The following is a 144179-nucleotide window of genomic DNA, read 5'->3' as shown; positions in this document are numbered from 1 at the left end:
AAATAAAATTAAAAAGGAAAAAGAAAAATTAGGAATACTCATTATGTGAATTCTATCAGTTTTTAAAATGTAAATATATATCTTAGAGTGTTTCCTCAGAATTAGAACCTGAATTGGACAACTGGCCCCAGTGATGTTCTTTCTCCAACAAAACCCCACATTCTAGAAAGTCCGTATCCCTTGCAAGAAGCACAAACACCCAGGAAACAAGTGCTCAAATACATGGGCCTTCTGTGGGCTTTCATAAAGTAAAATAAAATTAAAAAACCTTTGATCTGAAAAAGTGGTTATTTTCTAACATATCTTTAATAGTCCACAGTTATACCACTGCCAATGGAATTGGCAAATAATTTGTTAAATTATTTTCTCTTAGAATGAAGAAGAAAGCTCGCTATTTCTTTTTTGTTTGTTTTTTGTTTTTTGGTTTTTTTTTTTTCCGGAGCTGGGGACCAAACCCAGGGCCTTTCGCTTGCTAGGCAAGCGCTCTACCACTGAGCTAAATCCCCGACCCTGAAAGCTTGCTATTTCTTATAAACACTTCATTTAAATACATCTTTAAAAGTAGCAGCCTATGCCATAAGGCAAGACAAAAAGAAAAGAAAAGGGTAAAAAAAATGACTGTCTTAAAATAAGCTTTCTTTACAGACACCTTTTTTACATTTGAAAAAAGAAAAACAATATAGAAGTGTCAGAACTATGACAAATTAAATTGGTAAATTGGCAAAACATTGGATATCAATGATATATTCTACTTTATATCCTTATATATCTATATATTGCATATTTATATATACCATTAGCAAAGAAAACAATGAAAAGATGCTAATATAATCTTGGAAAAAATGAAAAGACTAAATATGGGCTAGGTTAATAGATGAGGGGACTCTGAGACTGTCTAGAAATATGTAAATACATATATATGTATTTCATAATAGTTGTATAAAATTAAGGACAAGTATGGGTCCAGAGACATGGCTCACTGAGTAAGAGCATGCAGTGCTCTTGGAGAGAACCTGAGCTTGACTTCCTGCACGCACATTGGATTGCTCAGTTTCCTGTACCTCCAGCTCCAGGGAATTTGACTCCTGTGGCTTCTGCAGACATCTCCACACATGTGCACATACACCTACCTCCAAAGATAAGCACACATACACATCACTGAAAATGACGAAAAAGTAATTCAAAGTAGAGTCAGTAGCTAGTACAAACATTCAGAAGAAGAAAAGCGTAGTTGGAGAAATCCTTCTTCTCATTTCAAGTCTATTTATAAACCCAAATCGATCAAGAATGCCAATCAAACAGCTGTGATGGCAGACATCTGTAACCCCTGCCTTAGGAAGGTAAAGGCAAGATGGTTAGGAATTCAACACCAGCCACACCTATATAGTGAGTTGGAAATCAACTTGAGCTATATGATACACTCAGAAAAATCAAAATACCTTAGCATTTTGGAAAGATAGAGAAATAGATCAATAGTACAGAAGAGGGTGGAGAGGGGGGTCGCACATCGACATGTGAGTGCAGTAAGCTGCTTTTTTATACAGAGGAGCTACAATAATGTCATGGCCATAAAAAGAAAGGCATTTCAATAAATGATGCGGAACAGGTAAATATCTCTGCGGCAGATGTTGGAGCACTGAATTGGCCACATTGTTTTCTGAACAACATGTTCTAAGAAGCCCTTGGCTACACAAAGCCATGGCTATGCTGCCGCATCTACTGCAGTCTCTCATTTAATATGTTAGTTCCTTGGCATTCATGAGATGTTGGAAGTTACTAGTGAAAAAAAAAAAACCAAAATGAAAAGGAAAGACAGGGGAAGAAAGGAAGGAAGGAAGGGAGGGAAGAAGAGAAGGAAGTCAAAGTTACTAAAGAAGAGATATGCTGTGTTTTATAGAATAAATATTTAAGTGTATGTTATAGCAGAAAAAAATAACTTTTCTGTCAAGTAGCAAATAAACTACCAACTATCTAACTCACTAAGAAAAAAGAATACAAACAACATAATAGAGCAGGTCACAGTGATTATGCTGTAAGCCAAATCCATCCAGCATTAGGTGAAAAGGCTTGAGAGGTTGGTCACTGACTATTCACTTTGGCGGTGTCCTAGACGTTCTATGTAAATGCTTAGGATTATTGGATTATTGTTTTGCTGAACTTTCTGAACAGAATTTGAGTAGCACAGGAACTAGCCCCAATTGTCAACAATGGGGTTTCATAAAATAGAAAGGTTTCTACGGAGCGATGGGGGCATTCAACAGAGCACACAAATAGCTCACAAAATGGGAGCAAATACCAGCTATACTCCAAATAGGAGTGCTAACATCCCACATTTGCAAAGAACTAGAGAAATTAAATTCCAAAGAAATAAGCTGCCAATAAACAAGTGTGCTAGTGAAATGGACAGTTTTCAAAAGAATAGACACAAATGGCCAATAGTTATTTCAAAATGTTTGCAAAATCCCTAGGCATCAGGAAAATGCAAATTAAAACTAATCTGAGATACTACCTCTCCCCTGTCTAAATGGCTGTCACCAACACACCGGACAACAAATGTTGTGCTTTATTTTTGAGCTATTTGAATTCAAAGCAGACATTTGCACCTTTAGTAGTGTCATTTTGGAAATCAGTTTGGGGGTTTCTCAAAGGATTAAATATAGAACAACCGTATGACACACCTGTTCCACGTCAGGGCTCTCCAGAGACCTTCCTATCGTGCCACAGAGATGTGTGCATCTCCACATCTATTGTTTTATTCGCCATAGAAAAGAAATGGAACCAGTCTAGATGTCTGTCCACAGAAGAATGGATAATTGCAATGTGATTCATACACAAAATGTAATGCTATTTAACGCTAAAGGAGAACAAAATTTGCTAGAAAACGGTCTCACTTGGAAAGCATAATATTACTTGACCAAAACTCAGAAAGTAAAAGACAAAAAACAAAACATGTTCTCCTCATATGCAAATCCTAGTCTTTGGCTGTATAGTGGTTTATGTATAACCAGGGATGAGCGAGGAATTAGCACTAAATTTAGTACCAAGAACGGGTAGTGATGGACAATGGGGATGCACGGAAGGTGACTGTGGAAGAGGATATAAACCCAATTGTTTTTCTAGTTTCACCTCTGACTCAGCTTTATTTCTTCCTTCTCTTTTGTGTACGTAAGTGTATACACATATAGTTGATAGTAAAAGTGCAAAACCCTAAGCTAAACCCCAGAGTGGCCATCCAAACTGTATAAGAGTTCACTGAGATACATAGAGTAGGGACTGGATGAGTGTAGTAGCAGTGGATGTTTCATTTAAAAATTCATCCCAGTGATGTGATCTACTTTGAAAACCTGCTTCTGAGTTTGAGCTACTTGAATTCAAAGCAGATGTCTCAGCAAACTGCAGTGGTGACACACATCCATTTTAAAAGCTAGAGAACTCCACCACAACCGTTTCGTTCACACTTAAGTGTCCAAAGTTCTTGTCCCTGGAAACATCACTTAGAAGGAATAATGACAATAAAATCTGAGCAGGAGCAGAGTCTTTGCAACAGAATTTGGTCACACGGACACGCAATACATAAGTTGAGGTGTATCTGTTAAAAGAAATGGGTTTACGTTTTTGAACTACTAACTACTACTGAAAAATCACAGCATGATGCTTCCTTATTCCACAACACTGTTGTAAAACTCAGAAGGGTTATTTGGTGAAAAAACTGTTTAAAACCCTGTATTAATACTTTTGAAGTTAACAACAGCAACAACAACAACAAAAAAAAAAGGCAATTCGTGACAACTTACAAAAGACCCATAGTGACTTCACTTAGCTGAAAGATCAAAAAGTCCTGAGGTAATTGATGCTTGTGAAGTAAGTCCCATTATAGAACCCAACCTCTGTAGTGCAAGCTTCACACTTTGTTACCCTCTACACAAAGAGGTGACAATAGTTCCTTTGTGTCTGAAATGTATAGAAGGTACTTAAATAGGAGCGTTTGCTGCACTGGGGGAAGAAAGGGATCTTACAAGGAATGAGTCCTAACCAACCAGTGGAATGATTCTTGTGTTTCCATGAAAAAGAAAAACCAAAGCAATTGTGAGAGAAAACCAAAGCAAATAAGTCCTCTATCATCTCTATTTTAGGTCAAGCCATTTGGAAGCAAGCTCCTGTATTTTGGCTTAGGGGTAACAGTATCACCCACTGAGCTGACCAGAGCAGGAAAAGCTAAGGTTTGTATTCTAAATATCCACAATTGCTTTTCATTTTTATGACCAGTGTTCCCTGACCTAGACCACAATTGGATGCAGCCTGGGTTGGAGAGTAGGTTGACACAAGCAAACGGAACAAGAGTAGTACATCGATGTTAACTTTTCTAAATGTTGCAGGCCATTAAGGGAAATCTGCTTCAATATCTGTTATTTTAAATTTCTGAAGCTTCCTGGGAGAAACTAAATGGTCAAAGTACTGAGCCCTTTAGAGACAATCATCCCTGAGTTCAAAGATGTCCAGATGTTTTCCTCCAGAGTCTTATCTCTTCAATTAGCACAAGAAGGAATTGAATCCAAGGACTACCACTTCCGTTATCCCATTAAACAGGGTTTCTGGGGCTAACCTTTTCAAGACCCCACCCCCTGAACTCAACAGTGAGCACAGTGGAGCATGGTCGCTTCTTATGAAGAGGGGTATGTACATGACAGATTCAGTAACTAGTTACTTAGTGAATGACCCTACATGAATATTCTAAAGACGCCCACCCCCAGGTTGTAATTACACTAGTGTGAGTAAGATGATCTCCTTGTTACCTAAGTGGATCATGTCTTATAGTGTCTTACAGCATTGCCTTCTTCCTATCTCTCATTTGGACTTTGAAAACTCATTTAACACCAGCAAATTTTGTCACTTTGCCTTCTTCATCCATGTTTGATCCTCGGTAGCTTTTGCAGACTCTGGGGGATTTCGTACTCTTTATTCCTTGGGTTATTTGTATTACTAATTTGCTACTGCTGATAAAAATGAAACCAATTGATATTTTCATCCACACACAACAATGGGGTCTTTGTACATTTTACGAGTTTGCCCGTAAAAAATCTTAAGTTGCTCTATGCAAACCATCTGTCTGACATGCTCAGTGCAGCTGGCAGCCCGCCAGCATCATTTCTGCGACACTATCATGCATCTTGGCCCTACTAGAAATAGTGCACGTGAACATGGAGACCTTTTTGCAGGGTTATTCATGAAGATCGTTAATCTGCTCAGGAACTTATTTATGTTCTTAGGCTGCTGACCTGTGAGGTTTTTTCTTTTCAGTATTGATTGCTAAATTCTATTAAATGTGTCTCAATCTATTCAAAAATGCCCAATTCTCATCTAAATTCTCATCTCATCTCTTACCAACCATTGAAACGACTTTTTAACCACTTCTTTCTAGGGTAGATACTGTTACTGTTCTTATTGACAACACAACTGAAGTCATTTGAAAATAATTTCTTTAGAAATTTGCATTTAATGTTCATAAATACCCAGGCCTATCGATTTAATCATATGGATGCTTGCTGGTTTCAGGATCAAAGTTAAACTAGGTTGAACAAGATAACTAGAGGGATGGTGAGGAGATGACTCTGTTGGTCAAATGTTTGCTACATTAGCAAGAGGATCTGAGTTCAGATCTCCAGCATCTGTGTAAAAATCTAGGCATGATGAAGTGTACCTGTGATCCCAGTGCTGGGAAGGTGGAAAAAGATGGATCCCTGGGCCTTCCTGAACTGATCAGTGCACAGTCTAGGTTCCTTGGAAGACCTTGTCTCAAAACCATGTAAAGAGTGATCAAAGAAGACACTGTGTATTCCATACATGTACATGTGCTTATCTGCACACAAGCATGTATATACACACATATATACCTGCATGCGGTAAATTAGAGAGCTTCCTCAGTTTTCTAGTCTCAAAATAGTGTGCATGTGATCATAATTATTTAACAGAAAACAGAATTATCAGGTATTTGTTTTGCGCCACATGCCCTTCTAGAATTAATCCATTTAATCTGCATACTCTAATACTAGGAGAAAAATATGACCAGGTTGTTAATACAAAACATATAGCTTTCCCCTTAAATGGACAAGGAGTTTTCCATTAGAGTGACATTTGGGTGACAATAACCTACAAACACAGATTGTCATACCTCAAATTCTATGTTCCAACATAGAAGCAGTTTCATGAAGCTTTTGATTATTTGTTTTAGTTTTTATTTTTTGTAAGAAAGCCATTTCTCAAGACACTTTCCAAACCCATTGATGATAATCTCAAGATGGGGGATCTCTCCTTCAGGCTACAAATGCTATCTTGTGGCTTTCATTGCTTTTGGGTTGGTAGAAGCTTGTAGTCTGCTAAGCTAATAGATTTCAAAATGTTTTTTTATCTATTGGCCCCTGAATGTTAGTTGGACACAGAAGTGGGCAAAGCATGCTGATTTAGGGGACTAAAGCTAGTCTTAGATAACGTAATTAGACCTGTAACATCCCAACCTCTGCCGAGCACAGCAATTCCAACCCACCAGTCTTTGTAGATGTAGCTTCTTCTGAGAATTCTCTTTGACAATCCAAATTTTATATATTTAACAGTTCAGAGAGGGAACGTCATTGGAGTCACATTACACATTCTTGAGAAAATATATCAGCAAAACTTTCAACTGCCAACACATGTCTAAAGACTCCATAAAGAAAACATAAGGAGGGCGGGGGTGGGGTTGGGAGGTGGTAGGGGTGGAGGGGTCTGGGGGAGGAGTTGGGGAGGTGGGTAAGGAGGGTAGAAGTGGGAGAAGGGGAATATGCCCTTAATCCCAGGACTAAGCAGGGAGAGGCAGGTGAATTTCTGAGTTCCAAGACTGCCCGGGCTACAAAGTGAGCTCCAGAACAGCCAGGGCTACACAAAGAAATACATACATACATACATACATACATACATACATACATACATACATACATATGTACATACAAACAACAGAGTAAAAAACAAGAAAGCAAAGAAGAAAGAAGGAAGAAAGAAAAAGAAAAAGAAAGGAAGGAAGAAAGAAAGAAAGAAAGAAAGAAAGAAAGAAAGGAGAAAGGAAAGAAGGAGAGAAGGAGGAGGAGGAGGAGGAGGATTTGGCAGTAACAGTATGGAAAACCAAGGGACCTATTCAACTGAATACAAACAAAAACAGCAGAACACTGAAACCTGAGCATAATGGCTGTGACAGTCTCAAATTATGACATCTATCGTAGAAGATAGACAATTATCTTCCACCTTAAGACTTTAGAACATTTAAAAGAAATACAGAAGTAAACATAGAACAGAAATCAATAAAACTGTAGAGCAGTGTTTCTCAACTTGAGACCCCCTTTGGGAGTCAAGCAATCTTTTCATAGGGGTCATATACCAGATATTCTGCACGTGTTATATTACAGATATTTACAGTAGCAAAATTACAGTTATGAAGTAGCAAAAACATGATTTTATGGTTGGGGAGGTCACCACACCATGAAGGATTGAAGGTTGTAACATTAGGAAAGGTTGAGAAACACCGTTATAGAGAAGAACTATATGAAAGGGATGCTGTCTTTTCAAAAGCAGCCAAAGGAACTGATAAACATTTAACAAAAGAAACAAGACAAAAGGCGTGTATTAGCAAGACTGGTGTTGGACATCAGTACACATCCCGTAAAATCAAGAGAGCTGTAAAGGAGGAGTGAACAATGCCTCTTAGAAATGTGGCAGCTTACATTTAAAAGACGATTGGAAAAGATGAATTTTAAGAGTCTCCTTTAAATATATTTTTAAATTATTTAAATTGAAAATTAAAATACATTGTGACCAATGCCTCATTGGAGTTATAAGAATGAAATTGGCCCAAAATCTGAAAAACACATTCAATGAACTTCACCATAATAATAGGTTAACTAGGGAGGAAAACCCTCATAATAGTGTTAGTGGTGAAAAAAACAGGGTCAAAGAAAATTCAATTAACATTCTACTTGATCGTTAAGGCTAAATGCTATCGTCCTCTACAGCTCAGGGAAAGAGGAATTTCTGTTCCCACTACACTTAACCCAGCTTAACCAGTCCCCATCCGTGCAATAACAAAAAGGGATACAAATACAGATCAGAAAGAGGGAAATCAAACTTACTCTGCTTGTAAGTGAAATATATCTATACGTTAGAGAATTCTTTCCGTAGAAAATGCAAGAAATAAGTTTTTAAAAATTCCCTCTAAGTAAGGTCAGCAGAGCCAGAGAACACAAGACACAAGATGAACACACAAAAGTATCTATTACCTACCACCAGTAAGGGAGCCGATGTTTGTCCTACATCCTCAACAGCCTCGAGAGTTTGGCTAATCTTTCAGGGAACTGAGCTTGAGTCAAACCAGGATTGTGGATTTAAAGCTGAAAGGAATTCTAGGGTTACACTGTATGGTGAAGCAAAGGTGGAGATTTTTATTAAACATATTTTATATAGTCTCAAACATGTGTGCTAAATAGAAAGAGGTGTTCAGAAAAAAAAAAAACCACATACCCAAGTGTGAAAACATTCCTCCCAAGAAATGTAAGACCTATTCACATGTAGTAATGGGCTTCTCAGGTAAAGCCTCAGAGAAAGGCATGTGGTGGTACATGGAGAGTCACGGAAGTCTCAGCATTAGTAATATACAGATTGCATTTTGGAAGCTTGGAACTTGCCTATTAAAGATTAAGAAACTACACACACCTACATCTCCTTCTTCCAGTAAGTGAGATTATAAAGTGATTCTGGAGATGCCTTTGATGGAATTAAAATCTAACAATTTTAACCAAAAGCCACTTGGATTTTACAAGAAGAAGTACATGTTCTTGCCCTACACATGGGATTTCTGGTGAGATTCCTAAGACATCATTTACTGGGAAAGGAGAAAGGCCATGAACAGCTGTTAATTATGCTGGAATCCTGGCCTTTGGCTGTCTAGAGGCTTTGACAGACTCCAGAGTGAGGGCATTTTCTCTGCTTTACAACTGCAAGATTCTTTAGTTTTATACCCTGCTTCTTTACCAACAATCATGGGGCCACTAAAATGCACCACTCCAGTGGAATACTTAGGTCAAAAATCAACATAACATGGATGAAATATACATACAAAAAAACTACAGGGCTGGAGAGATGGCTCAGTGGTTAGGAGCACTGACTGCTTTTCCAGAGGTCCTGAGTTCAAATCCCAGCAACCACATGGTGGCTCACAACCATCCGTAATGAGATCTGATGCACTCTGCATCTGTGTCTGAAAACAGCTACAGTGTACTTATAATAAATAAACAAACAAATAAGTCTTTAAAAAAAAAACTACAGAGCATGATGAAACAATCAAAAGATCTCAGCAAATGAGGACCACCGAGTTCATTGATCAGAAGACGACAGTCACCTTACACCAGCATGTTAAATAATATAATTTTAAGGAAAATTTGAGAAAGACAGTTTGTAGCTGTGAGCAAAGTTATTTCCAAATTTATATTAAAAGCAAAGGAACTAGAGTTGTAACTGTGAATTTCCAGAGACTTCCAGTGAGGAAGAGAAAGAAACCAATTCCAACCAATAATTGAGCTTTCTGGTTCCATGTATACTACTCGTGGAAGTGAAATGACAGACCCAAAGATCTTATTAGTGTTGACAAAAAGAAAAGAAGCAGACAGAGGAGAAACCTACTTGGTCTATAAATGGTCAACATGAAAAACCCCGAGGTGATGGAAAGGACCACCTCTTGCTTGTGTTAATGTCTATATACCTGTGACATAGTGACACAGTTATAAATGGCATGAATTAAGATGAATTACATGTAGTTCCTTGCAACTACAGGTGGATCTGAAATTTTCTCATTTAATTTTTAAAATAGCGTGTAAAACAAAAAAGAAAGACAAAGATTAGTCCAATCCATCCAGGCGTCATGTTTAATTCTCAAGTACAAATAATTCTTAGGTGTATATTATTTAAAGCTTTATAGTTTATAGAATTAAAGCAATACTTTCTCGGTTCATCCCTTGAAGCTAGAATAAATCCACTACAAACACTTGAAAGAAATAAAAATAAACAATGAAAACCGGAATGCTACCACTCATGAATAATACCTCATTTTAAAAGAAAATACCAGGAAATGCTGATTACTTCCACAAATGTGACGATAGTTTAGTGTTAAGAAACTTTTCTGTGACCTTTATTGCATTAATATATCAAAGAATAATAGTCATCTTGACTAACTGGAAAAGCAATTCCTTGTGAAAAGCCACAGGAAAAAATGTGAATACATACTCTTTTTGGTGTTAAGCATCATCTCCCTGAAAGTTTGGGTTCCAGGGAGTTAAAAACCTTGTAACAGAAAAGTCTGATAGCAAGTGGCAGGCCTCAGGGGCAGGAGCAAGAGCCTTCACATCTTCAAACCCAAGTGAGAAACCGAGAACACAAACAGAAGTAAGAAGAGGCTCTAAACACTGGAAGTTCTTCCTAGAGGACCGTCCTCCCCACCCCCAAGGCTCCATTCGCAAAGGTTCCACAACATTCTCAAACAACACCATTAACTAGAGACCAAGAGCTCAAGTACCAAATACCCAAGACTAAGGGGGACATTTCTCCTTCATATCACCTCAGTAACCATTATACTTCTCATGGTATCAGTAAAAATATCTGAAATACATTCAAAGAAAGACAAAAACCTTTGCTATGTAATGTAAAAGAGGTACATAAAGAGAAGGATTATTGTCCTGTAAAGACACATTTTAATATAGCAAATAGATACTTTGCCATTAATGTTTCTATATATTAAATAATAATTCCTATCATATCCTATACGTTTTGTTTTGTTTTGGTTTGGTTTTTTTTTTTTTTTTTGAGACAATGTTTCTCTGTGTATCCTTGGCTGTCCTGGAACTCACTCTGTAAAGTGTAGACAAGCTAGCCTTGAACGCAAAGATCTACCTGCTTCAGCCTCCTGAGTGCTGGAATTAAAGGTAATAGCACCACCATTCAGTTCTTAATGACTTTTAAATTTTAACAAATACTTCTAAATGGGTCCATCTATTTACTGCTAGAACTCATGTACATGTTTATTACTCATTAATCAAAGTAATTCTTTTGGATATATTATACACAAAAAAATGCTCTAGGCAAGGGACTGCTAAAGAAACCTGAAATGCTCTATATATTTACATGCAATTTATATGTAAAATATATATGCATATTAAATGAGAAAACTAAGAACATTAGCAATTATTTCTTGTTTTTTTACTTTAATTTCTATACTAAAAAGAAATCCCATGTGATTTTTATTAGCAGGAGAAAATGACTTAATAGGTAAAAGGTCACTCACTATTCAGTATGTGACAAATACGAAGTTATTGTTGGATATTAGAGATAAGAAAGATATGGTAAGTTCATGGCATATATATATATAATTGTCTTTGGGCTTCAAATTTCAAAACAAAATATTTCAAGCTTTTCAGGGAAGATATGCTTAAGAATGGAAATACAGTGGGGTGGGGATATCCTCATGGAGAGGGAAGGGGAGTGAGGGGGATGAAAGTTGTATTGGATTTGGGACCCTTGGGGGGAATGGACAGGAGGGAAATAAAATCTGGAGTGTAAAATTAATTAATTAATTAATTAATTAATAAAGAATAGAGATATAGATACTTTAAACAGACATAATAAAATAGACTTCCCAACTCTATTACACATTTTTCACTAACTACTTTAATCTTTCTTTTTCTAATACATCCACTAATATATAAAGATATTGGCAATGCATCTGTATGGGTATGATGTCACACACCCGTAATCCCAGTATGTAACAGCAGAGGAGGGGGGCTGAATATTTGAGACCAGCATGGGTTACATAGCAGGACCATTCCCCAAGAAAACACAAATGCATGTAAAAAGTATAAAGATAACACATTTATAATGGACCAAACCAAGATTTTCCTCTTTCTCAAACTTTTAGTAGATATAATTACAGTCCTGTAACTTCCATTTGTTTCAAAATGTCAGCAGTCCACCAAAGCTAACAATGTTCCTATGTCTGTCTTCCCAGGAAGGAATCTAATAGGACAGAAACAGAGGGGTTTAGATCTCTTTAAATATCTAACTGTATCATCATCGTTTCTGTGAGATAACATTTTAAAATTAGACCCTCCCTGTGACTAGTTGCTCAGGAAGAATATAAAATGCCATTACTACCTTCCTATCCCAATAATTTTCTCCCTCAGCCTTTGTCCTTAATGTTTAGTTTCCTAAAAGGCTTTATTTCTCCCACCTATAAATGTAGCTTAGAATATCTCTGCATTGTTCCCTTTTTCCAGACAAGAAAATAAAAATGTACAAAGTTATCTCAACTTCCCCCAAACCACTAAGTGTTAGATATGAGTTTGGGGCAACTTCATATTGGTTCCAGGACTGGTTTCCATAACCATCATGTGGATTTTAAATCTCTAGTTATCAGGTACCATCAAACGCAGGCTCTGTGTGAACCACGAGCCAGTGATGTTGTCCTATTACCCCAAACTATTTTCCAAATGGTCTTTAAGTCATATTCAGGATGACCCAAAGACTCTAAATAAATATATTAAGGAATTCAAGTTAGTAGACAAAAAAGGAAGAAAGATATAAAGTGAGAAGGTCAATTGGATTTGTACTGGAAAGGTTATTCCTTGAGGGGGAAAGAGTCTGGCTGGAGAAACAATGACTCACAGTGCCTGTGATGTGGACAGGAAACTGGTAAGGAAATAAATCACAGTTCTTCGATGAGAATGCTCTCAATCAGTATGAACTGTTCTCTACTTAAGTTCCACATTTCCTGTGCCAAATACCGTATTTATAACTGAAAATTTTGAGACGGGGGTTTTAAATTGGTCTTTTTAGATGGTGTTATGAAGCCCAGTCTAGTCTCAAGCTTGATAAAGGGTTGAGGCTGACTTTGTATTCCTGACCTCCGAGGCTCTGCTTCCTATGTGCTGGTTATCACAGGCATGAGTTACCACACCCAGCTTGAAACTGGGTGATTAAAGTCATTTTTGAAAGGGAGGGAGGGGAAAGTGATTAATGGTCCAGTAGTAAAAGTAAACCTAATGCGGAACTTAAGTCTTCCAAAATGAATTCCATGCCCTGTCCTTCTCCAAGTTGGCTGAGCTGTAATGCTATTCTTGGGCTTTTTGCTCAGGTTGTTTGGCTTAACATGGTGATGTCCAGCCATCTAATTTATGTGCACAGGCTTTAGACAGTTTTCCTTCTATAAATTAGTATTTAATGATGCAATTGATAAAATATTAAGTCCTGTTTCCTTTTTGAATTTGTTCAATATAATGTAGAATACTTTTACTAGTTAATCACCTGTTTGATGATCTAGATCATTTACATGAAATAAGATATGCCCTAATTTTATTAAAAGATAAAACTGTCTGCAAGGAGAGTTGGCTGAGGTGTTAAGAGTATTTGTTGCTTCTGGAAGGGCCTGGGTTTGAGTCCCTACACCCACATGACACCTCACAGCCATCTTTCATTCCAATCCCAGAGGATGCAATTCCCTCTCTGACCTCTGATAGCACTTGGCACACATAAACATATATGTGGACAAAACTCATGTGCACAAACATAATCTTTTTCTTAAAAAAATAAAACCTGAAAATCAATCATTAGGAAATTACAACTTTGGTAATTCAAAGTAACAGAAATGATAGGCAACTTTAATTGAGGAACAGTAGAAATTGAAAGCACTTCAGCATTTCCCTTCTCAAATTTTACGTGAAATACCATTTTCTATAGCAAATAGTTATGAATGCTACTATGAAGACATACTAAAAGAAGTAACTGTTATGAAACGCTTTATATGGACCCCACTGTCTAATCTTAAGCAAATAGATGTGATGTATGCTGTAAAGATACCAAAAAAGCACTTTTTATAATATATTTGGGTTTCAAATTCCTGGTCTACTTTCAAACAGGTGAGATTGAAGCCCATGATTCGTTACACTGCTTTAACTTTTTTAATTAATTAACTTATTTATTTAGTGTGTGTGTGTGTGTGTGTGTGTGTGTGTGTGTGTGTGTGTGTGTGTACACTGTGGTGTACACATAGAGGTCAGAGGATAGCTTGTAGAAAACACTTCTCTCTTCCCACCATGGGGGTTTAGGCAAATCCAGTAATTAGGATTAGCAACAAGTGGCTTCAACCACTGAGTCATTGAGCCAGGAACCCTATATGTTTTAATTACTACCTCTTATAGTGTGTCAAGCGCCAGTTTTAGAAAATTATTAGCAGCCAAAAATTTGCTTTCTTGTTATATATGTACACATAGGAACCTGTCCTCTTCAGCATGTTGGCTTCTTTTAAATTTATTCTATTACAAGAGAGCTGGAGGAGGTAAAGGAAGAGTCTTCTTGTTCTTCGGCTTATTAAGCATTCAATTTAGATAAAAATACTGATAAGATCTTTGCTCTATAGCAAACTCTTGATTTTGTTTTAGTTATATATCCTTAGTTTAGTTTCCAAATCTAAAAATCCTACAAATATCAAATAAATCTCACTAATTAGACAAGAGGTGTTTTGTTGCTGTTATTTCTTCATTTATTCACTTGTTTTCTAATAGTTAATGATAGTAATATAATAAGTAATGTTTTATAATATATGTAATGTTTTATAATAGTTAATAATAAGCAGAGAAATTCCAGCCATGCACAGAGAGGACAGTGACAGAGAGACAGAGACAGAGAGACAAAGAGGCAGAGACACACAGACACACAGAGAAACACACAAAGACACATAAGAACGAGAGAGAAAGAGATAGGGAGACAGAGACACATACACAGAGAGCGAGGCAGAGACAGAGAGACAGAGGAGCAGAGACACACAGACACACAGAAAAAGAGAGAGAAGAAGACAGGGAGAAAGAGAGATAGGAACAGAGAGACACAGAGGCAGAGACACACAGACATACAGAGAAACACATAAAGACACACAGACACACAGAGAATGAGAGAAAAGGAGATGGGGTAGGGGTCGGAGACACAGAGAAACCCACAAAGACACAAACACACACACACACACACACACACACACACACACACACACACACTTCCTGTTTACAAGATACCCTGGAGTCTAACACTCCCCTTCCCTATAGAAGCTTAGGAGTCCCCCTACAGATCCTCTGAAAAGCAAGGTCATTGTGTTTTGTTTTGTTTTCAGCATCTTTATAGAAACGGAAACATGTCAGAGTGTCAAGCTCTCGAAATATCTTTCCACTATATAAAAACAGTGAAAACAGTGGCGACTTTTTTTTTATCACCTTAACCTAGGAAGCAAGCCTGCTCAGTTTTTCTAGTTAGAAGAAAACTGTCTGGCTCTTACCTGAAGGAAACAGTGAAAGACACCCGGATGTCTGTGCTAGTCACTAACAGTACCAGGTTGCAGATGACTGACAGCCCCCCACCCTGGAGAATACTAAGCCTGTGCATCACAGCACACTTCCCTGCCAGCTTATTGTATTTTGAACAATAGTCAAGGCAGACCATGGGAACCGTACTGGACATGGATTCTCTGGGAGCATGGGATGTCATTCATATATTCGGGTGGGAAAAGCAGGTGGATAGAACGGAGTTGTTGTCCTGGCAAATGCCGTTCAGAGGTGGTAAATTAGCAGGAGGAAGTTTATGTTCCGTTGGGAAGCTCCTTGGGAGCTATTTGTGCATGCACAGAAAAACAATTTCTTCTGTATGGAAATTTCACAAGTACCTCAGGTTGGCCAACGTCTGTCAGGGTAAAGCAGGTTTTCCACTAGCCTTTCATTCCACTCTCCCAATTCGGCTCATGTGTTTTGTTTCTCCTACATCATATATAATGAATATAATGTCTGACTACAAAACACTATCCTAAATGTTGAAAGGTACTTTTTGTTCCACTGAACAGATGGTTGGTTAAACATAATTGTATATCCAAACCCCAAGAAATCACAAAGAAAATGTACTCCAGTTGTACCAACCCCTGTAACAAAGGGAGGGTCTCTAGGAGGTGGACAGTTGATATTCTGACAGGCACAAATGCATAAAATTCTCCCGTTTCATGATTATTGTTAAAGCGCAAAAGCACTTCATCGGTTATTAGGTTAATAATTAAAAGAGTTGAAATCCTCACATAAATCAAGTAAATGGTTTCATTTAGATCAAATTAAAATTTCTGTATAAAATTAATTGAATTTTTTCCAGAATTTCATGTACATACAGCTCTGATTGGGAGATGTTTGGGTTTGCAAGTGTGTAATGTTCCTTTGTCTAAACACTTTTCATTTGCATACTGCCTGCTGCTGTTGCCTTATTTTTTATACAAGATAAAATCCTACCAACTTTATTATCAGTTACACTGAGCCACTACACTCCTTATACTCCCACAGGGCAGTGGAGTCCCTTGGTCACTTCACTTCCCAAAGACAGGAAGCATCCACTGTGAGTCACTGCACATCCTCATGGAAGGGCCTGCTTTCCCCATCTGAAATGCAATCCCATAGCTAGAGACCAGCCTCACTTCTCTGATATTGCAGACTTCTATTTGAGCAAAATACCATTTCTCCTGTGATGTATCTTAAGCCAGTCACTGCCTTTAGCTGGACTGCATTTAGATGGGTCTTACGATTAAAGAAGTGGCCCTAGTTTAAGTTACTATGCTTTAATGGGGAAAGTATTTCTGTTTTGTTATTTAGCATTATTTAATCTCCCTGCCCTCTTTTTTTCCAACCCCTTCTTGCCTCTCCACCCTGACATTCCCTTACATTGGGGGCTTCAGCCTTGGCAGGACCAAGGGCTTCTCCTCCCATTGGTGCCCAACAAGGCTATCCTCTGCTACGTATGCAGTTGGAGCCATGGGTCTGTCCATCTGTACTCTTTGGATGATGGTTTAGTCCATGGGAGCTCTGATTGGTTGGTATTGTTCTTCTTGTGGGGTAGAAAACCCCTTCAGCTCCTTCAATACTTTCTCTAACTCCTCCAGCGGGGACCCCGTTCTCAGTTCAATGGTTTGCTGCTAGCATTTGCTTCTGTATTTGTCAGGCTCTGGCAATGCCTCTCAGAAGACAGTATATCAGGCTCCTGTCAGCCTGCACTTCTTGGCATCAGCAATATAGTCTGGGTTTGGTGGCTGTATGTGTATGTGCTGGATCCCCAGGTGGGACAGTCAGTCTCTGGATGGCCTTTCCTTCAGTCCCTGCTCCAAACTTTGTCTCTGTATTTCCTCCTATGAATATTTTTGTTCCCCCTTTTAAAGAAGGACTGAAGCATTCACACTTTGGTCATCCTTCTTCTTGAGCTTCATGTGGTCTGTGGATTGTATCATTGGGTAATACAAGCTTTTGGGCTACCATCCTCACACTAGTTTTGTAGCCAAAGATACCCATGATCCTCTAGCATCCCCCTTCTTAGTGCAGGGAATTTAGGTTCTGATATAGATCAAAGACAGGGTTAAAAGAGCCAAGCTACAATCAAGTTGCCTGTTTTAGTCCCTTAAAAACAAACAGCAAGGAATGTTAGCATGCTTTCATTGCGTGTGTTGGCCTCAAGACATCTTGAGTTAAAAATGGCCAATTTCAATTTCACATTTAACACACCTTGTTAGTGCTACAAACATCTTAATATAGATCTAGCTCTAGCCAAGAGGAAAGAAGAAAAGAAACTAGTGTTTGCCAAATACTTTCTCATTCAAAATAAAGTTTGGCCTGGGCATGTTGGGGAACAGTTTGATCCTGGGAGTTTGAGGCCAACCAGGCCTCCATAGAGAGTTCAGAGACAGTTAAGACTGCCTCTGCTTGAGAGAAAGAGAGAAAGAGAGAGAGAGAGAGAGAGAGAGAGAGAGAGAGAGAGAGAGATGCTTGAGTCTTTAGAGATTATCTGTGAGTCTGCATGTGCGTGTGCGTGTATGTGCATGTGTATGAATTTTGTACATCTTCCTGTGTCCACAGCTACAGCATGCACAAGTGTGCATTTATGGAAGCCAACGGTTAATGTTAGATGTCTTTCTTTATTGATCACCCACATAGTTTTTGAGATGAAGTCTTTCCCTGAACCTGAAACACAGTAATTCAGCTATAATGGTTTGGCCAATGAGCTCAAAGGAGCTGGCTGTCTCTGCCTCCCCATTGCTGGTTATTGGAGATCCTACTTCAAGTTTTCATCCTTGAATGCCTAGCCCTTCTCCGGACTAAGCAGTCACCCCAGCATCCTCCCACTCTCACTCCTTCTCCCTCTCCCTCTCCGTTCCCCCCCTCTCTGTCTCTCTCTGTGTGTTTCTCTCTCTCTCTCTCTCTCTCTCTCTCTCTCTCTCTCTCTCTCTCTCTTTCGGTGGGAATGCGCACATGCATGTCTATCTGCCTCTGTCTCTTTGTCTCTGTCTCTCTGTCTCTGTCTCCTCTCTCTCCTCCTCCTCTCATTACGTCACTCTTCTTTCTTCCCAAGAGAACTGAGGCTCTTCATAAAAACATCCTTACATGAGTAAAATTCAGATGATTTCAAATAAGATTCATAGGAAAACAGTAATTTCAACAAAGAAAGAAGTAGAAGCCAGTGAAAAGTTCTGTCTTCATGAAAACTACAGCTCCCAACATTAGTCATGTGAGTCTATGTAAATCTATAAGGGTTTCAGTTTTCTCATTTAATATTCTGAAATTATGCTATCTTTCTTGCCTTCCTTGGGCTTTTGCAAAACTGTAAGTTGGTAAGTGGCAAGGATGTTTTCTAAACTAAAGGATTACTTTATAGACATAAGCAGAAAATCAATATAGTTAGAGAGGATATAATAGCAGAATAGGGCGAAGTTAGTGACCTCCACTGCATCTACAGATCACTTACTATAGAAAGCTATAAAGATAGCATTAGGATATTATTTTATCTCATTACTAATTAAACAAGATTCTATTGTGGATGTAATTCACTAACACAGAGGAATAGAACAAAATGTGTCTATTACTAGACATTAGTGAAAACAGAGATGACCTGTGTAGGACTGTGCTGCACAAGCAGAACTATTCCACATCACAAGCAAAATCTGATTGCCACTGTGCCCATCCTTTCACGATTTGATGAGGAGGCATCACAATGGAATTTACAATCTTCAAAGCAAGAAAGAGCATCAGCAGTTTGATAAAAATCAGGGAGTGGAGAACATGGTGAATCTGAGAGATGCAGTCCTGCCTAGAGTCTCATAAAGTTTCATGGGTCTCATTTTGGAGGAGGGAATTTGTTTTGGCTGAAAAATAGTCCATCAAAGATACTGTCCATAGCAGCTGCCATAAATGTCCGTAGCAGCCATATCCCTCCTTTGTATGTACTATGCTGTAGAGAGAATATTTTATGTATTGTATAGATGCATCACCTGTCCATTGAAAAACCTATGACCTATAGGAAAGGGTATGATAGAAGGTAGGACATCCAGGAGGCAGATAGAATTCTGGGATAGAGTCAGGCATGTGAGAATGCCCCGGAAGATGTGAGGCATTGGATGCATGGTACCTGAGCACATGTCATGTAAGAGAATGTAGATTAAAATAAATGGGTTGTTTCAGTTACAATCTAGACAGAGAAGAGCCTAGCTGTATGGTCAAGGTATTTTTAAATGTGTTTTGAGGCTGAGTCTTACTTCTTGGAGGGAGAGCCACCTAACATCGACACCAGGCTATTTATTTTTCAAAACACCAGTGTAGGGTATCAGTTTCTTCCTTGTAAAAGGAAGAAAACATATGCCTCGTTATCATGTGCTCTGGTCTATGTCATCTAGCTAATTAGTGGAAGATCCAGTCAGCCAAAGCATCTATATTTTCACAAAGAAGGAAGATATGTTGGAAAGATATCCATTTTCTGTGTTCTTTATGACTTCAGTCTAGTGTCGCACAGAATTATATTACACAGAGTGCAAAGGGGCAAACTTCTTCCTACTTAGAAAAGTCAAATATCTATGACAGAAATTAAACATCCTGAAATACTTAAAGCCATTCCATACCCTTGCTGAACTGTCACAGAATTGGTAATAAATTTGAGATTTATTCAGTGTACCTATTCAGTGTCTTTGCTATAGACATTAACATTTTCACTATAGTGTATTGCTAAGAGAAAAAAAAGAGAAAGAAAGAAAAATATGAGTTACCAAATCTGAAGGAACTTACAACGTTCCTGCCCCCCCAAAAAAATTCTGCATAAATATGAGTCCATGTTTAGTAAAACTCTGGGTAGAGACTTTCTGGGTAGAGACTGAAAAATATCACTCTCGGTGTAAGGCACTGAGAAATGACTCCTCCTTCTAGACCAGTACTGGAAGCAAAGCTGAAGGGGTCATGGAGGTTTTTGAAATTTTAAGTTGGGAAATTTTAATTATATGCATGGACAATGAAGGAGTACAAATGGAGGCTCTGAGAAAAATTTTAGAGGAATCCAGCCATCAGTGAAAAGGAAGAGACTAGAAAGAGGGATCCAATGGGGGAGAGTTTAAAAAGTCCTACATAGACATTAAATATTTGAGATTTCTCTTCCAGCAGAATAATTGGAGATTTTGAAACTACATATGGAGTTGACTTTGGAGGGGGATGTGAGAGTTAGAGTTTGTTAACCTGACATAAGGTATAGTCTCCTAGGAAGAGGAAATTCAACTGATAGAGTGCTTCCCCAGACTAGTCTGCGAGTATGTTTGGGGACATTTCCTTGATTCATGATTTCTGAGAGGGGCATCTTCTGTTGCAGGGCCATCCCTGGGCAGGTGACCCTGGGTTTCATAAGAAAGCAGGCTAAGAAAGCAGTGAGATCAGTTCAGTAAGCACTATTCCTCCATGGTTTCTGCTTCAGTGCCTGCCCTTAATTTCTGCCCTTACTTCCTTCAGTGATGGACTGTAATGCGGATAAATAGAAAAAAAAATAGACCCATTCCTCCCCAAGTTGATTTTGGTGCTTATCACAATCACAAAGCAAACAGGAACCTTGAAAATACATTACAAAGTGAGAAAGGGGAGATGGGGTGCCAGAGAGAAAAGTAGAAGCTGTCTAAAATGGTTTAATTTAAGACATGAGAAGAAAATGCAGAGCCCATGTGAAATTACTTCTTAAAGATGATTTATGATCATTATTAATATATTGTTGTTATTGTTGCTATTAACAAGATTTTGGGCCCTAATGGTTAATCAAATTATTTTATTGAAAATTAAAGACAACTATTTTTATTTTGAAATACAATTGGCATATCACAAAAATTATTAGAGATGGACCTCTATGCTCACAAATGGTTCAAAGAATGTTTTTGGTGGAACATCAGAGTTGTGTTTGCATTTTAGATAATAAGAGCATGTTAACCTTTTCCCATGACCTTGTCAGAATACCTGGCAAAAGCATTTTAGAAGAGGACAGTTTTATTTGATTCACACCGTATGTCTGTCATGGTGGAGAAGGCAAGATAGAGTTCATGTGGAAGAAGAACTCCTCATAATCCATTGGATCATGGTGAGCCTGAAAGCAGGGCCAGGTAACGTTCACATACCCCAGTGGCCTATGTTCACCAGATATGAAATGCTTCCTATAGGTGCCGCACCTCCCAAAACAGTGCAGCCAGCTGGGAATAAGTATTTTGAGGACATGAGTACAGGGGACAAGTTTCTTTCAACTATTACAAAGAGTAAGCAGATGTAAGGGAAGAGGACGTATATGGAGGCTGCCAATCTAGGTAACTCAATCAACTGATTGGACGTATTTCGAAGGCCTGAACTGTAAGCCAGTGTTATACTTTGATAACATCAAGTGAATGCTTTCCAATGCTTTTTCCCTCCAACCATGTATCCACTGCTTGAAACTCCAAGACTAAATCAGACAATCAGATCTGAAGTGGTAGATACTTATGCTCTGAAAAAAAAAAGATACAAACTTCTGGCCTTTCAAAAGAGAAAAATTAAGTTTCAAAGCTGACCTTCCTAATGGTGTGCTTCAGGGAAGAAAGCAAACCAAGAATGAATTAGTTTTCCAAAGTTTAAATAGAAATGCAAGAACTTGCTGACCGAGATGAATGTCACCAACATGTCTTAAAAGAGAAGCATCAGGGGGCAAGTGATAAAGATTATAAATTAGTGTTTATTACAGCACATAAGTACAGCATTTATTTAGATGGAGGGATGCAGTTTTAAGGGTGCTGTATTTGCTCCTTTGATGTGCAAAGGTCAAAGGAAATTATAGTAAATTGAGGAAATTGTAGCAGCTGCCATCTGTGGCCTTCAACGGACATTGCCGACCCTTTGTTGTGGACAGAAGGGAGCAGCATACCAGTAATTCTTGTCATTTTAAGGCTGTTAAGGGAAGCTTGCTTTGAGAACATTATGGCTGAAAGCTTTGAAGTAGACTTGCATAATATCTAAGAATCTCAGAGTGTAAAACAGTTAAGTCGGTCACCAAATAAAACACTAGACCCTTAAGTATTCTCCTGCCTGTGATTTAATCACTGGAACCAAGCATGTCTTCTACAAGGGTCACATTCCTTCTATGTGTGACTCTTACCACTCACTGAAAGTACATATAATGTCAGTAAGTGATAAAATTTCTTCATGATTAATACCCTAGTGTGCGTGAATACCTAAACTGTTCTCTTTGATGTATAAGCACTTAGTTCTCCATTATCTAGGTCATAATTCTTTGGCTATATTGTCAATAAGAAATAAACAAAGAAACAAAATGCCCTCAGGAAAACAGACTTGTCTGTAAGTTAAATGTATTAATTAGCAATTTTGAAATTCATATATATAACATTATTATATATAATATTATGTATTATTAATATGTAATATTAATAATACCAACAGGGTTGGCAGAATTGATTCTGCAATTTTGACTTTATCTCTTTATACCATGATTCCTGATCAAAGAAAGAAGAAAAGAGAAGACATGACAATAAGACAAGGGAAGACAAAATGTGAAGAGAACAAAACAAACAGAAAATCCCTCACAATTATCCATCCACCAGCATCACATCTGCTGTTGCTCACATCTCAGAAACTCTGGGTAGCTTACTTGTCTATTCACCTCACTAAAGATGGGCAGCGGCCAATGGTATAACCAAAATCATTGGAACAAAGGAATGAGTAGCATCAATCACTACCATCGATAACCAAAATGCAGGAGTACTTCCCAGAGGACTGCTAGAGTCCTATTTTATTCTCCTCTTCTCCAAACTAAAACAAACAAACAAAAAACAGTTATGTAGTGATGGTGAGTTATAAAAATCCCCTAATGTTCAATATAATCCCTCCCAGACACACTATTCCAGAGAAGTCTAAATAAGACAATTTGACCACTGATCAGAGACAATAAACATCTTTGTAGTGTACAGACTTATATAGCACCCAACTATTGATACAGACTCAAAAGAAAAGATGGCAGGTTGGAAAATGTAGCAGTATTTTGTTGGCATCCACCTGGAGAAGAAGTTTTAGCTAGACAGTGAAAGCCCTACAAGGGCCTTCCTTCTCTCTGTAAAAGAACTCACATTTCCTGATTCTGTATGCTATTTAGTAATCGGTCACTATATTTAGTTAGCAGTATACTTATAAGAGTCAGTGAAAATTTTATTTTCAAACCTAATAAAAACTATTTCTTCAGTGTACATTAGTAAGTCAGCAATAAGGAGCAAGTATGTCTCTGCAAAACTTTGCTGGTGTAAGTTTTCTCATGACTTAATCACTTGATAATCAGCAAGTAAACAGAAGGCAGGACTGAGTGCTGTGACTCAGGCTGCCCATCTCATTCTGATATCTGTGATGCTGAGAAGCTGGGCTATGTGGCACTTGGATAAAAGACGAAACATGAAGCTTTTTTGTGACTTCTACTCTGTGTGCAGAACTATGACACAAAAGTTTCTGCCTTTGCAAGAAATATGCTGAGAAGTTTCAGTTTTTGCAGGACTTATGGTATGAACTCAGATTTTCCTGTCCCTTGTGAATTGAACAGATACTGATGAAGAGAGAAAAATGGTGCCTGAGAATACTCCAAACTATTAGTTTTAGGGTATAGATTTTAGAAAGGGCTGTACGGTAGCAGGGGGAGCAACAAATATTATAGTCTTAAGATAATTATTTTTTGAAAAGCTTCTATATGGCAACTGACACAGTCATTCTAATAAAGCAGCAGGGTACAGATGAGAAACAATCTTTATCAATTACACATTTGATGGAGGATTGATATCAAAACTATATAATGAACTAAAAGTATCTTGACATCAAGGAAACAAAAGAATGCAATTTAAAAATAAGGTGCAAGACTAAACAGTTCTCAAAAGATGAAATATATTTCAAGAAATGTTCAATATCCTTAGTCATCTGGGAAATGAAAACCAAATCTGCTTTGAGATTTCATTTTATACCAGTCAGATTGGCCAAGATTAAGGAAAGAAATGACAGCTCACACTGACTAGAATTGGAGATAAGGAGAGCACTCATCCATTGAGAGTAGGAATATAAACTGTAGAGCCACCATGGAAATCAGTATGACAGTTCCTCAGGAAAATAGAAATCAATCCACCTCAAGATCCAGGGGTGCCATTCTTGGGCACATACCCAAAGGACTCTATATCCCACTATATAGACATTTCCTCAGTTATGTGCACTGTTACTCTAAGTCATAATAGTAGTTGGAAACAGCCTAGATGTTCATCAAGAGGTAAATGAATATAGAAAACATGTCACATTTACACAATGGCATGTTATTTGCCTTTTAAAATAATAGCAAAATTCTCAGGTAAATGGTTGAAGCCAGGAAAGAATCACCTGAGTGAGGTAAACCAGAATCAACAAGACAAATATTATGCATCCTTATATGTGGAGATTAGCTTGTAAGCTTTTGATAGGCATGCTACAATCGGTATAACTGCAGAGGTAGGATTTGGAGTAAGGGACTGTGGGGAATGGGAGAATCTCTAGCCCAGAAAGAAAGGAAAGAAAGAAAGAAAGAAGGAAAGAAAGAAAGAAAGAAAGAAAGAAAGAAAGAAAGAAAGAAAGAAAGAAAGAAAGAAAGAAAACATAGTTATGGAGAGAGTGGACTGAGAAGATTAAATAATAAGGGCAAGGGAATAGGGTGAAAATGGAGGACTAAGAGCCATTTGAGGGGTCATGTAAAAACTGGAGAAGCTTCCTAACATATACATGCAGATGAACAAAATCTAAATGGAATCAGCACACAACAAGAGAGATAATGCCCCAACTAGACATCATTTACAACCCAACGAAACATTCAGTGCCAGGAATGCAGGCTAGTGACAAGACTCCAAAAACTGATAATAGGGTTCTATAGCTGAAGACAACACTCTTATATCTCATTGAACATGGAGAGATTGAGCTGATAACTAACTAGACCCCTACTGATTAGTGTTCATGGTACTAGGAGATACTTTCCATGCTACCACAAGAGAAAAGTAAACACCAACCCATTTATAAAACCAGCTCTCTACAATGGTGCACTGCCGCATGATACAGTGGTCAATAGTGGCCCAAGACCTCTTCGATTAATCAACCACTATCTGGTTGTATTGAAGCCTCACTCTATAGGATAGTAGCCATGTCTGACACTACTTCAGTATTCAAATGCTTGAGACTAGAAAGGAATGACCCTAGGGGAACACCAAATACCGTTGTTCTGCTAAAAGAGCATGGCATTAAAATGACTCCTAACCACATTCTGCTATACCCATAGATCAGTGTCTTGCTCAGCCACCATCAAAGAAGCTTCCACTTGTGGTAGATGAAAACTAATACAGAGAATCATTAACTGGATATTATGTAAAGAGTGAGAGACCTTGAATCACTCAGTCCTGAATATGATGTCTCCATTCAACCCCTCCTCTCATGAATTGGGGGTTATAAAAAAAAAAGAAGAGGCAAAAGAGGCAGAAAGCTTGTAAGAGCCAAAGGGGATGAATTATATGAAGAAACAGTGTCTTCAGACACAACAGGACTGATGATACAAGTGTGCATTGACAGAGACTGTGGCAGAATACACAAGGACTTCCCAGGCTCCAGTCAGACAGGGTCTGTGTATGTGTATGGGAGATGGGAGTAGACCAGATCTCCTATCCCTAACCAAGAAGCTGTCTCCAATTAACAATCACTTGCAAAGAAAAAACTTACTTTTCACCAATGATGTCTCACTGGCTGTTATAATCACACTTACAGGCCAACCTCATGCCAGTCAATAGATGGACACCACAGAATGAACTCAGTGGTATTTTTGTACACAATTTGTCTCACAACACTTTTTTAGGCATTTTTTGATCTTACTGATCTTTTTGGTTTTATATTATGGTTTCCAATTTTATAGTGTGTGTGTATGTGTATATGTGTGCATGCGAATGAAAGTATGTGTCTGTATATGTGCTTCTTGTGCTTTTTCTTCCTTATGTTTTTTATTCTGGTTCCTTTGCTTAATTTATTTATCTATTTGTTTTCTAAAGTGAGAAAGAAAGAACGTATGGAATTGGGAGAGTGAGGATCCGTAGAGGATCTGGAAGGAGTTGAGAGAAGAGAAAAATGTGATCAGAATACATTGTATGGAAAAATAAACTTTCAATTAAAAAAAAACTTGGTCACGTAGAAATTTAATTACCTCATATCATGAATTCTGGACTCCATGGAGGGCTGGAGAAGTATTCTTTATCTTCATTGCTCAAACAAAACTATTTTTATTGTATTATCTGCCATCTTTCTGTGCTGATGATAAAATAATAGAGACATTTCTGACATATAAATGTAACTTAAACGTTTTATGTAAGTGTACATACAGTTCCTAAGTAATACTTCTCATCTTTTCCTAGTTTGTAACTGTATTATTTTACCTTTTTTTAAAGTCATGAGTCTCTTGTATCACAGATACCAATCTTTTATTAATGATTTGTAAATATTGCATTCAGTGTTTTATTTTCTTTTTATTTTATTGATGGTATTATTTATTGCAAAATTTTGTAAGTTTTATGTAATCCAGCTCGATATTCCTTGGCACATGTACTTTTGTTGTGACATTTTGGCTTCCTTGAGTCCTGTGATTTCCATATCATTTAGGTCTTCACATCAGCATCTGCAAAATAATCAGACACTGAAACAGGCTGTCTTGAATCTGGAGGTTAGTTGAGGAAATTGTTTTGGTATTGAATCTGTAGGTCAGTCCAGGAAACTGTCCCATCTTAAGAATATCTAGGGATGGAGAGATGGTTCAGCCATTAGGAGCCCTGGCTCCTTTTCCAGAGGACCCAGGTTCAAGTCCCAGTACCTACAGGGAAATTCACATAGGGTTTCCCTTAGACCCAAGACAATTTCTCCCTTAGACAATTCCTACTTCTCTTCCTCTTCTTCCTCCTCCTCTTCCTTTTCCTTCTCTTCCACCTCCACTGCCTTCTTCTCCAGTTACAAGAGATTTACAACTTTACACAAACATAGATAAGGAGAACACTGATGCACATAAAATTAAAAATTAAATCATTTTTTATATTATATCTTCAGGTGGTGGAGGTGGTACATGGCTTTAATTCCAACACTTGGGAGGCAAAGCCTGGAGGATCTCTGAGTTCAAGGCCAGCTTGTGCTACATAGCAAAACCCAGGAAACTAGGACTTTACAGAGAAATCTGATGTCAAAACAAAACAAAACAAAATGGAAAATTATAATTTTAATCCATAAAGTAAAAAAAGTATTTATTTATATTTTCTTTAATTTCTTTCAAAAGTATTATATAGTTCTTATACATAGCTTATTAAGGTTTTCTTTAATTATTTCATTTACATGTATGTGTGTCTGTGGGCGTGGATGTCACATTCATGCAGATTCCCTCAAGGTTCCAAAAGGTTACATGGTCTTCTGCAGCTGGATTTACAGGTGGTTGTGTCTTCTGCAGCTGGATTTACAGATGGTTGTGAATCACCCCACATAGATGATGTGTAACAACCTCAGGTCCTCCAGAAGAGTAGTGAGTCCACTTAACAATTGAGCCATATTTCTCTGTCCTGAGTCTAAGAATTTTACAGTTTTTATATTTATGTGAGTAGAATTACACTCTTAATTTAATTGATAGATCATTGCTCATGTATAGAAATACAATTGATTTTTAACATTGAGCCTGTATTTAATAATCTTGAATTCAATTATTCATCCTAATTTGTTTAGTGAATCTCTCAAGAGTTTTTGTGCCATGTATGAAGATAGTCTCTACAGTTCCACATTTCCCTTCCTAATCGGGTGATTTCATTTCTTTTGCTTGTCAAATCGTCCAGGTTATTTCAATGCAGAGGGAAGATATTTTAATCTTGTCCCTTGTTTTAAGGCAAAGGATTCAGCCTTTTATCCTTAAGGGTAACTTTAGGGTTGATTTCTTTGCAGATGTCCTTTATCATATTGAGGAAGTCTGCTTCTAATTTGTTTGACTGTGTTTTATCTTGAAAGAATGTTGGGTTTCTCTGATAGCTTGTCAACATCCATTGAAGTGATGTTCTAGGAATGCATCCATTTCTGCTGAGCTATCTAATTTGTTGGCACATTGGCGGTACTAGACTCCCAGAAGAGCCTCCTTGTTTCTGTTAGGTCCTTAATAATTTCTCATCTTTCATTTTTTTCTTTCTTTCTCACTTTTTTTAGTTGAGGATTTTTCCTGTTTCTTTGTGAAAATGTTCATTATGTTGATACTTTTCTGTTCTTCATTTGTTTCTAATCCAATCTTTACAGTTGTCTTTCATTCAATGTGACTTAGTCTCATCTTCTTTTTAAAGTGAAAGATATAATCATGGTTTCATTTTAATGCAGGTATTTTCTTGAGCTATATCCATAAGATTTTTATGTCATCTTTGTTCCTTTGTCATGTTGATTTGCTTTTTTATTAATTTCCAGTAAATTTCTAATTTCTTGTATGATTGATTCATTGAGCCATTGGTTATTTAGTAATATATTGCTTAATCTCTGCATGTAATTTCTGTGGTATAATATAGAATATATGCATTTTGACAGTTACTCTCAGAGACCAGAAGGTGATGGAAGCCTTGTAACTGGACTTGTGGATGGCTGTGAGCCACCTAACAAGGGCACTGGGGATTAAACTAAGACCCTCTGCAAGAGCATCATAAGTTCTGAAGTGAGCCATTGCTTCAGGCCTTAATGTATATTATTAAAACTTATCTTTAAATGAATAAGAAGAAATGGACACTTATATGTTATTTCCTAGATGCCTATAGATTCAACTTTACTGGCAATCTTTTTTGAATGTGTAAATTTTAATCAATGTTTATTGTTATTTCATCTCATGCTGAAGAATCTCTGAAGTATTTTTTTCACTTAAAACAATTTTATGTGTATGTTATGTGGTTTAGGTCTTTTGCTATGTTTATATGGTAGATTATATTTATTGCTTTATATATTTCAAACCATCCCTAAATCTCTGGTGTGAATTCTTCTTGATGATGGTGGATGATCTTTTGAATGAGCTCTTGTATTCAATTTACATGTATTCCATTGAGAAATTTTTCATCTATTTTCATAAGGAAAATTGGTCTGCAATTTCTTTGTTGGATTTTTATGTGGTTTAGGAATCATGGTAACTGTGACCTCATAAAACAAACTGGGCAATGTTGCCTCTGTTTCTGTTTTATGAACTAATTTGAGAACTAATGGCATTAACTTTCTTTTGAAAGTCTGACTTTTTTGTCTTTTAACACAGCTGCCCCTAAGATTTTTGTGAGGTAGGAAAATGTAGAATTTAATCACTTTTTCTATTTCACTAGGATTTATAGGCTTGTTTAATTGCTAATCTGACCTTTATTTAACTTTGGTAGATGGTATATATTAAAAAAATTATCTTAGTATTTGCTGGAGTATAGGAGTGCATAGCCTGGATTTCCTTGGTGTCTGTCATGATGCTTCAGTTTTTGTTGCTTTTTGTCTTTTTGTGAATTTGAATCTTCTGATGCTATCTTTCTGTTGGTTTGGCTATGGGTTTGTCAACCTTACTGATTTTCTCAAGAAAGCAACTCTTCATTTAGTTGATTTTTGTGCTATTTGTTGTTTGTTCCTACTACATTGATTTGAGTCCAAAGTTGGATGATTTCTTGCCATCTAGATCTTTTGGGTATGCTTTCGTTGTCCTCCAGAAGCTTGCAGGTATAATGTTAAATTAGTATTGTGAGATCTTTCCAATGTTTCAGGCAGCTTGTCTCTTAGATCCCTTCATTGTGTCCCATTAGTTTGGGTTTTTGTACTTATATTTTCATTCAAGTCTAGAAAGTCTTCAACTTATTTCTTAACTTCTTTTTTGACCAAATTTCCATTCACCTTCTTATATATTAGCGAAAACACTAAACAAAACAAAAAATTATTAAAATCTTTATGGGAAAAAGACCAAGTAATATACAAAGATAAGTCTATCTTATTAGACTGACTTATTAGAATGACGCCTGACTTCTCAGTGGAGACTCTAAAAGCCAAAAGGGTCCAGACAAATGTTCTACAAACCCTAAGAGACTAAAATGCTCAGATTATTACTTTCAGATACAATAGGTATGTGGGGGGAGACATTCTATAATGAACTCAAATTTATGCAGTATAAATCTAAAAATCCAGCCCTATAGAAGGCCACTGAAAGGACACCTTCATCTGAAGAGGTTAACCATGCCCAGGTAAACGTAAGGTATAAATAAGTCTAGACCAGCAAATAAAAGGAAGGGACACACACAGACACACAAACACAGAGACACACACATGTACATGCATACACACCACCACCACCGTCACAACAACAACAGCAACAACAAAATAACAGAAGTCAATGAACACTGCTCATTGAAAACATTAGTGGTCTCTTCACCAATAAAACACACACACACACACACACACACACACACACACACACAGACTAACAGAATGGATTTGAAATTGCTATCTATTCTTCTACTGCGTCCAAGAACTTACCATCAAGAATAGACATCACCTCCAAGTTAAAAAATAAATAAAACTACCCCATGTAGCCATAACCTCTTAAGAGGGTTTTTCTTGTGCTTAGGGCAGTCTCTTTCGCTGTTTTCAGGGTTTTCTATGCTTTTTGGTTTCAGTATTTTGTACATGATTTGTGTGGGGGTACTCTTTGGGTTTATTATATTTGAGACATTGAGTAGAGATTATTAAAGAAATTTCATTTCTCAACCATTTTTTCTTTTTAACTTTTCATTTTCTTTCTTTTCTCCATCTTGTTCTCTTACACTGCTTGTGCAGACAGGTTTAATCATAACCAACATTCCTCTTATGGTTCATGTAATTTCTTTTGTTCTTTTTTCCTGTTGTTTAAATTCCACAATTCCTCTTTCTAGACTTAGAATTAATAATGTAATTCTCCAAAATTAGGGCTTGGCTATCCTTTAGTGGCTGCAGCTGGGGTTTACTCATACTGTCTCTTACTTACCCTGATCCTAGGAGAAATCTTGATGGATGCCTCATATCCTAGTTTTCAGATTGTGTGTCTCTTTTCTTGTCTTTGTTTGTGTGATGGAACCATGGAAACCCTCTTTAAATTACACAAGAAACATTCTGCTGATACCACCTTTCTGGCATGGAATAAGCTATCCTTTGTTCCTGCCTGGGTAGAAACTTTTTGACTATACAAGACCTGGTGGCAGGGATTTGACTTCCTTCTGCAAAATGATACTTTGACTACATGAATGAATGATTGGAACATGATGCTCCCCCAGCCTGCATTGTGAGTCCAAGAGAACTGAAAAAGCCAACATGCCAGGGCGGGAAAACAGGAGTGGGTGGGTGGGTGGGTGGGTGGGTGGGAGAGTACCCTCATAGAAGCAGGGAGAGGGTGGATGGAATAGGGCATTTCCAGAGGGGAAACCAAGAAAGGGGATAGCATTTGAAATGCAAATAAATAAAATATCAAAAAGAAAAGACCAACCGTTCCATCACCTGTTCCTGAAAGGTCAACAGAAGATGAGAGACCCCTTTCTGTCTCAGTGTTAGAATCAGAGACCCTGCAGTAACTCAGCTGGAGCTCTGGGAAGAAGAACTAGGCAATGTGTCATGGCCTGAATGTCATAGACTACTGTTCTCGCTAGGTTTTAGTTTTTCTTGAATGAATGTTTCTTTATCTTCTATATCTCTTCATGATAATAGTCATATATTTCAAATGGCTGCTTTAAATTATTTTTCTGTTTACATGCTATTTGTTAGAGAAAGAGTATGCCTTAGTATTTGCCTATCAGTTTCATAGAGAGATTAGAAAAAAAAACTATCAATGGAGTCCAAGGACATAAATAATTCTGAAACCATGGGCTTTTCCATGTGTGCCCAAGTTCTTGAAATAAAGACTTTGACACTGAGTTATTTCTGAATAAATGCCTAAGCCATAAGCTAGGGGCTGTTTTCGGACTAGCTTGTAACTTACTTAACCCATTTATTCTATTCTATGAATGTCACATTGGCTGGTTACCACTTCTCAGTTTCATGTGTCTATCTTCTCGGAGCTTGGGACAAATCTCCCTCACACCTATCTCTATTCTAGAATCTTCCCTTCTTGACAGAGCTCCAACCTCCTATTTCCTGCCTAAGTTAACAGCGCAACAGCTTTTTATTAACAAGTAATGCTTCCACACAGCTCATAAGGGATTCCCTCTACATAATTCAGTAAAACTTTTAAAAAGAATACGGGGTGTTGTTTGGAGCAATGATTTATAAAGGTTGTAAACCAGAGCTTTCTCTGGCTGTGTGAGTAGAGCCAAGGCCAGTCACAGAGCCACACATGAAGCACTTCTGAAAAGCGGGGTCTGGGAGATTAGGTAGAATCCATCTCTCCAACAGCAGTACGTGAGTGAAAGGTAAGAGTCTAATAGTATACTCTATTTCATGCTGAATTTCACCCAGCTAAACAAAGACTGCTCTGTGTAGACTACTGTGTATGAAGCTACCATACATCGAGACAAGTCTTTCCATGCTCTGCATATCATTCCCATCCTTATGACCAGATGGTGTCCAATCACCTAGAAAACTAATGGCAATTTTAATGACGGAATGATCAAACTAGTAAGCTGACTGGCTGGAAAAAAATAATCAATGTCATTTGCATTCAGTTTTTCAGAGACCAGGGCAGGAAGCCATGTGTTCTGACAAATTTGCCTAGGAATAATGTCCCCCTCCCCAAATATCTTTTGTATGTATGTAGTGTGTGTGTATCTTTTGGAAAGTTGTTGTTCCTTTATTTGTTTCGTTTTTATTGATCTGGAACCAGTCTGTAACTCACTATGTAGACCAGACTGACCTGAAACTCAGGACAATTCTCCTGCCCATACCTGAAATTATAGCATGTATCATGAAACATAGCAAACAATATTCGTTTAATTCCCCAGACTTATTAATATTTTTAGATTACATATAATGTGCTAATCATAAAACCTTACATGAAGTTAGCTTACCTACAGTGTTCAAGCGTGCCCAACCAAAGTATTTTGCACATGGAAGAGAAGATACAAAAGAGTAAGTACCTTTGATAGACAGGTAAAAGATATGACCAAGAGTACAAATTTCCAGTTAGACAAAAGAAATAATTTTAATCTCCCTATTGTATGTCATTGGTAACTATAGTTAATGGCCAAGTGTTTATACCTAGAATGTATTGAGGGGGCAGTGAGATTGATTAACAAGTATAAGCACAAGTGATGTAAGAGTGATGATCAAAGTTTGAGCCCAAGAGTCAATGTGATGGCAGCAATAAAGAACCAACTCCAGAAAGTTGTCCTTTGACCTCTCCTCCAGTACTATGACATGCCCTCCCACACACATCACACACCGACTCCACTCCCCCTACGCACACACAATAACTGTTTAAAATATTGAAAGTAGAATTAAACATTGTTCTTGGCACTGAAAGATAAACACATAAAGGTGATTCGTATATTAGTTACTTTAATTTAGCCAATCTAGCTTTTTTTATTCAAACTTTGAAGATCAGATTTACACCATAAGTGTGTACAACTTTCCTTTATCGATTTAAAATAGAAATGATTTTGAAAAGAAGAAAAGAAATGGGGAGGATTTGAATGGTCATTACTGGCTTTAAAGATGACAGGAACAGTGAGCTTAAGAAGGTGGGTGGCTTCTAAAAGATGGAAACAGCAAGGAGAGCCACTTCCACTAGAGCCTTTAGAAGGAATGCAGCCCTGCAGGCACCCTGATTTTATTCCAAGGACATTTATCTGGGGTTTCTGACTTCTAACGATGAGATAATGGAATTGTTTTTAGCAACTCAGTTTGTGGTAACTTGAAAAAATAAAACTAAGATGTTTGAGCTCTATGCTCTCACGTTACAACTTAGAATGCTGAGATTCCAAGCTGCCAAGTCTTACAGCTAAGATTCACACCAGTCACGTGGATCAGAGGAGTGAGGCTCACTGTTTTAGTCTGTTCCCTCCTTGCCTGCCAGCCTGCACATTCATTCATGGCCAAGGCACTCTGAGAAGAACTTGTGGCTTCCACGGTCAATTGTGAATTAAAAGATCAGTCGCCTGGTGGTGGACACATTGTCAACACATGCATCATCCACTGTCCTCAGAGGTCTTCTTTTCCTTCTACTCCTAATATCTCAAAGTGCTTCCTTACATCAAACCAAAATTTGTCCTCCATATGTTATGGCAATGTTCTTGATCCAATGTTCAGGTCACAAAGAAAGTCTTTATGCCCATTGTTTGATTATGCGGCTGGAATTCCTCCTGACTCTCTTGTTTCAGGCCATCTGCCATCTGACCCATGTCTGAAGCTTTTCAATGTTCAATGTATTATTCCTGTTTCAGAGGATGACCACTCTCCTCAGAGGCATCCTCCCTGAAAGTGACATCTGGATCCACACACACAGCATCCACACAACTGTGTGGTTCACAGGGCACCACCCTATCCAGTTCTGTAAATGGCTCTCTGTACTTGTCCTTAACAGATAACTATGAGGCTGGCTTGGGCCCTGGGATCTTGTGTAAATAACACAAGAGTGGATCAACTTTATTCTTTAAAATTTTTCCAACTGTTAAAGCTTTTGTAGATTTATCTTTTCATTTGTGTAATTTAAGTTTTTGTTACCTTGTTATCCTTTTAAAAGTAAAGCAACTGTAAATAAACATGTAGAAGAGAGGTAAGTATTCCACACAGTGGACTCAGTACAGCATTCCAGATATCCTGATATGTTTGTTTTTGTTTTGTTTCTTAAGCCAGAATTTCTCCCTGGCTGACCTGGAACTTTCTTTGCAGACCAAGCTGGCCTCAAACTCAAGAGATATGCCAGCCTATGCTTCCTGAATACTGGGATTCAAAGAGAATGTGCCATGTATGGCATCCTTTTTTTTCTTTTAATCAAAAAAATTTCTTAAATAAATTTACTTTGGGAAGTGTGAGTAACACTGTTTGTTTTTTTCACTGACAAAAGAGATCTTAGGAGAGAGCCAAGCTTAACTTTAATAGTAAATTATATATATATATATATATATATATATATATATATATATATATATATATATATGGCAAAGGTTACAAAATAAAACCAAGTAGTTTTTAAAAAAAAAAAAGAACTTTGATGTCTGTGTGCATGCTCACATATAAATAAATGTGTAGCCCACACACAATCACTTTGTATGGTTTCATCTCTTCTGAGTCTAATGAAAACCTCTTGGGGAGCGGTTAACCTTAACTTGGATGGGCTTAGTGACTCACGTCATTCACCTAACAGTGTCCTTAATCCTGTGTGTCTGGCATCTGTCTCTTCCTTCTTTCATCCAGACGTTTGTTAGATAACTATGGACATTCTCTGGGGTTTGCTCCATACTCTGGATTGTTATGTGTTCAAGGGGAACTTTTCCTCACTCCACACTTTGGTTGCTCATTTGCATTGTCTTATCTGTGTTATTCAACCCAAAAGCCTAATACGAAGAACAAAATAGTAACAGCCGAATGCATATAAATCATGTAAATCACATACCAGTATGTAAAATATGAAGAAACCAGATTTATTTTACTAAGATATTAGAAAAGGGGAACAAAAGTAACCTAACAGTTTATGAAGATATTATTTTGTGTTAAAAATTAGAATAAGGGGCTTGGAGGCAGATCTGCTTGTATACTTCTTTCTCTCAACACTGCACAGTCTGTAGGGCTCCAAGGAGATCTGCTGCAGCCAGGGCAACAGGTGAGACATCTGCCCAAATAACCACAGAAGTGGGGATGCTCAGATGCCCAGCTGATGCAGGACACCTCCCCCATGCTTTCGAACCCCATCTCCCTTCAGGTCTGCACCTGCTTGGGGGCAGATCGGTCTGTCTCCCCACCTCTCTCAACAAGTCTTCAGGGCTTCCCAGAAATGTGCTGAAGCCAGTGCAAGAGTCTGCAAGGCTCCCAGGAGATGAGCTGCAAGTAGGGCCACAAATCCTCCAGGAGATCTATTTTAACCCAGAGACACAGGAGGCAGGTATAGAGACATCCAGGCCAGCTGTTAGAGTACTACTGCTGTAAACAGACACCATGACCAATGCAAGTCTGATAAAGGCTATTTAATTGGGCCTGGCTTACAGGTTCAGAGGTTCAGTCCACTATCATCAAGGTGGGAGCATGGTGGCATCCAGGCAGGCCTGGTGCAGGAGGAGTAGATAGTTCTACATCTTCATCTGAAGACTCTAGCAGAATATTGACTTCCAGGCAGCTACAACTAGGGTAGTAAAGTCCATACCCACAGTGACACACCTACTCCAACAAGACCACACCTCCTAATAGTGCCACTCCCTAGCCCAAGCATATATAAACCATCGCACCAGCTAAGATAAGACCAAAGATAACCAGATGGCAAGAGGCAAGTTCAAAATCAAAAGCAACAGAAGCCGATATACTTTGACAACATCAGAACTCAGCTCTTCCACCAAAATAAACCTGGAAAACATGATGCTGACCTAAAATCCCAATTTCCTGAACAGAACATCAATGGCTCAGGCTCTAAGATCAAGAATTGATAAATGGAACCTCATAAAACTGAAAAGCTTCTGTAAGGCAAAAGACAGAGTCAATAGAACAAATCGGCAACCCACCTTCACCAACCCCACATCCAATAGAAAGCTAATAGCCAAAATGGATAAAGAACTCAAGAAGTTAACCTCCAAAAAAATCCAAATAACCCATTTAAAAAATAGGGTAAGAGCTAAACAGAGAATTCTCAACTAAGGAATCTCGAATGGCCGAAAAGCACCTAAAGAAATGTTCAACATCCTTAGTCATCAGAGAAATGTAAATCAAAAGGACCCTGAGATTTTTCTCTTACACCAAAAAATGGTTAAGATCAAAAACTCATGTGACAGCAGATGCTGGCTAGCATATATAGAAAGAGGAACACTCCTCCATTGCTAGGAGGATTGCAAGCTGGTACAACCATTTTGGAAATCAATCTGGTGGTTCCTCAAAAAAAATTGGAAATAGTTCTACTTGAAGACCCAGCATATACCCAAAAGACCCTCCAACATATAACAAGGACACGTGTTCCACTATATTCATAGTAGCCTTATTTATAATAGCCAGAAGCTGGAAACAGCCCAGGTGTCCTGTAATGAAAGAATAGATACATAAAATGTGGCACATTTACATAATGAAATATGTCTCAGCTATGAAAAATGACAACTTCACAAATTTGGCAGGCAAATAGATAAAACTAGAAAATATCATCCTGAGTAAGTTAACCTAGACACAAAAGGACTTACATGGTATGTATGCATTGATAAGTGGATATTAGCCCAAAATCTTAGAATACCCATGATACAACTCACACACCATATGAAGCCTAACAAGTAGGAAAGCCAAAGTGTGGGTGCTTCAATCCCACTTAGAAGGGGGAACAAAATAATCAAGGGAGGTAGAAGGAGGAGGGTTCTGGGTGGGAGATGGGAGAGGGAAGGAAAAAGGGTGAGCAGGTTCCAGTATGGGAAGAGACATGAGAGAAGTCCAGAGGACCAGAAGAGTTAATAGAAATATGTAGCAGTGGGGAACAGGGAATGGAGGCGGGGAGGGGTGGGGGATCACCAGAAAGTCCCAGATGGCAGGGTTTCGAGAGGTTCTCAAGACCCAGTGGGGATGACATTAGCTGAAATACTCAACAGCAGAAAGATAGAACCTGAAGAGACCACCTCCAGTGGATAGGCATGATCCTCAGATGACGGAAGTGGCTGTCTAAAGGAAATGCAGGAACAACAACAACAAAAAAAAAATGGAGTAGAGACTGAAGGAAAGGCCATCCAGAGATGGACCCACCTTCAGGTCCATCCTATCCACAGACACCAAACCCTGACACTGTTGCTGAGGCCAAGAACTGCTGGCAGACAAGAGCCCAGTATGGCTGTCCTCTGAGAGGCTTTACCAGAACCTGACTAAGACAGGTGCACACGCAGCCAACCACGGGACTGAGCCTGGAGACCCCAATAGAAGAGTTAGGGGAAGGGCTGAGGGAACTTAAGGAGATTGGAACCCCATAAAAAGAACAACACTATCAACTAACTGAACCACCCAGAGCTTCCAGGGACTAAACCACCAACCAAAGAACATACATGGGCCAGTCCATGGCTCCCGCTACATAAATAGCAGAGAACTGCCTCAGCTGACATCATGGGGGGGGTGCTTGGTCTTTTGGAGGTTTGATGCCCCAGAGAAGGGAGATACTAGAGGGATGAGGCATGATGTGTGAGTGGGTCAGTGGGTGAGGGAGTACCCTCATAGAGGCAAAGGGGAGGGGGATGGAATGAGGAGTTTGCAGAGGGGAGACTGGGAAGGGGACAAATTTGACATGTAAGTAAAAAAATAATCTATAAAGAATTAGAATATTGGGGCTGGAGATAGAGTTTGGCAATTGTAGGAGCTTGCTGTTTTCCCAGCACCCATGTCAGATTGCTCATAACCACTTATAACTCCAGCTTCAAGGAATCTGACACTTCTGGTGTGCACAGACACCTGCCCTCAAATGCATTTATCTGCACACACACACACACACACACACACACACACCCCAAATAGAATAATTTTAAAATAATTAAAACATAGTTTCTAACCTTGAATACCTTACAGGTTGCCATGAGTGACATATGTAACACAGTTTAGTGGTTTTAGATGATACAGTTCTCCTGGGGAAAGTGAAGACCCTCTATGTCAACCCTTATATATTTCAAAGTGATTTGCACCCTCCCCCTTTTGACTTGACAGACTCTCCCCAGTTTCTGCCTGCCCCTGATATCATGGATAACCTTCTAGACCGTAAGGATAAGTGTTAGTTACCTCTTGTATGCAAAACATCCAGGTACTTCTAGAGGTGGGAGTGATAACACTCCCAGAATATTCTTAAGCCCGGCTTGAGTGCATGCTCTCATGTTCCTGGCCTAGAGGGCAAACACAACAGACAAGAGAAGATTGCAGTATAGGCTCAGTGTGTAATCAAGATAAGCCCGGATACGGGATATGTGTGGAGGACCAATCAGAAGCAGCCCCATCTTTATTAATCTGTTGAGAGTAGTTGAGTTTTAAGAATGTAAGGAATGCTTCTGAATTCTTAGTGGCTTTTAGCTGCTTTCAGGCCATGGCTACAGTGCCAGCTAAACTGTGCCCCTTTCCTGGTGTGACTTCAATGAGGAAAGGGTATGCTTTTTTCGGGATGGCGGCTGAGCATTTCAGTGGTCATAGCTGTGCATCCCGCAGGTGTCAGGTTTGGTCCTGTTTGCATGTGCCACATTCTGGCAAGCCGCACTGAGGGAAAGCTTTCAAGGCTGGAAAAAAATAAAGCCTAGAATAACATGCCAACAATGCGCTGCTGTGGATTTGGGTTTCTTCTTCTTTTTCTGGAAAAGGAAAATCTAATGTTTCGTCCACACTCCCACCAGGAAAGACTCATTTCTTTCTACTTCGTGGCATGGAATTCCCGGCATCCAGGGGAACTAATTGTCTCAGTCTGCCAGTTTCACAACCATGATAATTCATAATTTCCTTGGTTGGTAAAGTGGAATGGAGTCAAAAGGCAAAAGGGAAAATAATTTCTGCTGGTGCTTTCACTTTTTCAAAACCAAAACTTGTTGTGCTTTCAGGAGGCGCAGGTGTAAAGCCCTTGTAGCCAAAACAGAACAGCAGTAAAATCTGTGGGTGGGGAAAGTTTACACAGCCTTTTATGAGGTAAGGCTATCTCTTGTGAATTATGAATTTTTATATTAAAAATACTAAAATTCTTGTTCATTTTTGTGAGTTACACCTATCACTCTAAAGTTTATTCTTGTTTCTGGCCCTTCCTTAAGGACTGTGCAGGTGATTGGAAACCAACTTGTTAGAATATTGTTGTTGTTGTTGTTGTTGTTGTTGTTGTTGTTGTTGTTGTTGTTTGATTTTGGTTTTCAAGCCAAGGCTTCTCTGTGTAGCCCTCCTGGAACTAGCTCTCCTGACCAGGCTGGCCTCGAACTCGCAGAAATCCACCTGCCTTTGCCTCCTCAGTGTGGGGATTAAACACCCACTAAGGAAGGAGAGAGGCAATCTACCCTACGTGTTTGTAGGTATAGCTCTTATAGCCAAGGTTAAGAGTACCTTGATAAGATAAGACCCATCTGTACTTCTCCAGCATAGTACATGGTCCTCTGTTTCTTCCTGAACACTGTCCTGATCAGGTCATCCACAAGGAATGATGACCAAAAGAGCCTTAATCTAGAGCCAAGGGATTTGAGGATATTTATTTGCCCTCAACTTCACTTGTCAGAAAATTTACATTGTCACTGTCTATGTTGCTTCTTTTGATTTCTAGGGAAACTGTCCTCAAAGCTCTGTACCTCATCCCTAAGCTCTGAGCTTCAGTCTGAGAGTAATAGATAGCAAACACAGTCCTTAAGACTCTGTCTCTCTCCTCCCTCCCTCCCTCCCTCCCTCCCTCCCTCCCTCCCTCCCTCCATTCCTTCCTTCCTTCCTCTCTCCCTTCCTTCCTTCCTTCTGTCCTTCCTTCCTCTCTTTCTCAAAATATATTAGACTTGACCCGTGGATCCCGGCCCGCAGCAGCTCTCTGCTCCCAAACCCCGTGGGAGAGAGACCTCACCGCCTGATCAGGTGGGCACTCCTGAGGCTGCAGAGCGGAGGAGACCACCAACACTGCCCACCCCTGCCCACATCCCTGGCCCAAGAGGGAACTGTATAAGGCCTCTGGGTTCCCGTAGGGGAGGGCCCAGGAGCGGCAGGACCCCTGCGCCTGAGACACCGCCGGAACCTGAAGGAAACAGACCGGATAAACAGTTCTCTGCACCCAAATCCCGTGGGAGGGAGAGCTAAACCTTCAGAGAGGCAGACACGCCTGGGAAACCAGAAGAGACTGCACTCTGTGCACATCCAGACGCCAGAGGAAAACACCAAACGTCATCTGGAACCCTGGTGCACGGAGGCTCCCGGAAAGAGCGGCGCAGATCTTCCCAGTTGCTGCCGCCGCGGAGAGGACTTAGGCAGTACCCCACGAGCAAACTTGAGCCTTGGAACCACAGGTAGGACCAACTTTTCCCCTGCAAGAAACCTGCCTGGTGAACTCAAGACACAGGCCCACAGGAACAGCTGAAGACCTGTAGAGAGGAAAAACTACACGCCCGAAAGCAGAACACTCTGTCCCCATAACTGGCTGAAAGAAAACAGGAAAACAGGTCTACAGCACTCCTGACACACAGGCTTATAGGACAGTCTAGCCACGGTCAGAAATAGCAGAACAAAGTAACACTAGAGATAATCTGATGGCGAGAGGCAAGCGCAGGAACCCAAGCAACAGAAACCAAGACTACATGGCATCATCGGAGCCCAATTCTCCCACCAAAGCAAACACAGAATATCCAAACACACCAGAAAAGCAAGATCTAGTTTCAAAATCATATTTGATCATGATGCTGGAGGACTTCAAGAAAGACATAAAGAACTTCCTTAGAGAACAAGTAGAAGCCTACAGAGAGGAATCGCAAAAATCCCTGAAAGAATTCCAGGAAAACACAACAAACAGTTGAAGGAATTAAAAATGGAAATAGAAGCAATCAAGAAAGAACACATGGAAACAACCCTGGACATAGAAAATCAAAAGAAAAGACAAGGAGCTGTAGATACAAGCTTCATCAACAGAATACAAGAGATGGAAGAGAGAATCTCGGGAGCAGAAGATTCCATAGAAATCATTGACTCAACTGTCAAAGATAATGTAAAGCGGAAAAAGCTACTGGTCCAAAACATACAGGAAATCCAGGACTCAATGAGAAGATCAAACCTAAGGATAATAGGCATAGAAGAGAGTGAAGACTCCCAGCTCAAAGGACCAGTAAATATCTTCAACAAAATCATAGAAGAAAACTTCCCTAACCTAAAAAAAGAGATACCCATAGGCATACAAGAAGCCTACAGAACTCCAAATAGATTGGACCAGAAAAGAAACACCTCCCGTCACATAATTGTCAAAACACCAAACGCACAAAATAAAGAAAGAATATTAAAAGCAGTAAGGGAAAAAGGTCAAGTAACATATAAAGGCAGACCTATCAGAATCACACCAGACTTTTCGCCAGAAACTATGAAGGCCAGAAGATCCTGGACAGATGTCATACAGACCCTAAGAGAACACAAATGCCAGCCCAGGTTACTGTATCCTGCAAAACTCTCAATTAACATAGATGGAGAAACCAAGATATTCCATGACAAAACCAAATTTACACAATATCTTTCTACAAATCCAGCACTACAAAGGATAATAAATGGTAAAGCCCAACATAAGGAGGCAAGCTATACCCTAGAAGAAGCAAGAAACAAATCGTCTTGGCAACAAAACAAAGAGAATGAAAGCACACAAACATAACCTCACATCCAAATATGAATATAACAGGAAGCAATAATCACTATTCCTTAATATCTCTCAACATCAATGGCCTCAACTCCCCAATAAAAAGACATAGATTAACAAACTGGATACGCAATGAGGACCCTGCATTCTGCTGCCTACAGGAAACACACCTCAGAGACAAAGACAGACACTGCCTCAGAGTGAAAGGCTGGAAAACAACTTTCCAAGCAAATGGTCAGAAGAAGCAAGCTGGAGTAGCCATTCTAATATCAAATAAAATCAATTTTCAATTAAAAGTCATCAAAAAAGATAAGGAAGGACACTTCATATTCATCAAAGGAAAAATCCACCAAGATGAACTCTCAATCCTCATCTTCGATTGGTTTATATACAAGTGTGCAATTTCTAGGCTTGAAAGTAAAATGATGCTATCTGGTGCTGGATAGAGGAGCCTTATTTTTTATTATGGCAGCTTGCTATTTTTGTAACATGGTGATTTGGTTGAACACAATAAAGTACAGTAGTAACTGATCTCCCCCTCTTCCTGGATGAGTGAGGAGATGATTAAATGTTGATGTCAGCATCCATGAGCATATTCAGATGAGCTTCTGCTTCTGTTGAAAAGGATGCTGTGTTTGATTGTGGTCCGAAGCTTTGAAGCACTACTTGGCATCTCCTTCCTTGGAGGTCTCACTGTTTAAACATAACAGATTTGATAGCTTGTTGGTAAGGTGAGGTCCAGCTTGTCTCCACTAGGTCATCTTCATGTGAATCCGGTGGTTATACGGTTTTGTTCTAGGGATATTTCATTTTTTTAATAACGGTTTTAGCTGACATTCATGGAGAGAATGAATCCTTAGAAGTGTGCCACTAGTGAAAGGAAATCCTGTCTAGAGTATGTTTCTTTACAAAGCTGTATCACACCATCCTTTGGGCCCTCTGCTGGAAAAGTAGAATCAAGTCTCAAATAATGCCTTTTAAATTGTATCCTCTAGTATTATAGATGTAGGACAGTACTGTATCATACCTCTGTGGATGTAAAATAGCTTGTACCTGCTTTATGATACGTAGTAGTGACCGTGCTTTATCAGAGCTGTTTTTAATGATGTTGCTCAGAATGTTTTCTTTCCAGATGATGATTGAGAAGCTAATTTAAAAAAAAATGGTGCCAGGTACCACAAGAGTAACAGAACTGTGCTGTTTTCTCGGGTTTTGTTTTTTTACTTTTTTTTTTTAATGGAGTGTGCTGGATGTCTCTACAGTTTTGTTCAGATGACTGCAGAACCTGGAAAAGCTGTTGCTGCTGTTGATGCATAACACACTGCTATTATTGGTCTTTTTATATAAATATAAATATATATATATACAGATATATAATTTGAATTTTTTGAAACTTTACCTGTGCTGTCAACTTTCAAAAAAAGTATCCCCGTTTACTGTGTTGAGTTGGCACTGTACAGAAATTAACAGCCATATTGGTCTAGAAATGTTGAACTTAAGTTTTTTCCATTTGTACAGGGGTAACACACTGTATTAAATATGTAAGGTCTTATCTACGTGGGTTTGATTACAAAAACTAATAAAGTATTCTCTAAATTAAAAAAATATATATTAGACTTTTAAATCTTTCCCCAAAGTTTAAATATATAGTAGTTCATCATCTTTAGCAATTCTTCATTATATTCCTATTAACCCACACATCTGAAAAATAAGTTTAAAAAAACGTAAAGACCCATTTGCTGAAATTTTTCGTGTCTTCCTATTGACCAAAGTATTGCATAAGGGGGAGGGGTTATATTAAATTTCACAAAACTAATCTCTTCTTACTGATTTTCTAAATAGTGATGTTAAATTACTTCATGCTTCTCCTTGAAATGCAGCCATCTTGCTAGCCGAGGCACACAAGAGAATCTACACTTAAAATAAGATATTTAAAACGGTGACTATTTGAGACAAGGAAGGGGGCCAACAGGAAGTGGCACAGCAAATAGTAAAGGGGAGATACGGGATCAAAACAAATGTTATATGTGCCAGACAGGGAAAGATGACATGATAAAACTTAGTTTTTAAATTACTATATTAGTTAAAATAAGGAGCGAGGTAACATAATCATGTATATTATTTCCAAGAAAACTATATTTACAGTTTTGCAATATTCTACCAAAGGGGGAGCAGGCAGACATTTGCCAGCGCCATAAAGGGTTATCAGTGACCTTGTACGGTAGACATTGAAACCTTTTTCATATATCAAGGATGAGTCCCTACCCGCACTTTCTGCTTTCTGTAGTCTCAGTTACCCATAATCAACCGCAGTCTGAAACTATATAAAGAAAAATGGCTTGACAAGGAAACAGTTCATGACTTTAACTCATACGCTCGTCCAGGCAGCACTGTGAAATTCGTAATCACTCGCCTTCATCTTTCCCACGGACGGGACGTGCTCTGTGTGATGCATCCCAGGGCAGACCCAACCTGCCCGTTACGCACTTAGCTCCAGAGTTCGATGATTACTAGAAATATCACAGTGCTGATATTCAAGCAAATAACATTTTACTTAATAAAGTCCCGTCTTTGTAAAAGAAGTCAGGTCAGTAATTTGAATGTACAAAAGAGGAGTCATGAAATGATGTATTTGAGTGAAAAAGTGAAAGTTACAGGATTTATAAAGAAAAAATATTATCAGTCACTGAAGTTGGTAAGATTTTTTTATATTATATTACATTTTATTTATTTATTTATTTATTTATTTATTTATTTTTACACTCCATGTTTTAATCCCCTCCCAGTTCTTCCTCTGACTGTTCCCATCCCATACCCCCTCCCCACCCACCCTGTCTCCATGAGGATATTCCCATCCCACCCACCCCACCAGACCTCTAAACTCCCTAGGGCCTCCAGTCTCTTGAGGGTTAGGTGCATCTTCTCTGATTCAATCCAGACCCAGGAGTTCTCTGCTGGATATGTGTTGGAGGCCTTATATAAACTCATGTATGCTGCCTGGTTGGTGATATGGTGTCTGAGAGATCTCGCGAGTCCAGGTTAATTGAGACTGCTGGTCCTCCTAAAAGGTTGCTTGTCAGCTCCTCGTCAGCTTCCTCCAGCTTTCCCCTAATTCAACCAGAGAGGTCAGCAGCTTCTGTTCATTGGTTGGGTGCAAATATCTGCATCTGACTCTTTCAGCTGCTTGATGGGTCTTTCAGAGGGCAGTATGAGGATGAATCTTTTATAGATGTAACTGTGAAAAGGGAAAAAGAAATGTCTGTTAATATTTAAGATTTTCGTTTTCTTTGGGTTTTATTCTCATTTTGTTTTGTATATCTCTGTGTATCCTTGGCCCTTCCAGAAACTCTGGGTTGGCTTGAACTGAGATCAGCGTGATTCTGACTCTATAGGTAGATGTATGACATCTGACTTGTGTGCTGGGATCTGAACATTCTTCTACGAGAGCAGTATGTACTCTTAACTTGTGAGCCATCTTCCCACCCTGTTGTGTAATTTTGTTATCTTAGGTTCATTTCCTGTTTTGGTAAAATGTGAGTACAAAAGTAGCTTAAGGAAGAAGGGTGGACAGGTTGGCGATTTAGCTCAGTGGTAGAGCACTTGCCTAGCAAGTGCAAGGTCCTGGGTTCGGTCTTCAACAACTCCAAAAAAAAAAAAAAAAAAAAAAGGAAGAAGGGTTGAATAAGAAGAACAACAATATCAACCAACCAGACCCCCCAGAGCTCCCAGGGATTAAACCACCAACCAAAGAGGGACCCATGGCTACAGCTGCATATGTAGCAGGCCTTATCTGGCATCAATGGAAGGAGAGGTCCTGTGAAGGCTCCATGCCCCAGTGTAGGGAAATGTAGGGGCGGTAAGGTAGGAGTGGTTGGTTAGGTGGGGAGCACCCTTATAGAAGCAGGAGGAGGGGTGGGATAGGGGATTTTCGAAGGGAAAATTGGGAAGAGGGATAATATTTGAAATGTAAATAAATAAAATGCCAATAAAATTGAGCCACAATATCACATCCCCAACTATTGGCAATTGGGAAAGGAAAACTCACTGATAACGGTGTGCCCATTGGTAGACACACTATGCTCCAGTGGAAGATCACATTTCTAAAACCAAAACAAACTGTTAAAGATGGCTTTTTTTTTTTTTTGGTTCTTTTTTTCGGAGCTGGGGACCGAACCCAGGGCCTTGCGCTTCCTAGGTAAGCGCTCTACCACTGAGCTAAATCCCCAGCCCCAGGCGTTTTTTAAAGAAAGAAAAATGACACAAATTTGAGTGGGTAGACAGATGATTGGGGATCTGAGTGAAGATAGTGTGAGGGTTGAGGGGTGTATATATGAATATGATCAAACACATTATACCAAATTCTCTATGAACTAATAAAAATTGCAAAAGAAAACAAAGGAAAGGGGGTTTATTTGGCTCTTAGTTCCAGGTTATAGTCTGTATTAGCTAGTTTCTGTGCTGTGATAAAACCCTATAATCAAGGCAACCTGCAAGGAGAGAGAGAGAGAGAGAGAGAGAGAGAGAGAGAGAGAGAGAGAGAGAGATTACAGTTCCAAGGGTTTAGAATTCAAAATGTCAAGGAACAGCATGACAATTGGCCTCAGGCATTGTTGCAGGAGCAGGGAGCTGAGAACTCACATCCTAAGACTTGAGCAGGAACCAGAGAGAGCAAAGAGCCAAACTTTCTAAATTTCCCCCAAATAACCCTGCTAGCTGGGAACCAAAGTGTTAAAATACAAGAGCCTATAGAGGAAATTATTATTCAGACTACTCCATAGCCCAGTGTGATGGGGAAGCCAAAGCGATAGTAACTTGAAGTAGTTATTCAAGTTATAGTAAAGAGCAGAAATCAGTTTGTTAATGTTTGCAGGCCAGTACTTAACTCACCTTTTCTCTCTTAAATAACTCAGAATCTCCTACCTAGGGAATGGTGCCACTGTGGGTGGACCTTCCCATCTCAACTAAGGTGATCAACATTAGCATTAGTGGTGGCATTAGCAGACCGCTGACCTGCGACTTCATTTCTTACCATCCACAGTAGAGAGTGGCCCGGCAAAGCCATTGACTGTACATCTGAAAGTGTGCCCATGGCTCTAAGTGTGTAACTGAGACTGAAGAAAAGCATTGAACTTCTGGGTGAATGAGAAAGCATGATCTATTGGTCACAAGTTGTGGCAGCATGCATTGTGTATATAAAAAAACCTTTGTTAAGAAAGTCCTGGAACAAACAATCTCAAGCCCTTTCCTGAAAGAAGACATTCCTTATGAGCTTGAGCTGACAGATAGAAATAGCCAAAAATGCTGAATCTGCTGATAATGCTCACACTGCTGCATTTCCAGTGATGCTAAGTGTTGATTCAGAAGACTTCTTTTGACTGGCAATGGTGGCATGTGCCTTTGACTCTAGCACTTAGGGGCATAGGGAGGTGCATTGCTATGAGTTCGAGGCCAGCCTCATGTACAGAGTTGAGGAAGAAGGAGAAAGAAGGAGGAAAAGGGAGGAAGAAGAAGACACAATGACATGATATAATCCTAACCAAGATTTCAACTATAATAATCTAGAGTATTCTGCAAGATGTTCAATAGAAGTTGCATCCATAAACATCCAAACACAGAACGTGGATAGATGGACTAATAACCTCATTCTGGTACCATGTTGCAGTCACACAGAGCATAGGGTAAAGCAAATGTATGAACAGCAAGAAGCCTGTACTCTCAGAGTAATATATTCTCACAAGCACTATGTGCACATAGCTTTTATTACATCACGAGCTGTAATCATTCTGTTCTATGAGTATTTTTAATGCTTTACCTGGTTTAATTTATAAATTAAATCCATCATAGGTATGAATACTTTGGAAAATCACAATGTATATAGGGTTCAGTAATATTATTATAAGTTTCAGACAGTCACTGGGCATCTTAAAACATTCACCCACCAGTAAGAGTAGAGGTATAACCCTGCACTGGTAGGATTTAGAGGAATAAAGAAGAAAGCATTAGAAGACAATGCAGGATTCCAAACATTGTGAAGATTATGTGTCACCCATTGTCTCTCGGCTATAAAGGGGAGACCTCAACAGAAATCCTGTGTTAAGTGACAGTGGAATGGGTAGGGTTTATTCTGCTTTGTGATTGTGAAAGACTGAAGAAAATATTTATAGACAGAAAAATGAGAAAAGTATTCGTTCCTTTAGAAAGTGTGAAATATAAGTAAGTCCTCTCCCGTAATGCTTCTTACCTACTCCTTCTCCCGGCTAACACTATACCTGGATAGAATGGATGTCAGAAGTTGTGAAGCTGAATCCTGAGATCACCCACTGAGATTTCCAAGTTCCTATGTCCTGGAACAAAGAATCAAAACAGGGACACATGAACAGTGAAGGAAGTCAAGATGGTTCATCAAAGAAGAAAAAGAGACTCCTGAAAAGGGAGAAGTGGCTACAGAGCTAGGATAGGTTGAAATCAAAACCCAGACTCCAAAAGGCCCAGGCTCTCAGTATCAGAATCTTTTATAGGTAATTTACATAACACCCACCTGCTCTGTTTTATTACATGGAGACTTAATGGAGAAGGATTTGTAGTTTGTCAACTGTCATCTTGTCATGATGCCTTGGTCCCCACACCTTTCCTCTCCTCCAACATTGTCGAAAACCCTGTCTTGCGAGGAAGGATAGGTATCTTAAAAATACCAAAGTTGTTTTCTTTTTTCTCTCCCGGGTTTACAGTTGATTCTCTGAAGCTTATCTTAAGAATTCTAAGACCTTGGTGAAATTCAGAATGAAAAAATGATGGTTGGCTAGGAACTGTCAGTGAGCCAGCCAGGGCTCTCGTTTCATTTAATTTGATAAGAGAGTAAACAGTCTGGAATGTAGATGTATGACTTGGCCTGTTTTCATTTTCTTCCCTTCAAAGATAACGACTATCAGTTCCTGAATGTACAAGAAGTAGTGGCTTTTATTTTTTTCCTTTTAATTTTTAACAAAGGTAATGCGATTCTCAAGGGATTCTGAAAACTTACAATGTGGGGGATTTTTTTTATGGTTCTCCGGATACATGGCCAAATTTTCAGCAATATCTAGCATGAAAAATAGGACTTTATCATATCTGTATGCATTTTAAGACAAGTTTCCTGACAGAACAATTTCCTTTGCCTTAGATAGATCACTGCAGCATTCAGAATGAAGTGCTTTATATGTGTGTGTGTCTCTGTGTGTGTGTGTGTGTGTGTGTGTGTGTGTGTGTGTGTGTGTGTGTGTTTGTATTGACTTCTCCATTTGTAATCATTTTCATGGAAGTCATTAACCTTCCACAGGGGTTTGTAGGTGTAACTCTGTCATATGCGTCCAACTGTAGTAGTTGACAATTTACTATCTGTATAATCTGACTGAATCTTTCTTCGTGGGCAGTATTTTTTATGGCTTAGTATATAGAAACCCATAAGAACCACAAACAAAGGCCTTCTTGTGATGCTGTTGTTACCTCTGGCCCCATGTGCTATGTCTTTTCTTTCTTTCCTTCCCAGATGCTCAGCCCCATGTGGCTGAAGCTGACATCAAGATCAGGATCCTCCTCCTCTGACTTCCTAATGCGTCACTAAGCCCAAATTGATAATTAGAACCTAAATCAAGGCTGTGTTGAACAATCCTAGATTCTCACACACATAAACAAAAACCTTTTCTTAATTTGTTCCTGGCTCAGAAACTAAATAATTATCAAGTGTAATATACTGACACATCCCACTTTCAGGGTATAAAACCAACACTAGCTACCACACTAGTAAAACTCAAATCTAGTGTGAGAAACAACCACATGCAGATTTCAGATTCTATTTCTTTATTAGGCAAACTACTTATGTATTAATAGTAGTACATGCTAGGACATTGGTATCAAAGCTTTGCCTCTCTGTGCTACCCTCAAAAAGAGATAGAGAAAAGAGGCAGCAGGAAGGAAATGAAGATAATAGGTGGGATAGACCAGTGGCATTTACTGGAAAAGGCGTACCTCAACTTGCTAGGAGAAATGAGCTTCAGAAATACCATGTCAGAGATGGGGTACTCTAGGTGCATAGCCTAAATTTAGCAATGAAAATTAAATCAGCATGGGGAATGGTCAACTAAACTTTTGAACACATTTTTCAGTAAGTATGGACTAGGGTGATAAGCGTTCACAAATGTATGCTAAATGACATATTAAGGACAGATTGCACCAAATATTGTGCTAAGTACTGGGAGGGGGATGCATATGTCATGTATTTACACAAGACCCTTATAATTTATACATATATGTAGCCAAACAGAGTAAGAGATTTGAGCACCCAGTGACATCTAAATCCTACCAAACCAAAATAATAAAAATTAGCAATTGAACTGGATTATACCAGGCCTCTTTAGAACTTTTTAGAAAAGTAGAAGAAAAACATACAGAGACAGAGAGCAAAGGGGAGTACATAATGCTTTAACATGAGTGTGTCTAGAGAAATGGGAGGGGAAAAAACATCTGGGAGTCATGGCAACAGGATGAGTGGCAGCACAGGGAAATTGCCCACTGAACTCCAAAGAGGTTGACTCTGCCTTAGTCTAAGATTCTTGCCTGTTAGAGTCCGTTTGAACTGATTTCCCATGAACCTTCTTATAGTTTTATTTCGCTTCTCATTAAGATTGTCTTAAAAACATTTCTTGAAAGGAAAAACAAATTCACTAATATTCAAGAACTGGAGTTGTTAGGCTGATTGTTTAACAAGTGAATATGTCAATGGACAAACAGACAATATATTTCTTAAAGGCACATAGAAGCTCAGAAGCATTTTTCTTCATAATATTTTTTAATGAAAACAAGCAGGGATTCCAGAAGAAAAATGAGTCAGGTAGGAACGTGCCAGATGTTTAAATCAATAGCCTAAGTCTACGAGCAATTATACACACACACACACACACACACACACACACACACACACATATGTGTGTGTGTGTATGTATATATATATATATGTATGTATGTATATTACTTTGAACTCCCATAATGATTTAAAATAAAACACAAATAAATTTGTTCTTCCCGACACATTACAAATCATGTGGAAGTTCAGTAGTCCCATTATACGACAAAACAAAACCAAGAGGGGTACAAATGTACTTTGAAATAGTAGCATCAAAGAGTGGAGGCTAAAAAAGAGGGCTGGTTCTTTCCTGTTTGCACCCCACCCCACCCCTCTCTTATTTTCATCTGTCATATTGAAATAAATAAGAAGGCAAGAATTTCTTTTTCCCACAGTGCTGTTTGTGGTTAGGGAAACAATAAAGGATATTGTTACAAATAGGTGGGCAACATAATGAGAAAAAGAAGGAGCCTGTGGTCACAGCTGCAGCTGTGTAGGCCAGAAGTAAGGTTTCCAAGTGGGTAAGAAAGAAGCTAGCAGCAACTGTTAAGGAGTGAAGAGGACTGAAACTCTTGCATGCAGTACGGTTATTTGGAAAACATTGGCCCTAGACTCTAAAGTTTATGAGTGGTTTTCCTAATTTACCTTCTTCTGGAGAGCTTTTGCCTTATGTGTTTTTACTTTTCTCTCTCCATATAGTTTCAGTTCCTTCCATAACCATATGTTGTATACAAACAGCTTGACAGAGAAAGGATGGAGGTGAAGACCTTGTACACACTTGACCCACACTGGAGACAGCTTGTTTGTGGGTAACTATGACTCTCCCCATACCCCCATTGACTACAGAGTTCCACATCTCAGTCAGAGATCCCTCAGTCTAAGGTATTATCATGGGAACCAATGTAAATGCATCTGATTTAGAATTTGCTGTCATGATAGTAGTTTATTGTGTGACATTCTGAAATCAGGAAAGCAATAATGTTTAGTCTGCCCTTCCTAGAGATAATGATCTTTATCTTAGAGATAATATTGATATGCTAGAGATCACCCCTCCCCCCCCCAAGAGATACCGGAAATATAGAAGTCTCTACAACCAGAGCCTAGAAGATGGATTGCTCTTGTTAGAGCTACTGTGTGATTTCTTGATCATAGCAACTGAAAAATAAAATGATGCATATTGGTTGGGGTGTACAACTTAGAATGGCATGTCTGCATCTGAAGGTGCCTTTTTTTCCAGAAACATCATCTTTGTGGTTGGAGTTTTTCTTGAAAACACAGCTGACAATGTAGTTTTGTATTTGAGGCCTATTCCAAGGGTCATAAACCAGTTTTCATTTCAAAATAAATGAAATGGATACAGAAAAATTCTGTCCAGTACAAGACATATCTGCCAGCTTGTTACCCAGTTCTCTCTAAAGCTACTGTCTGTCATAACTATCCTACCACTAATAGAATTGAGATCCCTACACTGGTACACACTGCAACAGACTAAACTCCGGATCTTATTCCAATCTTTCCAGCATTTCCAGGGATGAACACTAACTCTACCTGGGTTTGATCCCAAGCAGCACACTGCTGTTTATTTTATTCTCTCTCTTTTATTAATGATTCCATTTCTTTACATCTCAAACGATATCCCACTTCTCAGTTACCTTTCCATCAACTCCCCATCCCACATCCACTCACCCTCCTTCCCTTTGCCTGTGTGAGGGTGCTCACTTACCCACACTCACTCTCCCACCCTACCACTCTAGCATATCCCCTTACACTAGGGCATCAATATTTGGGTACATTTTGATGCCATAATAAAGATACTCAGTTTTCTAAACACAAATTGGTAAGCCTTTAAGGTGTTTGGGAATTAGTATAATTGAAGCTATACTTAAGGACAATTGATCTTCATACCTATAAAATGTAAATTTCAGAGGGAGAAGGCACAAGAGGCAGGGCACAATCTAGATTGTATTCCACTCTCCAACAGTGAAATAATGATTGTCCGAAACAAGTGTACCAAAGCTCAAAAGAGAGAATACAGAGAAGCAATACCTTGATTGACTTAGGAACTAGGGAAAACTAAAGAACAGCTAAGTTGTTTTGAAAAACAAAATGATCTGAAGACATAGTTCTGTGATTAACAGAATTTGGGATGCCATAAAGAAAAGTCAAGACATGTTTGAAGTACTTGGTAAATTTGCTTTTTGGTGCTTGCATAAAAATTAAATGATTTTCAAGAGACAGCAAAAACTGCAGGTGGTCATGTCTTAGCAGGAAACTGGTCCTGAATATAGTCACAGAAATCACGGTTGGGGTGATGGCTCAGTGGTAAGAGTGCTTCTACATGAATGCAAAGACCTAGTTCAGGTTCCTAGTGCCCATATGGAAAACCTGCTGTGTCTGTGTGTGTGTCTATAACCTCAGTGCTTGGATGAGAGGTGGAGACAGAAGGATTGCTGTGTTAACTGGCCATCAGACTATCCAATACATGGTGGACTCCAGATTCTGTGACAGTCCTTGTATGAATTGAAGAAAGTAGAGAACGATAGACGAGGACACTTGACATTTCTATCTGAACATGTATGTGAACATATGTGGCTACATATGCAGACATCCCACACTCACATAAATCATTTTTTCTAGGAAAAAAGAATTAATTTCAGTGGGTGGCAATTGATGCTTTTAGAATGCAAAGAGAATAAGTAAAATCAAAGAGAAGACAGAATTTAAATAAAATACCTAGATTTCAAAATTAGAGAAAGGATAAGGACTAATGATATTGGTGGAATTGGGGAGGGTAGGTTGGAAGAAGAATGAGGGGTATGCTGTACTATAAAATAAGAAGCCAGCTTTTTTAAGAAAACAAAATTAGTTCACAATATAAGAAGCTTCACAAATATTGACACTTGTCTTCTAACTTGAAATCTCTATGTTTTATTTTTTCTTACCATGAATTGTGGAATACTAGGTCATACTATTTTCCAAGCAAAAGTTTAAGAAAAGGAATCATGGTTTAAAATACCAAACTCATTTATTAAAAGACCCCTGCCAGGCAGATCATCAGTGTGCCTGCCACTCTGAAGTCCCCACAGTCTGAAAGCCTCCCAAGAGATCTCCTACAATAAGGGTTACAGGTCTCACAAGAGACCTGCAGCAAACCAGGAAAACAGGAGGCAGGCTCCAGACAGAAACACGCAGACCAGTTAATATAAGATAATCAGATGGAGAGATGCAAGCACAAGACCATAAACAACAGAAGCCAATATACTTCGGCATTATCAGAAAACAGTTTTCTCACCACAGCATACATCAACACACCTAAAAACTACAATGCTGACCTAAAATCTTATCTCATGAAGATAATAGATTACTTTAAGGAGGATATAAATAACTCACTTAAAGAAATACAGGAAAACACAGATAAAAAGGTAGAAGCCTTTGAAGAGGAAACAAATAAATCCTACAAAGAAATACAAGAAAACACAGTCAAACAAGTGAAGGAATTGAATAAAGCAGTCCAAGACCTAAAAATGAAAGTAGAAACAATAAAGTAATCACAAAGAGAGACAACCCTGAAAATGGAAAACCCAGGAAAGATGTCAGGAGCAACAGATGCAAACATCAGCAACAGAGTATAAGAAGTACAAGAGAGACTCTCAGGTATAGAAGATACCTTAGAAAATATTGACACAACGGTCAAAGAAAATATGAAGCATAAAAACAAAACTCCTAACCTAAAACATTCAGGAAAACAATGACACGATGAAAAGACCAAACCTAAGAATAATAGGAATGGAAGAAAGTGAAGATTCTCAGCTCAAAGGAGCAGAAAATGTCTTTGGCAAAACCATAGAAGGAAACTTCCCAAAACCCAAAGAAAAAGATGACCATAAATGTACAAGAAGCCTACAGAACACCAAATAGATTGGAACAGAAAAGAAAATCCTCCCATTACATAATGATCAAAACACTAAATGCAAAGCACAAAGAATGAACAGTAAAAGCTGTAAGGGGAAAAGGACACGTAACATATAAAGGCAGACCTATTAGAATTATACCAGATTTCTCAACAGAGACCCTAAAATCAAGAAGATCCTGTGCAAATCAAAACAACCCTGAGATTTCACCTCACACCAGTGAGAATGGCTAAGATCAAAAACTCAGGTGACAGCAGATGCTGGCGAGGATGTGGAGAAAGAGGAACACTCCTCCATTGTTGGTGGGATTGCAGACTGGTAAAACCATTCTGGAAATCAGTCTGGAGGTTCCTCAGAAAATTGGACATTGAACTGCCTGAGGATCCAGCCATACCTCTCTTGGGCATATACCCAAAAGATGCCTCAACATATAAAAGAGACACGTGCTCCACTATGTTCATCGCAGCCTTATTTATAATAGCCAGAAACTGGAAAGAACCCAGATGCCCTTCAACAGAGGAATGGATACAGAAAATGTGGTACATCTACACAATGGAATATTACTCAGCTATCAAAAACAACGGCTTTATGAAATTCGTAGGCAAATGGTTGGAACTGGAAAATATCATCCTGAGTGAGCTAACCCAATCACAGAAAGACATACATGGTATGCACTCATTGATAAGTGGCTATTAGCCCAAATGCTTGAATTACCCTAGATCCCTAGAACAAAGGAAACTCAAGACGGATGATCAAAATGTGAATGCTTCACTCCTTCTTTAAATGAGGAAAAAGAATACCCTTGGCAGGGAAGGGAGAGGCAAAGATTAAAACAGAGACTGAAGGAACACCCATTCAGAGCCTGCCCCACAGGTGGCCCATACATATACAGCCACCCAATTAGACAAGATGGATGAAGCAAAGAAGTGCAGACCGACAGGAGCCGGATGTAGATCGCTCCTGAGAGACACAGCCAGAATACAGCAAATATAGAGGCGAATGCCAGCAGCAAACCACTGAACTGAGAATAGGTCCCCCGTTGAAGGAATCAGAGAAAGAACTGGAAGAGCTTGAAGGTGCTCGAGACCCCAAAAGTACAACAATGTCAAGCAACCAGAGCTTCCAGGGACTAAGCCACTACCTAAAGACTATACATGGACTGACCCTGGACTCTGTCCCCATAGGTAGCAATGAATATCCTAGTAAGAGCACCAGTGGAAGGGGAAGCCCTGGGTCCTGCTAAGACTGAACCCCCAGTGAACTAGACTGTGCGGGGAGGGTGGCAATGGGGGGAGTTTTGGGAGGGGAACACCCACAAGGAAGGGGAGGGGGGAGGGTGATGTCTGTCCGGAAACCGGGAAAGGGAATAACACTTGAAATGTATATAAGAAATACTCAAGATAATAAAAAATAAATAAATAAAAAAAAATACAAACCATTTAAAAGGTCAAAAAAAAATGGGGTTCAGAGCTAAACAAAGAATTCACAGCTGAGGAATGCCGAATGGCTGAGAAACACCTAAAGAAATGTTCAACATCTTTAGTCATAAGGGAAATGCAAATCAAAACAACCCTGAGATTTCACCTCACACCAGTGAGAATGGCTAAGATCAAAAACTCAGGTGACAGCAGATGCTGGCGAGGATGTGGAGAAAGAGGAACACTCCTCCATTGTTGGTGGGATTGCAGACTGGTAAAACCATTCTGGAAATCAGTCTGGAGGTTCCTCAGAAAATTGGACATTGAACTGCCTGAGGATCCAGCTATACCTCTCTTGGGCATATACCCAAAAGATGCCTCAACATATAAAAGAGACACGTGCTCCACTATGTTCATCGCAGCCTTATTTATAATAGCCAGAAACTGGAAAGAACCCAGATGCCCTTCAACAGAGGAATGGATACAGAAAATGTGGTACATCTACACAATGGAATATTACTCAGCTATCAAAAACAACGGCTTTATGAAATTCGTAGGCAAATGGTTGGAACTGGAAAATATCATCCTGAGTGAGCTAACCCACTCACAGAAAGACATACATGGTATGCACTCATTGATAAGTGGCTATTAGCCCAAATGCTTGAATTACCCTAGATCCCTAGAACAAACGAAACTCAAGACGGATGATCAAAATGTGAATGCTTCACTCCTTCTTTAAATGAGGAAAAAGAATACCCTTGGCAGGGAAGGGAGAGGCAAAGATTAAAACAGAGACTGAAGGAACACCCATTCAGAGCCTGCCCCACATGTGGCCCATACATATACAGCCATCCAATTAGACAAGATGGATGAAGCAAAGAAGTGCAGACCAACAGGAGCCGGATGTAGATCGCTCCTGAGAGACACAGCCAGAATACAGCAAATACAGAGGCAAATGCCAGCAGCAAACCACTGAACTGAGAATAGGTCCCCTATTGAAGGAATCAGAGAAAGAACTGGAAGAGCTTGAAGGGGCTCGAGACCCCAAAAGTACAACAATGCCAAGCAACCAGAGCTTCCAGGGACTAAGCCACTACCTAAAGACTATACATGGACTGACCCTGGACTCTGACCCCATAGGTAGCAATGAATATCCTAGTAAGAGCACCAGTGGAATGGGACGCCCTGGGTCCTGCTAAGACTGAACCCCCAGTGAACTAGTCTATGGGGGGAGGGCGGCAATGGGGGGAGGGTTGGGAGGGGAACACCCATAAGGAAGGGGAGGGGGGAGGGGGATGTTTGCCCGGAAACCGGGAAAGGGAATAACACTCGAAATGTATATAAGAAATACTCAAGTTAATAAAAAAAAAAAGAAATTAAAAAAAAAAAAAAAAGAAGATCCTGGACAGAGGTCATGCAGACTTTCAAAGAATACAGATGCCAGGTCAGGCTACTATATCCAGCAAAACTCTCAAACATCATAGATGGAGAAACCAAAATATTCCATAACAAAACCAAATTTAAACAATATCTATCTACCAATCTAGCTCTATAGAGATTTCTAGAAGAAAAACTCCAACACAAGGAGGGCATCTACATCAAATAATAAAACAAGAAATTAATCATGTCACATCACAACCAAAAGGAGATAATCACATAAACATAATGTGATCTACAACACATAGTAGGAACTAATGATCATCTGTCTTTAATGTCTCTTAATATCAAAGGACTCAAAACCCCAATTAAAAGACATAAGCTAACAGACTGGATACATAAGCAGAATCCAGCAATTTGCTGCATACAAGAAACACACCTCAATGGCAAAGACAAAAAGTACCTCAGACTGAAAGGTTGGAAAAAAGTCTTCCAAGCAAATGGTCCCAAGAAACAAGTGGAAATTGCCATTCTACTATCCAATAAAATAGATTTGCAACAAAAAGTTAATAAGCAAGATGGGGAAGGACACTTCATATTCATCAAAGGAAAAATTCACCAAGAGAAAGTCACAATTCTGAACATCTATGCACCAAAAGGAAGAACACCCACATAAAAGAAACTTTACTACAGCTCAAACCACATGTTGAATCCTAGAAAATAACAGTGGGAAACTTCAACTTCCCACTCTCACCAATAGATAAGTCATTGAAAAAAAGAGAGAGGCACAGTAAAACTAATACAGGTTATAAACAAAATGGATTTAATTGACATCTACCAAACATTTCACCCTAAAACAAAAGAATATACCTTCTTCTCAGCACCTCATGGACCTTCTCCAAAACTAACCCTATAGTCAGCCACAAAACAGTCTCAAGAGATACAAAAAAGATTGAAATAATCCCATGTATCCTATCAGATCACTGCGGACTAAAGTGAGACTTTAGTAAAAGCAAAAACAACAGAAAACACACATACTTATGGAAACTGAACAGTTCTCTACTTAATTTGGTCTTGGAGGAAATAAAGAAATTAAAAACTTTCTAGAATTCAATGAAAAAGAAGACACAGCATACCCAAACTTATGGGACATACTGAAAGACTGTTAAGAGGAAAACTCATAGCACTAAGTGCCTTCATAAAGAAATTGGAGAGATCCTACCCTAGCAACTTACCAGAACACCTGAAACCCTAGAACAAAAAGAATCAAACACACCCAAGAGTAGTGATAACAGGAAATAGTCAAACTTGGGGTCAAAATCAACCAAATAAAAACAAAGAGAACTATAAAGGAATCAACAAAACCAAAAGCTGATTATTTGAAAGAATCAACAGGATAGATTAAACCCTTAGCCAAACTAACCAAAGGGCACAGAAATAGTATCCAAATTAACAAAATCAGAAATTAAAAGGGAGACATAACAACAGAAACTGGGGAAATTTTAAAAAATCATCAGATCCTACTACAAAACCCCATACTCAACAAGACTGGAAAATCTAGATGAAACGAATGGTTTTCTTGACAGATGCCATGCACCAAAGTTAAATCAAGAGCAGGTAAACTATCTAAACAGTCCAATCATTAAAAACCTCCCAACCAAAAAAAGCCCAGGAGCAGAAGGCTTTAATGCAAAATTCTATGAGACCTTCAAAGAAGCACTAATACCAACTCTCCCCAAACTAATCCATAAAATAGAAACAGAAGAAACACTACCTAATTCATTTTATGAAGCCACAGTTACTCTCATACCAAAACTACATAAAGAACCAACAAAGAAAGAGAACTTCAGATCAATTTCTCTTACAAATATAGATGTAAAAATACTCAATAAAATTCTGGCAAACTGTATCCAAGAACACATCAAAATCATCATGTAGGTTGATGTCATTATGCAGGTGAAGGAAGACAAGATAAAATGGGGCCTGTCATTGGTCAAGAAGGAAGGGAGGCAGGAACAAAGGTTTTAGTATGAGAGGGAGAAGCAGAAGAGAGGAGCTAGGAGACTCAAGATGGAGGTGGAGAAGGATGACCCAGGTCTGGGTGGTCTTGGATTGCCAAGGTAGTTGGGATGAATTTCTGTAGGCAAATTTGTCTTATCTAGGTGGGCGGTTTGTATCCTTATCAATTGGTTGTGAGTTCATTGTGAGGAGGTATTTGGATTAAGAATTTAACATATAATTCTGATAAATTACAGTTTATTGAGTCATGATTTCACTGAGTTGTTGGGAGTGTGAGCAGAGTCCATGATAGGGAGACATGATAGTGCCACCCGTGCTGGACTTCTAGAGCCCTGATTTTACTGGGTAGCTGGAACCAGAGAGTTCGTGGTTACCAGACAGCCACTGGGAGAGATACTAACTAGAGAAAAATTATGGTTAGTTTCATTTGGTCCCATGGGTGCTGGAACTAACTTTAGAGACCAAGGTGACAAGGTGCCATGCTTGAACAGGTCGAAGACCACCCGGGTCCGGCAGCATAGAGTCGCTGAGATAAATTTGCACTAGTTCCAATGGCCCACAGAGCCAGAACTAGAGAGAGAGTCTGGGAGAGAAGCAGAGCAGTATGTGCAGTCATGCTATTTTTTACTGCAACACCATCATTCACCATGATCCAGAAGGCTTCCTCCCGGGGATGTAAGGTTGGTTCAATATATGAAAATCCATTAATGCAATCCACTATATAAACAAAAGTAAAGAAAAAGATCACATGATCATCTCATTAGATACTGAAACAGCATTTGACGAAATACAACACTCCTTCATGGTAAAGGAATTGAAGAGATCAGAATTCAAGGCCTGTATATAAATATAATAAAAGCAATATACAGCAAACCAACAGCCAAAACAAAATTAAATGGAGAGATAATTGAAACAAATCCCACTAAAATCAGGAACAAGACAAGGCTGCCCAATTTCTCTGTATCTATTCAATACAGTACTTGAAGTTCTAGCTAGAGCAATAAGACAACAAATAGAGATCAAGGGGATAAGAATTGGTGAAGAAATCAAGGAATCACTATTTACAGATGATATGATAGTATATGTAAGTGAACCCAAAAGTCTACCAAAAAACTTCTACAGCTAATGAACAACTTCAGCAAAGTGTCAGGAAACTGGGAAAGGGAATAACATTCGAAATGTAAATAAGAAATACTCAAGTTAATAAAAAAAGAAATATCCCAAGTTCTGAGTCATCAAGGAAATGCAAATCAAAAAACACCCCTGAGATTCCACCTTACACCATTCAGAATGGCTAAGATCACAAACTCTGGTGACAACACATATTGGCGAGGATGTAGAGAAAGAGGAATACTTCTCCATTGCTGGTAGGACTGCAAATTTTTACAACTGCTCTGAAAATCAATCCGCAGGTTCCTCAGAAAACTGGGAATAAATCTACCTGAAGACCCAACTATACCACACTTGGGCATATATCCAAAAGATGCCCCACCATTCCACAAGGACACGTGCTCCACTAGGTTCATAGTGGCCTTATCTGTGATAGCTAGAAGTTGGAAACATCCCAGATGTCCCTCAAACAAAAATTGATACAGAAAATGTGGTTCATTTACATAATGAAATACTACTCAGCTCTGAGGAAGGAGGACATTGTGAGTTTTTCAGGCAAATGGATAGAACTAGAAAATAACATCCTGAGTGAGGTAACCCAGTCACGAAAGAACACCCATGGTATGCATTCACTGATCAGTGAATATTGGCCAAAAAGTACAGAAAACATAGGATACCATTTACAGAATTCAAGAATGTTAACAAGAAGAAGGGCCCAAGTTCAATGTTACTTGGAAGGTAGAAGAAAATAATTATGGAAGGCAGAGTGAAGGAAGCATCTGGCTGGGAGAGGGAAGGAGAAAAGGAGAATATGATTAGGTATTGGGGAATTGGGAGGAGACAGGAGAGAAGTCCTGAGGGCCAGCAGAATGAATGGAAATATCCAACCTCATGGGGGTGGTTTCTGGGGGGGACCCTTTAGAAAGTACCAGAGACTTGGGGGATGAGAGACTCTCAGGGAGAGTCCTTAGATAAAATGCCCTATAGTGGGAGAGGGCAGTCACAGAATCCTCCTCCAGTTGAAAGACAGGATATCAAGTGGAAAGATGGGATTGCCATCCCACACTCAAAAATTCTGACCCAGAATTGGTTCTTGTCTAAAAGAACTGCAGGGACAAAAATGGAGAAGATACTGAGGAAAAGGTGGGCTGGTGACTGGCCCGACTTGGAATCTATCTTAAGGGGAGGCTCTAAGGCCTAACACTATTACTGATCCTATGGTGTACTTACAGACAAGAGGCTACCATGGCTCTCTTCTGGGAGGCCCAACAAGCAGCTGCCTGAGACAAATGCAGATACTTACACTCAACCATTGGACTCAAGTTAGGGAACCCTATGGTTGACTTAAGAAAAGGCTAGAGTAAGCTGAGGAGGAGAACAAGCCAAAGAAAGACTAGCAGTCTCAGCCTTATTTATAATAGCCAGAAGCTGGAAAGAACCCAGATGCCCTTCAACAGAGGAATGGATACAAAAAATGTGGTACATCTACACAATGGAATATTACTCGGCTATCAAAAACAACGACTTTATGAAATTCGTAGGCAAATGGTTGGAACTGGAAAATATCATCCTGAGTGAGCTAACCCAATCACAGAAAGACATACATGGTATGTACTCATTGATAAGTGGCTATTAGCCCAAATGCTTGAATTACCCTAGATGCCTAGAACAAATGAAACTCAAGACGGATGATCAAAATGTAAATGCTTCACTCCTTCTCTAAAAGGGGAACAAGAATACCCTTGGCAGGGAAGAGAGAGGCAAAGATTAAAACAGAGGCTGAAGGAACACCCATTCAGAGCCTGCCCCACATGTGGCCCATACATATACAGCCACCCAATTAGACAAGATGGATGAAGCAAAGAAGTGCAGACCGACAGGAGCCGGATGTAGATCGCTCCTGAGAGACACAGCCAGAATACAGCAAATACAGAGGCGAATGCCAGCAGCAAACCACTGAACTGAGAATAGGACCCCCGTTGAAGGAATCAGAGAAAGAACTGGAAGAGCTTGAAGGGGCTCGAGACCCCATATGTACAACAATGCCAAGCAACCAGAGCTTCCAGGGACTAAGCCACTACCTAAAGACTATACATGGACTGACCCTGGACTCTGACCTCATAGGTAGCAATGAATATCCTAGTAAGAGCACCAGTGGAAGGGGAAGCCCTGGGTCCTGCTAAGACTGAACCCCCAGTGAACTAGACTGTTGGGGGGAGGGTGGCAATGGGGGGAGAGTTGGGAGGGGAACACCCATAAGGAAGGGGAGGAGGGAGGGGGATGTTTGCCCGGATACCGGGAAAGGGAATAACACTCGAAATGTATATAAGAAATACTCAAGTTAATAAAAAAAAAAAAAAAGACTAGCAGTCTCTACTAACTGAGACCCCTGAGGTCTTTTATACACTGAGTCACCAACCAGGCAATATACAGAAGCTGATATGAGGCCCTGAACACATATACAGCAGAGGATTACTGGGTCTGGCCTCAGTGAGAGAAGATGTGCCTAACCCTCGAGAGACTTGAGGACCCAGGGAGTGGGGAGGCCTGGTGGTGGGGTGGGGAACATATTCTTGGATGTTACAAGGGGGAGGAGGAATGGGATTAGTAACTGTCAGAGGGGCACTGGGAGGGGGCAACAGCTGGACTGTAAAAAAAATAAAATTAACAATAATAAAAAAGACCCTGGTCAGCCAACCTGAGTCCCCTCCAAACAGTTATCAGAAGCACAAATGCCACCAAGACATATGAGTATTTCTGTCTAGAATGAAGCAGTTGCTGGAAAAGGCATTGGTGCTCTGTGTTTGTAGAGAATATGTTTGCAATTACTCCATTACATCGCCTAACTGCAATTTGTCTTCATCCCAAGGGCTGGAAAGAATAAATTTTGAATTAGAGCTTTTTTTTTTTTCAATTTTTGTTTGGTTCTGTTTTGATAGCTTGCTCTTTATTTCCTCAATTTTAAACTTCTAAGATGCAGAAGGTTGCCAAATCTAGCCTTCATGCTACCAAAAACTTAATAGTCGAAAGAAAATTGAAATAGATCTAAAGGATGAAGTTCCTTGAGATGTTGAACAATTATAATTTTTTTTGAACAGCTCAAAGTCAATTCACAAACAAAATACAATTCAAAAAAGTTAATGAAACAGACACCTAAATGGTGAACAACTACTAAGAGATTGTAGTTGTTATCAATTTAAAATGTATAATTGTATAGATAGTTCATTTCTGAATGTCAATGCACTCCAATTTTGAAAACCTGAGTTGATGTTCAGAATATGCTTGCATGTGTAACTATCTGTGTGTGTGTGTGTGTGTGTGTGTGTGTGTGTGTGTGTGTGTGTATTCAGAGATCCCAGTGCTGGAATTATAAGTATTTGCTAACACACATGACTTTCTTTTACATGATCCTGATGACTAAATTCTCGTCTTCATGCATATTGTGCCTCTCCAGTGCTAGATGTTTATTGTGGAAACTGTAGTATGGACTTCCTTTTTCTTTTTCTTTTTTCTTTTTTTCTTCTTTTTTTTTTATCTTTAGTGTTTGACACTTGAGTTCACCAGTAAATGGGCAAACAGAAGATACAACATTATATCTAAGTTGGAATCAGGAATACATTTCTCAACCCAGCGATAGATCAAAGGAAATTTGCATTCCTTTTCATGAGCTCATGGGACTAAATAAGATTTGATGTTCTAATGAATATTCAGGAGTCAAGCCAGGGTTATAAAATTGTATCTATTCAAAGAAGACTAATCTAAAAATGATAGAACTCTAAGGAATATTCTAAAATTCACTATATTATTTTTGAGACATATATACATATATGAAATTCATCACCGTAAATTCAGAAACAACATTTTCTTTATTTTCTTATGCTACTATTTATTGACATGAGAAGTTGTCAAGGAGGTGCATTTTATGAACCTTTCATAGTGTGACTAATATTTTAAAGACTAATGCACCTATTAAAAACCCTGGAAAAGATAAGGATTTTTGTCTGAATGCTGATTCTTTTAGAGTTCCAGCTTCTCGTTTTTGCAAATATATATTGGAGTACACATCCCATACAGCAGTTTCTTAAGTCAAAGTTTAGAGATGTTTTTGTGCATCAAGTTCTCCAGGCAAGCTTTCTTGACACCCTAGCTACTCAGTGAATTCTTGCCCTTTCTTTCAAACTATCAGATGGTATCAAATTAAACTGGTCTTACTAGTGCTATGGTCACCTTGAAGGTGTGTTCAAGGAACAAGTCTTCCCATTCAGAGTGCCTCCAAATAGAAACTGGAGAGAGCATACACTAGCAACTTGACAACACCCCTTAAAGATCTAGAACAAAAAGGTGCAAATACACCCAAGAGGAGTAGATCGCAGGAAAAATAATCAAACACAGAGTTAAAATCAACCAACTAGAAACAAAAGAAACTATACAAAGAATCAACAAAATCAGGAGTTTATTTTTTAAGAAAATCATCAAGAGAGATAAACTCTTAGCCAGACTAACCAGAGGACACAGAGACAGTATCCAAATTAACAAAATCAGAAATGAAAACGGAGACATAACAACAGAAATCGAGGAAATTCAAAAAATCATCAGATCCTACTACAAAAGTTCATATTCAACAAAACTGGAAAACCTGGATGAAATGTACAATTTTCTAGACAGATACCAATTACCAAAGATAATTCAGGATTAGATAAACCATCTAAACAGTCTCATAACTGCTAAAGAAATAGAAGCAGTCATTAAAAGTCTCCCAATCAAAAAAGGCCCAGGACCAGATAAGTTTAGTGCAGAATTCTATCAGACCTTCCTAGACCTAATACCAATACTCTCCAAACTATTCCACAAAATAGAAACAGAATGAACACTACTCAATTCATTCTATGAAGCCACGATTACACTTATCCCACGGATGCTGAGATGGTTCAATATACAGAAATCTATCAATGTAATCTGCTATATAAACAAACAAAGAAAAAACCACGTGATCATCTCATTAGATGCTGAGAAAGCATCTGTCAAAATTCAACACCCCTTCATGATAAAAGTCTTGAAAAGATCAGGAATTCAAGGCCCATACTTAAACATAGTAAAAGCAATATACAGCACACCAGTAGCCAACATCAAGATAAATGGAAAGAAACTTGATGCAATCTTATTTAAATCAGGGACTAGACAAGGCTGCCCACTCTCTCCCTACCTATTCAATATAGTACTCAAAGTCCTAGCCAGAGGAATTAGACAAGAGGAGGTCAAAGGGATACAAATTGGAAAGGAAGAATTCACTATTTGCAGATGTCATGAATAGTTTTCTTAAGTGACCCCAAAAATTCTACCAGAGAACTCCTACAGCTGATAACTTCACCAAAGTGGTTGGATATAAAATTACCTCAAAGAAATCAGTAGCCTTCATTTACTCAAAGGATAAAGAGGCTGAGAAAGAAATTAGGGGAATAACACCCTTCACAAAAGTCACAAATAATAAAAAATACTTTGATGTGACTTTATCCAAGGAAGTGAAAGATCTGTATGACAGTAACTTCAAGTCTCTGAAGAAAGAAATTGAAGAAAATCTCAGAAGATGGAAAGATCTCCCATACTCATGGGTTGGCAGGATTAATATAGTAAAAATGGCCATCTTGCCAAAAGCGATCTACAGATTCATTGCAATCCCCATCAAAATTCCAACTGAATTCTTCACAGAGTTAGAAAGAACAATTTGTAAATTCATTTGGAATAACAAAAATCACAGGATATTGAAAACTATTCTCAACAATAAAAGAGCTTTTTGGGGAGTCACCGTCCCTAACCTCCAGCTGTATTACAGAGCAATAGTGATAAAAACTGTGTGGTAAATACAGAGGCAGATGTTTGCAGCCAACCATTGAACTGAGAATGGTGTCCCTGATGGAGGAGTTAGAGAAAGGACTGAAGAGGCTTAAGGTGTCTGCAACCCCGTAAGGAGAACAACAATATCAAGCAAGCAGACACCCCACAGTTCCCAGGGACTAAACTACCATCTCAAGAGTACACAGTTATGGACCTATGACTCCAATTGCATATGTAGCAGAGGATGTCCTTGTCAGGCAGCAAAGGGAGGAAAGGCTATGGTCCTGTCAAGGCTAGATGCCCCAGTGTAGGGGAATGTTGTTGGGGACATAAGAGAAAGTGAGTAGTTGGGTGGGGGAGCACTCTTATAGAAGCAGGGGAGATGAGGTAGAGGATTTCTGGAGGGGGAACTGGGAAAAGTGATAACATTGGAAATGTAAATAAAAAAAATGTCCAATAAAAAAGAAAAAAAGAAATAGAATTAAAAAAGAAAGAAAGAAAATTAAGGTTTAAGACCTAAGCCTGTAGGTCTTTGAGAAAGAAAAAAGAAAAAAAAAGAAAAGAACTACAAAGAGATACATGCACACATGTATACATGAATGTTTGTACATGTACATGGGCACAGAATTATCCTAACAGTTGCCTGTTCAAAATGAGCTGCTATCTAAGGTCACATTATGTCATCTCTACGTTTATTTCACACATATCCATTTCTGTGATTCAAAGCAATAGAGTCATTGATGGCTTTGTAATCCATTAGCCTTTTTTATTATATTATAATAGTATATATTATATAATTATATATTATTATGTATAATGTATAATATATAATAGGATTGTATTATATATTTCAGATTAGTTATGGTTCATTTAGTTTTAATAGAAACTCTTAAAATATGTATGTACATGTTTGTACAGTAGTTCACAAAAAAAAAGACCACAAGTTCTTAAACTGATTTTAAAAAATGAGCTATTTCTATTTTCCCTTATGCTTTTCTATAGGACAGTTTTTCACTGCAACACTTTGTGCCATTTCTCGTCCTCATGATCCCTTCCAATAATACACTCCAATATTTCCTTTCTTGGAAATCCAAGAGAATTCTTATGTTCATTGGTCTTTTTTCGAGTAATCTGGAGCCATATGCAGGAAGCATTGACTGTTAGATAATACAGAACCTGAACATTCCTGTAATCATGGCTGAATTAGTTTCTTCCAAAACAGATTGCACTGAATGGAAATGACCTATGCGGTCTGCACACATGCTACAGTTGTGTAGCTTGGTCTTCTTTTGAGACTCCTAACAGGGATACCAGGCTTTGTCTCTGCCTCTGCCTTTGGAACCCGTTCCTTTTACTGGGTTGTCTCATGTAGCCTTAACAGGAAAGGAGGTGCCTACTCTTACTGCAGCTTGATATGTCACCGATATTTGATATCCATGGGAGGCCTGCCCTTTTCTGAAGAGAAACAGAGGAAGAGTGTATGGGCGGAAGGGGAAGGGGAACCGGGAGGGAAGAGAAACCGTGGTCAAGAAGAATGAATGAATGAATGAAGAATGAATGAATGAATGAATGAATGAATGAATGAATAACAAGCTTGCCTCCCAACAGTTCTGGATGCTAAAGGTTTAAAATTAAGATATTCCAAAGCCTTGAAATTTCAGTCTCAACCCCTTGAGACTGGCCTGTCCTGTTTCTGTTTTAATCACATGCCAGTGCTCCTTGGTTGGTGACTCGGGCTGTCATTTCCCTATAGATTGCTGTCTTTATGCAGGTGAAGGCATACATAGGATAAGGCAAGGCCTGTGATTGGGCAGTGAAAAACTAAGTCAGGTACAGAGTTTTGAAGGGAGGAGAGGGAGAGAGGAGAAAGAGAGAAGAACCCAGATGGAGGCAGAGAAGGACGACCCAGATCCGTGTGGCCTTAAATGGCCACAGGTAGTTATGTCTTAAGGAATGGATTTTTTAATAGAACAATTTGTCTTACCTACGTAGGCAGTTTATATCATTATCAATTTGTTGTGAGTTTATCATGTGGACATTTTATGGATTGAGAATTTAAGTTATAAATCTAATTGCCTAATTGCAAGCTTATCGAATTTTGATTTTAACGGGTTACTGGGAGTTGTGAGTATAAGCACAGGGGTTGGATGCTGGGAATGTGAGCAGAGTCCGCATCAAGAGAGTTCCAAGAGAGCAGCTGCTGCTGGGCTCAGAGAGAAGCGGTGGCGTGGCGGTAGCGTGGCAGCGTGAGATGGCTAGTTGGGTTGAGACATTGCTCTTTGAGATGAAAACACCCCGCAGATGCCATGTAGCCCACCAGAGCTGGCATTAGGAAGGGTTGGTAGATTCTTATTAATGTTTACAGCAACATTCCCCCTCTAACATCACCTGCTCTTTCCTTCTGTTTCTCTCCATATTTCTTAAAGACATAAGTGATTTAGGTCTATCTTAATTTCATGGTGACCTTAGGACTCTTCGTTACAACTGTAAAGGTCCTATTTGCAAAGGAAGTCTTACGTGTGAGATTTGGATGCCAAGCCTTGGGCTTGGGCTTAAATTATTGTGGAAAACACAAACCAACTTACTCCACAGTAGTGGTATAGAAAAAAACACATGCAAGACGTCGTAGTACTGGGTTGAATTTCTGTCCTGATGCAAAATAACTGCAGGTTGGATGATCTTTAAAAGTTAGATGGTTGGTTATACATTTAAACAGGATATTTATATTAAATAGGTCTGTGAATGATTAAGCTAAGGTCCTGCTTTTTCTTCATCGTCAGTCTCCTCTATAATTCTGATGGGAAAAATTAAAGTGGACCGACTTAGGACAATATAGTTCTTATAGATTATAGTACATTAAGGAGGTTCCTTTTATCCCGAGTTAATTATTAATGAAAAAAATCAGTGGTCAATAACCACTGAACAGTACTTCCTAGAACCATGCCATGTCCTAGTTGATGTGTGTGCCTGAATTAAAAAGAGCACATCCATTTCTTATTATTCTTTCATGGGCATGAGTCCAAAAATAGTTCTGCCCTTGATTCAAGGGGGAGTAAAGGATAGAATGCAAGAAGTTTACAAGCAAGGTGCTTCCCATTGTCTCGTATTCCTTCAACCACTCTTCTTCACAGTGATTTGTGGGAGGGCTAAGAGCACGCATTTCAGAGCATTTTTCTTGGCTGTTGTTCTGGTTCTCAATGACCTAAGCCCTACTTTACCATAGGTGGGTTATCATCTTCTTCGGTGAACCCAGAGTGAGCCTCACACATCACTAGCTCTGAAACTTGTCCACAATCCCTTCCCCGAATTAAACATCTATCTCCACTCTTTGCAAATGGATTCCAGCAATGTCTTCTCTTCTGCGTCTCCATTGGTCCGTCCAAAGATGAATGCTCCTCTCTGTCAGCCTTGCATATAATTCTGGATTCACCTTCCACATGTAGAGTTGTTAGTCTTTTCTCTGCCACCACAGCCAAATGGTCCAGGGATTTTATCAGAAGACAAGGACCTAGATCTGACATGGAGTAACTGGGAGCTGGTAAGACGGATTGATCTTACATTAAGAGAAAAGGTAAACAAGAAGAAAATGCCAATACTCAGAAAATCTTAAAAATAAGAACTTGTATAATCCACTTTATAATTGCATACATTTCCAAGTAAATCTAGAAAGTAGAGGCAGAGACGATATTACTTATCTGTTAAAGAGAAAATTAGCAATAGGTTTTGTCTTACGTACTTGTAATCCTAGCGCTCAGAAGCCAATGGAAGGAGGATATCCACAAGATGAAGACCTGCCTGTACTATGTGGAGAGCTCCAAACAGTGCCTCGGAGGGAGGGAAAGGCAGGCAGGCAGGGAGGGAGGGAGGCAGGGAGGCAGGGAGACAGGGAGGCAGGGAAGCAGGGAGACAGGGAGGGAGGCAGGGAGACAGGGAGGGAGGCAGGGAGACAGGGAGGGAGGGAGGTAGGGAGGGAGGGAGGCAGGGAGGCAGGAAGGCAGGGAGACAGGGAGGCAGGGAGGGAGGGAGGCAGGCAGGGAGGGAGGCAGGGAGGCAGGGAGGCAGGGAGGCAGGGAGACAGGGAGGCAGGGAGGCAGGGAGGCAGGGAGACAGGGAGGCAGGGAGGGAGGCAGAGAGGCAGGCAGGCAGGGAGGCAGGCAGGCAGGGAGGCAGGCAGGCAAGGAGGCAGGCAGGCAGATGACAGACAAAGAGAGATAGACAGAGAAGAATTATGATCATGTGAAGGAACATCCCTTGAGAAGGACTTTGAGAGATACTGCAAGATGAGGCAGCGAGATGCCACAGGTGGTGAAGGTACTTGTGCAGAGTTCTGAAGTTCCAGCTTTCATGTTATCACATCTGTGGTGACACAACTGCCTCTAAGAAATTTCGTTTGTAGGTAAGTAACCACTTATTCATACTCCATCAAGTAATTCCAATAAATCTATTGGTTCACCTGGCTGAATTTTGGTGATATTACTTTGCTTTGCTGTCAATTTCCTAGATGGAGTAAATAAACCTTTGTTTTTGCTTTCCCAGGGAATGTTTCACACACCAGCATCTCAACTAACCCAGTCTAGAAAACCCAACATATATGATCTCCAAGGTTTGTTGCCTATGTGGATCTATAGTCTCAAGTTAACTATTAACCACTGCATTTATGTTTGGAATATTTATTTGGCTTTCATTTAGAGGAGAAGCTATCTCCACATAGGGCAGATAAGGTAAAAGCCAGCCTCTGTTCAGTTCTGTACAAACCATTTAGTAACTGAAAACTCCCCTTCCAATTGGACCCAACCTCAGTGGGAGGCAGTTTAAGGATCTTCTGTTTTCACTCAAAACATTGCTGGGGAAAGAAGGCATTTTACCTTACATTCTGTGAGCTTATCTTAGTATCTCCTGATAACCACAGACAAGCATGTTTTCTGAGGAGAGACCCGGTGATTTTTTTTCCCCCTTCAGCTTGTTAAATATTGTAGGTTGGTTCAATAACCTAGCATTTCATCAATTCTCACGGACACTTCCCAAGGATCTTAGCCTTCATTAAAATCAAGACAATCTGCTGTGTACAGGATACTTGCTTTAATGGTTCTACAGAATCCATTTTTTTGTAATCCCAAAATAACAGTGGTTGTCCTTTCACAGCTCAAATCAAAACAGTAATGTTCAAGTCCTGTAATTCATAACTGCACAGCCTGGGTTCAAAACCATGATCTCATAAAGTATGATTTACACATGTTCCTGCACAATATATGGCAGAAAACCTTGTACATGCTACTATACCTTGACTCTAATACAAAAAGAAAATCCATGGAACAATACAAACCAAAGGGATATAGCTTGAACAGTAAAATGTGTCAACTTTGTTAAGCATGAAGAGATCAAGGGACCAAATGATAAACTATCTTGGCCATGAATGAGCCAATTCAAGCCAAATTCAAGTATATAAAGACAGGTTATTGGGAAGCCGATATCAGGTGGGTTCACTGGTAGAATCCAGGGAAGTTGCTATGTGGAGGGAGATAGAAAGAAGGATGAAGAGAAAGAGAGAAAGAGCATGTGTACACAGGGAGAGAGAAAATACAAAGACAGGAAGAGAAATTTTAAAAAGGGAGACCAACATGTCTGGATTATATAGGAAAGTGATTCTGGGGAAGGGGAAGTCCAGCTCATTAGTAGGAAAGTTTAACAGAGAAGGATGGAGGATACCAGCCATGATCTATAACAAACAGGTAAGGGACTAGGGGATGTTGGGAGAACTTAGAGGCCAGGTCCACTTTGGTATGTAAAATATACACCTCCGTCATTTGTCCTGAGTCTGAATCCCAACACACACACAAAAAAGATAGAACTAGAAATGAAAAGATTTAGATTGGATATTGAAAACTCACTTAGTATTATATTACCCAGCATTCCATGCACAGCCTGTAAACAAATACAATTTTAACCACTGTGCTTAAGGTTTCTGGGAGTTCAAGTCCACAATGTGTATCCCTTACCTACATCCACAGATGTGGGAGGGAAGGGCGTTCACAGAGGAGCAGCACAGAGCTGCAGCTGTGGCATCAGTTTCCTGCTTACTGAGTTTCTCTGGGAAAAGTCTCAAGAGTTCATTGGATAATTAAGAGAGTGCATTAAGTAAATGTTATTAAGAAACACAAAGCCTTCACAGACTCAGACTGTACTCCCAAGGAATTTTCCCCTTCCCATTACCACATGCACTGCTTAACCCCCACGCCACCCCCCCTCCAGCCTGTTTGTTCCCCTGTACAGACTTCAGACACAAGTCTTTAATCTCCTATTGAAATTGTCTCCTTTGGGCCATCCCATAGCATCTAACAGGCGTATGTGGCCACAAGCACGTACTCACCTCCTGTGCTATACCTCTTCTCTTTATATTACCTTCCATTCCTCTCTCAGTCCACAGCTGGTAGTCACCCTATTATCTCTGCTTCCTTCCACTGAGTACCTGCTAATTATACCTCATAACACTGTACTGAGCCCATCCAGCCTTTTATAGTTCTAGCTTGACTTTGCAACCTCACTTTTGGTTTCTCTTTAAACTGCCCACTCTCTGTTCATTTAAGAAGCCCAACAAAGATGCTCGGACCAGAGTCATAAAGGTCAGCAAAAAGCTGCCCTCCAGTTCTCCCTCTTTCCTTAGTTTGCCTCCACATTCTATAGTCCATTCTCAAAAATACATAATTTACAGCACAAACACATTTTGTAAGCTGTCTGCTTGTTCTTTGTATATTATCTCATTCTTATCCCCGTCTGCCACCCTTCTCTGTTATCCTTCAGTTCAAATTAATGACATTTCTTTTAAGTTCCCATGCCTTGCTAAAGGTAAATTCATGCTCTGCTCTGGGCTTCAGTCCAGAGCAGTGGCCTTTCAACTTCAGCATGCATCACACGGACCTTAGAGACATGTCAAAACAAGGATCGCTGACTCAAGTTGATTCAGCAGGTCTTGGGATGAAGCCTGAAAGTGACAGGCTGGTTGACCTAGTCAGATTCAACACCTAGGGTTTAATCTCATAGCCTCCCAGAACTGGCTGAACTCTTAGATCACCTCTGCTACACAAAGGACCCCCCAGCAACATGGTGGACCAGCTTGTTACTAAGGATCAATCTGCATGTGGCAGGCTCACTGAGTCTTAGCCACTGTTCCTGAGTGTCACCCACACTGGCAGGCAAATGGAAGCATTCTGCCTCCTCAACACACCTGCGCCAGCTGTGCTGACCTGCCTTGCCTCCTGCGCCAAGGACACAGTCATTACTGGTCATAGGAATTGCTTCACAGACCTTAACCAAAATGCCAACGCAATGAGTTCTAGGTGAGGGAATGATCAAGGCTATTCAAGTTGTAAGACCTCAGAACTGAGGTGTTCTTGGGACTTCTAACTCCTGAAAGATCCAACTGAACAAGTACTCGATCCTGAGAATATGACTCTCTTCTCTTTATGGAGAGAGAGGAAAGAAAAGGGAGTGATTCGGAAATCTAGTATCGCATTGTCAAAGATAAAATGGTGCCTTTGAAAGGGTAGAGAAATGGTTTGAGATTTTCTTCTGCCATCCGGGAATAAATCTCTCTCAGAACAGTTAGACAATTTATCTTTTGACAAGTAACTGCAGAGATGTTTCTTAAGGGCCTGTTCCATAGCACTCATATCTCTAGGAGACGGTTAGCTGTAGGACATAGTCAGATGGGCACAGGCCATAAGAAAAGTCACTCGATACTTTAGTCTGCTTGAGGGTCATTTTTTTCCCTTGGAAGTCACCAGGGAAAGTGACACTGCACTCCTTAGAGAGAACCCTTTCTGTAATCATAGCAAAAGACAGAGAAAAACAGGTTATTCTCTTCCACCCATCCCCCACTTAAAGATACCATTTTGGTTAGCCTTTACTAAATCAAAGTTTCTTTCAAAAACTGTATTCAATGTGTTTCAAATTATGAAACATATTTAAGACATTATCTCCTCCCCTCACTCGGGGCATCTCTTAAGAGATCTGTTCAGTCTCCAGGCCTAATGAGTGTTAAACATCCCGAACTCTGCCTCTCCCCTTCAGTCTAAGGGGGTTCTTGTCAGTTGCCCTCTTAAAAGTGCTTTTAAAACACGTTGCCTCCCAGCCCTGCTCCCAGCAGCTAATTCTACCAGACGTCTTTGATCTGAACCAGACCTGAACCTGACTGGCTGCCTTTCCTGGTTCTTACAAGTCTTTCTAACCTACAGCTCAGACTAGCTTGTTTCTGCAATTCCCCTAAACAACAGGAGAATCGGAGCCGGCAGACTTCTGTCAGCTTTCGGGATGCATTAATGCCTTTATAAAAATTGTCTGGTATTATACCTTGTTACAAGACAGTTCGTTGTATTTGTTTTGGTTCGTTTTACCATAGCACCACACACAGAGATTTACCAAAAGCCTTTTAATGATCAAACTAGCAACTTGCAATTTTTTCAAATTATACAGATAGCAGAAATGGGAAATGCTAATGCATTTTAACCTAAGAGAATGACCCAAGAGTTTCAACAGTTTGCATGTCTAAACAAATCCTCTCTCTATGCCTGCTAGCCTCCTATCCAGGAAATAGTGGGACTCAGCACTTCATTACAAGAATTAAGAAAAAGAGGATTATGAGGAGGTAAAAATCTACTGTTCCCAGGGTAGGATTTACCCTTGGTTTTCAACATTGCTGTTTCTGGTCATTAGAACTTTAGTGTTTATGTGGGAAAAAAGAAATACTACTCTCTCCTTTTCCCTATCCAGGGGTCGGTCTCTTTGGCTCTGTAACTTGAGATTTAAAATAATTGACATTCACTCTTAAATTTCCTTCAGTGATAAAATTTATTTTCTTTTCATCTTAATTTCTCGTGAATCATATTATTTTTTCCTCAAAATTTTTGGTCTCATTTGACTAAAAGGACCCTGAAGCTAAAAGTGGGATCTGAGACACCTCAAAAAGCAGCCAAGGCATATATCTTACAATAGGTTACTAAAGATAATTGGATTACAGGCTGGTGGTAGCCCAGACCTTTAATGCCAGCACACAGAGGCAGAGGCTGGCAGATGGAGGCCAGCCTACAGTTCGAGTTTCAGGATGTCTAGAGCTACACAGAGAAACCTTGTCTCAAAACAAAATAAAATAAGACATTTGACTATTTGATTTTGTCATCAGAAATGTAAAACATTAAATACTTCTTAGGAATGTGTTCTTGGCAAACTACTGAATTACAAGCAAGCAAACTATTAGGTTATCATCCTCCTAATATTTATAGACTGCCAAACAATATTCTCAATGCTCCTGCCATTATTATTTCTTTAAATCCCCAATAGCTGTCAGGAAAATAACTTTACTTCCAAGTTTCAGATAAGGAACTAATTCCGAGGGGAGTTCACTGAGTAAGACAGTTTTCACAGAAACTCTGTCAATAGAAGTGGCAAACCATACAGGAGCTGAGGACCAGGACAGCTGTGATATTAACACAATATATCAAGACATACAACAGAAAATAAGTCAGAGAGAAATTAAGCTAAGGCATATGGAACTTGAAAATAGATCATTTGTATTGTTAATAAAGTTCTTAATTTCTTCTCCCTGACTTCAATAAATTTAAGGTCATCCCCTAAGGACTCATTTACCAGAGTCAAAAGTTTGACTCTTGCCTTCACAAAGGACCCAGTTTTTTAAGCATGAATTTCCCATTGACATGTATGCATAAGAAAGACAGTGTTAGCATTAAGGGCTACTTTTATAAAGCCTGCAGTGAATCTGAGCTAAGCACAGTATTTACAGCTGCCATCAGTTGCTTCCTGGAAAGGAAGTGCACGTTTGTGCTCTTCCTCTGTCCTCTAATTTTACTTTTTTTTTCAATTTCTAAGAATAAATACAGTTAAATTGAAGGTTTGAAGGATCATTTTCAAAGTATATTCTGGTGCCCTGACATTGACCATCTTTTAAGTAGAAGTCTCTCCCAGTTGCCCTTGTTGGCATTTTCTGTGTGCTGGGTATTTAAGATACTAGGCTCCTCACAAAACTCTTAACGATGGGGATGGAGAGATGACTCAATGATTAAGAGCACTGGCTGTTCTTTCAGGGGACCATAACTCACATGTCGACCCACAACAGTCTAAACTCTAGTCCCAGGGCATCTATGCTCTCTTCTTATTTCCCTGGGCACTGGACAACCACATGGTGCACAGACATATATGCGAGCAAAATACTTATGCACATAAAATAAATTAACAGTACTTTTTAATCCTGTGAGGTTGTGCACACCCCTCATCCCCAGTACTACTTGAGGTGCCTGAAGAGCTCTGGTAAGTTAGAATGCTGACTTTCTTTCATGCTTCTACCTATTCTGGGAAGTCCAAGGCAGCCTCGTCTAGTTGACTGAAAGAGAAGACTATAATAACACTGTCTCACTTCCTTACATATTGAGAATTGGACAGGAAATGAAGGAAGAATGGTTGGAAATTACACCACAGGTATTAGAATCATCATAGCAGGTGGCTAGGTGTAACTCTGCATAAGGGCCACAGACACAGATTTCCTTACCATCCTTCTCAACAATTACACTTTTGTCCACTGCCAGTCTCTGCACGCATCACCTACTCATTTTCCAATAGGTCTTGATCATTTCTTTTCTTCCTATTACAAATGGGCACTATATCCGTACATTCATGTGTGCACATGTGGATAGATGTAACTAGGATGTGTTTGAGGTGGTACGACCGAAGGTTGTGTTTTGTTGTCAAAACAGAATTTGCTAAGGTGATCGTATCTGCTATGGATGGTAGAAAATGGTTCTTAGGTGGCCTGAATGAGGTCGCACTTAGGGGCTGAATGACAGGGAGAGCAGCCCAGCAACAGCAGGGAACAGAACCTTGAAAGGGGACCCTCAGGAATCGAAGTATGAAAAGGTCGAAATAGAAACAGATGTCTTATGAACAGCATCTGCCTTTGAGAGCATCGCTTCATTCAGGGATACATGGCTTCTTCTTAATTTCCTTCAAGTTATTGCTTCTGCCATTGGGCCTAAGAGATGATTGTTCAAAGAGTGGCTGGACTGTAGATGGACAGTTTCCAAAGGGAGCTCCTGACATCTTTGTTGAACAGTTTTTGTACTGCCTTCATTCTTTTCTTTAAGAACCCTACCTTGTATGACCATGGCAACATGCAAATCTTCTTCCCTGACAGAGCTGCTAGTCTATCAGCTTGTTCCTCAGACATTTCTTGTTGAAATAATAGATGACACTTGAAATAGGAAGTTGGAACTACAACGATATTGCCTGTGCTCACAGTAAACTTCAAAATGTGTAATAAGTGCTCCAGAATGAGAGACCATGCAAACACATGCAGCAGTGGCAAAGACATAGACTTATGCTCTGTTTAGGGGGGTTGGAGAGTTGATTTTGTTTTGTTTTAGTTTTGTGTTATTTGGGGCTCTCTCTCTCTCTCTCTCTCTCTCTCTCTCTCTCTCTCTCTCTCTCTCTCTCTCTCTCTCTCCCGTCCTGATCAGACCTCAAGATCCTCTTGCCTCTGCATCCTGATGGTATTATAGGCATATGCAACCAAACCTAGACCAATGTCCACCCAAACATGGGCTTTTGAATCAACCAGGCGACCTTGAATTTGAAATCCACTAGAAAAAAGTTTTGAGTCATTCAACATTTCCAATCTCATTTTACTCAACTACAAACCGGCCATAATAACAATCTCCTTGCAGATCACTAGAGTCCAGAATGAGTTGTCAAGAAATCTACCAGCACAGAGAACATTAATGAACAAAAATATTCTTCTTGGTTTATTTGACCCATATTCTCACCCAAGAACAAAGAAAAAAGATTTTCTTTTTTGTTTGTTTGTTTTCCCAATCAAGTACCTAACTTACTTCCTCATAACCAAGTGGAGTTAATTACTCCTACCTTGACCTTTCTCTGCCCCTTGGATAACTCTATTTTTTACCTCGTGTTGTAAAACTTTTGTATGCCTGCTCTTTTTCCTGTTCCAGACTGCGAGAGAACAGGGCATATATTGTTAGCATGGTGTTTCCAATGACTAATGCTCTGCTGGGACATATTGATTGTTAATGTGTCAACTTGCCTTGGCAATGGGTTATGCAACAATTAGCCAGTCATTATTAAGGGTGCGTCTGTGCAGATGTTTGGCTGTGAGATTGAAATTTATAGCTCGTCTTCAGATTGGTTAACATAAAGTTTGATATTTCCTACCCTCTTTACTAATATAAACCAACTCATTTTCCAAGATTTTATTTTTACTTTTTAATTATGTATCTATGTATGTATGAAGCTCTGAAAGAGTGGTATGAGCTCTTGGTTGCTGAACCATCTCTTCATCTCCTAAGTCAATAATTTACAGAAAATCTCTCTAGGTAACATTGATTGGTCTCATAAGACTAATATGGGTGAATTTAGCTGAGCTCCCTGAATGAAAAAACATTATAAGAATACTTGACAAATTCATTTTGGTCATTTTAGCCTTCTGAAAAACAAGAGTTTTGACATTTCAAATTTTCCCAAACAAAACTTGTCTCAGATCCTCTTATTAAATATATTTAAGAGACCAAAATATTCACATAATTTACATATTACCTAGGGGGGACTACTCTTATTTGTTTGTTTTAATTTTGAAAGTCTTGCTCTGCTCCCTGGCTGGCTTTGAACTCTCCATCCTCTTCATTGGTCTTCCCAGTGATAGAACTCCAGTCATGTACCACTGTGTCCAGCTTTTAAACATTTTCCTAGGAAGAATCAGTTTAAGGTTTCAAACGGAACTTCTGTCTTTGATCCTGAAATCAATTTCTAATGAAGACTTGCAGATCTGAATTTGACTGGGAGTGAGGGGAGAGACAAAAATGTCAAAATGACTTTCTGGATATTAAACAGCTGTTTTAAAAGTTCCATGATTTCAGAGTATGTGACTAAGACACATGTGGGTTAAATTTTCTTAAAATATACAAGGTTTGATGAATTAAGAGAAGCCTGGTTTGGCTCTGATGGACTGAAAGCATTTGCAACCCAGTAACCTTCCTCTCCTCCATGTCTCTTTGTTAAAGCTTCTCTCTGGCACGCCCTTCACTCTTATGAACTTGACATCTAGAAGACCATGTCAGAACTGTGAAAGTAGTTGAAAACTGAGTCCTGAGATCAGTTGTTTCTGAAACTAATAGACCTTGTAGATTACAATGCCCCACTCCCGTGTTTATTTACAATTTAATTCTCCAAAAAATATGAGGCTGTTTTCAAATGATCTTCAGATCACACCTTTAAACATTGATATCTGCTTCCTCCTAAATATAATATCAGTTCTAGATTTAAGAGTTGTTTGATCCTTTACTTTTGAAGGCATTAAAAAATGAACTTCTATAGTCTCCTTGTAAACGTATATACTTTCTAGGAGAAAGAAATATTAAAATTATTGTTAAAATTATTGGGGCTGGGGATTTAGCTCAGTGGTAGAGCGCTTACCTAGGAAGCGCAAGGCCCTGGGTTCGGTCCCCAGCTCCAAAAAAAAAAAAAAAAAATTATTAAAGTCCAGAAAAGCCAATGAATATATATTCAAACAATCTTCCCAGAGATGTTTTGACCTCCATGAGAAGTATGAATTCTTATTTTGATTCACCTGGTCTCAATTTCAGAAACAGGATGTACATTGCCAGCACATGCAGATTTATCACTGATTTTATACTTTTACATTGAGCATTACTCTTTACCAAGTAATAATTGTTGAGTATGAGATAGGTGTTTGAGGACTAAACTTTCTACAGTATTTTTTATTTTTATTATTCATTCATAGTCGGTATCAATTTATGTGCATATATATGCAGGTCCTTTTAAAGACCAGAAGCAGGCATGGGATTCCTTGGAGCTTACAGACATTTGTAAGCCACGGACATGGGTTCTAGAATCCCAACACAAGAGAGGATAAAACAACAAGAACTGTTAAACACTGACCATCCCTCCAGCCTGCACTGAAGCTCTTGTAAGTACTCTGTAATTAGTAAAAGAAAAAAATGAAAATGAAAATGAAGTGTTCACTAGTCAGCAAGTAAGCTGGCAAAAGGTCCCAAGGAGGTCACTGCGGGGGATCCCAGTGTGTACACAACTGGGTAAGCTCACCACCATACACATCACCATGGTCTGTTCTCTGAGCAGACATCCAGTCATTTGCTGAGTCAATAAACAGAATCTCCCAAAGATGCGTCCCTAACAAAAATCGTGGGTTTTAATATTCTTGCTGTATAAAGACTGGGGAGAAAAGAATCAGCAGAAGGGGATGCCAATGTTGCTGTTGCACTGCAGTCAGCAACAAGCTGAGTACTTAACATGTGCAGGGCAATGCCTGAGCTGGCGGGGATAAACTATAAGTGCCTGTGCATAGCTGCCCAAAGCTTGGAATTTAGCAGACAGTAATGAGTAATCTCCCTCTCCACATATGTGTGTACTTTTTCATGAATATTTATGGAGGCACACACACACACACACACACACACACACACACACTCACACACAGAGAGAGACAGACAGAAAGAGAGAGAGAAAGAGAGAGAGGTCCATATAATGATCCTTGATAATTACTCAGAAAAGGAAAGAAGCGTATAAGAAAAACACCAATGTTTATTTTAAAAACCAATAACTATTTCAAAATCTTTGAGAATGACCTATCTCTTATCTTTCAGGGTAGATACGGAAGATAAACAAAGGCTATAAGGAGGAAGAGAGACAGAAGAAACATCCCGAGCATGTTATGTTTCTTCTAATGTTGCCATTTAAGAGACTAGCATCCTAGACAAGGAAGCAACTACAAGGGAAAACCCAGAAAGGCAGATCTTTGGGGTCTATGGCTGCCATATTCTTATCCCATCTCTGCATTTTCTCCCTGACAGCTCATCTACAGAAATGCTTCTCTAGAGACAAGGATTACACTTTCCCCCCAATAGATCACAGACCAATAATTTAATAAAATGTTTGCAAAAATTAGGAAAATAAACATTCTCAAAATAAAATCTTAATTTTTGTTACAAAATGTATCAAACATTCAGCTGTTTTAATAAATAGAATAAGTCTAATGTGGATTTAAACACCACATACACACACACACACACACACACACACACACACACACGTGTAGAGCTGGTGAGATAGCTCTCAGTTAGTAATGTGTTTGCTACACAAGCACGAAGAATAGAGTCCCATCCCCAGACTTCATAAAGCAAACAAACAAAAACAAACAAACAAACAATGAAACTTGGGCCTGGTAGGAACAGTTGTAATCCCAGCGCTGCAAAGACAGACACAGGAGAATGTCCGGCACTTGGTGACTAGCTATCATTGCTTACTCTATGAGCTCCAGGTCATTAATACACCCTGTCTCAAAAACAAAGTGGATTGCTCCTGAGAAATGCCAATCTAAAGGCTGTCCTCTCATCTCCACAGACATGCACATGCATATATACACACACGCATGTACCTTTGTGCACGTGCACACATAGACACAACTATACATGCTGTTCATTAGAACGTGTGCGTTTTATGAGGTAAGATGGAGAATTACTACTATATGCATAACATTTTATTGATTCAACATTGTGACTATTCAAAGAGTTTTGTAAAATATTCACTCCCAGAAATAAAAACATATTTGCATACTTTAAATAAATCGTAAGTATTTATACTTGGGGTTATTTTTAAAAAAATGTTTTGTGTGTGTGTGAGTGTTTCAAAACCCACAAGTGTGTCCATGAACCACATTTGTGCAGTATCCGTGGGGGACACAAGAGAACATTAGGTTCCATACGACTGGAGTTACAGACAGTTGTAAGCTGTCATGTGAATCCTGGGTCCCCTAGAAGCACAGACAGTGCTCTGAACTGCTGAACCATCTCTCGAGACCCCAATCCTAGTACTTCAGTGACAAATGAACTTGATATGATGACCCACACCACCAATGGTGTGAGGGTAATGATGTGTGTTATAGTTAACGATCTCTACTGTACAGTTAAGCACTGTGTGATGGCCAAACTGCCCTAAACATGTCTACACACCTACTCTTGGAATGTGTTTCTCTCTCTAGGCAGTAGATAAACAAGCTGCAGCCTACACCATTCCAGATGACAATTTGGATAGTCCCAGTGGAAAGAATGGCTTCACCCCACCTCCTGTCATCTCCACTTCCGTGCCTGTTTTTTAATGATTCTTATATTTATTATGTAAAAATTAACATTTGCAAAATTAGTCTTTGCCCCTAAAATGCATTCCCATTTGGAGTGTACAGACTGTTTCCTCTCTGATTACCTAAGCAGTGCTGTATGTGTACAGTGGGATTTTATCTGAGACCTAATTACTGACTAGTTGCTAGTGATAAAGCCCTGTAACTAACTACCAGTTCCCCTGTAGCTTCTTTTCTCACCGTTAGCCACTAAAAATAATCCAAAGATTGTTTCAGCTCACAGTCATGCATTGGTAGTGATGAGTAAAAATCTCTGAATCAAAGTAAAGGAATGATAAGACCACAAGACAGATACCTGCAGACTGCCAGGGTTAGAAGGTCTGGAGGAAGAGGAGTCTAGAAAGAGATCCAAGGCAGCTGAGTATACAGGATCTATGAGCAATAGGGAAAGGGAAAGGAAAAGGAAGGGACCAGATTCAAAACCAAAGTTTCAAGGAAAGGGCACTAAACAGTTTCAAGTGTTTCAGAAAAGTCATCAAAGCAGGACTCTCTGCTTCAAATGTTGATCTTAGTCCTTAGTCCTTGACTGAGGAATGCTATAGGAGCAACAAGTAACATCCTTGACTAGCTAAGACAGGAGCAAGTGCACGGGGTGCCTTGGGTGGGTTTCAGAATGCTGTAGAATGAATGCTCTTAGGAATTAATGGGTGACTGAATTATACTGTGGTCTCTATCAGAAGGAGGGAGGAAAGCAAGAGAGGGTGCAAGACAGAAGCAGCTACTGCCCCTGCTTTCCTTTTCCCAGCCGACGGTCTTGCTTACATGTTCAAAGGCCATTTGGAAAAGAAGGCAATACAGAGTGCAAGACCTGGAAACAAAAAGCAAATGGCAGACAGCAATAGGAATGAAGATGTGAGTGAGAAGGTACTTCAGTGGTGTCCTGAGCCTGCCAGGATAAGGCCAAGAGAAGGGGGAGGGGGTAGGACAGAAGAGAAAGCATTTCATGGAAAAGGTCTAGGCTCAGAATAATCACTATCTGAGGGTCTGGAGGTAAGGAAAGATTTCTTTGCAAAGCTTGCTACCTTCTTTTGATTCCCTGTAGTTTCTGGCTTTTAAAGGGATGCAAATGATCACAGTTGCTTACTCTTGATTAGGGTCTCAGGGAGACAATTCAGAAGGTGTGTATTTACTTTCTTATACATCTCCCTTTGGATTTTCTGGGGTTTCTGTTCCCACCAAAGACAGTTACTAATAGATGGTTTGCTATATACCTTTTCAAAAGACAGAAATGTGACATTTGAAAATGCAATGGTCACAACAAAGTCAGTGCTACTAAATCACAACTTTAAGCATTATCATGAGAGAGTTTTATTTCTCTTTTTTCCTTTTTTTTAAATCATTGGATTGTTTTAAGGTTTAAAGCTTTATTTCTGTAAGGTAAATAAAGGAAAACTTTGATCAAAAAATAAATTCCATGTACTACATAGAATTCTAAATTATTTTGATCTTAGATCTAAAGAGAACGCAAATAACCACACAAAATCTTTTTATTTAATACTCATCACAAAATGATATACTGCTTTTTAAAAAGCTGATTTGTGTATTATGCTTTCTGGAAGTTTATCTAAGATTTTTATCAATGTCTAATGTCTAAAAGAATGTTTTTATATCTGGGTCATATAAGAAATACGGAAAAGACAAAGAGAAAAGACTTAAAATTTCTAATATTTTCTTCATCAACATTGCACTAGTGGCTTTGAGCTTTGCTGTGTCTCCGAGGAGAAGCACTGTGTCCTTAGGTAGTACCCAGCATCCTGTTTACAACCCCCATCCTTGTAAACCTGGAAGCCAAGACTTCCCACATCACAGCAGCAGGCTCCTGTGAGAGGTTAACATCCTGTGTAAAAAAGCATTTGAGTTTCTAACATCATAACACTGTGTTCTATGAACTCGTGGGAGAATTTTCTCACCGGAGCTTAAACAATTGGCCATCACACCTTTTTGAAGTTCATAAGAGTCTTTTTGGATTTCAAAGATTTCTCACTACGGGAAGAAAACAGGCTAGAATTTTCACACAACCATTGGACTAAACATTGTAAGATGTGGCCGAAACGTTTGTCGTAAATCAGCACTTTTGTGCTTTTAAATAGCCTTAACTGGAGATTGGAAGTGATGAGACAAGTTTACTGTTCTTCATTTCTTCACGCCAAGCAAGGGAACCCTATGTTCATCTAGAATGAAAACAAGCAAGAATGTGAACATAGATGTCCTTGAACCTATTTGGCTAAACAAATTTTTGGAAATACCTTCTTAAACTACTTTGCTCTAATCTTAAACAACCTCGGATTTTCTGCCCTGACCTAACTTAGAACAAGTTGTCTCAAAGCCATGACGTGTCATAAGCAACGCTTTAACTCAGTCCATTTTGAATTATTTATAGAGAAGTTCACGCTCCTTAAACCAAGAAAGTTAATGAGATCATGACTCTGATAATAAACGCTTCTTTACTTACAAGTTTTGCCTTAGTCCATGCAAAGTCTGGCGGCAACTTGCTCCCACTCAGTGCTGAATCCTGGGGACAAGAAAAGGCAGACTTACAAGGAAAGGAAATCAGTCATAGTCACTCTAAAATTAAAGTACCTATTCCTGCTTTACAGTTTATCAGATATTTGGGCCGGATGCTGATTGTTTTAAAACTGTCTAAACATAGTGTATTTCCTAAAGGAATGTTGGCAAACCAAACACTTGCTTCTAGTGACAACATCCGAAATTTTATTAACATAAAAAGACAAATGAGTAAACAGACAGAGTGCTCATCAGCATATGTATTTCCTAGGAGAGCTAAGCCCCTGGAAGGATATGTCATGCCTTTTCAGTCAGTGATTAAGTACTAGTCATAATAGAGACTTAACTCAATGTTAAATTCTTGAAAGTGAGGAATAATAGTCTTCTAACTTTAGATGTGAATGTAATTGTTTCCTTACCTCTTAATAAAGATTAGGCATCTGTGCACAAAAGCTCACGTACTAGAGCAAATACATTTTAAAATTAGTTTGCTGTTCCTTCAGAAGTCTGCTCATTGCCTCATACAAGCCCATTGCCTCGTGGTTCAGTTTCTCCGTGAAGAGCAGCTTTCAAGAATGGAAACTTGCCTAAGCCATGATCTTTATTTCTTCAAGGTTGTTTTTAATGCTGCCAGTTGAAAAGGAACCCACTTTTCTAGATTGGAGATTTTGCTTTGGGGGATGAAACAGCTTCACTCCCCTGCTCCGCTTGTTTTTAAGTTCCCCAGAGTTCCTGGCCTTCCTCAATGAAGAATAATGGTTTGACTGACAATTATTTTCAGCACATGACCAAAGCTTCTTTTGAAAAAAATCTCAAAATAACACAGGAAATACTGAAAGGCTAACGGCTCAGACTCCTACAGTTGAATTAGACTTACGGAGAAAAAAACTAAAGGGTTGAGTGTGGGTGGTAAAGCTCTTAAGACATTTTTAATGAATATAAAGCAGTCCATCCAACAGTTAAACAGAGCAGCCTGAAACACGTTTTGATCAACTACAAGAGTTAAAAAATGTGGATCAGGAAGCCGCAGTGCAACACCATGGCGACGTCTTGAGGAAATGGGCTTTCAAAGCATCGATTGTGCAAGGCCAGCTGAGTCACATAGGAAATTATGAGCCTGAATCCTGTTAAGACACCACTGGTTCCAATAAATAGTCAGCGCTTCTTCCCTCCCTCCCAACACATCTGTGCCGTCTTCTTGGTTTGAGGGTCATCCAGCTGCCCATGAGTAACCACTACTAATCTTTCCTGTTGTTCGTTTTTGTTTCTACTTAATTAATAATCCATGTAGAATTCTTGTCCTACATCCACTGTGGCTTATTTCAAGATCTGATAAGACACTAGTCACATAGCTTACGACTTTAGGATGGTGCCTTTCTTTCAATTAGCCTGGCTGCCATTATTTCTTGCTGCAAGTAGCTGAAGGAGTCATTATAGTCAGAAGACTGCAAGAGTACTGAATGGTTTAGGACTGTGAATAGTTAGTAAAGATCATATAGAGGGCATCATGCACAGAAGCCAGATATTTTTAAACAGACACAGACCAAGGGACCCAGCCTACCCTGGTTATTGGGGCAAAGGTTAAACATTGTTGATCACTGTTAAATCTCCTTAAGACCTTTTGGCTAAGCTTTTGTTAAAGTCTTTTTCTATAAGCACCTTTTGATGTTTCTTCATGAACAAATAAAACTGCCATTTGAGAAAGCTTCCTTCCTTAGTGCCTAATACCCTCGAATGGAGAGCTGTCCAGAAAGAATGGCACTCCAGCTGTGAGAGCTAGAATAATGACAGCTGCTGAAGGCTACTGTGTAGGAGTCCACAGCCTGCGTGAGCAGTGGAAACTTCCACTAAGAGCAAGACAAGCCCCAGTGAACTGTAGATGACCTGGCCTACAGCATCTCTAGCATCTCCACACGTATGGTTGATATGACCTTTCAGAGGCTGTCATCAATCCAGCCCAAGGGAAGAAGAGCACAACCCCTACACAGCAAAGAGCTGTGACTGGCAGATAGGAGGGCTTTACCTATACTTGGCTGCCATTGGCCCTGCCGTTGGTTGCTGTTGGTATATATTAGAACCACCCAGTATACTATACCCACACTTCACAGTCCCTTCTAGCTGCATAGCCAGTCAATCTTGTTATATTTTAAGTTGGTCCAGACAAGCCATTACTCTCAGAATACTTTGCAGTCACAAAGAGTGACAAAAATAATGAGGGCCATTGTGTTGATGATTGCAACAGAAACATGCAATAATGACATCCATAGGGCAACCAGATGCGAAAGTCAGAGGATGCAAATATTGAAAACATCAAGAAGTTGCAAAAAGCTAAGGATGAGAAGCTAAGGTTCCAGGCCACTGAAAGGCACTCCAGAGAACAACCAGGGCTTAAGGATTCAGGGTATTGATGCTCACTGGGCATGAGGTAACGCTAGAGGCTAAGTCTTGACACCAAAGGCTTGGAACAGGAACCGCCTGGCACTGATTGATGCCACTATCAAGAGCTGAGGACTGCCCCAACCACTGGGGACTTGGCAATGGGAGAAAAATCAAAACCTAGAGCAGTAAATCTCCTATCTGAGCAGCTACACATATGCCTCAGGCTTCTAACATGAGAATACAGGGATCTGCTTGGCAGGACTGGATCTTCAGACACCATCCACCTAGCCCATGGGCTTTTGACTCTCCAGGACAGGGGTGTGGACAGCAGTAGAGCTAGTCTTTGCCTTCCGTGCAGGCAGAGCAGGAGGACAAAGCCGTCTTGATACGAAGTCCGATGCTTTAAGCTGAGAACGGAAGTTTGAAGTACTAAGCCAAAAAGAATAAAATACCCTAGAAGTGATGAATATAGTATCTAGACTCCATGGAAATTTCTATGACAAAAAAATGTAATATTTTGTCTGAAACCTGTTGGGTTTGGATTAGTTTGTTTTTTGTCCCTGTTTTTGAAGTTTTAAAACATGTTTCCTGCATCCCAGCTGATCTGAATCTCCTTATACAGCCCAGGATGACCTAGAACTGCTGATCGTCTGCCTGTACCACCCGAGCACTGGGATTACACACGCCAACCACCATACCTACTGTGTGCAGTACCGGCAACACCCTAATAACCAGGTTTTATCCCTAACCAAAAGGGTGTGCGTGCGTGCGTGCGTGCATGCGTGTGTATGTGTATTCAATAAGTTAAAATGCGTGTAAGTATGGTTTGGGATGAGGGCATTTTTATGTACTTAAGTATGGAGGCCAGAGGATAGCCTGTGTCATTCTCAAGAACAATGTCTACTGCCTTAGAGACAGAGCTTCACACTGGCCTAGGCCTCACCAATTCTTCCAGACTGGCTGACCTGTGAGCATTGGGATACTCCTATCTCTGTCTTCCCAGCTCTCTTATTACCATTCTGCACCACTATGTCCCAGAGCTTTACACTGACTCTGGTGACTGAACTCGGGTTTTTCGCGACAAGTCCTTTATCAACTGAACTACCCCCAGCCCCATTTCTTTTTTAATTAACTGGATTCAAGATTGGATTGTTCTCTACTGTGGAATAAAACAACTCATCAACATTTTTGAAGTCCTTATTTTCTTAGATTCATGAGTGCCAATGTTGGTATTTGACACCAAACTGTACTTAGAAGACTGCTGAAGTGAAAGATTGACTCTTATCCAAGCTATTAGGTCAACTCATCGCGCAGTTATTAACACGGGCTGTGCATGCTACACTAGTGTCTTGGAAATTGGTACAGAGAAAGGATTGTGGTTTGAATCTCATGTACTATTCCCAAAGTTCATCTGTTGACACTTGCTCTGCAATGCAACAGCATTGAGAAGAGGGTTTTTTGGGAGGCAGTTAGCTAATGAACACGTTAATGAATGAATGAATTCCTAGCTCGATAGTCTATTAGTAAGTTATAAAATTGTTAGGAGGTAGGCCCTTAATTGTAGAAAGCAACTCATTGGGAACATGTCTTTAAAGACATATGTTCCTCTTGGCCCTACCTAAGGGCCTTTCTCTCTCTTTCTGTCTTTCTCTTCTGTCCTTGAGCCATTAGAAGGTGATTGCCCCAAAACAATTCTAATATCATGCATTATTACAAAACTTTCCTCTTTTTAAATAAATAATACACCCACACACAAAAAATAAAAGATACTGTCCTGTCTTTGAGGGATTTCAGAAATCTGAGGCACAAAATAGTTTTCCATTGCCTCTTCCTCCGCACAAAATTGGGAAATGTGGAATTTCCCTTTACACCATATCACCGAGATCTGTCCTGTCCTCTGCAAACATCTACCTATTGCATATTTCAAGACTTTAGGACATAGTTCATTGGTGTTCATTTTAACAAGTGTTGTGGGCTTATCGAGCAGTCTCCTTCTACTAGCTTCCATCTCTAGCTACCTAAACTCATTGTCTAAGCTCTTTTTCTTTTTAATTCCATTTATTTATTTGTGTAGGTGTATGTGCTCACAGGTGTTCATAGGTATGTGGAGGCCAGAGGATGACTTAGAAAGTCATTTTTCTCCTTTGGCTAGGGAGGGCCCAAAGATGGCACTTAGATTTTCAGTTTTGGTGGTAAGTCCCTTTATCTCCTAAGCCATCATGCTACTCACAGTTTTTTCTTCTTAGCAAATTTCTAACTATCCGTAGTCTGAAGTTTTTTCTTTCCTACACACTTCGAGGTATTAGAAGTCATTCTTTAGAAACTGTACTTATAGCATGTAAAAGAATTTCAAATGTATACATATTAAAAGTTTTCTTTTGTTTGAGTTATCTTCCAAGTTCATTATTTTCCATACAGTTATCACCATAAGAGGATATATTTGTTTTCTTTTGAGACAGAGCCTCAGATTTGTAACTTAGGTGCATCTTGAATTGACAGTTTTTCTTCCCAAGTGATATGAATCTATACACTACCAAACACAGTTTGCTTACTCAATTTTGTTACTATACATTTATTACTAGAATATAGAATGCAGTGGTCTAAGTTTTCTTCAGCTCTTTATTGAATGAAAAAAATACCAAATTTACAGCAAAGCTTGAAACATCATTCAATGCTACCCTACAAACCCTTACCACCTGGACTCAATGACTGCTAATATATTGTTATCATTTACTACACTGTTTAGCAAATCCATGCAGCCACATCAAATAAGTACAGAAAATGTCACAAGTGCAAAAGTCCCTTCTAATTCTGTGTAGTTACATAATGGATATAATAAGATGGTTGAAAACAAGAACCCCTAAGTGTTTTTATTTTCCTTTTAGTGTTTTTGTTTTTTACGTAGCTGTGGGGTATTTCTGTTTGTTGTTTGTTTTTTAGACAAAGTTTCTGTATGTGCCTCTGGCTGTTCTGGAACTTGCTATATAAACCAGGTTGGCCTCAAACTCATAGAGATAGATGGGCCTGCTTCTGCCTCTTAGGTGTTGGGATTAAAGGTTTGTGCCACCACACATGATTTCACATGGAGTTTAAAAAGGCTACTTTGATATTTTTCTCCTGTCTCTTCCACAAACTATGCACCCTAAAAAAGAAATCATTTACTAGATTGTTCATCCTGTTGCACATTTTATTGTTATATAATTTGATAGAAAGAGTATACTACATTAATTAAATATATATTATAATTTTAATGTTGATATAACATATAACCAAGGCACAATCTGAGAGGAAGTAATTCAGAGGAGGGAAAAAAAGAAAACCAATGTTCAGGAAATTTGGATCCATGCCCTAAAGGAAACAATGTCACTCTGTGTGGTACAGAGAAAATCTTGGTTTCACAGATGCAGAAATCTCTTTTCACCTTAGGCATCTTAACACAGAGATAGATATAAGACCCTGAAGACTGAGTGAGCAGAAAGAAGGCTGGTTTCTGCCATCATTGTTGAAGATAACTACTCAAAGCCAAACCATGAGATGCAGACAGAATTAACATAGTCACACACAAGGCATGGATGGCTATGTTTTCCAAATCCTTTCAGGAGGACTGTAGAGTCCAGTCTGAAGTTAAAATACACTATACATTTTGGGTTCTTTCCTTAGTTGATTTCTTCGCACACTACCTAGGCACCCTAGAAAATATATATTGTAGACTTGGATTTGAATGGAAGCATAGGCAACTGGAGTTTTTTTATTTATCCACTTACCCAGTCTTTCTCCTTGGCAGTGCTGCAGAGGGAACTCAAGGCTGTGTAGGTGCTCGGTGAGCTCTCCACCACTGCATACAGCCCAACTGGGGAACCCTGTCATGGGTGCAATGTTGGGTTTCTCTTCTTTATTCGAAATTAAGATGCTGAGTTGGACCAGAGGCTCATGAACTGTTAGCTACAGAATCCTTTCTGTGCTTGCTTTCGTTTTGTGCTGACATAATTCTTATGCAGGGCACACACACACACACACACACACACACACACACACACACACACATGCCTTGATGATACGCATCTTTAATCGCAGCACTCAAGGGGTAGAGGCAGATAGATCTCTAAATTTGAGGCTAACCTGGTCTATAGAGTGAGTTCCAAAGCTACACAGAGAAACTCAATCATTTCACAACAAGAATAACAACAAAAACCCAAGATCTCACTCTGTGGTCCAGTCTGGTCTCCACCTCATGGTAAATTTCCTCCTTTGACCTCCTGAGTGGTAGAATCACCGATGTGTGCCATCGTATGTAGTGCTTTTCTTTCCCCATAGTTCTGAATTTAGGATTCAAATTGTAGAGCCTTAAATGAAAATGTTCACCGTCCAGGCCCTTTGTGGCCCATTTTCTTTGCTGGGAGTAGTGATATCAGTGTGCAGATTTCCTGCCTTCCTTTATACTCTTAGAGCAGTGCATAACATAGAAGCACCCTGATTTATTTAACTGGTCTCCTATTCGTAATTTCACATTTTTATGACTATAAGTAATACCTCAATGAATGACTTTACATAGGAATCATTTTATGCCAGTATATTTGCAGGAAAGTGGCCTATCAGTTGAATTGCTGGGTGAAGGAATATGGACACCTGTCCATCTCTTACTAAGTGGAAACTCAAACGATGTGCATTTTTAGTTGAATAGTGTAAAAATGGGGAAGACCAAATGCTGCTGTACGTTGGAAACTCTTCTGTATTTGTTATTTGGAAAGTAAACATTAAGTAGTCAAAGCTATTTTAATCTTATTGGGTATAAATGGTTTGAGGTTTTCTGTATTCGCCCATTTCTATTCAATTTTACTTGTGTCTGACATTAAACTTATGAATTACATCTTAGTGGGAAATAGCATGTGTGATATCATATCTTGTTATCTACCTATAACCTGTTTTTCTGTTTGCTAATTTCTTTTTTCTTCCATACTGCAGATTGACCCGGGACTTTATACATGGTGGGCAAGTATTTTACCACTGAACTGCATCCTCAGCCTCCCTTATTATCTTTATTTTAAAATGGCATCTAACTAGGTTGCTTACACTAATCTCGCATTCATTCTGTAGCCCTGTAGTCAAGGCAGGCCTTGAACTTGCGGTAGTTCTGCCTCAACCTTCCAAGTAGTTGGAAGCACAGGTATAAACCACCATGCCAGGCTTTGTGGACATTGGCCTCAGAGCATCACAGTGAGATGACTCCAAGAAGCTTAAACTTTCTTGACAGCATACAAACAGTCTTTTATAAAATATACTTTTTAACTGGTTATTTCTAAATAACAGTACATGTGTGCACAGTTCAGTTTTAGCTTGGAAATAGTTGTATAGTCATAGGTTACCACTATACTTTCATGTAGAGCTGGAAGGGATTCCTAATTCTATATTAGATGTCACTGAAAAGATCAGCAAAGCCTGGCACAGGAGTGTCAGGCAATTACATGTAAGCAGCAAACATCTGCGTAGGAGCAGCAGCAAACTGCACATGGGGAAGCAGCCTTGGCCTTATCTCTTCCACGAGCTCTCAACATGGGAAGTAAGTATATTAAGTATATTTCAGAGTCCCGGGGCTGCTACATCCAGCTGTGACCCAGTGTTCACATTCACATAGACAACTGTCAAAATGGGCCAACCGATGAAGGACAAGTTGTGGTACAAAGAGCACAGCCAGAATCACGGTACTTGTGGCCTTCTCCATAAACATACAAGCTTCATGTTTGAGCTGCTTCTTAACCATCATAGTAATCTTACATGCAGCACTTCTAAATGCTCAGGGTCTTGTTTATCTGGTGTGTGTGTGTGTGTGTGTGTGTGTGTGTGTGTGTGTGTGCGCGTGTATAATTATATATGCATTCATTTATGTGTGTTTGTGTATATAACTATGTATGTGTTCATGTATGTGTGTGTTTGTGTATGTATGTGTTTATGTATGTATGTGTTTGTGTATGTAAATATGTATGTGTTCATGTGTGTATGTGTTTATGTCTGTTTATGTCTGTTTATATCTGTGTATGTATGTCTGTGCTGCTACAGATTCAACTGAGAGACTTGAACATGCTCAATGAGCATTGAACACTGAGCCCCAGCCTAAGCTTACTGCTATAAATTAGGTGCTCCACCAGAATGCCTTTCTACAACTCTGCAGTGGCAGCTTTAATCATCACCTGCTGCAGACAGGTGCAGGACATTTCCTCAGTTGCTGTCAGTGGCATACTCTCCTAGGGACACATGCTTCTTTTTAAAGGACTGTGTCTTGTTTATTCTCTCTTCGTTTCTCTCTCTCTCTCTCTCTCTCTCTCTCTCTCTCTCTCTCTCTCTCTCCCTCCCCCTCTCTCTTTTTATCATGACTGCACTCTGAGACAGCCTTTTGCTTTTCCCACTCCTCCAATAAATCTCTTGCATTAGATCTGTCGCATGGTGTGATCTCTTAGCAACACGCTGTGGCCCCAGGCCAATCCAAAGTACCCTTTTGCTCCTTTCTCCTTTCTCCTAACTTGAACAAAACATTTTTCTATATGAATTACTACAACATGAAGTGATTTCTTCATGCTCACTTTATTTCATAGTAATGCATATAGCCCTTATTTGGAGTGTGTTTTTCTCCTGGGCCATGAACTGCCTACTTTGAAGAAGCAGCAAATCAGTTTCTGGAAGCATTCATTCCTCCCCATGGCTTTCTTTTGACCAGATCCAGTTCTTCCTTACTCTTTTTTCTGTGGGATTCAGTTGCAGCTTCCTAATGATGCCCTGTCTTTGTCCTGATGAGTGTACGTTCTTACTTCTGCAATTCAGCCAGGCAGTCCCCTCTCTGACCCCTTTGTCAAAGTCAGCCATGCCTTGGCTTCATTTTCGATCCAGTCATTTAACTGGAAGCATATTTTACCTTTTATTTGAATTTCTCTTTAGCCACAGGCTGTATCATACTAAAGCACACTACATATAAAAAATAGAAACCAAGAAAGATTCAATAATTAATCAATAATATAATGACCTCAGTGAGCATATGCAATGCTTTCCTTTTCAATACATTGTTTTTAAGGTACACCTAGAATATTTATATGTATTATAGATTGTATTAATTAAGTGAATTTTATAGAATTTTGCATTTCATAATATAATATCCACTTAAGATTCAGTGAGGTGGAGTCAATAGATGGTGAAAATAATTGTTCAGAGAGAAAAAATCCTCCAGGTTATGGATCAGGTATTTCTCAATATACCTTCTTATGTTTGAAAAAATGGAAATGAATTTATGACATTTTATAGAAAATCTGTCAGTCTGTAGACGTACTCTTTTTAAATGGTCTGAATTCTATCTTATTTCTCACTGGCATGTTTGTAATTACATACTCTTTTTGGACCAATTTTCTGCAAAGAATATAGACTTTGTCATAGATGGAACAGACCAGCCCACTACCAATGTAATGTGATTTTAGAGGCCTCATCAAAACCTTAGCATCCCCAGTACTCCTTTTTTCATTCAGTTCATTGAAGGCCCTAAACGCAGTTAGAGATACATTCCTTAGACTCAAGATTAGTTTCAGTTCTTAAAATGGAAAGTTTTGGGAGGAATAGCAGACATTAGCACATAATCAAAAGTAAGTAGACCATCTGCTTTATACAAATGCTTGAAAGATTAAAGTTATTGGGATTTTTTCCTAGCGTCTCTGGTTAGACAAGCCTGGAGAAAGGAAAATTAAGTAGCATGTTGAGGAAGAGAGGGAGAAGGGAAATGGGGGGGAAGGGAAATGTAGGGGAAGGAAAAGGTGGGAGAAGGGAAAAGTGGGGAAGGTAAACGTGAGAGAAGGAGAAAGTGGGATTTAAGAAAGGTAGGGGAAGGGCTGGGGATTTAGCTCAGTGGTAGAGCGCTTACCTAGGAAGCCCAAGGCCCTGGGTTCGGTCCCCAGCTCCGAAAAAAAAAAAAAAGAACCAAAAAAAAAAAAAAAAGAACCAAAAAAAGAAAGGTGGGGGAAGGGAAAGGTGGGGGAATACCCATACACACACATCCCTCCATACAGATGTTCTCTTGGCTGTCATCAATTTTAGCCTTATGGGTCACAGGCTCTAATCAAGTCCAATCATATTGCTAACAATTCAAACACCAAACCCAGCACCCATTTGTTCACACTACCCAGTATCATTGACTACCTACTGTCTGCCAGGCCCTGATCCTGGAGCTGAGCGACATCCATGAACCTTTTTCTTTTCATCTCTGTTCTGTCCAAGCTTACCATGTAATGGAAAAAGCCAAATAACTTTTAAAAAATCACTTATAACGGCTCTTGTTTGTTTTGTTATTTGAAGTTGATGCACATTGTTGAGAGAGAGAGAGAGAGAGAGAGAGAGAGAGAGAGAGAAGGAAGAGAAGGAATATGCTTGGTAGATTTGTAGTCAGGTGCAGGGGAAGGAGGTGCCTCTGTGGGCCCGTGCTGAGGCATCCCCATCCCCCTGAGGTACCAGCCACACTACACAACAGGTAAAGTATAGAATAGAATAGAGTTTATTCATGGCATAAAGAGAGGAGTTGAGGGAATAAAGATAGAGAAAGGCAGAGAGAGAGAGAGAGAGAGAGAGAGAGAGAGAAGGGAAGAGAAGAGAAGAGAAGAGAAGAGAAGAGAAGAGAAGAGAAGAGAAGAGAAGAGAAGAGAAGAGAAGAGAAGAGAAGTAGAGGCTGCCCATGTGGATAGAGAGGGAGAGGGGAATGATGAGAGAGAGAGAGAGAGCAGGAGCAAGAGGACAGAGGAAGAGCAAGAAAGGAAGCAGCCCCTTGCTCATAGTTGCCAGGTAACCGTGGGACAGAGCCTAGACTAAATGCCAACAGAGCGTGTTGAACTATTTTTATTTTGATCTTATTATTCTATTAAACCCAAGCCTGTACACATGCTGCATCTTGGAGTTTCAAATGATGTGCTCGAGAATTGTCACTGAATAGGTACATGAGACTAAAAGGTTAAGAATTCTTAAGAACACCCAGCACAAGAGCCAAGAGATGGGGAAAGTGAGGCATGTTTATGGTGCACAGGGCTAGGACTGTGGAGTTAGTAGAGGAAGAGACTAGATCCAAGAGATGGTGGGGGTGAAAGAAAGAGCATACTTCAAGGCTTTTATCGCTATGAGCTATGAAGTCAGTGAGACACTTGAAGCAAGGGTCAGCGTGACCTGACTGATATCACTCCGGCGATACCAGCTGAATCGTGCCTATAACTTTAGCAGTTAGAAAGCTGAGGTAGAAATATTGACTTCAAGTCCAGCCAGAACCAAAGTGTTTCTGACAAGCCTAGGCTAGAAGGAGACCCTGCCTCAAAACCTAAATAAACAAATACCTACATTAAAAAACAACAAAATGATGACCAGTGGCTAGGGAAATAGACAATATTAGCTGTTGGTTACAACATACATGAGGACCTAGTTGGATCTCTAGAATCCATTGAAAAGATGAAACATGATAGTGCATGCTAAGAACCCCAGTGGTAGGGAGATAGATATAGAAAGGTCCCTGGAGCTCACTGCCTGGCTGGTCTCATCAAATCAACGTGTTCCAGGTCCCAAGTGAAAGACCTTGACTTAAGAAAACTTATGGTAGACAACTCCTGAGGAACAACCCCCAAAGTTGATTTCAGGCTTCCCTCCTCACTACCATATAACATGTGTGCATATGCACAGACATGCATACAGACAGACAATAACTTTACAGAGAATAAAATCAGTCAGATGCAATATTCCCAACACTCATAGACTGGGGCAAGAAGGTCATACACTTGAGGCCAGCCTAGGCTATATAGTAAAACCTTACTGAAATAACCAAAACAAACAAGCCCAAAACAACCAGATATAGTGGTGTAGTGTAAGCCTATAATACAGTGGTTTATAACCTGCAAATTGCAACTCCTGAAGAGATGAATAACTCTGTCCAGGAACCACCTAAGACCAACGGAAAACAGATATTTACGTTATGATTCATAACAGTAGTAAAATTACAGTTGTGAAGAAGCAACAAAATAATTTTATGGTTTGGAGTCACCACGATGTGAGTTACTGTATTTAAAGGGTCAGATTATTAGGAAGGTTTGAGAACCACTGCTCTAATGGAAATACATGCGGGAGTTAAAACGAAAGGATCATTGCAAGCTTGCAGCCATTCTGGATCACAAGGAAAGGATGAGGCTATCTATGGCTACGTAGTGAGACATGTCTTAAACAAACAAAAAAGAAAAAAAATCATAGCAAGGCCAGAGCAGCATCAGGGAGATGAATGAGGAAACTATCTGAGAATTGAAGGGAATGTGATGACTTTCAGGCAAGAATGAGACAGCAGGGTGTGATGAGGAATGATCAGGTATACTTTGAAGGCAGAGCTGACAGAACTGGAAGATAGGAAAAAAGCGATACCTTTGAACCCTTAGAGAGAAAAAAAAAGTCCCTAAGAAAGGAGTCGGGTGCTTCCGATGTTTCCAGTAAAAAGGAGTGAAACGACACTCTGACATTTAGCAAAGTGAGCATTATCAGTGCTCAGCAACAGTGGAGGGAATTATGGGAGCCATCGTGCGACTTTTCCTAGGGAGACATGAACAGACATCTATTCACCCCAGATGGGGACACAGACAAAAGACTGAAGAAATTATGTCATTTAAGTCTAGCTTAGTGAGTCAGTGAGTCTCTTGGGAGTTTGTGCGTGAGCGTAGGTGAGGAGTTACTTACAGAAACCTGGATGTAAAGGCATCACAGGACAGCCCACCCCTGGCATGGGTAGCCATTCACAAAAGCTTTATCCCTGGAATTAAACCCAGAGCTTGCAGGCAGCTCAGGTGAGGGTTTCCTCTTTGTCAATTTTTCCTGCTTATGGAAACTTGGGTGGGGCCGGAGTGTTGGTTCAGCACATTGCTCTTACAAAGGATCCAAGCTCAGTTCCCAGCACTGAAGTGCAACCAATTTCTACCACCTGTGACCCCAGCTCAGGCTAGATGTGGTGTCCCTGGCCTCTTTGAGCACCAACACACACACACACACACACACACACACACACACTAAAATGTTCTGGTCAGTTTGGTTTTTTTTTTGTTTGTTTGTTTGGTTTGGTTTGTTTGTCCACTTGTCACAAGCTAGAGTCACATGGGAAAACGAAACCTCAATGGAGCAATTACCTCCATCAGACCAGCTTGTAGGTATGTCTGTGAGATAATTTCTAGGTTAATGACTGATGAGGGAGGACCCAGCCCACTACATTGTCAGTGCCACCCCTGAACCCGTGGTCCTATGTGCTATAAGAAAGCAAACTGAGAAAGCCACAAGGAACAAACCAGTAGGCAGCACTGCTTTGAGTCCTCTGCTTTTGGTTCCTGCCTTTGCTTCTTCTGTTCATGATATACTGTTATCTAGAAATTGTAAGCTAAAATAAACCCTTTCTTCTCCCAAGCCAATTTTGGTCAGTGTTTCATCATAGCAACAGAAAATAAACTAGCGTATACCTTTATACTCAATCACTGTGGTAACTGCTCCCATCTCAATTAATCCATGTTCTGTACTTCCACTTACCTAGGAATCAAAGTCCCTCCATCTGTCTCCTGTCGTAATAGTGTTCACTACAACTTGTATAAATCCATCAGAAATCTTAGGCGAAAGGCACCGTGCTTCATGTGCTTGCTAGAGATGGAGAAAAGTAAGAGTAGAATCAGACAAACCAGGATGACCAGGAAAACTCAGTGACTGAATTTTCTTTCAACATCTTTAGCAAGGAGAGTAGAAAAATGGACAAGGTGGAAATAATCATATGGCCTATGATAAAGATGAACCGGGGAAAAGCTCCCATGATTCACCAGCGGGAACAGAGAGCGAGTGTATTGACTGTAGACTTGGACTAAGTACATGGCAGGAAACTGGGTAATGAGCGCATGGGTTTGGTTGAGACGGGGTGAGGCATCCTGCTTCCAATTCTTTCCTCAAACATCTCCTCAAGTAATTGTGTCTTCCGTGCTCCACTGAGAACTGCCACGATGCTTTCTCTCGGGATGGAAATGCAGAGTCATACTGGCAAATACGCCGTGTACAGAACTTGCACTGCACAGTGCCCTCTGTTCTGCCTTGCTTGAAAAACTGACTTCCTCACAGGTACTATTATCCGATATTGGCATCGCACACATTGGGCATCCCTGTAGCTCAGCAAACGGCCCATGTTGACTTGTATGCTTTCCGGCCTGTTGTTACATGCACAGCTCTTGTGGATGTGCTTCTAGCCCTGACTCAATGGCGCCTGTGACTCACAATCTGTCACCCTGAGTCATGCACTGCAGTGATGTGAATTAGTCTTAATTTGGTGCTTTCCAGTTTATCAGTGCGAGCCCTGCCTGCTAAGAGCTTTGTTTTCTTTTCCTTCCTAACACTTGGGACTCCCTTAATTGGTAGTTGATAACTTCCACAGTGACCACGTCTGCCCAGGGAGTAAAAGTTGGCCCGATGACAGGCAAGAGTAACAAAACAAATAGAAACACAACAGAAACTGGGCTGCCAATGGCAGTAACACTAAGAAAGCTAAGGTTTTTGCAGATCAAAATCATTCTTACTCACTCTACCTCGAAGCAATTCACTTCAACTCCTACTTGTAGACCCCAAATGAAGATGGGAGCTCAGAGAATTTGAGCTATAAACAAGGGGGAGAGTGGAGAAATCCTTCTCTCTTTTGAAAGTGAGAGGAGCAACTTTCTCCATTCATAGACCCATGTCTCCAAGAAGAAATTAGTCTATCAGAAAGGGCAAACCAGATTAAATGCAAGAATGACACGTGAAGGCCTTTAAAGCTTTTGACGCTATTAATGAAATGTAATCTGAGACCATAGCATTGTTTGTGGCCTTATGGTGTTCAAAAGGCTTTAGGAAATAAAGCATTCAGCAACCTAGGAAATATGCCCAGAACCAAAGCTTCTGGTTTAAAAATACATACGCATTGGCGCAAATGATTAATTCATGTTATAAGTGGTCATGAGAACCACTTGCCCACTAAAGTGTTTAAAAGGAAGAACTTGAAGAGATGCTTAAAACCCCCTGTTTGAACACATGAAACTCAAGATGGATGATCAAAATGTGAATGCTTCACTCCTTCTTTAAAAGGGGAACAAGAATACCCTTGGCAGGGAATAGGGAGGCAAAGATTAAAACAGGGGCAGAAGGAACACCCATTCAGAGCCTGCCCCACATGTGGCCCATACATATACAGCCACCCAATTAGATAAGATGGATGAAGCAAGGAAGTGCAGGCCAACAGGAACCGGATGTAGATCTCTCCTGAGAGACACAGCAAGAATACAGCAAATACAGAGGCGAATGCCAGCAGCAAACCACTGAACTGAGAACGGGACCCCTGTTGAAGGAATCAGAGAAAGGACTGAAAGATCTTGAAGGAGTTCAAGACCCCATATGAACAACAATGTCAAGCAACCAGAGCTTCCAGGGACTAAGCCACTACCCAAAGACTATACATGGACTGACCCTGGGTTCCAACCTCATAGGTAGCAATGAATAACCTAGTAAGAGCACCAGTGGAAGGGGAAGCCCTTGGTCCTGCTAAGACTGAATCCCCAGTGAACGAGATTGTTGGGGGGAGGGCGGTAATGGGGGTAGGATGGGGAGGGAACACCCATATAGAAGGGGAGGGGGAGGGGCTAGGGGGGTGTTGGCCTGGAAACCGGGAAAGGGAATAACAATAGAAATGTAAATAAGAAATACTCAAGTTAATAAAGAAAAAAAAAGAAAAAAAGAAAAAAATGCAGCTACTAATCAAAAAAAAAAAAACCAAAAACAAAAACAAAAACAAAAAAAACCTGTTTGTTCATTTCTTCTACTCTACCTTCACTAATTATCCCTATCTCTCTTTCCCTCTTTAAGTGTATGGTTTGTCTGGAAAGGGACATTAAATTTCCACTAAACCTGTCACAAAGGTTTTTAGATTTGTAAGTAAGGGATGCTGCTGATTCTATAGACTCAGTCTTACTAAATATCTATTTATTACAGCATTACACTTTATTATTCATCCTCTGTGGATATGACATAGTTTAATCAGAGTGAGTTTTACTTACTGTTATTGATGAATTATATTTATTCTCCAAAAAAATCATCTATTTCATTGATATCAAAATATTGACTGTACATGGTAGCATGTGTCTATAATCCCAATTCTTCAAGTGGAAGAATGAGAATTGCAGTAAACTTGGGATCAGCCTGGTCTAGGGCGTTGTAGATAAATCAGGGATACCTAGTGGGACTCTGTATCAAAAACTCAAACGGATAGGGAGGGAGAAGTTCATGAAGTGAGAAAGCCCAATGTTACTTAGCATCTAGAGTAGAGTCAGTCTGTGGGTGAAGGATGACATTACAGGTGTGGCTAGAGTCAAAAGTAGATTGCCTTGAATAGACACACATCCTAATCCATCTTAAGGAACATAGATCTCTTTCTTTGCTCTTTTTCTTTGTTTCTTTTGCTTTTCCTTTTGAAAAAATACTAGCACATTCTCAAGGATTGCCTAGGACTGTACAAGATGTCTATGTAAAGCTACAAACAAGAAAGAAAGAAAGATATCCTATGCTTTCATATATATAACATTTGAACAAATATCCAGCTATTGAAGAAATCTTTATATAACTCCAGTTGTCAGTTGTCACTGTCATGGAGGAAAAATACAAAGAGTTATATATTAAATCTGTAAGTTGTGTTTCCCTGTGGAAATAGTGGTGCTGTGGCCTGGAACCTGAAGGGTAAGAAAGGTAATGTCAGAGGTCAGGAGAACATGGCATTCCAAGCTGAAGTTTAACAGAGATGGGGATTGGCAGTTGTAAGCAAGCAAAATAAAATCAGCCCTTCCCCTAAACCCAAACCTGAAAGTTCTAGCAAGTAGAAGTGAAATGTTATGGATCCTGGATCCTTATTCGAAAACCATGGGAGCCCCTGATGATTAAGAAAGAGCACAGGCTGTGAAAAGAAATCTTCCCAATCTGAACTTGTTGCTGTTCACATTTTTATAGGTCACCCCAGGGCTTATCCTGCTATGCCCTGTTTGAAAGGTGGGAAGAGACCATCATCTCCTGCCCAGTTGACTTGTCTAAGCATTACTGAACTCTGTGATTAGGAAGTATAGAATAACCACCTTTAAGATGGACTAAGTGTCTTGCCACCTAATATCAGCATTCCCACTTGTTAACTAAAACGTCAAGTAGCAGGACCTGAAAAGAGCAATATCCAGACAGGTCAAGGTGGAACGGGCGGACAGGTGCCGATACATCACCAGAGGCTGATACAGACCTGAAGCTATCCTTCCTGGAGGCTACAGCAGCCCCACTCATACACTCTTCACGTCTACTGAGAGAAGTGGCCAAGAGAGTCTAAGCTCGAGACTCCCCCTAGGTGCCTGTCTCCAGCAAGACAGAGACAGACAGACAGACTAGGCCTGGCAAGTGCTTTTGAAATCTCTTCCAAGAACACACAACCAACCAAGCCACACCTCCTGATCCTTCCCAAACAATTCATCAACTCCAAACTGTGATGCAAATATGTGAGCCTATGGAAGTCATTCTCCTTCCAACACCCACAGGCCCACTCTTAAAAACAAACAAAAAATAAAATCAAATCATCCAGGCATGTACACAAATGGTTCCTTTGATTAATACTGGCATTTCTCTTCGATCATATTTTTTCCAATCTACTATGGTTTAGGAAGGTCCTCAAACATTTCTTTATGTCACAACATGGAGCAAAAAGAAAACAGACAGGTCTCTGAAAAACAAGCCAATGAGTTTCAGAGGATGAGTCAGTGGCTAAGAGTACTTGCTAGGCAAGCATGAGGACCTGGGTTCAGATCTCAGCCCCCATGTAAAAAGTCAACTGTGCTGCAAGCACTTGTAACTCCAGCATGGTCCGGGTAAGGAGGAGCAATCTATGGTGGAGACAGCATGGATGAGGCTGGGAGCCAACAACCAGCCTAGCAAAACAACAACATAGAAACAAAAGTCAACCAAATAAACAAAAAAACAGTAAAATCCAGGTTCGGTAACAGACTCTGTCTCATGTATGTGCATAGCCTCATGTCCCTAGATGCATGAATATACACCCATATGTTACACATACACACATAATATCATATTTTTAAATATAACTCAAAGAGTAAATACTTCTACACAGTCGTGCATGGCTATAATCCTAGCAGTCAGGAAATTAAGACAGGAGAATTTCTAATTAGAGACCAGCCTGTGTTACATAGTGACACCTTGTCACAAAAAATAAAAATGCAGAGTAAGTGAACTTCAAAAAGGAATTTGCATAGGGACCTGTGAAAGGCTCAGTATCCTACCCAAGGCCATGGTTTTGTTGTTATTATTCGGAGTGTTGGTGGTAGTGGTGGTGATAGTTTAATTTGATTCAGTTTTTTTGTTTGTTTGTTTGTTTGTTTGTTTGGTTGGTTGGTTGGTTGGTTGTTGGTTGGTTGGTTGGTTGAATGGTTGATTGGTTGGGGCTTTTAGTTTTTTCCTTTACTGAGTATAAGGCTTTAGTTTTTTTCATAAAAGAATAAACATGTAAACATTGCATATATAGTGTTTATGTCATATGATCTCATGACAGTTATTATAGTTCACCTCTTTTTTTTACAAGATTAGTTTTATATCTTTCTACTTTATGGGTTTTGAGAAATAGTCAACTGAGGGTTGGAGAGACAGCAGAGGGTCTGAGTTCAATTCCTAACACTCAGGTCAGGCAGCTCATAACTAGATAATAAACTCCAGTCCCAGGGGATCCAATGCCCTACTCTAGCCTCTCTGCTCTCTGCAGGCACACACACACACACACACACACACACACACACACACACACACACACCTAAATTATTATTCTTTTCTTTTTCAGACAGGATCCAATAATCACAGGCTGTAAATGTAATATAGACTGGAATTCAATTAATGATTCTACTATTCCTGTATTCCAAGTTCTGGTGTTAGCAACAAGTGCCACCACCATTGGCTATCAGGTAGCTTTTTTGCTAACAGTGTTTCTTGACCATTTTTGATCAGCTCTATGCAAGTGACTTACAGTATTGATGAGCAAGGGTGCTCAGTTTCACCATTCCTTTTTTTCTTTCTTTTTTTCTTGGTTATTTTATTTATTTACATTTCAAATGTTCTTCCCCTTCCCAGTTTCCCCCAGAAACCCCCTATTTCCACCCCCCTTCTCCCCTATCTTGAAGGGGAGACCCTTCCACCCTCACCACCCTAGCATCCCCCTAGGCTGGGGCATCAAGTCTTCACAGGACCAAGGGCCTCTTCTCTCATTGATGTCCGATAAGGTCCATCCTCTGCTACATATTCGACAGGAGCCATGGATCACTCCATGTGTACTCTCTGTTTGATGGTTTAGTCCCTGGGAGCTTGGGGGACGGGGGTGTCCAGTTAGTTGATATTGCTGTTCTTCTTATGGGATTGCAAACTCCTTCAGCTCCTTCAGTCCTTCCTTTAAATCTTCCATTGGGGTCCCAGTGCTCATTTCAATGGTTGGCTGAGAACATGAGCATCTGTATTGGTCTGGTGCTGGCAGAGCCTCTTACGGGACTCCAGGCTCCTGTCAGCAAACGCATCTTGGCATCAGAATAGAGTCTGGTATAGTAGAGAGGGAAAACTCCCAGATTAGCTTCACTATTCCAGTGAAGGAAAAAAATCTCGATATGTCATCAAAGCTATTTGGACCTCTGCTCAGTTAAACCTTATTCTTAGGACGAAATTATCTTTACTTGAAAGATTTTTCTGAGTATAATTGCCTTAATATCTAAATGTCTGTCTGGAACAAATGGTGGCAGACTTATAAACAGCATTATTCCCTTCCTCGCAGTTTATTATGCTCATATTCTCTCCTCCAGGCAGTTCTTGGCCTTTCCAAACTCTGTAGTTTAAAAACTGGAATGAATTAATTTGTAATATCAAGTAATTGCTAGTCCAAGAACTTTCTATAAAAAAATTAAAGGACATAGCTAGGGGGCTTCATAAACACAAAGAAACACATAGTTTTGGTGAATTGTTTAATTTTAATGATTACTGCAATTCAGAAAAAAAACCTCTTTCTTACCATTGTTTTCATTAAAGCAGTCTGCAGCCTGCTTGCTCCTCTCTAGGCATCTGTGGTTTAGTTTAGCTACTAATAATAACCTGGTGGTTTATAGCTTTTTTTTTTAAAGATGCTATTTTTCCAAGATTTTTACTATTGTACTCATGAAGCTTTATATAATCACTGGAAAAATCTAGATATATAAAAGTTATTTCGTTCTCGTTGTAAGCCTTTTTCCTTCAAACAGCACTAGGGGTAAACAAAGACTCTATATACACAAGGCAAACAGTAGGCCTTGTCTTTAGCTTTATCAATTCAAGTCTCAGCTAACCCATGAAATCATAATTTCCTCCAAAAGTTCTTCAGTTCTACAGACAATGTTTTACTATCAGCAGATTCGAGAACAGGAAACAAGAAAAAAAAGGAAAGAAAGAAACAGGAATAAACAAAAAACAAATGTAAAGTCTAAATGCAGAGTACTGGAGAATGCCTTACATGGCTCAGTATGCATAGTAACCCGTAACAAGTAGGAGGTAGTGCCATTGTTCATACGAATAATTCAATAAACAGTAGTTAAACTAACCAAGGTTCAGGATGCACCTATTAAAAATAAAATAATTACTCTTTGTTTCTTGCCCATAATTAAAAATGATACCATGGTTGTTTGTTTTTCATTGCTGATGAATCTGGATATTTACACAAAGTATGAATTTCTTGCCCTCCTTTGCTATGCCACAGAAGGAAGGGCACCCAGAACGTTTAGTTTGAACCAATCTATTAACAGTTGAGTAAATAAAAAGTAGAAAATTCAGGGTTTTTTTTCTTATTTTTTCCTCCTGAGTTGCATCTTTAGGCAAGGAGAAGAGAAGGAAGTTAAGGCAATTCAGTTTTCCTTTATTTTGTAATGTTTCTCCCTGAGATAGTAAAAGAATGTGTGGTTTCTCTAATGTTTTGTTCCTGTAATATCCCAGTTGATTTAAACACATTCCCATCTAGCCTTTGTGGCTGCAAAGTCTCAGTGCAGGGATCTCAAGGGCAAAAACACTAACAGTTTAACTTTGATTGTTTTATATCAAGCAAGCCTGTGGGACATTGTGTAACTAAAATCATAGCCTTTTGTGCATCTTACATTGTCTCAGACTGTCTGCATTAAAAACAAACAAACCAAAAACCATTTTGTCACATTGATTTTCTTTGTCTCTGTGGTGGTTTGAATAAAATTGGCCCCAATTAGGCTCATATATTTGAATGTTTGGTCATCGGTGAGTAGTACTAGCACAGAGGGATTAAGAGGTGTGGCCTTATTGGACTAGGTATGGCTGGGAATAGACTACGATATCAAAAGCCAAAGTCGGTTCCTTCATCTCTTGCTGTTGTCTACAGATTGGAAGGTAGAGCTCTCTCTCAACTATGTTTCCAGCAAGATGTCTGCCCCTGTGCCACCATGTTTCCTGCCATAATAATGGACTAAACCTTTGAAACTGTAAGCCAAGGCCAATTAACTGCTTTCCTTTATAGAAGTTGCCTTGTTCATGGTGTCTCTTCACAACAATAGAGCTCAGACTAAGACAATCTTCACAGTAACTTTGAGATAGATATAAGGCAAGCAGGTATCATGATAATGTCTATCCACCCTTGGACACCAGATTTTGCCCATGAATGACTTTATAAAATAGGCAATTATTTGTATCTCATGCTATGTAACGGAACAACTCTTTTATTGACCCTACAATTAAATCAAACAAATTTGTTGAACAATTTTTTAAAATCTCACAGACGACCTAACAATGGATCCCTCCCTCCTCCTCCCTAGTCTTCTCTCTTTCTTGGAGAAGGATTAACTATTAGATTTTTTTTTTTATTTGGGAGCACCATATGCAAGGAGTGTGGAGTGTCCAAGGCAATAAGGAGAAGACATTGGGCTCCTGGAAGAGTTGTTAAAGACAGTTGTTAAATGCCATGTAGGCCCTGGACGTATAACCCTCGTCTTCTGCAAGAGCAGCACATGCTCTTAACCACTGAGCCATTTCTCCAGCCCTCATAGCAAATTCTTAGTAAAAAAAAATCCTAAACATGTACCCCATGGTCCCACTCTTCACTTACACACATACTAAACAATTAACCCTTTCTTCCTTCCTGCTTTACGAGTATTCTTTGTAAGTTTCCTGTGGTGGTGTGAATATGCTTGGCCCATAAGGAGTGGAACCATTAGGAGGTATGACCTTGTTGAAGGACATGTGTCACCATGTGGGTGGGCTTTCAGACCCTCTTTCTGGCTGCCTGGATTCCAGTCTTCTCTTAGCAGCCTTCAGATCAAGATGCAGAACTCTCAGAAATCCTGTACCATGTCTGCCTGAATGCTACCATGTTGCTGCCTTGATGATAATGAGCTGAACTTCTGAACCTGTAAGGCACCCCCCAATTATATGTTATCCTCTATAAGAATTGCCTTGGTCGGGGTTGGGGATTTAGCTCAGTGGTAGAGCGCTTGCCTAGGAAGCGCAAGGCCCTGGGTTCAGTCCCCAGCTCCAAAAAAAAAGAACCAAAAAAAAAAAAAAAAAAAAAGAATTGCCTTGGTCATGGTGTCTATTCACAGCAGTAAAACCCTAACATAGACATATCCAAACTTCCTCCCCTAAATTCGTGTTCCTAAAAATCAAATACATGTGTACTCTAGAATAATTAACTTGAAGTTCTTTGTTATTTTTCTATATGATTTTTCCAGCCTATAATTATGTACAACTTTCCTGAGAAACTATATTTACTATCTATAAGTGATGAAAGTAATTACATGTTAATATCACAGTAGATGCTACACAAGTTCTATGGTAGGCTGAGCGCTGTTCTATGCCTTAACACCACAAACCAGACAAAGAAGGCATTATTGCTAGCCATTTGAAAGCTATGGACATACAATAGGATAGTTGAATAATTTGCCTAAACTAGTGGTGTTGAGGTGACAGGACCATTCTAGGAACACAGTACTATGTATCAATTTATAACACTTCTGCGTCCTCACAGAAACTTAATTATATAAGTTCACTGTGCCAATTCAAGACCTTGAGAGAAACATAGCAAGGAATGGTGTAGGATGATGTCATTACGCAGCAAGGTGGGTCCAGGATAAGGCGAAGCCTACCATTGGATGAGAAGGAAGGGTAGGCAGGGAAAGTCTAGGAAGGAGAAGGAGGAGGAGGAGGAGCAAAGAGAGGAAGATGGAGATAGAGGAGGAGAATGATTCGGATCCAGGTGGTCTAGGTTAATTTTATCTTGTCTAGGTGGGCAGTTTCTATCTTTATTAATTGGCAGTGAATTTATTCTGTGGATGTATTGTGAACTGAGTATTTAACATATAAATCTGATTGTTGGGCTACAGTTTGTTGAGTCTTGATATTACCAGGTAGCTGGGACCAGAATGGTGGGAAATGCGATGACAGACATGGGCATGGGGTTGAGATCTTACATCCTAACTCAAAGGTAGTTCTTACATACTAACTCATCCCGGCCAGGGCAACTAGCAATGGGGGCGGAGAGACCACTGGGGATAGAAGATAGCTGAGCTAATGTGGTGTGGTGCTACACTGGAACCAGCCGCCACTAATATAAATTAATATTAGTTCTATATGGCCTTATGGTGCCGGAACTGATGACAGGGAGCAGCCACCAGGGTCCAAGAGAGCATGGAGTGATGACACAGGGAACCAGTCACGTCTATTTCTTATTATAACTGTAACAGAATGGGGTCTCAATATACCTTTCATACAGGCTCTTTTCCCAGCTAGCTTGTTACCTTGGAAACAGTTTTATTAGCATAACCTTGATAACATTATTGTTGTTCAAAGTAAAATATTAAAAAATTGGAAATATATGAGGATAATGACATCAGTGTTGCCTTAGGTGCATGTATGAATGCTTGGTCCCAGTTAGTGGAATTGTTTGGGAAGGATTAAGAGGCATGGTATTGCCAGAATAGGTGTATCACTGATCAGTATTATGCTCACACACGCCGCTGACATTCCTACTTCAATGAAGCTTTTTCATTTAGTGTAACTTGAGGGCTTTAAGGTCTCAAAAGGCCATGCCAAACCCAGTCTGTCTCTGGCTGCTGCCTGTGAATTAAGATGTAAGACCTGCCTGTGAGTTAGGTGTAAGATCTCAATCCCATGCCCATGTCTCTCATCCCATTTCCCACCATGATGATCACGGACTAACCTTCTGAAACTGTACGCAAGTCTCCAGTTAAATGCTTTTTTTTAATGGAGTTTCCTTGAGTCTTGTTATCTCTTCATAGCAATGGAACAGTGACTAGGACAGTGTCACAATGGATAAGTATTACACTCACACACAAACCACTGACATTCCTAGTTCAATGAAGCTTTTTCATTTACTGTAATTTCTATTGCTATTGATTGCCCAAACTCTAGGAACCTCCATTGCTGCCTTGCAGGTTTTTGTCTAATGAAAATGCAAAAATGGTTTCTATATGTTTGAAATGATAGCACTGTTTTATTGACTTGGGGGATGGTAACCACATTTCTGTCTAACCTAGATCCCCAAAACATTGTTGAATGCATGATGGTACTCAATTTCCCAAGTGCACTGCAGTCCATTTCACCATCCTTTCCTCTAGCAAGTGAACTAAAGGACCATTTGACACAGACTTACTATGTATCTGTACAATATCCATGTTTTTATCTTCTTGGAATTATTATAAATGACAATCTTTTCTTTCTTGGCTCCCTCAAATGGATCATAAAGGAAGAAGCAGAGAGCTCTTGTGTTCAGAGATGCAATTGGCGAGTCATGACTGATTAGCTGAGAATGCCTATTGAGCCTTAAGGGACAGCCACTCACAGGTCACCAAGTTCTAGAAAAACTAAAATGAAGTGTGTAGTATTTCACTATCTTTGGGGGAAGTCCTAAATAATACCAGACTCCACTTACAGGAATTTGGGAGTATGTAGGGGACAAAGACTTACAACCACACCAAACCATCGACTTGTTTTCTTTTTCCCTATTTGAAATGAAACGTGCACAGGGCCTGGGCACATTAAGGGAAAGAAATTAAGACTGCCCGACATCCCACTGAAGTGGGGAAGGGCCTCATAGAGTTAGCTGTTGCTGAGGGAGTGGAGAGATATTTGTTTTTCCAGCGGTGGAGTCACTGATGACTTGCTTGAGCACAGGAAGAAAAGAAAAGTCTGACGCATTCGTGCAATCAGACGTAATGAAACCCAATGGATCACACAAGAGCTGATGATAAGATTTAATAGACACGAAAAGAGGAGAAAGATTTATTAGAAAGAAGAAAGGATCAGCAGGAGCGGGAGGGCAATAAAGAAGGCAATAGGAGGGAAACAGGATTGAAATGTAGCATCCGTGAAAGAAGGAAGTTACCGCCATTTCTTAAACAGAGACATTGGTGATTTCAACTGTCACCAAATGAAGAATGAAACACAACAAACAGGCAACAAACAGGTGCAAACAGCTGGAGTCGTGCAACATCTGCATTCCGTGGTCTGGGAATCTATGCTCCATACCCTCTCTGGAGAATGAGTCAGCGCTAACAGTGTTAAGTCTCCAATGCTTCCTTGCTGTCGTCCACCTCCCATGAGACATGAGTCTCCTCTCAAGCACAGTGCTCTGTGATGCCCCCACCTTATGCTCAGCTCCACACACAGGTTTGAACTGTTTCTGAGCTAATCAGTATGTCCTGTGGCTCTGGCATCGAGATCGGTGAGGAATCTTTGGTACTGAGGCAATGCGACACGATCAGGAGTCAAATTTCCAAGCAGGATGATTTGGCATGCTGTGACAACCACTGCTCAAGCCACTGTGAAACCTTTCTCCTTGTGAGTGTTTGGATCCTAACAGTGAACCTTACTGTGCCCTTGTCTCTGCAGTGCACATTGGAGGTAATTGTGTTATGGTCTTCAGAGTGTTTGTAAGTAAACTTGAGTCAACCCATGCAAAGCAATCAGTAGGGTATCTGGCACAGTATTTACTTACTACTGCCCATTACCATGATCAGGACTCTACATTGACAGCTATGGAGTGGATAAAACCTTTTCACTCAAGCAGGTTTGTACAGGAATTTCTATCTTGTTTAATTGAAAACTGAACTAACAGATCACAGAGAAGTTTGGGGATTGTTCTGTTCTCTCACCTCTAAATTGATAGAGGAAAATTTCACATGAGTTCCGGAGGAAGGACTTGGCTTAGGTAACAGACAAATGCAATCACGTGTAATAAACCCATCCTGTGCTTTTACATAGAACATTCTCTTTTCCAGTCACTTGGCCAGGGATGTGTGCAGCTCTTTTTGCTCTGAGAAGCACCTAGAAATCCCGGTAAATAGGTTATTCGTTCTCATCGTCTAGGTTTTTGTTGTTGTTTTATTTTATTTTATCAAGTTAGTGTGATGGATAATTTCATGTCGACTTAAGTGAATTATGATCAAAGGATATCTGTAGGTAGCTGTGAGGTTATTCCTACATAAGATTAAATTAGGATCTCAGTAAAAAGAGAGGAAGGGAGGTCTGGAAGAAGATGGGAGAGATAAGGGAGGAAGAGAAGAGGGAAGAAAGGAAGGAGAGAGTAGAAAGATGGTTCAGCTGGCTTAACAACCAACGTCCAAAACTCGGATTCCACAAAGCCATGTGAGAGAGCCCATTCCTGCCCCTGGTAATCATCCTCTGTTTCACACTTGCACTGTTGCAGGCGCCCCTGACCCCTACTTCCCACTTTCCTTCTGTCTGTGTGGGATTGCACACATGGACACAGAGTAAATAAATAACTAAAAACTTAAGGGGCTGAAGAAATGACTTGGTGGTTAACAGCACTTACTGCTCTTGCAAAGAATTGGGTTCTGTTCCGAGCAGCCACATGGTGGCTTACAACTATCTGTGACCTCATTTCTAGGAGATCCAACATCCCCTTCTGTCTCCAGCGGGCACCAGGGATGCACATGGGACACAGATATACATTCAGGTAAAACACATATACACATGAAATAAAAGATTTAGAACTGTTTTCTAAAGAAAGATTATTTTCTGGGTGATATCCATTTCCTTGTCAATCACTATGCCCATGTTATCTTCGAGAGGAATGCAAATCACTGGGACACTCTAAGAATTTGCTTGTGAGAGAGAAATTTAAAACTTTACCAAAGTTGGTGTGGCTCATACTTTAGGAAAATACAAGAAATTCATGAATATTTTCTAGCGACTCTCTCTAAATATTTAAGGTAGGAATTACTGTTTCACTTATTCATAACTACCGGAATGCAAAAATAGCCCACTAAATCCAAAACAATGTCTTTTTATCATTTTCATTGTTTGTTTTCTGTAATCTCCAGACAAATTCTTTCTAACTTAGTTTTTTTTTGTTTTTTTTTTTTTTAAGAAAAAAAAAAAAGGACTTTCCATGCTAAAACTTCATGGACCATGTTTAGCTCCACAGAAAATGGTTCTGTAAAATTTACCCAAAATTTACAAGTTCACTTAAATAATGGATGAAGGCTAAACTAGCTGTACAAAAGCTCTGCTGTGAGTGATAAAGAACAGAAAACGTATCTTGGTGCCAGGGCAAGAAAGACAAAGAGCACAGTGGAGCTGGACCAGAGAGTCAAAAGGAGAAACAGGAAATGAGGAGGCCCAGATTTTCCCATAATTCTCAGCGTAGTGCAGTGTCCTCTCCTTTCCCTTCACAGCAGTGGAAATGTGACACCTTTTAGAGTTCTCCTTTTGCCTTCTGGAGAGTGAGAAAAGTCCTAGCTGTGTAATAAGGGAATCCGTGGTTTGAGGGCATCGGTTTGATTTGATGCCTTCATTCTATGAGTATATTGCAGATAATTATAATAACCTAGACAATATTCTGAAATAACTGCCTAACTATAAATTATCTGAAATAAAAACTATTGTTTTGTAAAAGCTTTCTTCTGGGGGATTGAAGAGATGGCTTGATGGGTTCCCAGCATCCATTTCGGGCAGTTTACAACTGCCTATAGCTTCAACTCCAGCAGCTCTAACCTCTCTTCTAGTCTCTGTACACACACATAGACACACACACACACACACACACACACACAGAGAGAGAGAGAGAGAGAGAGAGAGACTTTTTAAAAATTTACATCTTTATCTTCATCTACAAAAAACTAGTAGAAAACTTAAGTACAATAAAATCAGCTCTGTTTCTAATAACTCCCAACGAATGTGTCACAAAACATGAAGAAAGGTGAGGTTTGATGGTCAAGTTCAAAACAAAGGATTTTCCTCAGCCACCTGGGCACTGTCTTAGTCACTGTTGCTGTGAAGAGACACCATGGCCAACCCACTCTTGCAAAAGAAAGCATTTAGTTGGGCTGCAGAGATGGCTCAGTGGTTAAGAGCACTGACTGCTCTCCCAGAGGTCCTGAGTTCAAATCCTAGCAAGCACATGGTGTCTCACAACCATCTGTAATGAGTTCTGATGCCCTCTTCTGGTGTGTCTGAAGACAGCTACAGTGTACTTATATATAATAAATAAATAAATCTTAAAAAAAAAGAAAGAAAAGAAAGAAAGCATTTAATTGGGGGCTTACTAATAGTTTCAAAGGTTTAGTCCATTATCATCATGGTGGTAGCATAGTGACAGACATGGTACTGGAGCAGTAGCTTGAAAACTGTATCCTGACTTGCCAGCCAAAAGAGACACATAAGGCCAGATTTGCAACCTTAAAGCCCATCCCCCACACCCACATCCAGTTACTCACTTCCTTCATCAAGGACCACAATTCCTAAACTCTTCAACTAGTGCCACTCCCTGGTGACTAAGCCTTCAAATATACGAGTCTATGGGGGCCATCCTCATGCATGACAGAGCTTAAGAAAAACAGTGTAATAGTTACTTCTCTGTTGCCGGTACCATTTTGTGGTGTTCTTGGGGTGGGGGGTGGCTTTACTAGAGGAAGCATGTTACTAGGGGTGCGTTTTCAGAGCTAAACGCCCCTCGCCACTGCTTCTAGTGTACACTCTGCTCCATATTTGAGAATGTGAGCTCCCGGCTTCCTGATCCAGCTGCCATTCTTGTCAAGCTTCCTACCATCCTTTCTTTTGGATCCATAAGCCCAAATAAACGGTTCTGTAAGTTGCTTTAGTCATTGTGTTTTTACACACATTCACATGCACACACATGCAGGCATGCTAGTTAGGGCTTTTATAAAAAGTCCATAGTCACCTCCCAATAGATTCTAAGGGCATGATGGGAGACGCTATGCTTTTCCAGGCCCCTCCAAAACTCGTCTTGAAATGTAATTGTTCCTGTCATGGTGTGAAGAGGTAGGACCATTCGTAGGTAGCTAGGCCTTGAGGGCTTTGTCCTGATGAATGGATCAACTGTGTTCTTGGCAGTGGGGTGAAAGATAAGTTGGGCCATCACTCCTTTGCTTTTTGTGGTCGGTTAGGATGCTACCTTCTATACATGAAGTGCTAGCACTTTTGGAGTAAACTTCTCAGACTCCAGAATCATAAAAACATGTTCCCTTTATAAAATACGGAGTCTGTGGTTTGTATGATAGTAGCACAAAACAGACCAAGACAGAAGGCAGGATTGTTGAATTTTATAAAAAATAAACAGAGGAGGAATATGTTTGGTGGATGTGTAGTCAGGTGTGAGGGAAGAGGATTCGTCTGTGGGTCCATGAATCCCTTCTCCCTGAAGGACCAGCCACAGGACAGTATAGTATAGAATAGAGAGTTTATTCAGGGCATGGGGAGGGGAGTTGAGGGAGTAGAAGACAGAGAAAGGCAGAGAGAGAAAGAGGGAGACACAGAGAGAGAGAGGGAGGGAGAGGGGGAGGGAGGGAGAGAGGGGGGAGAAGGAGAGAGGAGAGTAGTAGAGGTCATGAGCATGTGGAGGGGGAAGGGAATGGGGAGAGAGGAGGAGGGGGAGCAAGGGTACAGAGCAAGAGCAAAAGAACAAGAGAGTGAGGAGGGAACAAGCAGCCCCCCCCCTTTTTTGGTTCTTTTTTTTTTTTCCGGAGCTGGGGACCAAATCCAGGGCCTTGCGCTTCCTAGGCAAGCGCTCTACCACTGAGCTAAATCCCCAACCCCAAGCCGCCCCTTTTATAGTGAGTCAGGCCTACTGCCTGTGGCCAGGTAACCATTGGGCGGAGCCTAGACGAAATGTCAACAAGGATAATGTTCACTTTCTGAACATTCATTGGCCTACTTCTTCTGTGTACCAAAGATCTTCCTGTACAGCAGGTCTGTAACTTCGAGTTTTCACATTTTATCACAGATATATCAAGTTTACTTGGTATCTGGTCATCCCATGAGTGATCTCTATCCATAGATCTAAATTCAAATACCATGATAAATGGAATATTACCAACTGAAAATGTATTTAATGCACTGAGTTGTCTGAACAGCAGACTTTAGCAGTCAACTATAGCATAGTGGCTGTTTACCCTCATAACCCCCAACTTGATGGAGCTAAGTAAATCACAAGACAACATTATGCCATGTGTTACTAGCCTGGGGGGGGGGGGGGGAGAGAGAGAGAGAGAGAGAGAGAGAGAGAGAGAGAGAGAGAGAGAGAGAGAGAGTTAAAGTGGTTCCTACTGAATTTGAATTTGTATAATTCTGACACCATAGTGCAGTGTTGTTTTAAATGCTAAGCATCTAGGGGACATGGCTCAGTGAGTAAGAGACCTTGATGTACAAGCACAAAGACTCGTGTAAAAAGCTGGATCCGGTAGTTTATTAAAGACAATCCCCTGTAATCATGGTGCTGAGACTGTGACCTCTAACCTCAGCAAGGGACCACGCCTGAAACATTAGAATGAAGAGGGTCTTCAGAAGATACTCAAAAGCAGCCTCCGTATTCACAGGCAATGTGCCAAGACACACTAGGTATACGCCTGCACCAGAGAGATGGACACAAATTTAAAAAGAAACCCTATATTGACTGTGGGCAACCTTGCTCAGCTGTTCCATGTTCCGTAAGTTTCTAGACAGGTCATGTATGTTGTCTTCTCTCAGCCTCATTGTCCCCACTAAGTCTATTGTGAGTTTACTAGTCTAAACAATTAAAATTCTATTCAGTTTTATAGGCCAGCTCACATTCTTTCTTCCACTCTACCGTCATTACATATACGCACAGATCTGCCAAAGGTTACTTGGGAATCATTCCTTTGATGCAGAGATGAGGTAGACTATACGCTTGGTGTTTTAAAAAAAATAATAATAAAATGTTTCATAATGCTTTGCCTTTCAATGAGTAAAACATTAAACCATGCCAAAACATCTTTGAGTAAAGCATATTCAAGAGACAACCTGCCCACCCCGCTGATAGCATCAGAAATAATTCTAGTTGCTTAAACGAGTGTATTAAAGGAAAATCTCTTTGGACATCTCCAAAGGAATGTTACCAAACTATTTTATCTGGACCATCTTCAGAACTGTTTATTTTGTCTAAGATATATATGAGATGTGTCATCTCATCTCAATTTTAAAATTCAGGTACTAAAGTATGCATAGTGCTAAGCGAGAAGTTATAATTGTTTTTCTTTTTTAAAAAATTGTAAAACAGCAAGCTTTATAGCAGTGATCACTTTCCCTTTCTAATGCATTATAAACTTTAATTAGTTGACTTGACTTTCAAAGTATTCTCCGTAAAACCTTTTTGTTAATAAAAAAAAAAAAACTGTCTCTGTCTCTCTTTCTACCCTTACCCTTACCCTACAGGTCGTGTTTTGTTTGTGTGCGCTAAATCTCTACCTCCTTCAAGTCATTGCTTCTTTTAAAGTTTACCCTGAGAAAGTCCTTTGTTTTAAGAGCCAAGAACTAATCTTGAAGAGATAGTTACACACATAATACGAAAAATCTTCACTCTAGCATAAATATGTCATGCCTATAAATCGTGCTTTTCTACGTGCTTTTCATTGAGTCTGAAGAAGCATGTTACAACACTGTCTCTTTTTCTCTGAAGTTCTGCCCAGTAAGGAGGAAAACAGTATATAGAAATTCTTTGAAGAAGATAAAAACCACCTAGTTAAAAGATGAAAACTGAGAGGCTTCGAACGTTAAAACAATGTGGACTGAACTATGATATGAAAACTAGTAAGAAGCATTAGGGAGGAAGTTTCGGGTAGTGACTTGTTCTTGTAATCCCAGTTCCTCAGAATGCTGAAGCACAAGGTTCGTAAATTTCAGGTCAGCCTGGGCTTCATAGAATGACCCCATCAAAATCAAAAGTTGGTAGAAATAGAATTGTTCAAAAATATTATTTGAAATGTTCAAAAATTCTCATTTTCATTAATTACAATAAATGGGTAAAGAGAGTGTTAATGCTTGGATAGAATCTCTAAGGGTTTCAGCTCTACCACTTATTACAATTATGATGGTGGTCATATAGGTAATGTACTAATATGGCTCACTGTCCTAAAACTATAAAAAAATTACCTAAATTTGTGTGTATATGTATGTCTGTCTGTGTGTGTGTGTCTGTCTGTCTGCCTGTCTTTGAATGCCTTTAATTTTTAGAGAGGGTCTTCCTGTGTAGCTCAGATGGGCCTAAACAGTATAAACCAGGCTAGCCTTAAACTCACAGAGTCCTATCAGCCTCTGCCTCCCAAATCATGGTATTAAAGGCATACACCATAGAGTTGGAGAAATACTCAGCACTTAAGAATATTTATTGTTCTTGCAGAGGAGTCCTGGATTGCCCATACCACATGGTAGTTCACAATCATCTACAACTTCATCTCCAGATGATCTCACATCCTCTTCTCACTGTGTCAGGCACTAGTCATTCACATGGTACACATGTTTATGTGCAGGCAAAACAATCATACACATAAAATAAAATCAGGTAAAAAGAAAGGCATGTACCACTCTGACAGCTGGTGTGTGTGTGTGTGTGTGTGTGTGTGTGTGTGTGTGTGTGTGTGCCCGCGCGCTATAGCATGTATGTCAAAGTCAGAGAACAACTCGTGGAAGTTGATTGTCTCCTTCTACAAGTAGTCTCAAGGTCATCAGATAACAAGTGTCTTTATCAGATGAGCATTCTCAGAGGCACATGAAAATTGTGGGGTTTGACAGTCATGTAAAGTGCTTGAGCTAAATACTAGAGAAATTTCCACACAGAACACTCTCATAAATGCAACTCAAAAGCACTTTGAGGCAGATGAGGTGCCATACGCATGTGATATTATACTCTGGAGGTAAAGGCAGGAAGATCAGCAGTTCATGGTCATCCTTGGAATTACAGAGTTAGCTTTGGCTATGGAAGATCCTATATAAACAAACAAGACTAGTGCAAACTTTATGGAGTCTTGAATACAATATTGGTGAGAAATTAAAAACAAAAACTACCGTGTTATCCAAGTAAATCACTCCTTGTGATACATCCATGCTGCCAGAAACAAAGGCAGCATACAACAGAGGCACCTGCATAGCCATGTTGGTCACAGCATGACCCAGAGTAACCAAATTAGAGAACCAGCCAAAGTTCCTGTCAGCAGATTGCTCAATAAAGAGCACCCATTTTCCTATTCCTGCCCTTTCCCCAACACAAAATGGAATAGTATAACCCCATGAAGAAGAATGAGTTCATAACACCTACAAGAAAAATGAATCAGTTAGATACTATGGTCAGAGAAATAAGGCAGACACAGAGGGACTGAAGAGATGGCTCAGTGGTCAAGAGCATCGGCTGCTCTTCCAGAGGTCCTGAGTTCAAGTCCCAGCAGCCACATGATGGATCACAACCATCTGTAATGGGATCCGATGCCCTTTTGTGGTGTGTCTGAAGACACCAACAGTGTACTGACATACATAAAATAAGTTAATAAATAAATCTTTAAAGTAAAATACCATTGAATTCTTTTAACATTGATCATCTACTGCCAGGCATGAGGCCTGGGCTTAAGAGTAGCTTGTAGGATCCCTGCTCCTCCCTGCTCCAGAGACAACCACATTTTCTCATGCAGTGCCAGTCTTGTCCCTTAGACATGATGGTGATGGTTGGTCAGTGTGAATGGATTAGGCCATATTGGGCACTTGGTTACCAGGGCTGCCTTCTCTGCATCTGGCACAGTGGAGATTGTTGCCATCAATGACCCCTTCATTGACCTCAACTACGTGGTTTACATGTTCCAGTATGACTCTGCCTGTGGCAAATTCAATGGCACACTCAAGGCTGAGAATGGGAAGCTTGTCATCCACTGGAAACCCATCACCATCTTCCAGGAGTGAGATCCCACTAACATCAAATGGGGTGATTATGTTGTGGAGTCTACTGACATCTTCACCACCATGGAGAAGTCTGGGGCCAACTTGAAGGGTGGAGCCAAAAGGGTCATCATCTCTACCCTTTCTGCTGATGCCTCCATGTTTGTGATGGGTGTGAACCACAAGAAATATGACAACTCACTCAAGATTGTCAGTAATGTATCTGGCATCACCAATTGCTTAGCTCCCCTGGCCAAGGTCATCCATGACAACTTTGACATTGTGGAAGGGCTCATGACCATGGTCTATGTCATCACTGCCACTCAGAAGACTGTGGATGGCCTCTCCGGAAAGCTGTAGCATTATGGCCCTGAGGCTGCCCAGACCATCATTCCTGCATCCACTGGTGCTTCCAAGGGTATGGGCAAGGTCATTCCACTCACTGGCATGACCTTCCATGTTCCTACCCCCAAAGTATCTATTGTGGATCTGACATGCCACCTGGAGAAACCTGCCAAGAATGATTACATCAAGAAGGGGGTGAAGCAGGCATCTGAGGGCCCACTAAAGGGCATCCTGGGCTACACTGAGGACCAGGTTGTCTCCTGTCACTTCAGCTTCAATTTCCACTATTCCACCTTTGACGCTGGGGCTAGAATTGCTCTCGATCTCAATGTCAACTTTGTAAAGCTCATGTCCTGGTATGACAATGAGTATGGCTATAGCACAGGGTGGTGGACCTCATGGCCTATGTGGCCTCCAAAGAATAAGAAACCCATTGCCTGGGAGAGTTTCTGTGATTATATTTTATCATAGGGGAATTTGGTATTTCTAGAGAAAAATCCTTTTGACTCCTGTTCTAAGGTTACAAGTCGGTCAACTGGCACTTTGGGGCTTGATACTTGGGATGGGGGGTTGCTATTTAACTCATATTTTAGTTTAGAAGAAAAGGAGTTTAGAGAGTTTGTAGGGTACAGAAGACAGAGACAGTAAGACAAGAAGAGAAAGAGAAAGAGGAAAGGTAAGATTCGAGAGTAGCGGAAGAAAAGACAGTTTTACATCTGTGAAGTAAGACTAGGGTTCTACAAAAACAAGAATAATCATAAAACAAAAGTATTCTAAATATTTTAAATGATAAAGATTTTGGTGCATACAAGTAATCCCATCACTTAAAGGGATGTGGCAGAAACATGGTGTATTTGAGGTGAACTTGAAGTACATAGAAATAGTCTGTCTCAAAAAAAATAGAAATTTAAAAATCATACCCAAAATAAAGGATTCAAAATGAATTAGAATATTAAGCCAAGAAACTCTCCAAAAATATAGAATGAAGATGCCCAAGATACCCAAAACAATGATTAATGGGAGAGAAAAATAGGAAAATTGGGTGAGGCAAAGCAGGGGAATTTGTATGAATTTGAGGTCAGTCTGGTCTGCATAGCAGGTACAAGTTGAACAACTGCAGCTGAAACAGAGAGGTTCCCAAAGACTCCAAAATTTAGAAATAAGGTGCTAGAGTCATATGAAAGCACTGGCTATGGGTTAACCTGCTGGAAGAAAAAGACGACATCTTCACGTGACTTCAGTGTCCTTAGTAAAAATGATTCTGTTTCAGCCCTACAGACTGTCAAAATAGTACTCAAACTGGGCACTCAGGCAACTGAACTAAGAGGATTACTTTGAGTTTTAGGTCAGCCTAGTTGTATAATGAATTTCAGGCCAGCCTGGGCTACAACAACTAAAGGGCAAGTATCAGGTGAAAATACTTTTTAAAGATTCAAAGATCTAAGAACTTTACTCTTCTTTTGACTTTTACCAGAAAACTATCCAAGAAAATTCTCTATAAAAACCTAAGATTGATCCAAGATGGAATAAAACAAACCAACAACAACAAAAAAAAATAGAACAAAACAAACAACCAAGTTTTAGGAAATTGAGATGAAACCCAAGAAACTCAAAATATAGGCTACAACTAGAGACGTTGGTCAGAACTGGAGTCAGAGAATGGCTACTTTCCAAAAAATTTTTCTTTTTCTTTTTAATTATCTTAAAGATATTTTAGCAGGTTCAAATTGGAGAAAAACTAGAAGTAATTTATAATATCATTAAAAGCAGTAAAAGAAATCAAATAATGAAAGACGGATAAAGAGGGGGGAACTAATTCTTAATTTTTGACATTTTTTTCTTTTATTGGATATTTTTTATTTACATTTAAAATGTTATCCCCTTTCCAGGTTTCCCCTCCAGAAATCTGCTATCTCCCCCCCTGCATCTATGAGGGTGCTCCCCCAACCACCCACTACCTCCTACCTCCCACCTCCCCACCCTCACATTCCCCTACACTGGGGCATCAGGCCTTGACAAGATCAAGAACTTCTCCTCCACTTGATGCCCAACAAGACCATCTTCTACTACATATGCGGTTGAAGCCATAGGTCCATCCCTGTACTCTTGGGATGGTGGTTTAACCCCTGGGAGCTCTGGGGGGCTCTGGTTGATTGATATTGTTGTTCTTCTTATGGGGTTGCAAACCCCTTCAGCTCCTTGAGTCCTTTTTTTAACTCCTTCATTGGAGACCCCATTCAATAGTTCAATGGTTGGCTGAGAGCATCTGCCTTGGTATTTGGGACAGTTTAAATGGTTTATCCATTCCTGATTTAACTTTGGCACCTGGTATCTGTCTAAAAAATTTTCCTTTTCCTCCAGATTATCCAGTTTTGTTGAGTATAGGCTTTTGTAGTAGGGTCTGATGATTTTTTTAATTTCCTCAGTTTCTGTTGTTGTGTCTTCCTTTTCATTTCTGATTTTGTTAATTTGGACACACTCTCTGTGACCTGGCTAAGGGTTTATCTATCTTGTTGATTTTCTCAAAAAAAACCAGCTCCTGGTTTTGTTGATTCTTTGTATAGTTGTTTTTGTTGTTGTTGTTTGTTTGTTTGTTTCTACTTTTTTCATTTCAGCTCTGAGTTTGATTATTTCCTGCCTTCTACTCCTCCTGGGTGTATTTGCTTTCTTCTATTCTAGAGCTTTTAGGTGTGCTGTCAAACTGCTAGTGTCTGCTCTCTCCTGTCTCTTTTTGAAGGCTCTCAGAGCTATGAGTTTTCCTCTTAGCACTGCTTTCATTGTGCCCCATAAGTCTGAGTATGTTGCACCTTCATTTTCATTAAATTCTAAAAAGTCTTTAATTTCTTTATTTCTTCCTTGACCAAGTTATCATTGAGTAGAGCATTGTCCAACTTTCATGTGTATGTAGGCTTCCTGTCGTTTTGTTGTTATTGAAGATCAGCCTTAGTCCATGGTGATCTGATAGAATGCATGGGATTATTTTAATCTTGTATTTTGTGATCACATATATGGTCAGTTTTGGAGGAGGTACCCTGAGGTGCTGAGAAGAAGGTGTATTCTTTTATTATAGATGAAGTGTTCTATAAGAATCCATTTGTTTCATAACTTCTGTTAGCTTCACTGCTTAGTTTCCATTTCCATGATCTGTCCATTGCTGAGAGTGGGGTGTTGATGTCTCCCACTATTATTTTGTAAGGTGTAGGAAACACATCTCAGTGATAAAGACAGACACTTCCTCAGAGAAAAAAGGCTAGGAAAAAATGCACCAAATATGTCGTTTCCTGTTTATGTATCCAGTATGTTAGACTGTGTTTTTTAATTGGGGAATTGAGTCCATTGATGTTCAGAGATATTAGGGACGAATGAATGTTTTTCCCATTATTTTTGTTCTTAGAGGTGGAATTATGTTTGTGTGGATATCTTCTTTGGGGCTTGTTGAAAGAAGATTACTTTCTTGCTTTTTCTGTGGTATAGATCCCTCCTTGTGTTGGAGTTTTCCATCTATTATCCTTTGTAGGGCTGGATTTGTAGATATACATTGTCATGAAATATCTTGGTTTCTTTGTCTGTGGTAATTAAGAGGTTTGCTGAATATAGTAGCCTGGTGTAGCATTTGTGATCTGTTAGAGTCTGTATGACACCTGCCCAGAGTCTCTGTTGAGAAGTTTAGTGAAATTCTGATAGGTCTGCCTTCATATGTTACTTGACCTTTTTCCCTTACTGCTTTTAATATTCTTTCTTTGTTTTGTCTATTTGGTGTTTTGACTATTATGTGATGGGAGAAATGTCTCTTCTGGTCCAATCTATTTGGAGTTCTGTAGACTTCTTGTATGTTTATGTATATCTCTTTCTTTCGGTTAGGGACATTTTCTTCTATAATTTTGTTAAAGTTTTTTTTGCATTTTGCATTTTCTTTGACTGTTGTGTCAATGTATTCGATGGTATCTTCTGCCCAAGAGCCTCTCTTCTATCTCTTGTATTCCATTGGTGATGCTTGCAAATATGACTCCTGATCTCTTTCCTAGGTTTTCTATCTCCAAGGTTGTCTCTCTTTGTGATTTCTTTATTGTTTCTATTTCCATTTTTAGATCATGGATGGTTTTGTTTAATTCCTTCACCTGTTTGGTTGTGTTTTCCTGTAATTCTTTAAGGTTTTTTTTTTATGTTTCCTCTCTAAGGGCTTCTATCTGTTTACCTGTGTTGTATTGTATTTCTTTAAGGGAGTTATGTATGTCCTTCTTAAAGTCCTTTAACATCATCATGAGGTGTGATTTTAAATCAGAATCTAGCTTTTCCAGTTTGTTGCTGTATCTAGGACTTGCTATGGTAGAACTGGGTTCGGATTATACCAAGTGGCTTTGGTTTCTGTTGCTTAGTTTCTTGCACTTGCTTCTCACCATTTATTTATCTCTGGTGTTAGCTGGTGTTGCTGTCTCTGACAGTGGCTTGAGCCTCCTGTAAGTCTGTGTCAGCACTCTTGAGAGACAAGCTCTCTCCTTGTGAAATCTGGGTACAGAGAGCTGTGGCACAGGGTCCACTCTGGGCACAGACAAAAACCAGAAGGATCCTGTCCCAGACTGCTCCTTGGTTCCTGTGTCCTAAAGGCTCCAGGTGGGTCACTCCGAGCAGAAGTGATGGTCTTACCTGTGCTTTCAGGTGTGTCAGCACTCCTGGGAGACCAGCTTTCTCCCAGTCCGATATAGGTACAGAGAACTGTGGCACAGGGTACTATTTTTTTAATTTTTAAAAGAGGAAACTGGCAAGATAGTCTCAGGCTAAAGTCCTTTCTTTCAAGTCTGGAGACCTGAGTTCAAGTCCTAGAGCCCCATGGTGGAGTGTCTCGTCCAACCTCGACCAGCAAGGAAGACACAACCAGAGGAGATCTTCTTCAAGCAGTTTATTCAGGAACCTTGATACAATCTTCTACTACTACTCCCGGGAACGCCCTACATCAGCTTAAGTACCCAACGCCAACCAACCCCAACATGCCACGTGGGTCATCCAGACAGGCTGTCACTATGCGGAACCTAGCAGGCCAGGTAGGCATAGCCAAATAAAGACTTGTTTACTACAAGGAGCGCTCACCGTCAGGAGGGTAGAAGGCGGAAACCAGCGCCATCTTTGAGGCGTGGCACGTCGCAGCTCCCTACAGTGGAGAGAATTGATTTCTATAAGTTGTCCAAACATACATACATACATGCATACATGCATACCTACATAGAGACAGACAGACAGACAGACAGACACACACACACACACACACACACACACACACACACACACACACACCTGCTTGGGAGGTCAGAAGACAACTTACAAGGGTTCGTCTTCTCCTCTCACCATGTAGGTTCTAGGACTCGAAATCAGGTCCTCAGACTTAAAGGCCTGTCCTTTTAACCAATGAGACATCTTAGTGGAAAGCTCTAGGCCCAACTCTTTTCTATTTTTTAAAGATAGACCCTGCACCGACGACAGAACATTTGATCTATCAGAAGTATGACATTCTAAATACTTGGCACCAGAAATGCCCGTAAAACAGTTCCGAGTAGTGATTCCACTTATCTCTGTGACCCTGTGAGATGTACATTATACTGAAAGCAGACCTTACACAGCTCACGCAACTACCTCTGTCACAAAAATTCCATCAAGCTCCTCAGGGAATTTCCATGGCTGGGAAGAGGGTAAATGTGTTTTTGGAGTGGGTAGAGTGTGGGGGTTGCTTGTTTTCCTAGTAAGTACTTAATGTTGTAAGATGTTCAAATATTTGTTGACTAATCTGTATCTTTAATGTCAACGGAGATTAAATGTTCCTTTTACTGAGAATTGTTAAGTCTATTTGATACATTTCATCTGTTTATGTCCTTCCATACCAGCACAATCAAACCTGAAGAAGCAGGGCAGTGGCTGAAGGGATTTTCAGAGGGATTTTGTTTGTGTGTTTTGCTTTTTTATATTATATTTTATTTAAAGGAGAGGGTGTCAGAGAACAACTGGAAAGGATGATTCTCTCCTTTCACCGTGTAGGGCCCAGGAAGCAAATGCAGAGCCTCAGACCTCAGTCACAAACACTCATACCCACCAAGCCATCCCACTCTCCTGGATGTTCAGTTTTTAATAGATCTAGAACTAAACATGTAGACCTAACGTGTCGGGAAGAATGGATAGTAACATTTGCACCACACAGTGAAGTGCACTGAAAGTTTAAATGGATTCAAGGATGAGCAGAAGAGCTTGTTGTGGCTGGCCTCTAAGGAAACAAGCATAGCAGGTTTGGGGTGTGGAGTCTGTCTGCTCAGTGTCAAGATGCTGCAACTTCTCTACTTGAAACTGTTCATTTTAAAAACAGCAGGAAACTAAGGCATTTTAACTATATCGCATAATAGAAATATAACAAAAGCCACAAATCCTAATCGCATACATTACTTTAAATGTTCTCTAAAAACATAAATAGGAACCAGGTGTGGTGACTCTGGCTCGTAATTCCAGCACTTGAGAAGCAGAATCAGGAACACAACTGTGCTCAAGGGTAGCATAAGCTACGTAGTAAATTCTAAGTCAGTCTGGATATAGTGTAAGGCAGACACTGTCTCCAGCCCCCACTGCAGACAGGGTAGGAAAGACACAAAGAAATGGAGAATAGCATATTTTAGCAAAACATACTTAAATATTTTCAATGTGTATAATCACAAAATACTGGTGTGCAATATTCTCTTTTCAGGATCAGTCTCCAAAAACAAAACAGAATGTATGCTTTTATTTACTGAAATGAACCATTTCATATTCATGAGCTATACATTAATTATATATATATGATAGATATAGATATAGAACATCTCCTCTGCTCCTTCAGTGGCAATGCAGAGCCCAATATAATCACAGTAATTATTACAGCAAAAATTCCTTTTAAGCATCTGTGTCAAACCAACACAGAATTAAGAAGAGAGTGGTTTAATAAGAGAATTGTAATGTACTAAATCAGAATTTAATTTACATTAATTCTCTTGGCCAAAGAAGGATAGAAAAGTTACTACCTCGAAATATATGCTATAATAAGGCTCTCCTACTTAGAAGAACTGAATAATCTATTAAGTGATTATAGAATAAGGACCAATAAACTACATTTAAATTTTTATTACTATTTTATATATAGGAGTATTTTGCTGAACGTATGTCTGTGCACTGGAGCCTGATGACATCAGAATAGGGTTCAGATTCCCTGGGACTGCCATTACAAATAGGTTTAAGCCACCATGTGAGTATTGAGAACTGAACCCAGGTCCTCTGCAAGAGCAACAAGCACTTTCAACTGCTCTAGGAGTCTGGAAACTGACCCTGGCTTTTCTGAAAGAGCAGTATGCACTCTCTCTCTCTCTCTCTCTCTCTCTCTCTCAACCACTGAACCAACTCCTCGGTCCCATAAAAAACTACAAACTTTTAAACGGAGCCTGATAGCCCATACCTATATTTCCAGCACTTGGGAGATAAAGGTACAAGAATCTGGAGTTCAAGGCCAGCCCCAGCCAAATCGTCAGTTCAAACAAGACCTAGGAAGATAGGTCAGGGGTAAAGTTCTTGCTATGTAAACCTGAGGACATGAGTGTGGATCCCTGAATAAAACCAACATACTCATTGGTACCACTGGGGAGGCACAGGTCTGGATATGTGTAGGCCCTGTGCATGCTACCACAGCCTGAGTTCATATGTGCATCCGTCCTGCTGTATCTGGAAGACATGATTTCCTGGATGTTGCCCATTCCCTCCAGCGCCTACAATCTTATCGCCTTCTCTTTCATATAGTTCACTGAGCCCTAAGAGGAAGGATTTTATGATGAAATCTCATTTAAGACTAAGTATTCCAAAGTATCTTACTCTCTGCTCTTTGTATAGTTGTAAATCTTTGCGTTAGTTCCCAACTGCTGCAGAAGAACATTTCTGATGATGGGAATGGAATGTTCATCTATGGTTGTAGCACAACATCACTAAGGGGTCATAACATCGTTATTTTACTTAGGTAGAACAGTAGGATTTGGTTAGTTCATAGGTCCATGACCTATCCAGGCTCAGATTTATGGCCATCAGAGCAGTGTCAGACATCTCATGAATTGGGATCAGTACAGGCTCAGAACCCACAAGACCTAAGTTCTCAACACAAAGCAGATATATTTGTGCTAGAGGTGGGTAGAGAATAAGAGACAAAGACAGGAGATAGAGGGTGAAAGAGAAGGGGAAGAGAACAAGAGAGAGGGGAGAAGAGGGACAAGCGAGAAAGATAAGTAGTATTGGGGGATAAGACAACAAAGGATTGCCTGTGGATAGAGAGGAGACAGGAAGCCCATAGGGAAATAGTGGGTAATAAAGGGGAAAGGTGTTTAATTTTAATTGGATATGTTAATTAGGAGAGCCAAATTGGGGTTTTTAATTGCTAGACTTCAATACTTTGATAGCTGGAACTTGTCAGTCTGCCTCAGGAGGAGGGAGGGAGTGGCCAAATAAAGACCTTGGTAGCCAGCAAGCTAGCTAGCTAGCTTTAAGAATGTAATCTAGCTGGTCAGGTGGGCACTCCTGAGGCTGCAGAGCGGAAGAGACCACCAACACTGCTCACCCCTGCCCACATCCCTGGCCCAAGAGGAAACTGTATAAGGCCTCTGGGCTCCGGTGGGGGAGGGCCCAGGAGCGGCAGGACACCAGCCTGAGACACCACCGGAACCTGAAAGAAACAGACCGGATAAACAGTTCTCTGCACCCAAATCCCGTGGGAGGGAGAGCTAAACCTTCAGAGAGGCAGACAAGCCTGGGAAACCAGAAGAGACTGCTCCCTGCACACACATCTCGGACGCCAGAGGAAAAAGCCAAAGACCATCTGGAACCCTGGTGCACTGAAGCTCCCGGAAGGGGCGGCACAGGTCTTCCTGGTTGCTGCCGCTGCAGAGAGCCCCTGGGCAGCACCCCACGAGCGAACCTGAGCCTCGGGACCACAGGTAAGACCAAATTTTCTGCTGCAAGAAAGCTGCCTGGTGAACTCAAGACACAGGCCCACAGGAACAGCTGAAGACCTGTAGAGAGGAAAAACTACACGCCCGAAAGCAGAACACACTGTCCCCATAACTGACTGAAAGAGAGGAAAACAGGTCTACAGCACTCCTGACACACAGGCTTATAGGACAGTCTAGCCACTGTCAGAAATAGCAGAACAAAGTAACACTAGAGATAATCTGATGGCGAGAGGCAAGTGCAGGAACCCAAGCAACAGAAACCAAGACTACATGCCATCATCGGAGCCCAATTCTCCCACCAAAACAAACATGGAATATCCAAACACACCAGAAAAGCAAGATCTAGTTTCAAAATCATATTTGATCATGATGCTGGAGGACTTCAAGAAAGACATGAACACACTTAGGGAAACACAGGAAAACATTAATAAACAAGTAGAAGCCTACAGAGAGGAATCGCAAAAATCCCTGAAAGAATTCCAGGAAAACACAATCAAACAGTTGAAGGAATTAAAAATGGAAATAGAAGCAATCAAGAAAGAACACATGGAAACAACCCTGGATATAGAAAATCAAAAGAAGAGACAAGGAGCTGTAGATACAAGCTTCACCAACAGAATACAAGAGATGGAAGAGAGAATCTCAGGAGCAGAAGATTCCATAGAAATCATTGACTCAACTGTCAAAGATAATGTAAAGCAGAAAAAGCTACTGGTCCAAAACATACAGGAAATCCAGGACTCAATGAGAAGATCAAACCTAAGGATAATAGGTATAGAAGAGAGTGAAGACTCCCAGCTCAAAGGACCAGTAAATATCTTCAACAAAATCATAGAAGAAAACTTCCCTAACCTAAAAAAAGAGATACCCATAGACATACAAGAAGCCTACAGAACTCCAAATAGATTGGACCAGAAAAGAAACACCTCCTGTCACATAATTGTCAAAACACCAAACGCACAAAATAAAGAAAGAATATTAAAAGCAGTAAGGGAAAAAGGTCAAGTAACATATAAAGGGAGACCTATCAGAATCACACCAGACTTCTCGCCAGAAACTATGAAGGCCAGAAGATCCTGGACTGATGTCATACAGACCCTAAGAGAACACAAATGCCAGCCCAGGTTACTGTATCCAGCAAAACTCTCAATTAACATTGATGGAGAAACCAAGATATTCCATGACAAAACCAAATTTACACAATATCTTTCTACAAATCCAGCACTACAAAGGATAATAAATGGTAAAGCCCAACATAAGGAGGCAAGCTATACCCTAGAAGAAGCAAGAAACTAATCGTCTTGGCAACAAAACAAAGAGAATGAAAGCACACAAACATAACCTCACATCCAAATATGAATATAAAGGGAAACAATAATCACTATTCCTTAATATCTCTCAATATCAATGGCCTCAACTCCCCAATAAAAAGACATAGATTAACAAACTGGATACGCAACGAGGACCCTGCATTCTGCTGCCTACAGGAAACACACCTCAGAGACAAAGACAGACACTACCTCAGAGTGAAAGGCTGGAAAACAACTTTCCAAGCAAATGGTCAGAAGAAGCAAGCTGGAGTAGCCATTCTAATATCAAATAAAATCAATTTCCAACAAAAAGTCATCAAAAAAGATAAGGAAGGACACTTCATATTCATCAAAGGAAAAATCCACCAAGATGAACTCTCAATCCTAAATATCTATGCCCCAAATACAAGGGCACCTACATACGTAAAAGAAACCTTACTAAAGCTCAAAACACACATTGCACCTCACACAATAATAGTGGGAGATTTCAACACCCCACTCTCATCAATGGACAGATCATGGAAACAGAAATTAAACAGTGATGTCGACAGACTAAGAGAAGTCATGAGCCAAATGGACTTAACGGATATTTATAGAACATTCTATCCTAAAGCAAAAGGATATACTTTCTTCTCAGCTCCTCATGGTACTTTCTCCAAAATTGACCATATAATTGGTCAAAAAACGGGCCTCAACAGGTACAGAAAGATAGAAATAATCCCATGCGTGCTATCGGACCACCACGGCCTAAAACTGGTCTTCAATAACAATAAGGGAAGAATGCCCACATATACGTGGAAATTGAACAATGCTCTACTCAATGATAACCTGGTCAAGGAAGAAATAAAGAAAGAAATTAAAAACTTTTTAGAATTTAATGAAAATGAAGATACAACATACCCAAACTTATGGGACACAATGAAAGCTGTGCTAAGAGGAAAACTCATAGCGCTGAGTGCCTGCAGAAAGAAACAGGAAAGAGCATATGTCAGCAGCTTGACAGCACACCTAAAAGCTCTAGAACAAAAAGAAGCAAATACACCCAGGAGGAGTAGAAGGCAGGAAATAATCAAACTCAGAGCTGAAATCAACCAAGTAGAAACAAAAAGGACCATAGAAAGAATCAACAGAACCAAAAGTTGGTTCTTTGAGAAAATCAACAAGATAGATAAACCCTTAGCCAGACTAACGAGAGGACACAGAGAGTGCGTCCAAATTAACAAAATCAGAAATGAAAAGGGAGACATAACTACAGATTCAGAGGAAATTCAAAAAATCATCAGATCTTACTATAAAAACCTATATTCAACAAAATTTGAAAATCTTCAGGAAATGGACAATTTCCTAGACAGATACCAGGTATCGACGTTAAATCAGGAACAGATAAACCAGTTAAACAACCCCATAACTCCTAAGGAAATAGAAGCAGTCATTAAAGGTCTCCCAACCAAAAAGAGCCCAGGTCCAGACGGGTTTAGTGCAGAATTCTATCAAACCTTCATAGAAGACCTCATACCAATATTATCCAAACTATTCCACAAAATTGAAACAGATGGAGCCCTACCGAATTCCTTCTACGAAGCCACAATTACTCTTATACCTAAACCACACAAAGACACAACAAAGAAAGAGAACTTCAGACCAATTTCCCTTATGAATATCGACGCAAAAATACTCAATAAAATTCTGGCAAACCGAATCCAAGAGCACATCAAAACAATCATCCATCATGATCAAGTAGGCTTCATCCCAGGCATGCAGGGATGGTTTAATATACGGAAAACCATCAACGTGATCCATTATATAAACAAACTGAAAGAACAGAACCACATGATCATTTCATTAGATGCTGAGAAAGCATTTGACAAAATTCAACACCCCTTCATGATAAAAGTCCTAGAAAGAATAGGAATTCAAGGCCCATACCTAAACATAGTAAAAGCCATATACAGCAAACCAGTTGCTAACATTAAACTAAATGGAGAGAAACTTGAAGCAATCCCACTAAAATCAGGGACTAGACAAGGCTGCCCACTCTCTCCCTACTTATTCAATATAGTTCTTGAAGTTCTAGCCAGAGCAATCAGACAACAAAAGGAGATCAAAGGGATACAGATCGGAAAAGAAGAGGTCAAAATATCACTATTTGCAGATGACATGATAGTATATTTAAGTGATCCCAAAAGTTCCACCAGAGAACTACTAAAGCTGATAAACAACTTCAGCAAAGTGGCTGGGTATAAAATTAACTCAAATAAATCAGTTGCCTTCCTCTATACAAAAGAGAAACAAGCCGAGAAAGAAATTAGGGAAACGACACCCTTCATAATAGACCCAAATAATATAAAGTACCTCGGTGTGACTTTAACCAAGCAAGTAAAAGATCTGTACAATAAGAACTTCAAGACACTGAGGAAAGAAATTGAAGAAGACCTCAGAAGATGGAAAGATCTCCCATGCTCATGGATTGGCAGGATTAATATAGTAAAAATGGCCATTTTACCAAAAGCAATCTACAGATTCAATGCAATCCCCATCAAAATACCAATCCAATTCTTCAAAGAGTTAGACAGAACAATTTGCAAATTCATCTGGAATAACAAAAAACCCAGGATAGCTAAAGCTATCCTCAACAATAAAAGGACTTCAGGGGGAATCACTATCCCTGAACTCAAGCAGTATTACAGAGCAATAGTGATAAAAACTGCATGGTATTGGTACAGAGACAGACAGATAGACCAATGGAATAGAATTGAAGACCCAGAAATGAACCCACACACCTATGGTCACTTGATTTTTGACAAAGGAGCCAAAACCATCCAATGGAAAAAAGATAGCATTTTCAGCAAATGGTGCTGGTTCAACTGGAGGTGAACATGTAGAAGAATGCAGATCGATCCATGCTTATCACCCTGTACAAAGCTTAAGTCCAAGTGGATCAAGGACCTCCACATCAAACCAGACACACTCAAACTAATAGAAGAAAAACTAGGGAAGCATCTGGAGCACATGGGCACTGGAAAAAATTTCCTGAACAAAACACCAATGGCTTATGCTCTAAGATCAAGAATCGACAAATGGGATCTCATAAAACTGCAAAGCTTCTGTAAGGCAAAGGACACTGTGGTTAGGACAAAACGGCAACCAACAGATTGGGAAAAGATCTTTACCAATCCTACAACAGATAGAGGCCTTATATCCAAAATATACAAAGAACTCAAGAAGTTAGACCGCAGGGAAACAAATAACCCTATTAAAAATGGGGTTCAGAGCTAAACAAAGAATTCACAGCTGAGGAATGCCGAATGGCTGAGAAACACCTAAAGAAATGTTCAACATCTTTAGTCATAAGGGAAATGCAAATCAAAACAACCCTGAGATTTCACCTCACACCAGTGCGATTGGCTAAGATCAAAAACTCAGGTGGCAGCAGATGCTGGCGAGGATGTGGAGAAAGAGGAACACTCCTCCATTGTTGGTGGGATTGCAGACTGGTAAAACCATTCTGGAAATCAGTCTGGAGGTTCCTCAGAAAATTGGACATTGAACTGCCTGAGGATCCAGCTATACCTCTCTTGGGCATATACCCAAAAGATGCCTCAACATATAAAAGAGACACGTGCTCCACTATGTTCATCGCAGCCTTATTTATAATAGCCAGAAAATGGAAAGAACCCAGATGCCCTTCAACAGAGGAATGGATACAGAAAATGTGGTACATCTACACAATGGAATATTACTCAGCTATCAAAAACAACGAGTTTATGAAATTCGTAGGCAAATGGTTGGAACTGGAAAATATCATCCTGAGTGAGCTAACCCAATCACAGAAAGACATACATGGTATGCACTCATTGATAAGTGGCTATTAGCCCAAATGCTTGAATTACCCTAGATCCCTAGAACAAACGAAACTCAAGACGGATGATCAAAATGTGAATGCTTCACTCCTTCTTTAAATGAGGAAAAAGAATACCCTTGGCAGGGAAGGGAGAGGCAAAGATTAAAACAGAGACTGAAGGAACACCCATTCAGAGCCTGCCCCACATTTGGCCCATACATATACAGCCACCCTATTAGACAAGATGGATGAAGCAAAGAAGTGCAGACCGACAGGAGCCGGATGTAGATCGCTCCTGAGAGACACAGCCAGAATACAGCAAATACAGAGGCGAATACCAGCAGCAAACCACTGAACTGAGAATAGGGCCCCCGTTGAAGGAATCAGAGAAAGAACTGGAAGAGCTTGAAGGGGCTCGAGATCCCAAAAGTACAACAATGCCAAGCAACCAGAGCTTCCAGGGACTAAGCCACTACCTAAAGACTATACATGGACTGACCCTGGACTCTGACCCCATAGGTAGCAATGAATATCCTAGTAAGAGCATCAGTGGAAGGGGAAGCCCTGGGTCCTGCTAAGACTGAACCCCCAGTGAACTAGTCTATGGGGGGAGGGCGGCAATGGGGGGAGGGTTGGGAGGGGAACACCCATAAGGAAGGGGAGGGGGGAGGGGGATGTTTGCCCGGAAACCGGGAAAGGGAATAACACTCGAAATGTATATAAGAAATACTCAAGTTAATAAAAAAAAATAAAAAAATAAAAAAAAGAATGTAATCTAATAGTTTCTAGCAAGACAGAGGAGACCAGGGAGAAGAAAAAGACTTCCCAGAGCCACAAGCTCCAGTGAGCTAGTGTCCCTTCAGTAGTTAGGTTAAATATTAATTATTGAGTCACTATTAAATATAAAACACATTTTGCTTGCTCTCACTCAAAATTATCTGTCTCCTGTCCCTAACTAAACTAAACCCCTGTAATACAGTTTTCTGCTGGCTGTTTATAACTTACTATTCCAGGTTGGAAATTCCTACCACTCTGAATACAAACACGTCTAACATACAACCATCAAAATGACCCAGCCAATTCCCATTTGGCCACATGTACCTGGGGTATTTAAACCGGGGTGTATCATTTCCTTAGTAGTTCAAACTGGCCTGCTCTCTCTGACTTAGATGAAGTCACTTCAATATTGATTTTAGGTGGGTTTAACTTGCTTAAATATTGCTGTTTGTAATAAAAGTAGTATACAGGTGTTAGATGCTTAAAACATCGCTTAAAATTAAAAACACGAGTTTGAAGAGGTAGAGAAGTAGTGTTATTAACCATCAGAAATATCTGGTTTGTTAATAAAATTTAATGGAATTTAATAAAATTGCCAACTTACAGCTGGTTTGTTAGTGTAAAATTTAACAGCATTAGCAATGTACAGTTGTTCCTCTTCCCAGTCCGTCTGTCATCCTTGCCAAAAGCAGACCAAACATGGAGTCATGTTTTATGTACTACAGAAGTTGCAAGGCAAAGAAAGTGGGATAAGGAATCTAATATACATCTCTAGAATATATTTTATATATTTTTTTTGTTTTATTTATTTTGGCTGTGCTGGGGAAAAAAACAGGATTTAAGCATGCTAAGCAAGCACTAACTATAGTATTTTAATTATACACAAATAGAATTAATTGGAACCTCATATAGGAAATATATTTTGATCAAAAAGACACTTAAATTGTCACTATTATCTGAAAGACTTAAAAGAGAGCGTTGTACATTTGTGTAGATTATAAAGCATTTACCAGTGGTTCCTTTTCTTCCTCTCCTCTTCTGTAGGTTTCTATGTACCTATTTGTTTCAACCCAAGCTGAGCATCCTGATTCCAGAACCCAGACATGAGCCCTGTGCTCCCAGGAGGGATCCTCCAAGTATAACTGTAAACAAACCAGTAGGACACCCCTTAGCAAAATGGGGTTTTGGCCATGGTGGGTGAGGGAGACCAGACATATATAGATTATGATATATTTAAGTCATATTGTTCTGTGTGTGTGTGTGTGTGTGTGTGTGTGTGTGTGTGTGTGTGTGTGTGTGTGTGTGTAGATCAGCAAAGACTTGAGACTATCCATTTGGTGCAGGCTAGCTATGCAAGCACCCTGTCATTGTTCATTGAGTCCTATTTATACTCTCTCCAAACATCACGTGTCTGCCCATGAATCTTGCCTCAGCAAAACACCACACAAATCTACCTTAGCAAGACACCATGTGTGAGTCTCCATCACATAACACAACCAGAAACTTCCATTTCATGGGAGGAAAAGAAAAAGGAAGAAGACAAAGAAATAATAGGAGGAGGAGGAGGAGGAGGAGGAGGAGGAGGAGGAGGAGGAGGAGGAGGAGGAAGAAAGGGGGAGAAAGATGAAGAAACAAAGAGGAAAAAGAGGAAAAGAAATGGTGGTAGGGGTATGATGACCTCCACAAGAACAAAAATCCTTCTGTTTCACATCCTGTGAGTAGCAGAGAGGGGATTTTTTTCATTATTGCCTCTTTTTATAAATTAAATTACATTAATTAATTATTAATTAATCTGGGTAATGGTAGGTGTATGTACTATGGCATGCCTATGGAGCTCAAACAAGTTCTGGGAGTCATTTCTCTTCTTCTACCGCAGGGTCCCCAGACTTGACTCAGGCCATGACCCTTACCCACTGGACCATTCCTCTAGCCCATTAGTGACTTGTAATGGTAAAGAAGTCATTACTCCACCCAAGAAGTATTTCTCTTTATATTTCAATGGCCAGTATCAGACTATTTTGAAGTAATCAAGGGAAGATACACCTGGCCTATCACATAAATCAAGAATACTGTACAACTATTAATCTCTGGGTGTGAGTTAAAATGGATATTAGGGCTCACTTACAATATTCAATATAATATCTTCTGTGAATCAGACCATAGAAATATAACTAACTTTAACTCAGTTGAGTTTGAGTTCTTAGCTCCAGAGACATGCGCACACATCCATAGGACATGTACACACACATATATATGTATATACGTATACATATATATATGGATTTTAATTACTGTTCCTTCTTGGGGTTCCCCCACCCCCAGAGCTGAGGACCGAACCTAGGGCCTTGCGCTTGCTAGGCAAGCGTTCTACCACTGAGCTAAATCCCCAACCCCTTCTTTTCTTTATTTTAACTGTTTCCTTTTTGTCCCTACAAATGTGCCAAAATAGAAAGACAACTGTGTTCCTGTAAATTATTAGCTTCCTTGTATAAATCTCTCCCACAGAACAGTGGTTAAGGTATTACAGCAAACGCTGTCTAACGCTGGGACGCCCTTCATAGATTTCACAGAGCTCCTCCATCCTAGCTTAAGTCCTGACACTGGTTCATTTGTGAACACCTGGGAGGGACAATAACTCAGTAATAGAGAAACTCAAGTCATGACAAGTTGCAAGTTTTCATGCGTGGTCTAAGCTAGTGAAGTAAGCTTTCAGTACCAAACACTTGTCAAAATATATCATCCACAGCAGAGACAGGAAACGTAGGATTAGAAGAGCCTCAAGGGAGAGCTAACATTCTTAGTATCAGAAGTTCCACAGTGATATTATGGGCAGGGAGAGAAAATATAAGACGGAATTCATGCAAAAGTATTGAGGGTTGAAATTTAGAAGGAAAGAAACTACAAATCAAAACAAATGCAGAGAGGGTTTGCACCTCAGAAACAGGAGCGTGCACTGTTTTGAGTTGTCAAGCAGAGGAGTCAGGGCGTCAGCTCTCCAGATGCTCATGCCACCCAGGCAGAAGAGGAGACAGATAACATTGAGACAAAGGATGGCTGTACAAGGCAGAGAATGTCTGGAGATAAAATTCGCTACAGATGATGGGTGGCAGCCTGCTGAAACAGAGGATATTGTGCCACCAGAATTTAAAAAAAAAAAAAACAGTCATATAGTGTAGTGTAGGTAGTGGGCCTGAACTCTTCATTCTCCTGCCTCAGCTTCCCCAAGACTGGGATTACAGGTATGTAATTCCTCCCAACCCTCCGCCTGCTTAAAAGGTGCATCTTCAACTCCAAAATTAAATCATCACTTCAGGAATGCCAGGCACACAGGCTTTGAAATTAAAACTGGAAATGAAGGCTTTCATTGTTGTTATTTTTGTTGTTAAATGGGAATGAGAAGGATGTAGAAATTTCTAGCAGGTATCCATGTAGAAACTAGTAGTATGTGTCAGGGCCCACGTGGCAATAATAACATGAATCTTTTGCCTTTTATTAGCTACTGGAGACGGGCTTCAGACTGGGGGTGTGAGGCTGGTACGGTGCTTGTGTTAAGGGTCCTAGTAACTCTTCAGACTGTTTACAAGCAAAGGACTTGAGAAGCAGGATTGATGGAGGCATTGAACCACAGCACCTGTGAAGAATGCTGCTGGAGTCTTCAGCAAGGACACCAAACGTGCAGGCCTCTGACAGACCTTTAGGACCAGACAGAGCAAAACCAGTTGAAACCCTTAAGGTCTCCAAGTGAAACAATAAAGGAATAAGGACTACATTTCCATCTTTACTTTCTTCCTAAAGCTACAGTAACAGAAGTTTTAGTGTTTGGTTTTGAATCAGATTTACACTGCCATCCTCTGCCGATAGTATTGTTTATTGTTTAGACTCATTAAATTTCAAATAAATTACATTATACAGAATTGCTAGGCACAACTTAATAAAAAAAATAGTGAAATTCTTGTGTGTGTGTGTGTGTGTGTGTGTGTGTGTGTGTGTGTGTGTGTCTGTGTGTGTGTGTGTGTGTGTTTGTCCGAACACATGTACACATGACAGAGAGAGGGGACAATGGAGGAGGGGGAGGGAGAGGGAGATAAAGAGAGAGAGAGAGAATGAATACACAGCCTTGGCTACCCTGGAATTCACTACAAAGACCAGTCTGGCTTCAAACTCACAGAAATCTGCCTGCCTCTGCTTCCTCAGTGCTGGGACTAAAAGTATAGTAAGGAGATTCTTTATTCTAGCTCTCAGGATACTGAATCGAGAGGATAGTTAGTTCCAAGGTAGCCTTGGCTACAAAGTTGCTCTGAGTTCCCGGTAATTAATTGTGAATCCTTATTCCTTGCACTCAGGCGGCTGAGGTAGGAGGGTGGACGGTGGGTTCCAGGCGAGACTGTATTATATACCAAGCTGTGACTCTTAAATAAGTAAATAAATAAATCAATAAGCTCAGTTCTTCTGAGGGGTGGGGGACTACATTGTTCTTTAAAATGCCAGGCAAGTGGTGACACAATCACAACCTTGATAGCAAAGTTTCTGTAACTGAGTGCGAATTCACAGTTTTGAATCAACAAGTCTATTTTCAGGACTATGCCATGCACAGGCTATGCTTAGCCATAACCCTAGACTCACTTTGCCCAAAATCTATAGCATTATTTCTTCCCTTTCTGTGAAAACCAGACCTGATGGCTCAAGCATGTCCCCAAGCTTGAGGACCTGAAGTCAGACCTCAGGCTAGAAAGAAAATCTCAGGAAAGTTGTCCTCAGACCACCGTAGGCAAGCTATGGCACACATACAACCCTCTGCAATACAAATAAATAAATAAATAAATAAATAAATAAATAAATAAATAAACAAATAAATAAATAAATAAATGTATTAAATTCAAATAGTCTCTGATGCTACCAAACATCCTCTAGGAATAAGATTCTCCCTTTCTCCTCTGATTTCCACTTGATGTTAGTCATTGACTGGTGCTAAGAACAAGCCCAGTCTACCGTGATTTTTGTTAAATGCTATGCGTGTGATTTTTCTTTTGGAGAAAACCCAATAGCTTGCCTGCCACCCTTTTGCAATGTCATCTGCAATAAGCACAAAGACCTAACTCGTCACAGGTCCAGTGTGCATACAGTAGAGCAGGGCACTTTGTAAACGTAATACCAGGCAGGCTCAGACTCGGCTTGACTTTTCGTTGGTTAATTGCTTGGTTGGTTTTATGAGACCAAGTCTTGCTTTGTAGTTCAGGCCGAGCTCAAATTCACAGTCTGCTTGCTTCTGCCTCCTTCCCAAGGGCTGGAAATACAGGTATAGCCCACCATGCCTGGCTTTACTTTCAAGTTTTACAACAGCGAAAGCTTACTTCCTTGCCAAAACTGGAAGAAGAAGAGGGGGAAAAAGTGGTGCTTTTAAAGGAACACCCTGACAAAGGCTTTTCAGGATTCCCGCTCCCATATCCGAAGGGAAAGCACCAGAAGCATGACTAACCGCAGGGCGAGGGTGAGACGCAGCAAAGTCAACAACAGCTCCTTTTCTCCCTCCTGTAATTCTGCCCCAGCCTATACTAGTAGATGAAGAAGAATGTGGGACATATCAGCAAAACTTCAACCTAGTAGCTATACATTGTCTAAGTATCCTACATTAGGTAGGGTACTTACACTAAGTACCCAACATTTTCTAATTAATTATGTAAATCCAAGAGAGTCCTGAGGACCAGTGGCTGCACCTAGGATCCACCGCACTGTGACACTGTATCTCAGACTGATTAATTGAAGATCTTACCTACTAAGGGAAAAGTGCTTCCAGCATAGCAGCGTAGACCTGTAAGACCAGGTCCAGATACAGATGCGAGGATAACTGCAATGTCAAGGCCAACCAGAGCTGTACAAGACCTTGTATTAAACTAGTAAATGAAGCTGGGACATAGTGGCACATGCCTTTGAGTCCAGGCAGAGGCAGGGGAACTCCGTGAGAACCGGGACAGCCTGGTCTACAAAGTGAATTCCAAAACAGCCAGGACTATTATACAGAGAAACCCTGCCTTAAGGGAAAAGCAAGCAAGCAAGCAAGCAAACAAACAATGAAAGAAAGAAACAAACAAACAATAAAAGAAAGGAAGGAAGGAAGGTTCTAATAAAGGAAGATGCTTCTGTCCCACTTAAGTAAAAGCAGAAAAGATACTGATTCTACATCTTATCCAAGAGACAAAAATGGTTCCAACCAGGCAACTATGTCCTACAGTATGAGATTCTGGATGTTGACCCCCCTCCTTCCCTAACCGGGAATGAAGTCCTTAACCTCAGCGACAGTCTTGACCATCCTTAAAAGACATGTTTCCATGTAGTTCCTTCCCACTGCCATGGTTCCAGGGTTTCCCCTTGCTGTTCAATGGCATCTTCCCATCCAACCATACTCCACCTCTGCTTGAAAGCTGGGAAAACTAACTGGTCTGTCATGTCTAGTTCCCTGGGATATCTCTGAGCCACCTATACCTTAGCGTTCACAAATACAGCAGGAACCCTGTGTCCTGGAGTGTCGATGCTTACTTAGCTCTGCCTGAGACACATGACCCATGACTGAGATCTACACTGATAAAATCCGCTAAGGAAACAGAACAGGGAGGCACTGGGCAGGTGGTGTGGATGGAGCGACGGATCTGCACATTGTGATAATTTACTGAGTCTGAGGGCAAGGGGTGGGGAGGTAGGGAGTGCCTTTGATCTATTATATTAATGTTTGGAATTTTTCATAATGAAAGTTTTTAAAAGTCAAAGAATAAGAGCCGGAGGATCTGCCGTTCAGCAGACTCTTGGTTAGGATTCGTACCAACCACGCACGTAGTTTCTCCAGAGTCTGTGACTCCTCCTGGTTGCTCTACATGAGATTTGCACGTAGCCCTGGGTCATATGTTCTTTCCTCATTCTTCCTCATAAACATCTGCATGATAATTTCTCATCACAAGTCCCTGCCACATTCTTTGAATCCTTCCCATTCTGATTTCCCCCAAGAGGACTCTTTTTTTAAGTTGACTTATTTGCTTTTCGTTTTGTGTGTGTTGGTGTGCACACAGGTGCCTACAGAGGCCAGAAGAGGGCGTCGGATCCCCTGGAACTGGTGTTACAGATGGTTGTGAGCTACCCCATGTGAGTACATGGAATCTGGGTTCTCCCCAAGAACTAGGGGTTCTTTTTTTCGGAGCTGGGGACCGAACCCAGGGCCTTGCGCTTCCTAGGCAAGCGCTCTACCACTGAGCTAAATCCCCAACCCCCAGAACTAGGGGTTCTTAACTGGTGAGCCATCTCCATCCGAGATATTGCTTTTTGTTGTTTGTTAGTGACTAAGGATGGAGACCAGCCCACCTTGGTGTTCTGTTTCAGGCTAGTGTGGAGCTCAGCGTCTGTTTAAATATCTGGATAATTTTCTTCCAAGCCTTTGACCAGTGCCTGGCAGGAACACTGCTAACAATATACTGTCACATAATTACAGAGTGCCCAGGGACAACAAGATAAACAGGGAACATACCCTTCAGGTCACCGGGAACATACCCTCTTTGGTTGTATGCCATTCTTAGTTTACAGAACAGACGGCCCAGTGAGCCTCCGCCTGGAAACTGTCCCATTAGATGGTTACATCAAAAGGCGCTTTTGCCCCGAAATCTTTTTCTTAAGCTTAGTGACACCTCCAAAGGGAGATGCCCACCCTGGGAAAGAAGAAAGTGAGCTTAACCTGCTGCCCATAGCGAGCAGCAGCTATCCCTCCCAAGGTGTTGGTCATGAGAAACAATTTGTATCAGCCAAGTGTCAGCCAGGCTACCTCAGCAAGCTTCATAAACACACAGACACCCTGGAGCCAAATATTCCAAACACTGGCATCCCTGCAGACCGCTATGCCTGTGCAGACTCTGCTTTGCTCATTGTTTTTGGTTTTCTTTTGTTTTGTCTTGTTTTGGTTTTTTGTTTTGTTTGTTTTTTACTATTATTAAGTAGTAGCGTTATGTTTAGCAACAAAACAACAGGGCTGTGACTAAAAGACCACTCTAGTAACAATACTCATCCAAATAGTGTCTG

General features: G+C 39.9%; 1 long non-coding RNA gene and 1 pseudogene across 2 annotated transcripts; one reads left to right on the top strand and one right to left on the bottom strand.

Moving 5' to 3' along the window:
- Nucleotides 1-45988: 45988 nt before the first annotated feature.
- On the bottom strand, nt 45989-87214 carry LOC102552402 (uncharacterized). 2 transcript variants are annotated; one of them, XR_015645229.1, is made up of 4 exons: nt 86595-87214; nt 86123-86182; nt 49146-49220; nt 45989-46111 (listed from the first exon to the last, which is right to left on the bottom strand). It is a non-coding gene; the product is annotated as an uncharacterized LOC102552402 (long non-coding RNA). The 2 variants fall into 2 exon arrangements; XR_015645228.1 differs by lacking the exons at nt 86123-86182; nt 86595-87214 and adding an exon at nt 49415-49640.
- A 1237-nt stretch (nt 87215-88451) lies between these two features.
- Nucleotides 88452-121674, top strand: LOC147998659 (glyceraldehyde-3-phosphate dehydrogenase pseudogene; annotated as a pseudogene).
- The last annotated feature ends 22505 nt before the right edge of the window (nt 121675-144179 follow it).

Source organism: Rattus norvegicus, chromosome 20, assembly GCF_021556685.1.
Source record: "Rattus norvegicus strain SHRSP/BbbUtx chromosome 20, alternate assembly SHRSP_T2T, whole genome shotgun sequence".
NCBI lineage: Eukaryota > Metazoa > Chordata > Mammalia > Rodentia > Muridae > Rattus > Rattus norvegicus.
The sequence above is the reverse complement of the archived record's forward strand: the minus strand, read 5'-3'. Positions and strand labels throughout refer to the sequence as shown.